Here is a 139,730-nt window from a genome sequence, read left to right on the forward strand (position 1 = left end):
TTCATTTCAGACTGAAACATGAGCCTTTTTCTTTCTTGTTAATAAAAACTGGTGATAATTTTTAATTTAAATGTTTCAGCTAGAGAACATTTTATCACTCAGCAGACTCTAGGTGGCGCTGTTACCGAGTTCCTTAGCAACTTAGCAAATAGTGCTGAAGCTGTAGCTTGAACCTGCGCTGACCATATATGGGCGATGACATCACGGGGGGAAGTTCAGAGGGGAGAGACTCCAAACTTTTACTTATTGGTGGGTTTTGTTTAAAATGTTTTTTTTTAAATTAATTGAAAATACTATTTCTTCGTTTTGGACAAAATTTTCATTTTAAAGTTTTGATTCAAATAAAACTTTTAATTTACCATAAAGTTCTGGTGTCTGCTGCAAAAACATCCCCACAGTACAATGCTGCCACCACGTTTGATTGTGGTAATGTGTTGATTTCCTCCCACCTGAGCTATGGATCCCTGCCGCTCCTCCACAGACGCCATGGTAACGCTCTCCTCCAGCCCGTCAGTCTAATGGACGAACAAATTGGTCAGTTAATAGGGGTGTGAATACTTTTCTAAGAGACTGCAGGTTGGAGGGCCAACTGCTCCACTGATGGATGTTTATAATTACTTTCATGTTTTTCATATGAAGAGAAAATCAGCTGAAAGGATGAGAACGAAGCGCAGGTGAGAGAAACGGACAGCAGGGGGCAGCAGTTCCGCAGGTTGCTTTATTTTCTGTAAAATAAAGTGTAGACAGTCCGTATGTCTCCAACCATAGACATAATATAAGGGTAGACGCCGCATTGGCTGCTCCGGCGCAGGAAATACGGCGGCCATCTTAGAGCGGTATAAACTCCTACTTTCCTCAATCAAAACAATAGACGATGCCTCAGCTCTGAGGGATATTATTGTTCGGATCTATGGATTATTGATGTGAGGGCTCCACAGACAGCATTTCACAAGTAAGATGGACATATTATTGTGTATATATTGTGATTATATTATATATTAGAATATTACTTTACTGTATTTATGTCCACCGGCGAGATACCAGCTAATATTAGCTGGTATCTCGCCTAGCTGGTATCTGAACCCGGTGTAATACGGGTTCAGCCCCGCTATGAAGACTAACTGAGATTCTGTACATCTAAAAATATTAATTATTCTCTAACATTGACTTAGATTATATGACACAAGAGCATTAGAAATGAAACAATATAACACATATTATAAAACTTATGTGTTATAACATTCACCAGCAAAGTTTACACAGGTGGTAAAGACTATTATTTATATGTAATTCTTTCACTAGTAAGATACATCCCAAATCTTCCGTTTTTGTTTTGAAAGTTTCATAAAGACACGATGTGAGGAAGAAGAGGGAGATATCTATAAAGAGAGACGAATTCACTGCAGCAGGATGGATCTCATCAGATTTTGGACTTAATCTCAACTGCTGAATCTCTGAAGCTAGAAGTCGGCAAAAAAAAAAAAAAAAAAAAAAAAAAAATATATATATATATATATATATATATTTATTTTATAAAAATTATATATATATATATATATATATATATATATATATATATATATATATATATATAAACATATATATATATATATAAACATATATATAAACATATATATATATAAACATATATATATATATATATATATATATATATATATATATATATATAATTCAGTATTAATTATTTATTTGTGCCATTATGAATCTTTATTTGTGTTGTATAGTTATTTAAATATGTATTGATATTACTAAATAATTTATTAAATAAATTATGAACGGCTGTGTGCTTTGTAATATGCTCTTTATACATCAATATCAGAATATTCCATTCCTATTCTATTGTTTTAGCCACTAAGCATATTTAAATACTTAAATAACTTAAATAACATACTTAAATAATACAATTGTTTATAAATGTAGCTTTGATAGCTGTTTGAATAAGGTTTCCAGTAACAAAAAAGCGTGTTATGATCGATTAAATGCGCTGATCCGTCACTGTGCCTGTTAAACACATAGGACCGAGTAGAGTGGTATACCGCTCCAAGATGGCCGCCCTAAATCTCGTCAGCGACAATAGGCGACAGCGGGGCATGAGGCGTCTATCCTTATATTATGTCTATGTCTCCAACGGTCTGCCTTTAAAAACGGCTGCTGCTGACGTCAGAAGCACTTCCGGTTTAAAACATATTTACAATATTCCCTGGTTATTAATATTGTCAATAAACAACTCCAATAAAAACATCTGAATACAAACAATCAGTTTTTCCTCTAAAACTATAAACAACATGAAGGACGTAAGAAATTCATAAACATCAGTAGAAAACAGGATGAAATATGGCCTTAGTCTCACACACACACACACACACACACAGCAGGTTCATGGAACCTTTTTGTTCGTGGTTCTGTCCACATCCGGTTTGTTAAAGAACTGAGTTCTGTTAAAAAATGGATCATTTTCAGGTCCGGTTCCGATTCCCTCTAAGACCAGAAGTCTGCCGACTGAGCGGGAAAAAGACTGAATCCTCCCAGGAACGTTCTCTGGTTCTGGTTCTGCTCCAAGTTTAACATCCACAGATGTTATTCAAACTCAGCAACAATAAGAGAAAATGGGATTTATACATTTTCACCATGTTATTCAGTTAGTTTCAAACTTAATTTAGCAAGCTTGCTAAATATTTTCTTTCATATTAAGTATTTAGTTATCAAGCTAAATATCTGGCTCCAAATTAAAGATTTGATAAAATATGTAGTTTTAAAGCTAACATTTAGATTGAAACTAATATATTAATTTTCCAATAACTGGAAGTGGATTACCAAAAGAAAAGCTTGGTTTTCCGAACCTCTCCATCTTCGTTTCTTTTCCTCTTTTCTTGAACATTTCATTTTAAACAAAAACATGAGACGTTTTAAAGTCAGAGACATTTACTGATGGATCTGCAGCAGGTTCCGAAGGCCCAGATTTTAATTTGATAGTCCACTTCCGCTAATTTGTTTATTAGCTAGCCCAGAGTTAAATATTTAGCTAGCGAAGAGCTAACTATTTGATTAGGAGCTAAATATTCAGTTTCTATGTTTAGTTAATTTAGAGCTAAAGTTTCCAAATCATTGCGGTTCATTTCTGAGTGTCTAACTGAAGACGGTCCTTTGTCTCGGACCGGACTGGACCGGAACCCATCCCGCTTCAAACGGCTCCATGCGCACAGACGCTGGTCCAGATCCGAGAAGGGTTAAAACTCTCAACAGTAACTGTGAGTTCTGGTACCGTTTCACTTTGTTCTGATCAACAACCGAATTTTAAGGGCTCAGGTTTGGTTCCGGTCCGTTTGAAGGAAGTAGATCTGCAGCAGCCCGCTCTGACCAGCAGGGGGCAGCACTGCAGTTCTGGACCAGATGTTTTCCACATTCTGGACAGTCAGTCGGAACCAGTCACTGATCCGTTCTGCCTCCAGAACCCCCAGCTTTGTTCCATAAACAGGAACATGGTGGATCAACTTCCTTTTTGTAGCTGAACGGTTCTGATAAATAACTAAAAGATCCAAATTAATCTGGACCCGGTTGGACTGGACCCTCCAAGCAGAACCTTGCGGCTCATCTTTCTGAAATATTACAGGGAAAATCTGATTTTCATGATTTTGTGGTGAAACAGCAAAACCAGGAATCGGACCGGGCCGTGTCGGATTCTTGGACAGAAGAACACGACTGCAGAGTTTATTAGACTCTCATATTAGAAACTTTGTACACATTTCAAATCTTAATAAAATACAAACTTATTTACATGTTACAGAAAAAATATGGCTGAAAAACGGACGCAGCAGCAGGCAGGGGGCGTGGCTAAGCGCTGTCCATCACAGTGAGTGGGCGGGGCTTAAGGGTTCATCCCACCAATCAGGAGACATCTTGACTTTGGGCAGAAATAAAAATATAAACATTTAAAATATTTTTACTTTTTTCCTTCAAAGTGCAAAAATCTATTTTTCATCTTTCTGTAAAAATCATTGAAGGGCTTTTCTGGTTCTGGTTGGACCCAGACCCAGATCAGAGAGGAGGGGCTATTGGAGGCAGCAGACCCGGTCCGGTTCCAACCCGTTCCAGTTCAGACACGGTCCGGTTCCAACCCGGTCTGGTTCCGACCCGTTCCAGTTCAGACACGGTCTGGTTCCGGAGGTGTTTGTTCTCCCGGGTCATGCAGCTTTGGACCTGCTGGGTTCTAGAGGACCACAGAGATTCTGATTACATGAACTGGGCTGATATTTTTCAGGACCAGATCCTCCTGAGTGAACTGGTTCTGATCCGGTCTTCCCGTCCCGGTGGACCGAGTGTTCTGGGCTTTTCTTTGGACTTTGGCGGCTTCCGTGGAACTGTGGTGCATTCAGGGTCTGCTTCAGAAAATCTGAACTCTGAGCTGATGTTTGACACGAAATGAACTGGAGTTCTGGGTCGAGTGGGTCCAGAACCACAGACATATGGACCGGGTGGTTCCGGTTCTGCTTCCTGGTTTTACCAGGTTCAGGATGTCCTCTGGAGTAACGAAGTAGGAAAGGTTCTGCAGGCGGACCAGATCGGGTCTGAAGTGGTTCTCTGAGTGACTCACTGACCCACTGTGCATCTGACAGAGCAGTACCGGTTCTGGTCCTGGTTCTGCTTCCGTGTAACAAAGATCCTCACAGCGCTGCTGGTTTTTTTTTTTTTTTGTTTTCTTACATTTCCTCTTCTGCATCTTGGGGCCAGATGGACCAGAACCAGAACCCAGAGAGTTTCCAGGTCTTCAGTCTAACCCTCCATGTGGAGGGATGAGTGTCTGGACCCGGTGCGGCCCGGTTATTTGAGGCGGTCGGAGCGGAAGGAGTCCTCCACGGCCGGGTCGGCCAGCATCAGCTCGCCCTCCAGCAGGTCCAGCGCCAGCGGGTCGATGCGCAGCGGCTCGTCCAGAGAGAAGGCGTCCATCTCGAAGCCGGGGACGTGGGACAGAGCGCTGGTGATCTCCTTGGACAGACCGGGGGGAGAGTCTCCTGCAGGGGGAGGGAATGGGTCAGAACCGAGTCAGAACAGCGTGAGGTTCTGGTGGTTCTGGCAGGTACCTGTGAGGATGATGTTGGGGACGTTCTGGCGGCCGTCTCCACCGCTGTAGTTCCGGTTCTGGTGGTTGAGCCGCTGCGGGTCGCCGGGCTGCTGCAGCTCCAGCGCCCCCTGGCTGTTGGACGGGAACTGGTTCTGACCCGGTCCGCTGTGGTTCAGGCCGTCAACCGGACTCTCAGCCGGGAACTGGAGCAGAGGGAGAAGACTGGTTAAGGAGGCAGCAGGGCTGGTGCTGCCCCCAGCTGGTGGAGGGCAGAACTGCAGCACATGGTGTGGAGAATAATAAAGCTTTCTCCTGGCAGAGTGGAGCATTTATTTATTTTAATAAGTTTAATCTGCATGTTCCTGGACTGAACCTGTGGTGAGCGGCAGCCTGCAGTGCTGGACGGAGGCTCGGCTAAGACATGCGGACGACTGAGGCCTGGCAGTGAGTTACATGAAGAAATTGATAGATAAATGAAGTGTCACCTGCTGGTGTGATTTTCCGGACAGCTGCAGGCTGAGGTACGGATCGTCCAGCAGCGAACTGAACAGTGCGTCCTGCAAGAAGCACATCAGGACGTCAGCAGCTAAACCAGGCTGCTCAACGTGGGGGCCGTGGCCCCCTGGGGGGCCGCCAGGGCGCGACACACGGACCGCAGAACGTTGGGCGAAGATGGGACTGTTTCTATGTGAGGTTCTGACCCGATTGGACACTACCCTGGTTCTGGTACTCACGTTGTAGAAGTCTGTGTTCAGGTTGATGTGCTGCTGCTCTGCCTGCTGGTTCTGGTCCGGTTTGGACCGGTACTGGGAGGACGTCTGGCTGCACGGGTCCAAAGCGCTCTCTGACTTGACGGGCGGGTTCTGCTGCGGTCTCATGGACCTCTGCAACTGTGTAGGAGCAGAACCGGGTCAGAACCGGGTCAGAACATCAAAATGGGGTGAGGATCCTGACATACCGGTCCAAACTGCTGCAGGTGCTGGTTCCGGAGGTTCTGCAGGTGCAGCTGCTGCTGATTGGTTCTGGGCTGCTGGAGGCGGAGCATCTGCTGGTTCTGACCCAGAGACGGGTTCTGCTGGCCCGGCTGGCTGAGCGGGTACGGAGGGAGGCGCTGGTCTGCCGGCAGCCAGCTGGTGTCCAACGGGACGCCCTGCGGGGACACAGGAAGTGACATCACGGGGTGGTGAGGGGAGCACTTCCTGTTGGAGGAACTTGATGTGCTTCCATCTCCACCCGGCTCCAGGAGGGCTGGTTACCTGGGAGATGGAGGACAGGGTGGGGGACATGGTGGGGGAGAACTGTTTGGGGTGGATCCTCCGTGACTCCCCCGCCATCGGCAGGATGAGCGGCGACAGCTGGGCCCGTCTCCGCGGCGACGTGCTGAGCGACGCCTGGCCCTGCCCAGCCAGCATCGCCGAGTAGGGGGAGGAGCCAGATCCGGCCACGCCCCCTCCGCCACCGTAGCCGCCGGACTGGAGGGAGGAGTTACTGAGGGACGAGTGCAGCGATTGGCTGCTGAGGGAGGACGGAAGGGAGGGGGAGGAGCTGAGCGACGACTGCAGAGACGGGTTGCTTAGCGACGAGTGGAGGGAGGCGGAGCTCAGAGAGTTGGAGAAGGAGTGGCTGCTGAGGGACGACTGGATGTTGGGGTTGCTTAGCGACGACTGCAGGTTGGGGTTACTGAGCGTGCTCTGTAGAGACGCCAGGAGACCTGAGGCAGCAGAACGACAGACAGGAAGTAGAAAAAAATCATTACAGGAAGTAGAAGACGGACTGAAAGCAATCTGTGTCCAGTGGCTGCAAAGCAAGCCCACATCATCACTCCTACACCTCCGTGCTTCATGCCGTCTGAGGCTTCCTGTGTGTCATGACCTCGAACTCTTTGTCTCTCAGAGATTGATGGACTGGTCTGGAGTTGACCTTTGACCCCTCCCAGCACGGATCAGAACCAGAACCGATTTCTAAATCGACAGAGACCTGAGCAGACAGCAGGTGGCGCTGCAGACACGCTGCAGCTCGTCTCAGCTCCACATCTGACCTTTAACCTCCCACCGACTGCGCTCTGAACATTTGCGATGGTAATCAGAGGCACTTCCTGTCTGAAACTGATCCAGGTGCAGTCTGCTGCTGCAGCTTCCTGCCTGCGGCTCCTGCAGCCACCAAAACACGCCGACGTTTTCCGACTGCAGAGGAAGAATGAACCCGCCGCCTCTGAACCCGGGGGTTAAATTTAGAGCGCAGCTCGCCGATGGTGTCCAGAACAAGTCACAGGTCCGGAGATCAACACGTCCAGAAATACAACCTGCAGGAACGTTTTCCCAGAGATCAGGGTCACTCAGACCCAAGCAGACTGAATGCATGGTGGTGGCAGCATCATGGCTTCTGCAGACCACATCTCGTTTTCCAGAACTCCATCCGGCTTCACTGAAACCACGGTGGCGCGACACCTCCAGAACGCACAGTCAAGCCCAGAATTATTCATACACCTGACTGGTTTTCTTTATTTATTAGTATTTTTCACATTTGTTTACGTACTTAATGTGTATGAATAGAGATATTCCTCTATTTGACCTTTGACCAGTTCTTTTGTCTTTAGTCTTGAATATTCTCCATTTCTTCTGTCCTGCTAAAGTCTCAAACCATGTATCAGCTTTTCCATAATGTAGATTCCTTCCATCATTCCATTGTTGTTGCCCAGGGGGCGCCACCTTTCCCCATTTCCTCCCAAAAGCTTAGATATTAACATTGTACCTATATTTCACTCTTACTTTCATGCCGTTACAGTTGCAGAGCTGTAGCACCATGCTACTCATATCCCAGAATCTTTGTGCACATTTTTCCAAAACTGACCAATTCCAGGACAGTTCCAAACATGTGAGAATGATCAGCCTTCACTGATCCACAGATCCTCCAACACCCCGTATTTATGCTTTATAACTATTCTGGACTTTAGCCGGGATGAAAAATTGTGTTGGATTTTTCCATGTGAACTCCCTCATATCCGCCCGTTTTCCACACATCCAACCAATCTTCATCTGTAATCGCCATGCCAAGCTCTGATTCCCACTTTTATATAATTAGTTGAATGTTTCCTCATCATCAGTTTGATACAGTAGAAATTATTTTAATTTTTGCTTCCCTGAATGAATTTATCACCATTCGAATCCTGATTTCTGTCCTCACCTGACAGTTTTTAGTGGTTTAGTGGAAGCTGCATGTTTAGCAAAAGCTCCTGATCATTTCTAAGGTGCAAACGTTGCAGAGAAGCTTGGGGTAATTAGCAATACCCTAAGCTAATATCTTAAAGTATTTACCATTAGCTTATGCTAAGTTTTTATGCGTTTAGCAATCGCTTTCTCCAATATCCTTTAATGTTTACTGGTAGGAAATTAATGTATTAAACACATTAATTTCTTGTGTGTTTAATGTTTTAGCGTTAGCTTCTGCTCATGTTATGCATCTGGTAGTTTAGCAGTAGCTTACACAATTTTTTTAAGTATTTGTAGCTTCTGCTTATTTTTGTTATTCTAGAACTAAAAGGGGAATAAAAGTAAAACTGTGGCTCTTTAACGGAGCCATAACAAACGTCCAGGCCCGGTTCTGCAGAGAATCTGCTCAGGGTTCAGGTTTCTTCAATTTATTCAGGTTGAAATTCAGAAACAATAAAATTCCACTTGTGTAAGAATATTTTCCCTCCTCTGTGCTGAGATTCGTCCAAACGCTTCGGTGTTTCAAACCTTCAGGGAAATCATGGTTTGATTTAGAGACGTTTTTATATAAAACCAGAAAAATATGTTTATAACATTTGTAGACAACAGAGCTGCAGTGTTTTGTGTCCAGAAGACATTAGAAGGAAGTTAAAGGTTCTGATTCCTGACCCGGCAGGTTCTGACCTGGTGCTGGCTGGTGGTAGCTGCCGTTTCCTCCGGCGGTGTTGATCCCCATCTGGGTGAGGGTGGAGGCCAGGTTTCCAGTGCTGCTGCCCCCGCTCAGAGCAGAGGATGCTGGGTAACCGGGCTCGTCCTGGTCCAGCGGCGTGGGCAGCGGCGACGGGAAGTGGAGGCTGGACAGGTCGGGCAGCGAGCCGCCGGTGTTGGGGACCTGAGGGACGCCTTGGACCGGCGTGGACGGCTGTTCTGGGGACGTGAAGATGCTAGGACGAGTGAGAAGACGGTCAGAACCGGGACTGGACCTCTGGAGGAACTATGGATCAGAACCAAGACTTACTTGATGCCTGGAACCTCACAGGACTTGGGTCGAGACGACGGCAGAGACAGCTGGTCGGAAAACAGAGACGCTCAGAGACGCAGAAGAAGAAAAGAAGAAAAAAAAAACAGCAGAACCTTGTGCTTCATCCAGAACCACAAGGTTCTGCTTAGGTCCAGCCGGGTCCAACTTGAGAGGAGAACTGAACTGTACCTTCTTGGCGTCCCAGGCTTTGAGCAGTTTGTCTTCGTCCAAAACATTTTCCTCAATGGGAGGAACCGGATAGGGGAACACTGCAGGATGGAGGACAGAACCATCAGAACCAGCAGCAGAACCATCAGAACCAGTAGTAGAACCTCTTAACACACAGCGTTCTGACACACTGGATCAGAACTTGATCAGAACCTGAGGAAGTTTCCTGTGGATCCCAGCCAATTGTAAGAGTTTGTGTCCCACTGCTAGATCACTTCCTGGTTTCTGTCCAATCAGAGGGCAGAGAGACACCACCCTCCTGTCCTCCCAGTACATCTGGTTCTGCAGAAACTGGACCTGGATGGAGTGACTCCATAGACATACTATAAGAGTAGACCCCTGATTGGCCGCTCCGGCGCAGGAAACACGGCGGCCATCTTGGAGCGGTATACCCTCCTACTTTGCTCAACCAAAACAGCAGAAGATGCCTCAGCACTGAGGGATATTGTTGTTCTGGTCGATGGATTATTGATGTGAGGGCTCCACAGACAACATTTCACAAGTAAGATGGACATATTATTGTGTATATATTGTGATTAGAATATTACTTTACTGTATTTATGTCCACCGGCGAGATACCAGCTAATATTAGCTACAGTGCTAATATTAGCTACAGTGCTTGGTGTAATACGGGTTCAGCCCCGCTATGAAGGCTGACTGAGATTCTGTTAATCTAAAGGAATTAATTATTCTCTAACATTGACTTAGATTATCTGACACAAGGGCCTATATTAGAAATGAAACAATATAACACATATTATAAAACTTATATTATGTGTTATAACATTCACCAGCAAAGTTTACACAGGTGGTAAAGACTATTATTTATATTCTTTCACTCTGTCAAAGTAAGATACATCCTAAATCTTCAGCTTTTGTTTTGAAAGTTTCCTAAAGACACGATGTGAGGAAGAAGAGGGAGAAATCTATAAAGAGAGACGGATTCACTGCAGGATGGATCTCACCGGATTTTGGACTCAATCAGCTGCTGAATCTCTGGAGCTGGAAAACATATATATATATATATATATATATAAAATTCTCTATTAATCATTATTTTTTGTGCCATTATTAATCCTTATTTATTAGTGTTTGTATAGTTATATAAATATATATTGATATTACTAAATAATTTATTAAATAAACTATGAACGGCTGTGTGCTTTGTAATATGCTCTTCATTCATCGATATCAGAATATTCCATTCCTATTCTATTGTTATAGCCACTAAGCATATTTAAATATGATGAACTATGTATTAAAAACATACTTAAAAAATACAATTGTTTATAAATGTAGCTTTGATAGATGTTTGAATATGGTTTACAGTAACAAAAAGTGTGTTATGATCGATTAAATCCGCTGATACGTCATTGTGCTGCTAAACACATAACGCTGAGTGGAGTGGTGGACCGCTCCAAGATGGCCGCCCTAAATCTCGTCAGCTCCAATAGGCGAGAGCGGTCCATGAGGGTCTATGCTTATATTATGTCTATGGAGTGACTATGCCAGGAGGTTCTGACCCGAGAACTAGAACTATGGGAGCATCACTGCGAGTTTCCAGCAGCTCCGACTCACTTCTCCTGTTCTCTGTGTCGCTCGGCCCTGCAGAGAGAGAGAGAGAGAGGCTTCAGACTGAGGGGCGGCGCATCCAACCAGCATCCATCCAACCAGCATCCATCCATGGTGCTCACCACTGCGTCCGGCTCCCTGGGGGGTCAGGGCGGGTCCTGCCATGCTGAAGTCTCCCATTGGGGGGTTCATGACGCTGGTGTGGAGGGCGGAGTCAGAATTGGTCCTGGAGGGGGGGAAACACAGATTCAGGAAGAGAGAAGAAGAAGATGTTCAAAGGGCTGAAAGCAGCTGGAGACGCTGCATCACTGCGACCCAAAGACTGCAACAAACCTGCAGCAGCTGCAGCAACAAACCTGCAGCAGCTGCAGCAACAAACCTGCAGCAGCTGCAGCAACAAACCTGCAGCAGCTGCAGCAACAAACCTGCAGCAGCTGCAGCAACAAACCTGCAGCAGCTGCAGCAACAAACCTGCAGCAGCTGCAGCAACAAACCTGCAGCAGCTGCAGCAACAAACCTGCAGCTGGATGTGAGTGGATGTACAGATCTAGTGTGGAGCTCAGACAGCAGAGAGATGGACGGATGAAACAGACAGGAACAGGAAACAGAAACGTCTCACACTGTCAGGAAGAGGAGGAAGAGGAGGAAGAGGAGGATTCACCTGTTGAGCGCTGTGGTGGGAAGACGGAACAACTGGCTTTTATCTCCAGGGAAGTTTCCAGACCAGTTCCTTTCAGTGATCGACAACAAGACAAAGTTATTTTCCTCCAGCGACCGGGGAGAGAGAGAGAAAAAGAGAGAGCGGAAGAGAAAGAGGGAGAGGCTGCAGGGCGACGAGGAAGAGGAACGCAAGCCAAGAAAGGAGGAAGAGAGAGGCAGCGAGGGGGCGGGGCCGAGATCTGGTCATCAGGTTTTAGTAGGACAAACTGGGAGAACAGCATCCAACGTCCATTATGTAAAGTCGCAATAACGTGATAAGTGAGTTTGTCACGTGGGATCTGGATGAATCTATCAAAGCTTTTTACTCATTAAAATCACATTTTTTCCTGATAATTTTATAACTTTATTCTGGAAATAAAAAACGTCAGTTGCCTTCATTCTGACAGTTTTATGTGAGAATTAAGACGCTTTTGTGTTTTCCTAATCTTCCCCGTCCTTCTGCTCTTCGTGGCGCTCCACAGGGCGGTGTGTTTGGACCGCTTCTATTGCCGCCCGCCAGCAGAACCGGCTGCAGACCATCTGAAACCCAACGGGAGAGGCCGTGAAACGGAACGGAGCGAAGGGAAGCGGCTCGGAGTTAAAACGACTGAAACTGCAGGAACAGATTAACGAAGCCACAGAAAAACCACAGAAGAAGCAGCAGCGGCCCAGACCCGCTTCCTGTTAGTGCTTCAGCTGTTAATGAAACAGAGGGATCCACTTTGTGTGACCCACAGCAACCAGAACCAGAACCAGCAACGGCAGGACAGTGATCTTTGCTTTGGTTCTGACCCAGACGTTCCCCGGATCAGCTGATCTCCAGGATTTCTGGATCTTGGCCGGGATCCTGAGTGGTTCTGGTTCTGACCCAAACCAGTATTCAGTCGCAGGAAAACCCCAAAGATCCATCAGAGGCTGCAGCTCCATCTGAGCTCGATGCGTCACCTAAAGGTCACCAAAAGGTCACGCATCCTGACAGGAGTCAGGAATCTTTTCAGGTCCAGATCTCAGCACCACTCTACTGGTTCTGGTTCTGGATCGACCCAGGCAAAGTCCAAACCAAAGCCCTGAGAGATCGTGGAGATCAGCTCGTAGGCCGACGGCTCCATCGGGGCGGAGCAGCTGAACCTCAGCCAGGCGTCCAGAGCCGTCCCTGAGCCGACAGCTGGTTCAGACGGATTATTTCCTTAGCATGTGAGCTACATGCTACATGCTACATGCTACACGGCAACATGCGGGACATCGTCCCCTGAGGACAGACTGCGTCTCCTCTCCTCCTGCCGTCTGCCTGATGAGCCTCTGCTGCTCCGCTGAACCACCTGGGGTCACGCTGGGGTCACAGTGGGGCTTTGGAGAGGCGGGAACACACAGGGGGCTCGGAAAGAGACAAACAGGCGTCCCAGAGGACAGACACATCTCCATGGAGATGGAGGGGGGGAGCATCAGACTACACCTTCTCCAGCTGGCGTCGGGGGGCGGGGACAGGTAGGCGGTGCTGTACAGAGAGTTTTCCACCTGGGGAAGCGGCAGGTTAAGGAGCAACAACACAGTCAGGCTCTTTCACAATAAAAGCACCACTATTCAAACTGCTCTTCTTCTCCTTCTGAATTAAAGTCACATTTCTAGAGCCTAACCCGTCACAGTGTGACAGGTTAGGGTTCTGTCATTTCATTAGCTCTGCAGAGTTCAGACCGAGGCTGTGTCGCCTAGCAACAGCCGGGGCCAGACCGCAGCAGAACCTCTAGGTCAGCAGGAACAGCGGTTCTGAAGGATACTTGGCGGTTCCGATACGGTCGGACCGGCGAGACGAAGCGGCGGTCCCTCTGGACCCGCTCCACCAGGCCGTGGTGGCGGGTGGAGCGGCTGGACTCCAGGCCGGACTGGAACGAGCCCTGAGTGGAGGAACAGCAGAAGAAGAGACGTTCACCGCTGGGCTCAGACATCACATTCTGAGACTTTTATGGCCACAGCTGAAAATATTCCATCAAGACGGAAACACTGAAACACAATTCAGCCGCAATGAAGGAGGATTCCAGGTCAACAGGAACACAACACTTTACTGGAGTCATACTGGGGAGGACACTGGAGACTGGAGGCTAACGCTAACAGAGGACTGGTGGAGGCTAACAGAGGACTGGTGGTGGCTAACAGAGGACTGGTGGAGGCTAACAGAGGACTGGTGGTGGCTAACAGAGGACTGGTGGAGGCTAACAGAGGACTGGTGGAGGCTAACAGAGGACTGGTGGAGGCTAACAGAGGACTGGTGGAGGCTAACAGAGGACTGGTGGAGGCTAACAGAGGACTGGTGGAGGCTAACAGAGGACTGGTGGAGGCTAACAGAGGACTGGTGGAGGCTAACAGAGGACTGGTGGAGGCTAACAGAGGACTGGTGGAGGCTAACAGAGGACTGGTGGAGGCTAACAGAGGACTGGTGGAGGCTAACAGAGGACTGGTGGAGGCTAACAGAGGACTGGTGGAGGCTAACAGAGGACTGGTGGTGGCTAACAGAGGACTGGTGGTGGCTAACAGAGGACTGGTGGTGGCTAACAGAGGACTGGTGGTGGCTAACAGAGGACTGGTGGTGGCTAACAGAGGACTGGTGGTGGCTAACAGAGGACTGGTGGAGGTTAACGCTAACAGAAGACTGGTGGAGGTTAACGCTAACAGAGGACTGGTGGTGGCTAACAGAGGACTGGTGGAGGCTAACAGAGGACTGGTGGAGGCTAACAGAGGACTGGTGGAGGCTAACAGAGGACTGGTGGAGGCTAACAGAGGACTGGTGGAGGCTAACAGAGGACTGGTGGTGGCTAACAGAGGACTGGTGGTGGCTAACAGAGGACTGGTGGTGGCTAACAGAGGACTGGTGGTGGCTAACAGAGGACTGGTGGTGGCTAACAGAGGACTGGTGGTGGCTAACAGAGGACTGGTGGTGGCTAACAGAGGACTGGTGGAGGTTAACGCTAACAGAAGACTGGTGGAGGTTAACGCTAACAGAGGACCGGTGGAGGCTAATGCTAAATCTTGTCCAGCTCAAGTTAGCGGCTCACCTGGAAGTCCTGCGGGTTGCGGCCGATCTGGTTGACGTTGGGTAAGGAACCACCGTAGTACGGCCCCTGGTTCCTGGCCAGGCGTAACTTCTGGGCCTGCAGCTGCCGGGACAACCACAGGTTCTGGTCAAAATCATCATCATCATCAGACTGCATGTCTAAATATCTGAGTTTATTCAGCATGAATGAACTCGGTCTCATGACCTATGTTGTCACAACAACTCCGTCAGGCAGGCCCGATCCGGCTGGTACTGGACGGTTTGAACAGAGCCAAACAGAACCCAGCAGAACTACATCCGGTTTGGACCGGCCTATTGGGCTGCAGCAGACTGAGGCTTCTGAACGATTCTGGAGGTCCATCAGCACCAGCTGGACCCGACCTTCAGCTGCCGAGAACCTGGGTTCATTCTGCCGACTCCAGAACCAGAATCAAACAGCTGCACAGGCAGATCTCTGGCCCGGTTTCAGGACCAAAGTTCTCCAGAAGTTTCTGCAGATGAAACAGGTTCAGGTTTGTTTTTCTGCAGGAACTGAGCTGAGAAAAAGTTTTCACCCATGAAGATTTTTCTGTTCATGTTTAATCAACAGAATCAATCCATAAAGTCGCTTTTAAAAAACTAATTTATTAATACGAATCTCCAAACCAGTCTTCGTCTGTGGGAAGAAGTATAATCCTGAAAGCTCTGCCGAGATGATCCAGCCCAGATCATGATACCACCTCTACCAGCAGAGCCTGGAGATGAAAACACCGGTCTGGACACGAACAGGAACTGAGTGGAGGAGCAGCCAAAGTCCAAAGAAAAGCCAAACTGCCGATGAAGAATTTAACGTGTAGCTGGATGCTTCAGGTCAACAAATCTGAACCCAGGATGGGATGAAAACGGACTGTTAACAGGTCTAAAAACAGTTGGAGTCTGTTCAAAACCACCGCAAACATTGAAAAACACAACAAACCGGAACAGAGCAGAGGCTCCCCGGCTCCAGCAGCCGGACAGCTCTCAGTTTTTCACCCGGGTTAGGACGCCTCATTCCCGGCTCCAGCAGCCGGACAGCTCCCAGCAGTGCAGTGGTAAACAGTTAGCATCGCTGCTAACAGAAGCTAGCCCCGCTAACGACGGAAACGAAGAAAACCGAAGCGCTTCCGACTCTAAACGAGACAGAAGCTTCTCGCGTTATCCCTGAAAACATATTTTTCTTTCTAAAGTAACCGAACCCAAACAAAAATATCCAGTCGGCTCAGCAGAGCCAGCGGATCTGGTGCCTCTCGAAGACCCGGACAGGCCTTTCTTCCTCCGGAGAGCTCCCTCCTCCTACCTCCTCCGTCTCGCACTCACCCTGGTCGAAGTGATGTCCATCATAACCTCCTGGAAGGCGGCCGTCTCCTCGGCCTGCCTCTGGGTGTGCAGGGCGATCTTCTCGCTGAACTTTCGGGGGTTGGAGGCCCCGGACCCGGAGCCCGTGGCGGGTCCTGGTCCGGGTCCTGGTCCGCCTGAACCCGTCGCAGACATCTTCTCCGAGCGGACCGGACGACCTGACGTAGTGGAATGATTTCAATCAGAGAGGGTCGGAAAAGGAAGAGGTCTCACTTTGAGGATTATTCCCAGGACCAGAATCCTCAGACTAAAATCAGCAAACAGCTTCTTTTTTGGCCATCTTGATTTTAGGACCTTCCGATTAGAATTTATTAAACTGTGAAGATTTAGTAAATCTTAGGTTTTAACTTTTTAAACTAAAGCTCAAATATTCTCTAATGTTTAAGTTATTACATTGTTAGGGTTCAAATGTGATGATTTTCAGGTAGCGTTGTATTTTTTACTTTGTGGTTAAACTTTGGCAGATTTGTGTCTGTAGATTAATTTATTGTTCTTTTTTCCAAGACTTATACAGTTTATATATTATTCTCAGCTGTGTTTTTTTTTCTTTGCAGCAAAACGATGTCATTTTTATTTACATTGCTATATATATCTAACACAGGGGTGTCCAAAGTCGGTCCTCGAGGGCCGGCATCCTGCACGTTTTAGTTCTCTCCCTGGTGGTAGTAACAACATTTTCAGCTTGTCAATGTTCCTCTTACGTCTTCTGACGAGCTACCATTTAATCCAGGTGCGTTAAACCAGGGAGAAACCTAAAACATGCAGGATGCCGGCCCTCGAGGACCGACTTTGAACACCCCTGGTCTAATATGTTTCGTTTTGGAAATTTTAATAGATCTGTTTTTCTGCATTTCATTTAGCAGTCGGAGTGAGGCATCACTGAAAGATTAGAATAGTTGGACGGTTGAGAGGCGGCATCACGGCGCCCTCTGTTGGTAAAAAGTACGTAGTGCTGCTGCTTCTGTATTCTGCTGAACTTCGTTCACCGAAATCTGAGAAAAAAATAAAACTTTTTCTGGAGAAAATGTAATAGAGACTCCGATATGGAGTTAGATTTGTTTCACAATTATTCAATTAAAAAAAAAGTTAAACAAAAAAAGTAGTATTCAATCAAAAAAAAAAAAATCATGTCAAAGCAAAAATCACTGTTTTTTTTTTATTTTTTTTTTTACTTTTTTTTTCTTTTTGGTTGAAACTTTTTTGTTGTTGAATTAGTTTTCTTGCTTATACAACTTTATTTGCTTTGGCGAAGCTTACATTAACATTCTGGGCGGGGCTTAAGGACGAGCGATGTAAGACGTGTTCCGATTGGTTAGCGCTGACTAAAGCGGATGACTCCCTGAGATCTCAGAACTCCGTCCCGAACTGCAGGGCTTCGGTGACGGGACACAGAATGTGATGGTAAGTAATCTTCACAAAACTACACCGTTTAGCAGCTTCTAAAGTGTCCACCCTGTTTCAAAGAAGAAATCTTACTCAACTTATGACGACAGTCACATATTTTGTCTGCCGCGGTCCCCGGTAGCATATTGTGCTAGCTAATGTTAGCACTAGGTAAAGTTCATAAACTAGGCTTGTGTAATATTCGCCTGTCTTTATGTTGAATTCATTAACCAGCGCACCTCTGTCGAGTGGCATTAAGCGTGGAAAATACCAAATATATCTGGAGGAAATATGTGTTAAAAACTGTTGTGTAATCCTCCGTGTGTGTGTGTGTGTGTGTGTGTGTGTGTGTGTGTGTGTGTGTGTGTGTGTGTGTGTGTGTATGTGTGTTTTAACTAGCATTGAAGCTAAAGTGGGAAAACAGCAGATCGTTGCTCCAATGTTATCAGGTCCACGTTAATCTGCACCACACGTCAAGTGACTGTGCAGATGATTTATTTACCAAGCACATAATCAGTGCTGTCGATGAGGGGAGGCAATGTAACTCTTAAATATATATTTTCTTCCAGATTAAAATGTAAAACTAAGCTGGTAGGTCACAGGCCGAAGGAGGATATTCACATAATTTCTGTTTATTATTATTTGGTGTGTGTGTGTCTTGTACTTAGTTTTATTCCGAATTAGATGTAATATGCCTTTTGCTGTGTTATGATATTAAATTAAATTGTGTTCTCCTAACTCCCCATCCTAGTATGACCAGCAGAGTGCAGCTGAAGCAGGACAGGCTTGTAGGTCTTACTGATTCCTCCAGCTGCTAGAGACGATCAGAGCATGAGGATGGAGAGACCAGCAAGTGTTGAGTCAGAGAAGGTCAGGTAGGGAAGGAAGTGTTGCTTCTAGGGGCCGGGTGTGTTTGGCTAAATATATTTCTCCAAGTCAGTTTATTTATTGGTTTTAAAAATAATGCCTCTTCTTCTATGTTACATTTTTTGCATTATTTTTAGTACAGATAATCGGCGTACTGTACTGTCTGCTGGTGGTTTAAATTGATTTGAGCTACATTCTAAAAAGTATTCAGATTTTAACATGCATTTTCTACTTACTAAATATTTCACTTTTACTCAGTAACTTCAGTGTTAAACCTCTGCAATATTTTTTTGCAGTTTCTCTTATTGTGATATTTTAACTGTTTCACTTGAACATTTAACTTCCTGAGATATCGTCAGTTTATTTTCAATTAAATCTCTTAAAAGACTTTTGGGCTTATTGGGTTTTGATTATGTTGTCTAGGTAAATATCATCACTTACTCGTATTTTTTTTATTTTTGTTTTTCAGGTTTGCGTCATAAAGCTTCTTGATGCGTTTCTGAGCCATGATTGAGACTCTCCATGATGTTCACCCAGGACAGAGAGGAACTCGTATCAACTCCACTCCACCGACCCCTTGAGACCTTCCTGTTGTTAAATTGCCTTTCCCTTGGATCCAAGCACTGCACCTCGCTGACCAGTACAGTGACCATCAGTCCACAGTCAGCTGGATCATCACAACATTGACCAACGTTTTATTTACAAGTAGGATCTGAAAACCGGAGGACCAGATAGGCAAAAATCTACCTGCAGACTTTAAGCAGCTACCCTGACACTGCAGTGATCCTGGACTGGGCTGAGCTGCTCTTCCTCTCTCCTCTTCCTCTCTCCTCTTCCTCTCTCCTCTTCCTCTCTCCTCTTCCTCTCTCCTCCAGATGGACGAGTTTTCATCACCAGTAAAGACAAACAAGTTTAGCATCCAAGTAACTGCTGGGAAGTGTATTATATATATTCAGTGTTCATTTTGTTATACTGTTTGGACTTACAATAAAATGTAATCTCTTTTGTAATACTCTACATTTTACAAACCTTTTTCCCTTATCTCAGTTGTAACATTATGTGAAGTATTTGCATGTAATTCGGCCTTCAAGCGAGATATTAAAATTAAACGCTTTCAAGTAATATTTCATCTTTTCTAAAACAAAATACAGAAAATACTTTCACAAAGTGGCTTTATTTCTGTCATTCCTCTTGTGAGTTGTATAAAGGAGTGTTATGGCCAGGTTACAAGTATTTTTAATTATGAGAATGCAGTCATATTAGCATCATAAAGATGCAATTTTACCAGAAGAACATCTTAAAATACTGGAAGTCATTTTATGGAGAAGTCTTGGCTCCCTCTGACGAAACCAGCTCAGTCCAGGTGGTTCTGATACATTCAGTGGTTAAGAGGATCAACTGGCCACCAGGTCAGCATTGATGTCAAAATAATAAACAGAGAGACTAATGTAGGAATATTTTCCATGTTGAAGAAAAGCAAAGTTTATAATGGGAGAGAGAAAATGTTGCGTTGTTAGCCGCGTTAGCTCAGTCGACGTCTCCATCCAGGAAGCCACTAAAGCCAAACAGAACTCCAGTCCAGCTCCAGCTGCAGTGAGGATGAAAAAGGGAGAAATAACTGAACGTAACATGACAGGGAATAAAGCAAATTTGGTAATTCGCTTTTAACGTGTTCCAGATGCAAAAAGAAAAAGCAGCTCTGATATAAACTTATTTATTACTTCTGCCAGGATGTTGGTGGTAATTTTTGTATTTTTATTATTATTATTATATTTGTTCTGTTATGACTTGTTGAATACAGAAAATTCAATATAATCCCACATGTTCATCAGAACAAAAATTATTTCAGTACTTTACTTTTGAAAACTGATATTATTCTATTTTTTTGCGACAGACGGCTCGCTCTGTGAACTTTGCCATATTTCCAAGATATTACACATTAAAATACATTAATATTTAATTTATCAGCCTGCCATTTGACTAATAGAGACAGTATTTTTACCCATAAAACCATCTGTTTTATGCAGCTAAAAGTTAGTTTGGTATAAAGTGGAGCTAATAACAAAGATCAGGTTAAGGACAAACATACGGCATATATATAAAAAATAATAAAAATGTCTGATGCTACATTTGAAAAATCAAAAGATTAATGGAACTAAAATGTCCTTTTTAAAACAAACTATGAATGTTGTGACTTTATGAACCAAAAATGTAACAATAAATTCATCAGTTTGCTCCTCTGGTCTGAAGAAAACATTTGTTTAAAAATCATGATAAATTGAGACTTCATTAAAGTTTTTAGAAAGTTTTCAAAAGTGGATGTTGTACAATAAATCTATTCCATCTTTAGTTTTAATATAATAAAATTTGATCTTCTAACAGGAACGAAGAGCTACATTGATATATTTAATCCCAAGTTTTATTCTCAAATACTGCTTTCTAAAAATCACCTCCACTTTAAAAGTGAAATAATTTTATTATTATTTACAATCTTTATTCTAACATGTTAATATCTTAATTTAAGATTTGAAATTTATCTTTAATTTGTGACATTTTATTTTACTTTCCTCAGTCAGCTTGTGACTTTATTTCTTCTCTTTCTGGTCAGTTTATCATATCAAACTTCTGATTACTAATGTGCCTTGTCATGATATTTTCTTTTAATTTTCTATCAAGACGGAAAAAACAAAACATTGCAATAAATCCTCCTTTGAACTCAAAACGTCACATGCAGCAACGAATTGTGGGTAATACACTTCGCCGAAGTCCTTAAAATGCGGGACACACTAAGTCAGTGGTTCTTAACCTTTTTTAGGTACCGAACCCACCAGTTTCATATGCGCGTTCACTGAACCCTTCTGTAGCGATAAATAAAATATGATTTTTCCCCCCCAAATTCAAGACATTGGGATCACTGGGTCTTCTTAAAAGGTAGAGTCTCTGAGAACCGTTACCTTAAAGATATAGTCAGTGTTTTCAGCAAAGTTGAGCTGACTGTCCAGGAACGAGCCAAGGCAGGCACGTGCAGAGGGGGGGGGGGCCTGGGGGGGCTTGAGCACCTGCCCTTTTTTTGCTCCTTGCCCCAAAGTGCCCTTTTGGTCTTTTTTTTTTGTTGTTGTTTTTTTGGTATTATTATTTCCTAAGCCCTCTTCTGACACATAATAACATGTACTAAAATTATTTTATTTTATTTTATTTTTTTGTACAACATAATAAGCCCTCCGGTCACCTTGTTACCTTTGACCTTTTGCCCGTGACCCAGTTGCCTCTCGCGCAGTGAGATAAGGCGGCTAACTGGAGCTGAACGATCCAGATCACAGATCAGTTTTTGGTGAATTAAAACGTTTTGGTGAATAAAGTGGAGCAGACCTGCTGCTTGTCAGATGACAGAAAACGTTGAAGTCTCGTTTCTGCTTCAGCGGTTTAAGCAGAGAGGTAATGAAATGCAACAGACACTGACAGGCCTCTGTCTGCCTTTCTCTGAAGAACTACTGAGGGGAGGAGACAGCCAGGTGAGGAGAAACTGTTCTGATCTATCATTCAGGATTTTTATCATACAGACATTAGGCTGTTGTGCTATTAGCTAGCTGCTAGCTAGCGACTTTGTTTGCAAAGCTAGATAAATAAAAAGCTTCTTCCCTGTGTACGAGGCACATCGCCCGTCCAAAACGTATCATCTCCGTAATGAATATATGTTGGATCTTCTAATTTCATTTGCTGCATAATGTACATTGCATTTATTCTGGCGTTAGGTAAATGTGTCTTGAAAGAGAATAGCACTTAAATAAAAGTCCAACAAGGATATTCATTTAGAATTAAAAATAACTCACCCTGAATTACCATGATAGATAAAATGTATGTCATTGATGAAGGGGAAAAAACTCAACCAGACTTTAAGTTTAGGTTCTGGTTCGCAGAGTATGAAGTTAAATTTTTTCCCCAATTATTCAATGGGAAAAAATAAACTAACCTCAAAGTAAAATAAAATTGTAATCGAAACTTTTGGAATTGTAATGATTTCTTTTTAAAAAACAAATTATTTTGTGTAAAAAACTTTTTTTTAATTAAATAACTAATTTTTGTCTTGTGAACTTAAAAAGTTATTTACCAAACATAAACTTTTATTTGCACACATCAGAAATCTTGTTGTGATTTTGGCTCCTGCCCATGACGTCATGTGAGAATCACAAGCAAAACTTTGAGTCAAACAAAAACTTAGAATATCAAGAAAAGATTTCTGACATGCACAAATAAGTTTGTTTTGCAAAAAAGATTCACTTCATGAGACAAATGTGTGATTTAAATGTTTGAAAAGTTTAAAGCAAAACTCAGCAGGCTTTTCCCACAGTGACATGCATTAACAATTCAATTTTTGCTTTTTTTTTTTCTGCATTTCCACCTTAAAGTTTGATGCAGCTCTGCTTTCCTGAATGGACCATCTTCATCTCCACTGCAGCAACCAGGCAGCTCTGTTTTATAGATTACAGTCACTAAAAGGCTGCATTGGGCCTTGTTTATATCTTTAATAGTGTAATTCTGTAAAGACAGAATATGTAAATCAGAGCTAAACCACCAGCTCTCATTTACATATCTTGCTAAATTGCAGGTTTGAATATCGCAATACTCTTATAACAAAATAGACCTGCAGAAAGAAATTACTAATAAAATATCTTACATATGCATAGGTGTATGCTCTGTATAAATATTTACCTTAGCTTTGATTGTATATTTCACAATTTTGTAATTTATCATTGTTTATTAAACTCTGAAAGCTTAATAAACAATGATGAATTGTTTATTTATCATTGTTCGTTAATATTCTGTCCTAGAATGCAGTAAGATGTGCCCTTTTTTTCTTTTGAGCACCTGCCCCTTAGTGGTCTCTGCACGGCCCTGAGCCAAGGTATTTAAAATCTGCCACAGTTTCAGCAGGTTGGCCATCGAGTGAAACTGGAACCACTTTAAGATCATTTAATTAGCTCTACATTCTTTTTTTTTTTTTTTCCAAAATATTTTTATTGAAATTTTGAAAATACAAATCATGTACCTATTTGAACATGGTTTCTCTGTGGTTATTACATGACTGGGAAAAAAACAAAACAAACAAGAACAAAACAAGAACAAAACAAGAAACAGCTTCTCAAAGACAGGGGTATTCAAGCAGATTACAAACTGGTTACATGTAAATGTACACATCTATACAGCATGGTACACTGCAGGTTCCGTAAAATCAAAACTCAAACAGTCCCTCTGACAAGTCTAAGTTCTTAATAAAACTAATGAAAGGCCCCCAAATCCTCTCAAAAAGATGCTGTTTGGATTTCCTAATATATGTTATTCTTTCTAGTGGCAAATTAGATGCCATCTCCTTTAACCACTGTGAGGCACTAGGTCTGGTGACATTTTTCCAAGATAAAGCAATACATTTTTTTGCAATTAATGAGCTTATATCAATAAAAGTACATTCTACTTTACTAAAGTTATGCTTCTCAGGGTATAAAGCCAACAGGAGTAATTTAGGATCCAGTGGAATTTGCTTTAGGATGATTTTTTCAATTGTATCCTTCACCTCTGCCCAAAATGCATTAATTTGTCTGCATTCCCATATACAGTGTATTAGAGTCCCTTTAGAATTGCACTTTACGCAAGAATCTGGGATGTTGTTGTTGTATTTATTTAAATGCACGGGCGTAACATAAACACACATTAGCCATTTAAATTGTAGAATTCTGAGACGACTGTTTATGGACATTGTGTGAGTTTTAATGCAAACCCTTTCCCAATCCTGTTCACTGATATTTGCTGATAAGTCCAAATTCCAGTTTATAAGCTTATTATTTGAGTTCTCTAACGAATTAGAGATCAGCACATTGTAAAAATCTGAAATTATGCCCTTTTTTGATCTATTCCGAATCATTAATTTTTCAAGTAGTGTAAGGGGAGGCTTGTTAAGATCACTGCAATTTGCTTTAACAAAGCTTCTTAGCTGAAGGAATTTAAAATAATGCTTTTTATCTAGCTTGAATTTGGTTTGTAGAACACCAAATGACAAAAATGTGTCAGAATTTGGTGAGTAAAGATCGCCAATACTTTTTAAGCCTTGCGACGCCCAGATCCTAAATGTTCCATCTGCCCTGCCTGGAGCAAACAGCTGATTACCCCAAATTGGACTAAATTGGGACATGCTGTTTGGCTCCGCGAGGTATTTTCTAACATCTTGCCAAATTTTAATCATACTTTTCAGAATGGGATTTGTAGCATGTTTCTGTAACTTCTTTAAAGAGTCGGAGTACATAAATAGTGGAAGAGCCAAACTTAAGTCATGGGACTCCATTTCTACCCAGTGGGGATTGTCTTTATCTGAGAAATAGAACATGATAGTTCTTAGTTGTGTGGCCCAATAGTAAAGTTTGAAGTTGGGGCATTTTAACCCCCCTCTATCAAATGGTAAATAAAGCAAAGAGAGGCGTAGCCTAGGCCTTCCATTGTTCCAGATAAAGCCTAAAATAGTTTTTTTCAGCCAAGTGAATAATTCAGGAGGCGGCGGAAGGGGAATACTTTGAAAGAGGTACAATAGCTTTGGTAGTATACTCATTTTCAGGACATTAATTCTTCCCAAAACAGATATAGGCAGGGATGTCCAGTTGCTAATTGAGGCAGTTATTGTTTTCATTAGGTGCTCGTAATTGGATTTGACCACCTGCTGTAGTGCTGGGAAAATCTGAACACCCAAATATTCAAAATGTTCCACTACTCTAAATTGCTCAACTTCACTGGTGGGATTAGTCCTTTCATCTACATTTAGTACCAGAATAGAAGATTTTGTATTGTTTACTTTGTAACCTGAGATTCTTCCAAATTCCAGGATCACTTCCATCACAACCGGAATTGACTTTTTCAGATCTGATAGAAATAAAATAACATCGTCAGCGAATAGAGAGATTTTATGCTCTGTGGGGCCCATTGTTATCCCGGAGATTTGTGGATGGAGGCGAATAGCTGATGCCAAAGGCTCAATTGCCAGGGTGAACAATAAGGGAGAGAGAGGGCATCCCTGACGACAACCTTTCCTGATTTGAATTGCCCTTGAAAATATTTTGTTTGATACTATTTCTGCAGTTGGATTATTATATAATATTTTAACCCATTTGGTAAAGTTACTTCCACAATTAAACCTTTCCAATATGTTAAAAAGATAGGGCCACTCGATCCTATCAAAAGCCTTCTCCGCGTCCAATGTAAGAAGAGCTGTATCGTTAGCGTTCTTTTTAGACCAAATAATATTCAGGACTCTTCGAATATTGTGGTATCCTTGCCTCCCAGCTATAAATCCATTTTGATCTTTATTTATTATGCCTGGTAGAACTCTTTGCAACCGTATTGCCAGTATTTTACAAATGATTTTGAGATCAGAGTTTAGTAAACTGATGGGTCTCATGTTTTCACATTTATTTGGGGGCTTACCTGGTTTTGGCAGCAGAATAATTAGAGCCTGATTCAAAGAGGGAGGCAGGGTGCCTTTTTTAAATGACTCCATAAACATATCTAGAAGGGGAGAGAGCAATTTATCCTTAAATTTTTTATAAAGGTCGACGGGTATACCATCAGGTCCTGCTTGTTTACCAGATCTCATTCCATCAATGGCCTGTGCCACTTCCTCTTTATTTATTTCTATATTTAAGTCTACTCTGCAGTCATCTGCAATAACAGGGATATGTAGCCCACTCAAAAACGTATCTAATATCATTTGGTCTATGTTTCCATGAGTTTCATATAATTTCTGATAATAATCTTTAAAAGCGTTATTAATATCCCTTGGATCTATTAGTGTTTTACCCTGTGATTCAATTGATGTGATGGAGGCTGTTGCTTCAAGCTGTTTAATCTGCCAAGCTAGAAGTTTTCCAGCTTTGTCTCCCTGTTCATAAAAGTTTTGTTTCAATCTTAAGAGACTGGATGCAGCTCTGAAACTGGACATTTTGTCATACTCTGTTCTGAGGATCAGCAGTTGTTTTTTCAACTCTATATCATTTGTTTGAAAAACCCTCTCTTGAGTGTCCTTTATTTTATTTTCTAGAAGCTGCCTTTTAGTCTTGGCTTCCTTGGCCTTATTGCCTGTATAGCTAATGATATGACCTCTAATAAATGCTTTAAAGGCTTCCCATCTGGTGCTTGCTGTTGTTTGATTTGTGTTCAACTGAAAGAACTCATCAATTTGTAGCCCAATATATTTAACAAAATCCCCATCCTGCAGCCATTTGTGTTGAAAACGCCATCTAGGGGGGTCTCTTGTGAGGTTCTCATCACAATAGCTCAGACAGCATGGCGCGTGATCTGAGATCACTATGCTATCATACATACAGTTTTGAATTTTGGATATTAGCTCTGATGAAATTAAAAAATAATCTATTCGGGAGTAGGTCTGAAATGTTGCTGAATAACATGAGTAGGCTCTAGTTTGTTGATGGAGTTCCCTAAAAATGTCTACCAGTCTAAGAGCTTTCATAAACATCTGTATAGTTGTTCTGCAATTACTATGTGTCAGATCTGACCTAGTGGATCTATCCATTTCTGGAATAAGGGTGCAATTAAAATCCCCTCCGATCACAAAGCGCCCCTGTATCGATGAAAGTAAGAGGAACAAGTCCTGAAAAAACCCTGAATCATTTGTGTTAGGACCGTATACATTGACCAGGTTAATTTTTTCCAATAGTAAGGAGCCCTGGACTATCAAATATCTACCCTTCTTATCTTTGATAACATTGTTTACTAGAAATGGGACAGATTCATGGACAAGAGTCATAACTCCTCTTGCTCTAGAAGAAAATGCAGAAGCGAATACACTACCCCGCCACCTCCTCCTGACCGGCCCCTCATCCTCTTCCATAAGATGCGTCTCCTGTAGAAATACTATTCTGGAATCCAAATCTTGCAGTCTATTAATAACTTGTTTGACCTTCTTTAAGCGTTGTAGCCCCCTGCAGTTCCATGTAATCATTTTAAGATTTAAAACTTTCGACATGTAAGACTAATCTGATTACCAGAAATGGATAAGAAAAAACAAAGTTTTCCCCATAAGAACATGAACATCTGAGAAGCTTAAACACCAGAACAAAACTCAAAGCATATCCCCTAAACCTGAACAACCGCACCTCGACCGACCACCATGGGTCTCCCTCCCCCCTCTGTACACCTCCCGTTATCGCGTGTGACCGATCCACACGCAGTGAGGAGCAGTCTAACCACTCAATAACCAAAACAAAAGTTTTTACCACCGCTGCTGTTCACTATATATAACAATTTAACCTTCCACATGTTTGCACACGGGTTTAAACTTGTGAAAAAGCAAATAAACCGGCATGTGCACGCCTACTCTTGCCATGCCTAAGCAGAGCTATATGTATTCATAATAGTCCACTACTGTTCCACCATCAGAACAACTGACCGATATAGGCTACAGCAAGGTCAAACGAGTCACAAATAGTTAATTTAATAACCAAATGGGTATTCAGCCCTTTGTTACCTCCCCGTCGGCTTTCTTCTTGAGCTTCTTTAGAAACTCGCGTGCAGCCTCCGCTGTTTTAAAAACATGGGTTCGGTCCTGATAAGTTACCAGCAGCTTGGCTGGATGAGCCACCCCGTGGCGCAATCCCAGTTTGCGTAGCTCCGTTCGTATCGGGTCAAACTGCTTCCGAAGCTGGAGCAGTCCCGCCGCGGTGTCTGGGTAGAACCGGACTTGCTGATTCTGGTAGCGAATGTCAGTATTAGCCCTTGATGCGAGAGCAATAAGCTGTTTATCCTTGTTGCTGAGAAATCTCATTATTAATGTGCGTGGCGTTGCAGTGCTGTCCCTCCGGGGTCCAATTCGATGGGCTCTTTCCACGGTCACTGCTCCGACACCAAGGGCCTCTGGCAGCCACTTTTCCAGGAACTCACATGGATTTTGTCCTTCAGCTCCCTCCGGCAGGTTGACCAGCCTCAGGTTGTTTTGTCTCGATCTGGACTCCAGATCCATAACTTTATCTTCCAGATCTTTCTTCCTGGTCTCCAGCGTACCCACCTTAGCTCGTAGCGTTTCTATCTCATTCTCCGCATCAGAGATGCGTGCTTCGGTTTCTGTAATTCGCTGAGCACAGTCATTTATCTCTTTGCGTACACTGTCGATGGAGTCCAGAACTTCGTCAAATCTAGAGGAGAAGTCCTTTTGGATTGAGTTGACTACCGACAGTATTTCATCCACCTTGCTACTTTGAGATTTCGGGTTCTCTTCTTTGTCTGCGGCGGCCATTGGAGCCGAGCATGAGCTAGCATTAGCTTTCAGCACTTCGCCACGAGCATGATAATCCGTCAGTTTATGTTGTTTTGCTTTTTCACTTACTTCCTGGGATGTTTTTGCTGCTTTAGGCATTATTCCGATCACCCGCGCTCACTGGCCGTTTAGTTCGTTGTGAAAGGGAAGGTATTTTGGTAAATTCTTTGACAAGAACAGCAGAGCGGTGGAAACACGTCCTTTCACCTGGCCGCCATAACCGGAAGTCCAGCTCTACATTCTTAATAGAATGAAAAATTAATAATAAATAATAAAGACTTTGCGGTATTCTGATTTAGTAATGTACTTATATTAGTTGTGTTACCACCCCCACGCCACTAGAGGCAGTATCAACCCCGAAAAGATGCGACTAAGGAGCAGATTTATTAGTACACCGAAAACTACAGAATTCGGTAAAAACGGTGAGTTTTGCTTTAGTAATTAAAGACACAAGTTCAAATCCCTGCTGAGTGAAGCTCCTCCAATCAGGGCTCGTCCGCAGCTCTGATTGGCTCAGCAATGTAACGTGATCCTCTGCAGCAAGTGACGGCGAAGCGGGGCGTCATCACGACTTTACACAGGTGTGTCTTTACCTCCACGGCAGAGGCTCCGCCGAACCCCTGGGGTTAAGAACCACTGGTCTACGACCTTTAACCTTCACCATGACGCAGAGGGACCGGGCCTCAGGTGAAAGCAGACAGTGAACTTAAAGCTGCATGTAACTTAAAGACATTATTTTACTCGTATTAAAACTCATATCTGTCTGACCTAACAGACATCAGAACCGGGCTCAGGAGGTTTGGATTCAGTGACTCAGGATTGTTTATTTTGATGCAACCTGCATTTGACTTTGAATAAAAATTTGCTTTTTTACTTGTTTTTTTACGGAGCCTGGTGCTGCAAGGATGGAGACCTTGTCCTGTCAGGCGACGGGACCTGGATAATACCCGGATAATACCCGGATAATACCCGGATAATACCCGGATAATACCCGGATAATACCTGGATAATACCCGGATAATACCCGGATAATACCCGGATAATACCCGGATAATACCCGGATAATACCCGGATAATACCTGGATAATACCCGGATAATACCCGGATAATACCCGGATAATACCCGGATAATACCCGGATAATACCCGGATAATACCCGGATAATACCCGGATAATACCCGGATAATACCTGGATAATACCCGGATAATACCCGGATAATACCCGGATAATACCTGGATAATACCTGGATAATACCCGGATAATACCCGGATAATACCCGGATAATACCCGGATAATACCTGGATAATACCCGGATAATACCTGGATAATACCTGGATAATACCCGGATAATACCCGGATAATACCCGGATAATACCTGGATAATACCTGGATAATACCCGGATAATACCCGGATAATACCCGGATAATACCCGGATAATACCTGGATAATACCTGGATAATACCTGGATAATACCCGGATAATACCTGGATAATACCTGGATAATACCTGGATAATACCCGGATAATACCCGGATAATACCTGGATAATACCCGGATAATACCTGGATAATACCCGGATAATACCCGTGTTAAACGGACGGCGGAGTCCGGCGACGACAGGCGCTTAAATTCCGTAACAAAAGTTTGTTTTTATCTTTAAAAAAAAATCTTTTCTTTTTTTTCTTTTTCCAAACTCTCTCTTTCTTACTGTTTATTCAATGTCACACACTGTTTTTATTTTGTTTAATCATGTAAAGCACCTTGAAATGCTTTGCTGCTGAAATGTGCTATACAAATAAAATTTGATTGACATTATTATAGGAGCATGCCATTCTATTTGAAGTTTTGCAGCGGCCTAATCAAAGTCCAGACATGTTCACAGCTGATCTCCACCAACCTGAGAGAGCTGGAAGAATTTAGCAGTGACTCCCTGCTGAGACGGCAGCCAGGGTAAACACTTATTTATGTTAAATGTTTTTATTTAATTGTCACTATTTAGTAGAAATCAATTTTCACTTCAACAATAAAGTTTTTTTGTTGCAGGTATTTTTTGTCAAAAAGTCAAATTTTGTAGGTCATGATGTCATGATCCGTGTGTCCAGGCCTGTCCTCCAGCTGTGTCTCATTCCCTGATCCACCTGTTGTCTTTGTCTCCTGTCGGATCCTCGTCGTGTTACCAGTTTCTTTGTGCCTCCGCTGTTGAATACATCAATAAATCACCATCATCTTCCTCTTACCTGGGTCTCTGCGTCACTCCTCAACCTCCCCCCTCCTCATGACACATGATTGGGTTCTGAATGCTCTATAGACCCATCATGGCGACATGCAGCCGTTAATCACATGATTAATCGATCATCATCCTGTCAGAACCAGCAGCTGCAGGTCTGAACCTGCCGTGACGTCATCGATGTGAAAGTTAAGGAAACGACGAGCAAAGCCGTTCAGGCCCGAAGCTCAGACCGAAGATGGGCGTCCAGGGTTTGGCCTCCTTCCTGGACAAACACCGGAACATTTACCGGGAGGTTCGGTTCGGCCGGAGCCGCCTGCTGGTCGACGGCTGCAGCCTCAACTACCAGCTGTACTTCAGCTCAGGTGAGGCTCGGTCAGCAGGTGGACGGCTTCCTGTTGACCAGCAGATGACGCAGCAGGTCATGAAGTGGGTTATAAAGTCAGTCCGGAGGTGAATGTCAGGAACATCTCAGCGGTTATGAGAATTCAGTTTCTGTGGAGCAGGAAGTTCTCAGCCCAGAGGAAACAAGCTTTTACTTTAATATAAATATCAATAAAATGACCGTTCAAATAAAATAACCATCTTTATTGACACATAAACAATAAGGATGTAATAAACAGTGACATGTATGATGAGTAATTATGCTCAAATTTGCATAAACATGAACTCATATTGCGGAAAAAGCTGTTTAAAATCCCTTTAAGGGGCGGAGCTTCAGAGTTTTACTGTTGCATTTCGTACAGTTTAACTTGCTGTCCGCAGTTTGTTGTCACCTCCTTTAGATTTGTGTGTGTGGAAATGTAAAACACACAGTTATGTCAGATTAAGAAATAAACAGCAAGTGCAAGTTAAACCCACTGCGGGACTCTGGTCCAAACCGGACTCATCACAGTCTGAAGCGGCAAACGCACAAAAAATGAGCGGTGCCATATTTTACGCACAAGTTAGCGTGTATAAAATTAACTTTGCGTCAAAGTTTACGTAAATATACACCCATTTTTTCTCTGGAGTGAAAATGTGCAGCAGCCATGCAAACTTTATCTATGAACAATAATAAACTACAAAGAGTCAAAACTCACATAAATCCACTGAAACCTGATTCAGTTATTTAGACCAGGAAGCATCAAACCTGATGATTTTATGATTTTAATATTTTAGTGTTTAAACGATGAAACTGAACCACATTTATCCTCAGACAATAACCTGAAAAATAAAGAAAATAAACTAAAGGAAGGTAAAACTTCCCTCTGAGTGAATAATAACTTCCTCAGTTTGTCTCATAAAGATGTAACTCATCGTCTGAAAGCATCTGAGGCTCATTTCATTCTGACTGGAGAGAAAACAGGCTGATCAGCAGATGGATCCACCAGGTTCGGTTCTGATCAGGAGACGATCAGGTCCATCAGCAGCTGATCCAGGTGAGCCGCTACCTGAGGAGCTTTGGCTCTGATGGAGGATTGATCACAGATCAGATCCATCTGATGGTCCATCAGCGTTTAGATTCATCCAGACTGATCATCCTGGAGCTCAGAGCAGAACTTAGAGCGGTACCAGCGGTACCGGTACCGGTCCAGCTGCAGCCGTCCTCCAGTGGAGCCGCCCGCTTTGTGAAAGCGCCTTATGGACAGAAAGCATCTCTACTCTGTGAATGCAGCTTCTGCTGCAGCAGCAGGTCCGACCCGGAGGCTCTGCTGCTGCAGCAGGTCCGACCCGACGCTCTGCTGCTGCAGCAGGTCCGACCCGGAGGCTCTGCTGCTGCAGCAGGTCCGACCCGGAGGCTCTGCTGCAGCAGCAGGTCCGACCCGGAGGCTCTGCTGCAGCAGCAGGTCCGACCCGGAGGCTCTGCTGCTGCAGCAGGTCCGACCCGGAGGCTCTGCTGCTGCTGCAGGTCCGACCCGGAGGCTCTGCTGCTGCAGCAGGTCCGACCCGACGCTCTGCTGCTGCAGCAGGTCCGACCCGGAGGCTCTGCTGCTGCAGCAGGTCCGACCCGGAGGCTCTGCTGCTGCAGCAGGTCCGACCCGGAGGCTCTGCTGCTGCAGCAGGTCCGACCCGACGCTCTGCTGCTGCAGCAGGTCCGACCCGGAGGCTCTGCTGCAGCAGCAGGTCCTGATGTACCCACAGTTACTGGAGGCCTTTTGTTTTTTAGTGCTAACAATAAAGCTAAACTGACATGTGAATGCCAATAAATTAGGATATGTGTCCTGATCAGGCTGGTCAGATTAATAGTACTTTTGCAATATAACCTTTTAGCAGCTATAAACACACTATGAAATATAAATATGTTAAAACGGAAGTAATCTAATTAATCTATATAATGTCTTTCACTTGGTGATGGAACTGCTGACAAAGGAACTTTTCAGTCATTCTAGTTTCTGGAATCAGTCTGTATATTTGCTCAATGCTTGAAAACAGTTTCACAACTCAGTAATATTTTTTGTGAAGAATTATCACATTGTTATCTTTTATTGTCTGATTTTATCAAGTGCTAAAATCATCAACAACATGAGATTCTGTAACAATCAAAATGTTATTAAACATTTCAAAAGCAGAATAAGTAACTTCTGCGTAACCAAATGAATCAAACTTTGTATTTTTCTTGTGATTCTGACTCCACAGCTGGAATAAACCTTTTGTCCTGCTGACTTACACACAGCAGACGATATGATGTGACTTTAATATAGCAAATATTAAAGACACAAAACCTTTTTCATGTCTGGTTGGGGCATTTGGGGAGTAAAGTTATTAAAATGAGGCTGATATTTGGATATGTAAAAATATATATTGTCTCTGCTGATAAATCTATAGTTTGGTTTCTGTCAGTTCTGTAAAGATACAAGAGAGAACAAAGCGAATTTCTCTTTTATATTGTCCAATAATTGAATTTTACTTAATTGTCGCTGTAGGAGCCATGGTTTAAAATTTAACAAACTTTGGTTCTTTATGCTTTATGAAATATTTCATCCCATTTGATGACTGATCTGAATATTTCCACGTTCTACGAACAAGTGATGCAATTAGTCCAGGCAAAAATGTAGAAAAACGGGTGACTGTATTATTTTTATCAACCGTCAGCTCGACGTAACACGCAGACTCGTTGCCATGGCAACCTATAAACAGCAGCCACAGAGCGAAGAGCAGATTACGTTCAAGAGCATCAGAAATTAACACAAAAACGCACGAAAAACACCAAACTTAACATTCTGTCTTGCAGATTTATGTTTCTGAATTTCCATTCTGTGATATTAGGAAGTGATCCTCTGAACACTGGCGGTGGTTGATTAGCCTCCTTAAACACCTGCACTTCTGATTATCTGTCAGAAAATGTATGTGTGTCGCCTTATTTTGTGTTAATTGAACCAAAATACTCCGAACTGCACAGCATTCATGTTAAGGTAGGGCTGCCACCTTTCAGAAATCAAAAATAAGGGACGCCCACCACGGCGTGTCATCCGACTCTCTGGGGTGGGACGTCCGCTGCAGTGATAGCTAATATTTTATGGCAATGTTTTTGTTTTTAAAATGTGATCCAGAGAGCAATCATTCATACATAGAGTACTCCAGAACTGTACTCCAATCAGAGCATATCTTAAACATGTTTAATTAAGCAAAGTGTAAAATGTATTTGGTGAACTGCTCAAGTGCTGAGTGACTGATCATAACACCTGATTTAATAATCACAATGTCCTCAGGCAGGGCTCCATAAGTATAAAAGTTATGTGAAAATTCTGGTAGTGTAAAGAGTTTGACTAAAACATTTATACAAGAGAGGAGTTGGGTTTGGAGGCTGGTTCTAGAGCAAATTTACCAGAGGGGTAGTCAGTGCTTTTTCATGGGGACACTTAAAAAAATTAAACATCAGAACAGAGGAATATTTATCATTTATCATATGAAATGAGCCAAAGAGACACTTGTGTCTCCAGAGATCCAGGCAGATGGAAAGTCTGATCCTGTACAGCAGCTAACAGTGTGGCTGTTCAATGTTAAAGTAAAATTGTGAAGGTTAAAAAAAATCCACCTCTGAATATTAACAAAATACATTTATTTAGTATAATTTCTTCTGTACCCCGTTGGCCCCCATCTAGATCCGCCCCTGGGCTGCAGGTCTGTGTCTGACATTAATAATGCATTAAATGACCACTGAACAATTAATATGTCAACATTTCTTAATAAAACAAAATAAAAGCCCTAACAAACCTTTTAAAGTAGGAAATATTTATGTATTTACTGTTAATCTCTCAGTATGATTTGTTCTTTAAATCACCATTTATATTATTTTGGCTGATACGACGATACAAGCAAATCAACTCATAACTGACTAAAAGCACAACAAGAAGCTGAATAATAAAATGTTCTGCACCGTATCAGCCTCAGGAGATGATTGAGGGATGAGGAGGTGGAGAATGACCGAGCTAAGATCCTGTGGGACTCCCAGATCCAGACAGACAAGATGGTAATGGCGAACCAACCGGACATTGTGGTGGTGGACAAAGAACAGAGGAAAGCCGTTGTGGTGGATGTAGCAATACCAAGTGACCACAACATCAGGAAAAAGGAGAAACTGGAGAAATACCAGGGCCTCAGAGAGGAACTGGAGAAGGCCTGGAAGGTGAAGACCACAGTGGTGCCTGTGGTCATCGGGGCCCTCGGGGCAGTCACCCCCAAACTGGAGCAGTGGCTCAAACAGATCCCAGGAACAACATCAGACATCTCAGTCCAGAAATGTGCAGTTCTAGGCACAGCCAAGATACTGGAGGAGAACCTGAAGGTCCCAGGCCTCTGGGAGGGAGAGAGAGAGAGAGAGAGAGAGAGAGGGACAGAGAGAGAGAGAGAGTCAGAGGGAGAGAGAGGGAGAGAGAGAGAGTGAGAGAGGGAGAGAGAGACAGAGACAGAGAGAGAGGGAGGAAGAGAGAGACAGAGAGAGAGAGAGAGGGAGGAAGAGAGAGAGAGAGAGAGAGAGAGAGAGAGGGAGAGAGAGACAGAGAGAGAGAGAGGAAGAGAGAGAGAGAGTCAGAGAGAGAGAGAGAGAGAGTCAGAGGGAGAGAGAGGGAGAGAGAGAGAGAGAGAGAGAGAGAGAGGGACAGAGAGAGAGAGAGAGAGTCAGAGGGAGAGAGAGGGAGAGAGAGAGAGAGTCCTAACCCTATAATTAGGCTGTTTCAATCAAGACATGTTACGTTTCAAAACTAGCATATTTTAAATTCATTTTCTTAACTAGTCATTAGGGTCATAAGAGAAAAACAGTTACCTTTTCAAGTTCTGTTCACTATGTTATTAATTCATTTATTAACGTCAACTAAATATGTCATAAGCAAGCTAAATATTTAGCTTGAAGCTGTTTACAAACTAAACCCTTAACTCCATAAATACTTAGTATATTGTTGGCAAAATACTTACGGGACGTTGATTGTTGTTCATTTTAACTGACAGCCATAGTTCTGTGGTTCGTTTCAGGTCTGGATCAGAACCACGGTGGGGAGTACGCCGCCTACAGGACTGTGATTGAGACTTTCATCGCAGCTCTCAGGTCCTGTGACATCACTCCCTACGTGGTTCTGGATGGAGGTTCTGCTCACTTCAAAGCACAAACAGCAGTGGAGAGAGCCACGGATCGGATCCACCGGAAGCACCAAGCCAGCCAGAGCGGTGAGCAGAGCAGCATCCTACCGAAGCTGGCCCAGGTGGTCTTCATACAGACGCTGGCCCGGCTGCAGGTTCCGGTGGCCCAGTGCTTTGCAGAAGCTGACCAGGAGATAGCGGCGCTGGCATCAGAATGGTGCTGCCCGGTTCTGTCCAACGACAGCGACTTCTTCGTCTTCGACCTGCCGGCAGGGTTTCTGCCCATCAGCCACTTCCTCTGGCGGGAGGTGAGGCAGAGCGGCTCTCAGAGCTCCATCTCCTGCTGGAGCTACTGCACCTCCAGCTTCTGCAGCTTCTTCGGACTCCGGCGCCAGCTCCTGCCGACCTTCGCCGCCTTGGCGGGTAACGACTACGTGAAGCTGAGAAGGATCGACTGGACTCGGTTCATCCAGGCCCGTACCGGCACAGAGGCCTGCAGCCGCCTGGAGGGGCTGCTCTGCTGGCTGAAGGGGCTCCAGGAGTCCCGGGAGCCCCTGGAGGTCCTGGAGGAAGCACTGGGCCTGATGGGGGACCTGAGCGGGGACAAGCAGGAGCTCCTCCAGAACCTGCGTCTGGGGATGGAGGAGTACCAGCTGGGTCGGAGCGCTCTGAGCCGCTTCTTCCTTCATGGAGCGCCGCCTGAGTTCCCAGCACTGGAGCAGGTGATGAACTCCGTATTTCTGAAAACCCGTTTCTCCAGAACACCTGCAGCTAGAACCTAAACCTCCTGAAGACCAGAGCTTCAGAAGTCTCAGTTCTGTGTTCTTATTAAAACTGGATCCATTTGGACCTCCTGACGGGCTTTAGGACGGTCCTGAGGCGGTCGCCTCAGATGATTTCAGGTCGGGTTTATTGATCTCTGCTCTGCTCTCCTGCAGGGAGGCGATCGGGTTCCAGTCTGGATGCAGGTTCCTCTGGCCGAGGCCCGGATCAGCGGAGACGTCCTGGATGTTCTGATCCAGAAGTTTAAGAAGGTAGAGACTCCCTGAGGGGTTGTGGAACCCATCCACCTGTCCAGAAGCTTCCGGTCGGTTGGATCCACCACCGGGACCTGCTGACCTCCATCGGCTGCTTCAGGATCCATCACTGGAACCAAACCTGGACCGATCCACAATGTTTGGTCCAGCTTTGTGTTCCTCCAGATCTTCTAGAAACTAAAAAAATATTCCCCAAAATTAACAAAATATTGTTTCACCCAGCAGGGGGTGCAAGAGTGGAGGACTGGTCAAGACCTTCATTCTCCATCCTCAGTAGGATGGAGCAGCAGCGTCAGACTCTCAGCTAACTGTTCGTCCTCCTGCAGGCTGTGGAGCGAACCGTAAAGGAAACCAGCAAACCTCTTCAGCCTCCTCTTCCTCCTGCTCAGAGGAACAAACAGGTCAGCATTCCTCTGGACGTTTCCCCAGAATTCGTAAAACGAGTTCACGAGTTCTTCGCCCCTTCAACATCCAGGAGTTTAGTTCCTACTGTTATTCTAGCCAGGTGTCCCGGTTCTGGACCGGAACGGCTCGGTCCAGCTTTCTGCTGGATCTCTAATGAAGTCTGGTTGCCTTCAGGGAGCCGACTGGACCTGAACAGAGCAGCTTAGACCTCAGACCTGCAGCAGGAACACGAAACTGCTCCACGTTTAACCGGGTCTCATCTGCAGGTGGACCGAGGACTGAACTGTGAGTACCCGCCCAGTGCCAACCAGACCTCCAGGCCGCTGCGACAGGTGATGTACGGCCTGCTGCTGGGCAAAGACAAGTTCTCTCCAGTGGAGTTTGACAGAGCGGGTCTCAGCCTGATATCCGTCCCAGTGGAGCCAACGTTCACCAGAACCAGCCAGAGGCTCAGACTCGACTCCCTGCCACAGGTGATTTTATTCAAACCAAAGACTGTAAACCTGTCTTCATGTCCTCGTCTACCAGTGTCCCTCAGCAGAGCTTTCAGGGACTGAACCCCGTCCTGATGGTCTTCCTCCAGGTGGCGCTCTCTGACCGTCTGAACGTCCTACTGGAAGCTCTGGGAGTGACCCAGGAGTCTCTGCGCCTCCTGCCGCCTGAGCTGCAGCTCCCAGCAGCCGTCAGCTGCTACTGGCTGCAGACAGCTCAGCCTCCTCCAGACCTGCAGAGGGCGCTGCTGCTGGGGATGAGCAACATGCTGAGGTCCAGAACAGGTAACTGCAGCTGGGTCACGTCTGAACCGGGTCACAGCAGCAGGTTAACGTCGGTCAGGACTATGGGGGAAGTTAAACTAATTGATTTCATGACATCTGATGGCTGATCTGGACAAACATGTCCGCCACTGAGGGACAGTGGTCTCTGTCTAACATCTCTGGTCTTCCTTGGTCTCAAAGCTTTGTCTGGTGGTTCTGGATCAGGAGGTTCTGGGAGTGGCTCTGACCTGCATGGTTCTCTTCCAGGTCCATTTGTTCCCTTCTTTGCTTCAGGATCAATTGTTTTTTTCTGCTTTCGCCTGCGTTGCAGTCCTGCCAACAGAAGGGAACCAGAACCCGGACCAGGACGTGTCTCATGTCTTCAGCCAGTGGCAGGCCTGTCTGAAGGATGCCATCCGGCTGAACCAGCTGCTGGATCTCCCTCTGCCAGAACCGGACGTCTCCAGGTCAGAACCCCGTTTCCTCTTCTTTCCAGGTCCTGGAAGATCCACAGCACCGGGATGAGCATCATGTCTGGACTGCAGGACAACCACAGGGACGTTCTGATGGACGTCAGGAGTCTCTGAAAGTTTCCTCCATGTGGGCTGCAGCGTTTTGTTGAGTCTGAGGAGAATTTAGATTTCGTTTCCGATCAGGATTCTGTTCCTGTTTGGCTTTTTGTTTCTGAGCCAATAGCAGGAAGCGGCGGACCGGACTGGTCCGGAGACACTCATCTTTTAAACCAGAGCGGCTGGACGAATGTCCTGCTGGTTCTTCAGAATCCATAGAACCAAAATAACCTGAAAAGTGCAGGAGGAAAATAGAATACAGGTAACATGAAGGAAAACAAGAAGTTAGTTGGAAGGATGATCACTAGTCAGGTTGTGTCAGAGGAGAGGGGGTAGAAATGCAGGGAGACCAGGACGCCCTGGTTCTGGTACCACTCAGTAGGAAATGTAGCAGATGTTCTGGTTCTCCACCCAGAGCAGGAGAACTTCACACTAATATTGCCTGAAATAAAACTGGAAGTACTTTTCTGTCAGAAAGTGGCTCCAGTACACAAAGCTCACTATGACCCACCTCTGGTTCTGACCCAGATTTAAACTTTATTCTGAAGTTGAATCAAAAAATACAGGAAAATGTGAAGGCATCACATCGCAGAGATTAGCTGTGGGGCCTGGGTCGGTTCTGGAACCCAACAGAACCTGCAGAGCACCGAGCGGAACTGATGGTTGGTCCTGTTTGTGTCCAGGTTGTATCAGGGGACGCTGGTCCACCAGCTGGTCCACAGGATGAGGAGCGGCGGGAAGCTGAAGACCGTCCTGAGGAGCGACCGGCCCAGCGAGGAGCTGTACCGCTCCCTGCTCTCCGTGGTCCAGAGGATCCGGGTCCAGAGGATCCGGTCCCGGACCCGCCGGACCCGTCAGAAAGCCGCGACCCGTTGGCAGCAGAACCCCCAGGAGCTGAGCGCCGACCTGCAGAGGCTGTTCCTGCAGGATGAGGAGACGGAGAGCGAAGCTCGGGCCGCCGTGGCGGCGCAGGAGGAGCTGCAGCTGCAGGAGGAGCTGCTCCAGGTCCGAACCCGCTACAGAACCAAGGAGAGGAGCAACCGGAGCAAGAACCCGGAACTGGCCCGGAAGGAGGAGTGTCGGGGCCGGGACCTCCTCTGACCGTCCAGCTCCTGCTGCAGGATCGCCGTGGCTACCTGCTCTGGTCTCCGTGGCTACCTGCTCTGGTCGCCGTGGCTACCTGCCCTGGTCTCCGTGGCTACCTGCTCTGGTCTCCGTGGCTACCTGCTCTGGTCGCCGTGGCTACCTGCTCTGGTCTCCGTGGCTACCTGCTCTGGTCGCCGTGGCTACCTGCCCTGGTCTCCGTGGCTACCTGCTCTGGTCTCCGTGGCTACCTGCTCTGGTCGCCGTGGCTACCTGCCCTGGTCTCCGTGGCTACCTGCTCTGGTCGCCGTGGCTACCTGCCCTGGTCGCCGTGGCTACCTGCCCTGGTCGCCGTGGCTACCTGCTCTGGTCTCCGTGGCTACCTGCTCTGGTCTCCGTGGCTACCTGCTCTGGTCGCCGTGGCTACCTGCCCTGGTCGCCGTGGCTACCTGCCCTGGTCGCCGTGGCTACCTGCTCTGGTCGCCGTGGCTACCTGCTCTGGTCGCCGTGGCTACCTGCCCTGGTCTCCGTGGCTACCTGCCCTGGTCGCCGTGGCTACCTGCCCTGGTCTCCGTGGCTACCTGCTCTGGTCTCCGTGGCTACCTGCCCTGGTCGCCGTGGCTACCTGCCCTGGTCGCCGTGGCTACCTGCTCTGGTCTCCGTGGCTACCTGCTCTGGTCTCCGTGGCTACCTGCTCTGGTCGCCGTGGCTACCTGCCCTGGTCGCCGTGGCTACCTGCTCTGGTCTCTGTGGCTACCTGCCCTGGTCGCCGTGGCTACCTGCTCTGGTCTCCGTGGCTACCTGCTCTGGTCGCCGTGGCTACCTGCTCTGGTCTCCGTGGCTACCTGCCCTGGTCGCCGTGGCTACCTGCTCTGGTCGCTGTGGCTACCTGCTCTGGTCACCGTGGCTACCTGCTCTGGTCACTAAATGTTTTTAATGAATTTCTGAATCATTTTTCTGTAAACATTTTTCCTGGTTTTCTGACATTCATTTTTTGTTTTACTCTGAATGTTTTAATAAGCTGCTTGCTTTGAAAGATGTTTTTATTCTCCTAGTGACATTAAAATAAAGAAATAATTTTTATGCAGAGGGTGTATGTTAGAGATTTTTTGAGTTATCATTTTTATTATTACTTTAGATCATTATTCAGTCTAATGTTAATCAGTAGTGATGTGATGTGCTAAAACTTTTTGATCGCCGTGTTGAATATCTGTGTTCCTGTGAACTGGTTGTTCCCTCCACCCTTGGAAGAAATGGCTCTCAAGGGAAAGAGCTGGATGACCTGAGTGTTGGATGGAGCTGCCATCTGTTTTATTATCTTTCCTGACTTTTGTTTTCCCAAATAAAAGGCTCTGGCAGAGAGAGGGCAGAACGCTCTGTGAACGACTCGGAGGAGCAGTTTGCTGAGTTTTCTCCTTTTGCAAACGTTTGGCCATAAAATTCATGTATGTTGTCTGTGGTTCTTTTAAGGAGGTTCAAGAAAAATACCCATCAGTGTACTTTATTTTTGATGGTCAGGTTTTGTCTCATTGATCCAGCAGCTCTGCAGAAGTTTACAGAACTAAAACAAAATCATAAAATATTAAAAAGATTTAAAGTCTGACCTAACCTCTGGCTCCAAAACCAGCAGTGGAGGACAAACTTCTCATTTTTAGCTTAGCACTGTTGCTGACCTTGGAAACATTTAGTCAAACTACGGAAGAAGATAAGGACCACTAAAAGAAAATCATTTTCCTCAGTGGTCCTAATCCTCTTCAGTAGAACTGTTACTAGGTTATTTTGTAAACTTTCAGTTTAATGAAGTTTGACATCTCTGGGTTAGGCTTTTAAAAATGTCCTAATACTTTGACGTTAATATTCATGCTCTTATTTTGAAGTGTCCGTTTACACGGTAGTTCTGTTTCCGCTCTTCACGTTTTCCTGGAGACAAAGATTTATAAGAAATTTAGCAAGAGACAAACGGGAACAAAATCAAACATGGACGGTAGAGAACCAGATCGAAACATAGATATGATATTTAAGGGCGTTTAGAACAAAACATGTCAACATTAAATGGCGCCGGGGCAGACATAATCTGACTTGGCGTTAGCACCTTAGCATTAGCTTCTGCTAAATACTTTGCTGATGTAGCATATTAGCATAGCTCATACAGTTACTGCTGTAGGGTTGGCGCCGCTGCCGCTTCAGCTAGCGACACCGACCAGTGAAGACCAGATTGAAGCTGATCTCAAATTAGGCGCCTGAGTTTTTGCCTTTTTATCTTTACAGAAGCAGAAATCACTCATCAGTCTGGTTGCAGAAGGCAAATCTGATTTATTCAAAGGCTTTTCAGCACGTGGCGGAAACATTTCACCCTCCCTTCCTCAAAGGAGGATCAGCTTACAATCAGTAGCAAATCTCTAACCACAGCGCCCCCTGTTGGTAAAGCGCTCCTCTATCCGGGCGTCAGACCCAGATGTCAGAGGTGCAGTCGCCCCCTGGGTAGCGCAGCTCATGGGCCAGAGCCGGGCCGTCGGGCTCCTGACCGAAGTCCACCAGGAAGTCGCGGTTGAGGGTCAGACCGCCCCGCTCCGCATCCACGTCGATCCGCATCATCACTGAGCCTTCTCTGCAAAACACAAGGACACGCTCAGCTTCTGTGGCCCAACATGGGGCTCTGGACCTCAGCAGGCTCCTGGTTCTGCCGGGTCGTGGGTCGGTACCTCATCATGTCCGGGTAGAACTGCTTGTCCCAACCGCTGAACAGAGACGTGGTGACGTAAAGTCTCCGACCATCCAGACTGAGCTGCAGCATCTGGGGACTTCCAGGGACACGCTTCCCCTGAGGGACAGACAGGTGAGGCAGGCAGACAGGTGAGGCAGACTCAGATCCTCTCTGATACCTTGATGATGCAAGGAGCCGGCTGTTCCTGCTTTTCTGGATCCTCCAGGACTTTGACTGGTCCGTCTCTGATGATGCTTCCTCCCAAGAACACCTGGAACAGACGGACAGGTGAGCAGTCTCACTCTGAGGTCTCGCTGCAGTAGCAGACAGGTGTGACAACATCAGACCTGTCCAACCAATCGTGGGTTCCTGCGGTCTGTGATGTCATACTGTCTGATGTCACCGTGGAGCCAGTTGCTGAAGTAGAGGAAGCGGTCGTCCAACGAGATCAGGATGTCGGTGATGAGGCCTGGAGACAGGTGAGACAGACAGGTGAGACAGAGACAGGTGAGGCAGACAGGTGAGACAGAGACAGGTGAGACAGACAGGTGAGACAGAGACAGGTGAGACAGACAGGTGAGACAGACAGGTGAGACAGAGACAGGTGAGACAGACAGGTGAGGCAGACAGGTGAGACAGACAGGTGAGACAGACAGGTGAGACAGACAGGTGAGACAGACAGGTGAGGCAGACAGGTGAGACAGAGACAGGTGAGACAGACAGGTGAGACAGACAGGTGAGGCAGACAGGTGAGACAGACAGGTGAGGCAGACAGGTGAGGCAGACAGGTGAGACAGACAGGTGAGGCAGACAGGTGAGACAGACAGGTGAGGCAGACAGGTGAGGCAGACAGGTGAGACAAACAGGTGAGACAGAGACAGGTGAGGCAGACAGGTGAGACAGAGACAGGTGAGACAGACAGGTGAGACAGAGACAGGTGAGGCAGACAGGTGAGGCAGACAGGTGAGACAGACAGGTGAGACAGACAGGTGAGACAGACAGGTGAGGCAGACAGGTGAGACAGAGACAGGTGAGACAGACAGGTGAGACAGACAGGTGAGGCAGACAGGTGAGGCAGACAGGTGAGGCAGACAGGTGAGGCAGACAGGTGAGGCAGACAGGTGAGGCAGACAGGTGAGACAGAGACAGGTGAGACAGACAGGTGAGGCAGACAGGTGAGGCAGACAGGTGAGACAGACAGGTGAGGCAGAGACAGGTGAGACAGACAGGTGAGACAGACAGGTGAGACAGAGACAGGTGAGGCAGACAGGTGAGGCAGACAGGTGAGACAGAGACAGGTGAGACAGACAGGTGAGACAGAGACAGGTGAGACAGAGACAGGTGAGGCAGACAGGTGAGACAGACAGGTGAGACAGACAGGTGAGACAGACAGGTGAGGCAGACAGGTGAGACAGACAGGTGAGGCAGACAGGTGAGACAGACAGGTGAGACAGACAGGTGAGGCAGACAGGTGAGACAGAGACAGGTGAGACAGACAGGTGAGACAGACAGGTGAGACAGAGACAGGTGAGACAGACAGGTGAGACAGAGACAGGTGAGACAGACAGGTGAGGCAGACAGGTGAGACAGAGACAGGTGAGACAGACAGGTGAGACAGACAGGTGAGACAGAGACAGGTGAGACAGACAGGTGAGACAGAGACAGGTAGACTGTCACCTCACCTGGCATCTCAGGTAGCATCCATCCCTCCACCTTCTTACTGGGAACACTGATCACCTTCTCTGCTGCCCAGTCGCCTTTCTGAGGAAACATCAGAACCATCAGGACATTTTCATGGTTCTGATGATGGACACCAGAACCGGATCTCCATCTATCTCTGTTCTGCGGGTTCTGGGTTCTAGGTGGTTCTGGTCCATTTCACCAGTAACATAAGAACCTTCCAACTGTATTCTAGTTTTAATCATAAATCGTTTTTAGGTGGAACCCCTCATGATGGAGACCTGCTAGGCCCTTCAGGTACCAGAACCTACTGCGTTTGGACCAGAACATCCCACAGAAGCCCGGTAGACTGCAGGACGGGTGTGGTTCTGACCGGGGTTCTGTAGAACCTGAAGACACTTCCCCGCAGGGCACATCCCACGTAGCCCTCGGTGGCGTTGGGGTCGTGCAGGAAGCGGACCTCCAGAGGAATGGCGCCATCTTCTCCCAGTTCCAGAGTCTGCAGCTTCCTGTGGGTGGTCCAGTCCCAGACATGGAGGGCAGATCCGTAGAGGCCTGGAACAAAACGCCGGACTGGTTTGAGTCGGTCCAGCGGTTCTGACCCACTGGGACCAGAACCGTAAACTTGATGGTGCCAGAAACACGAAAGGGGAAGCCGGTCCGTTGGGTCCAGATAGAGTCTGTTAGGCGGTGGCCTAACAGAACCACAGCACAGCTAATTTTTTTTAGCGTCTTAGCTAACCTAGCTCCTCTGACCAACTTTTCCCAATAAATTTACTCAGAAGTTTTGAAAACTTTCAGCTTAATAAATAAAGTTCACCGTCTGTGTTGAAGTTTATTATTGACTGAAGATTTCTTCTAGTAGTTAGACGTTTATATTCATGCTCTTATTTTGAAGTCTGTTTACACAGCAGTGATGTAGAGCAGCAATGTTGTTTATTGTCTACCCAGAATGCATTGCTGCAGCTCAACAATACAGTTTAAAATGTGCTGACGTGTAGGCTGCTACTGAATGTTATTTTATTGTTAATATCACTGTCATTACAGTTGCTGTTATGATTTTTATTCTTATTTATAATCAAAAATCATTAAAAGAAAAACACGTTACTGAATTACTAGTTTCCCTGAGAACACACGAAAAGAAATTATTCTCACAGTCTAAGAAAAATGCAAATGAACATTCAACTTAAAATCAGTCGGCCTCAAACTTTGACAATCAGCCTTTTCTCATTCTGAGCCATTTTCTGACGTTAGTTGCTAAATCTTGTACAAAATGGTCAGATAAAAGTTGTACAACACCAGTTCAAACTTTTAACTATTTGCAAAAAACTGTGCCCTAAAAAACAAAACATGGATCGAACTGCAACTTTATCAATCATAACTCTTCTCCACCTTTGTGGTTCTGTCTGGTTCTGCTACTTCAACTCTGTGCTGCCTTCAGGAGAATGGGACATCAGAGTATCATCCATAAAATTTCACCCACATTTACTGTGTAAACCAGAGCTTTCAGTGGAAAAATAAAAGTTCCAGGTCCTTTTAATGCCATATAAATATGAGACAGAAACATGGATTGTATATTTAGACCTTTCTATTGATTTATAGGTTAATAAATCAATAGAAAGGTCAGAAATTACAAAGAACAAAATGGTTCTTAATCAAATGTCATGGAGTCACTAAACAGCATCATGACATTAACACTGACATGAAAAATAATATTGAAGAAATATATAAAATAAAATCTAATTAAAAACATAAGTAATAATTTTCTTACTGTTTTGGTCTGTAAAATATATTTCTTCTTATAACTAGATGTGGTCCCATGTCACAATATTTCACCTTTTATCTGAAAATAGTGTCCGTTCTGTATTAATTATTGCTCGAAAGGCCTTGCCATACAAGTTTATTCCTCTGTATTTAGTTTAGTTTCTTAGTTTATTCTTGCATTTTGTTCTTTTTCCATAGATCCATATAAATCTGGCATCAATCAAAACCAGGCTCAGTAGAAACTGTTTGCCTCTTCCCATCAGCAACACCTGAACAGACCTTAAACAGCCCCGCCCCCTTCAGACACACTCAGAACTCAAATGAAATACGCCCCCTGGTGGCGATAAAGATAAAAGGCTCCTACAGCCTCATCATGCTGATCTGCCCTCATATAAACTCCTGACTTTTCACCGTTCAGCCCCGGATTGTCTGATCCTGATTCACATCTGGTTCGTTGTTCCGCTCTATGTCCCAGTTCTCTTGTTTCTGAGTTTTGCGCGTCATTTTTTTTTTTTTTTTTTTTACCCTGCACTCGAACCCTAACCCTTTGCACGGCAACTTAGGGGAAAAAATGACAATGTCTTATTTTAATAGGCTTTTATTTTGGAATTAAACATCAGATGTGGTTGACATTTGCTGGTTTTGCTCCAGAGATGTCCCTCTGCCACCCAGAAGTGAGAGAAGTCACTGGAAACAGAGATTTTCAGCATTGCCCCAATTATTTATTTTTGCAACTGTATAAATACAAAGTCTAAACATGAAGCTGCTGGAAATCTACTTGCAGTCAGGCCTGTCACAATAACAAATTTTGCTGAATGATAACTTGTCCCAGAACTTATTGCAATAAACGATAACATTGTTGTTTTGAGACCATTTTCAAGTCATGTAATGGTAATAATAGCATAAAAATGCAAGAACACATTCTCAAATATCAATAAACTTTAAATTCCAATGAACATTTAAACGCTGGAACCAGAAAGCATTTGAAATATCTAAGATAAATAATGAAAGCAACAGAAACAATAAAGAAAATGAATTATGGAGTCTGTAAGCAAAAAAATAAAACATAATAGTTGAGACCAAATCACCAGACTGAATACCTGTATTGTTCAGTTTTTGGTAAAACAAGAGACAAAAATGATAAATCAAGCAAATGAAAATTATTGAGTGTCTTTTAATTTATCATGGGATTAATTGACTTATTATTTATTTTGACAGGCCTACTTGCCGTAGATCAAACATGAACTGAATGTGAGCTTTTATTGCTGGGTTTCAGTCATGTGACCCGGATGACGTGCGAAATTCAGATGGAGGGCCTGAAGGGGATTTCTCCGGTTCAAAACAAAGCAAAATGGATCACAACAAGTAGCTAATGCCCTAAATGAGCTGGAACAACCGAGGTATCTCGAAAAAATATGTGTAGTGGTATAGAAATATACATAATTTCACACGAATAGTTTCCAGGTGAGAAGTTCCGGTTCTTGAAGTGGGCGTGGTGTATATAAGGAGCTGCAGCTTCATTCAGGATGTGTCTTTGTTCTCCCACTGTGTGGTTCGCGTCTGGTGGACTCTGGCAGCAGAAGGCAACAGATCGCTGGCTGGTGCATGTTGCGCTGATGTTCTGGTGGTAGGTGTTCTCTCTCCCTGCACTTTAGCTGACCTTGGTCAGAAAATCTAAACTGAAGTGTGATCGTAGGTAAAACGCCACTGCGCTGCGTTCCTTCTCTTCCTCGGTCTGCGAGTGTGTGTGCATGTTTTGTGGATCAGCAGGTAAGAAATTAACACTCATCTAAGCTCCAGTTTCTTGTTTTATTTAAAACGGTGATACATTTTTTTATAGGTTCCCCACAGTTGAACCATTGCTGCTCTGTCTGCGTTCTTTTCCCGGATCTGTTCGGCTTTGTTCTGCACCGGCTACGTAAATCTTCCGGATTTCTGCACAATTGTTCTCAAATTGGACTGTGGCGGCGCTATCCGCCCTGATTGGAGCGTGTTTGGGGTGTGGCATCGGCGCGCCCGTTTCATCTCCCGCTGTGGCAGGGCCACGCCTGGTCTTAATGTTTTAACTTGTATTGTCTGACTTTTATTTTTCTACTTTTGTTCACAGCCCTTTTGTTTATTTAGTCGGGCTGATATTGTTATATTGGTTAACTGTTTTTTGTTTGCAGTTGCTGAGGTCCGGTGGCGGTGTTGGTGTGGTGACGGTGTCTTCCTCGTCTGTGTGCTGTGATTCTGGAGTTTGGCTTGTCTCACTGCGTCTGGTGTTAAAGGGTTTTTTTTTTATTTGCTGTGTTTGGTGGATGTCGTCCCCATAGCGCCCCCTCCGGCCGGTAACCTCAACTGCTGCAGCTCTTTTATTTTCTTTGATTTCTTTAGTTTAATTTTTAAAAAGAAACTGGTTTTAAAAAACATTTTTCAAAAGAATTTAATAAACGTTTTTTTATAATTTTGAAATGGTTTCAGATGTTTTAATCTATGCATGACTGAACCTGTGTGCCTTAAACAAGAGGTAATATTCTCTGGGTGAAATTCCCAGGGTGGCGTTGTTGAGCAATTTACTAAAACTAAACTTCCACAAAATCTGAATTTCCATCTAGTGTCGCCACATATGCATACATTTAGGATATGATTTGTATTATCTCGATAAAAAGACTTCTCTTATAATCTTGAAGATTTACCTGTATTGAGGTGAAACACATCACTAACTACCTGGAGCTGCAGACCTCATATTATACGATGAGCCAGAAGAAAGCTTTCAAAAGCCTGGAAAATCTAATATCCTGATATATTTTTTCTATATCATGATATTCAATAAATATCACAATATTCTTAACTGAGCTGCAATGTTATTTTAAACTATAGACTCCTTGCAGCTTGATGTCACCCAGGCCAGCTCCCGCCTATTTTACTGTCAGTCGTTTTTTGCTCTGCCCAACACAATGGCTGTGGTGTAAGGCTTCAATCTATGTTCTGTTTGGTGTTATATGTTTTGTTAGTTTATTTTGAGATCGTTTTCCAAATGTGTTTATTCCAGTAAAGCATGTCCCGATAGTTTTTGTTTACATAGCAACGGTTGCTAATGTGACTGTTAATTACAGCTAAGGTTAGTTTTATTGGGGCATGCCATAGCAATGCATAGGGAGAGCAGTGATTGTACAACAAGTCCAACATGTCCTAGAATTAGATGTGGTGACAACGAGACGATAAAACATTTATTTTGGATTTGCCCCATTGCTAAAAGAACATGGGAATTATTGAAACCATGGTTGTGGGAATTAAAACAGGAAGAGATAACCTATGACAAAATTGTTTATGGATTTTTAAAAGAAGAAAGTGGGAAAAGTGAATTGATGTGGTGGATAGTGGTAAATTGTATTAAAGAAGCAATATGGAAGGCTAGAAACATTTATATATCTAAGCAATATGAGATAGGTGAAAATAATGTGATAAAGATTGTGGGTTCTTTAGTGAAGGACTACATGTGGAAAATGAAATTTGGGAAAAAAAGTAAGGAGGATATTAGCATATGGAAAGTGCCGGAAAATTTACATAATATTGTTAATTAAGGAGTTTTTGTTGCAAGTCCCTTTCCCCCCTTCCCCCTAAGCAGGTGATTAGAAATGTCATCAAAGATTGTTTTTGTTGTTTTTTTTTTTGTGTAAGTACAAGTCTTACTTTTTTAGAAAGAAGTGATGTATGTTAAAGGGATATTGTAATTTTTGTTACAAAAAAAGGTAAAGTGTTTATTTCTTTGTGAAGAACTAATAAATACTATTGAAAAAAAGAAAAAAAAAGACTCATATTGTTATAATATACCTGACAATATTTACAGTTACTGTGTTGTAGTGGTGAGATAATTATGTCAGACCTGCATATATCCATTTTTCACGTCAAATTTGAAACGCTTTGTTTAAAGTGATGGGCACAGTTGGCAGGCCCCTTAAAATTTCTGCAGGAATTTTCTAGTTCTATTACTTATTAATTCTATCTATTAAAACGTTGTACCAAATCACGTTGTGTCATTTAAAGTGTTATAAAGCTAAATTTGTCGCTATTCGCCGCCATTGACGCTCTGCCTGAACGCCCAGTGGGAACGTAACACGTGTTACGTCAATCCGCATTTCTCCATCAGATACGGTTTAAATTGTATTTTCAGATGTTTTATTGGACAGTTACTTAGAAAGACAAGCATTCATATGTAAGGAAAGATATATTATTTGCGGAGCTGCGAGAAGACGCAGGGGGAACCGTATATGATGGGGGACGTGGATCGACGTAACAACGGCATGTAAAAGAATAGTCTGATTAGGGGGGAGAGTAACTTTGTGGTTCAACCCAATGCCCCTGTCATTGTTTCACTCGCGGTGTTGGTGGTGCGATATTGTCCCCACCTGCTTTCTGGGTAGCACAGACCAACCGACACGCTGCCGCCACAGTCTCCTTCCGCCCCGCCCCCTCCCCGGCTTAAAATATATAGGGACTGGTCCCTTGGTAACAACCCTAGTCGAAGACTTAGCACTGAGCTAGCTGCTAACAACATTAGCACTCAGAGGACAACCATGCTAGGGCATAAAAATAATATATCTTTCCTTACATATGAATGCTTGTCTTTCAAATAACTGTCCAATAAAACATCTGAAAATACAATTTAAACAATGGGATCGTTTCCTGTTAGAAAGTGGCTGCAAACTCTGGCGTTAGTTTCTGCACCTCCTGCTCTTAGCTGTAGATTGTTGATCCATCTTTTTTTCACTAAGTTTTTTAAAATTAACTCCCTTGTGACCAACTACCTTTGAAACACGAAAATAACGTTTATCTTTCTCTCTATTAGAACAGTTGGAGCAACCATACAGGACTCAGACTTTAGACATCTTGATGCTGGATCAACAGAAATAAATGGGCTGAATTTACTTCCTGCCCTCCATGTGCATTGGGTGACGTCGGTGCTGCGTCATCTGAAACCCAGCAATTGTGAAAGCAGGGTACCGTAACATCTTGAGCTGTCACGCATGTGAATATTGTGTGTGGCCGGCTTTTTGAAGAGGCAACTGGCTTTACCGCAGTACCTGACTTGTGTGTGTTGATAACTACAGGGGAAAAAATATCCTTCATAACAGCCTCAGTAAAATGCTTAGCCACCTCTTAGCATCTGCAGAAAAACATTTCTGGAGCACAGCTCCAGATACCGATGGAAAGAAAAACTCCAGGGATATTTTATGACCAGAGGAAGCTGGAGCTGCTGTCGTTCACTGGCGACTGGATTCTTTTGAACGGCTCTATGCGTTAGGAATCGACTCTGCTAGCCAGAACTGTTCTTTTTTATGACTTTGGTTGGCAATGAATGATGCTCTGCTTTCAGGTCAACAGCTATTGTTATCTTTAATTAATTAAAAATATTTAATTAAAAATACAATAAATTAATGCAATAGATATAAATGGGCTAATTGTTTTTGTATCTAATGGAGCAGAAAATGATTTTTTGTTTCTGTTAAAGCAACTCAAGTCTATTTTTCTTTAATTGTGCTTCTAAATCACAGAGCCCTAAATGTTATTAATGCGCATAACAGTAAAGAACAACTTGTTTTTTATTTCCATGTGTCTGACATCATTAGAAAGTTTAGAAACTGTCAGAATCTGTAAATAGCTCCAGATGCCCAAACAGACGGTCACAGACTCATATTTTCATCATATGCTGAGGTGTTTTATCACGGGAGACTTCAGGTCAGGTGGTCCTCAGCCTGACAGAATTTGAGAAATTGATCTATGGAGGAGCAGTGGCACATACTTGTGACATCACTAGTGATACCAGAGTATCTTAAAGAGACACTACACAATTATGACTGTTACAAGACCACTGACCTTCCTTGACATGGGCCGGGTTGAAGCCGTGGACCAGAGCTTTGGGCGCCCCCCACTCAGTGCTGATCATCACATTATGGCGGGGCTGGTACCAGAAGTCATAGCCAAACGGCGCCGCCTCACCTGGATGCTCCCAGTTACCGACCACCTCGAACGTCTCACCGTCCAGCAGAACAAAACCCCCTGCAACAGCAGCAGTTACCACCACCGTCCAGGAGAGGGCGCCAGCTTGTGTTCCTCTCTGTGGGTTCGGGCCTCACCTTTACCGCCACCTGCTGGCTCTCCCATGCAGCTGATCATGATCTGTCCACTGGCCAGGCAGTGACTGGTGTGAGGGTTGGCCAGGCCACACTTCCAATACAGATCGATGGGCTCCACCGTCTGAACACCCACAAAGCAGCAAATACTTAGTTAGCAAGCTAAATATTTAGCTTACAAAATAAATCTCAATTACCAATTTCAATATTTTATTAGGAAGATAGCTAAATAACTAGTTACAAACTACATAAGCTTACTAGCTAAATATTCTGCTTATAAACTAAACATTTAACTTACTAACCTAAGTTTTAGTTGCTAACTAACACTAAAGTAAAGGTGTTAAATATTTAGTTTAAAGTGAAATACTTAGGTAAGGTAAGGTAATTTTATTTATATAGCACATTTTTAGCAACCAGGCAATTCAAAGTGCTTCATGTGTATTAAAAGGAAATACAAACAAAAATAACAAACCAAAGGGAAAAAAGGAAAGGACATTAGGGCAAATGGCAACATTCAGACAAAACAAAGGGCAAAACAAAGACATGAGTGAAGGCGGTTGACGTCACAGGGCCATGAAACCACGTTGCTCAGCCTCCTGGCAAAGTCCGATAAGGTGTTATCTAGGAATGTCCTTGGGAGCGCTCAGCTCCACAGCTGCATGGATACAGGAGGGGGTGAGGAGGGAAGGAGCGTGATGTTTACATATCTTCAAGGAGATTGAATATGCAGCCCTTCCAAGGCCACACGGGGAAAGCCAATTCAGATACAGAATGTCTTAGATAGATTATAAATTTCAATCTTCCCTAAAGTCTCTCCGATACATCTCAGTTCCCAGTTATCCAAATTAGTTTGGTCGTTCCACTGAACCGAAACTAGCAGCTTCTCCAAGATCGATTCCATCCCTTTAGTGAGATTTAGAGTCCTCAGCTGGGCTGCGAGTCTCAGCAAGACTCACATCCAACTTGCATCTCTGTCCACACCAACAGTCTGAGTGTTTGCCAGTTCGACCAAGTCCGTCACAAATTTGTGGATAATCCAGGAATCCACAAGCTCCAAACAGCAGAAATCCTGTTATCATGAATAAATCCAGGGTGAATCCCGCCGGGTCTGTCCCTTCAGGACAGGAGGCTCTCTGTGCCCAGACTTCTCGTCGAAAATTTGATCAATTGCATTGAGAGACCAGTTGACCAGATCAATAATTTATAGATTTGGAGGATGTGCAAAGAAAGGCTCCAAAAATATAGAAAAAGAGAAAAACAGAGCAAGTAGGGCAGGCAAGGGCAGGGAGGGAGCAGAGGGAAAAGCGTCCGCCTTCACCGAGAGCAAGACAGAAAACTTATCTTGCTAATTAGTTGAAACTGATATTTATAAATGGATGAATAATATGATGAAAAAATATGAATTTAAACACCATCTTTTTCTCTTATACCAGGCTAATTAACCCAAATTATTACTGTTCATCTTTGTCTGTAACTTCAGAAAAAGCACAAATAACCATGTGATCATCTGGGGCCAGGAAGGATTCGTGTCTTTGGACCTGATCCCAAACAGAACCGCTTTGCTGTTTTCACTGTCTGCCACTTAGAGCCACTGTAATACCATGGCGGCACCAGCAGGGGGCAGTAGAGTCAACTCTACGTCCATGAAACCCCAGCAGAAGATCGGTTTGGGTTCAGGAGTTTTCAGCAACAGATTCTTCTTTTCTCTCTCCAACATCAACAAGTTAAACTGGAATATTTTCCGTTTTTACTACTAGAGTTAATGAACTCGGCATGAACCTGGGGCTCCTCTTCCTCCTCTTCCTCCTCTTCCTGTTTTCTGTTATGTAATCATTTTATGATCAAGCTGAACTCTGTATGTTTTCATTTCTGTTCGTCTATTTTCTACACGATTTCACTTTTATACACCTTTTCTATGTTCACTTTTTTAGTATCCTCTGCATGTTTCCTGACCCCTACATGACCTCCAGCAGGTCATGTAGGGGTCAGCAGCATGTGCAGCTGCTGACCTTGTGGATCCGTGGCGATCTGGGCTCGGTTCCGACATCGATCACGTAGATCCGGGAGGAGATGAGCGACGGCAGGATGAGCCGGTTCCGGGTTCGGGTCGGGTCGCCGAAGCAGCTGCTGCAGGCGTTCCAACCGGAGTGATGGAGCTCATCGTTCAGGTTCGGCATCGGCAGCCGGTGGATCACCTGCAGACGGGTCGGGTTAGATACTCTGGACCCAACAGAACCATCAGAACCATCAGAACTCATTAGAACCATTAGAACTCATCAGAACCATCAGAACTCATTAGAACCATCAGAACTCATCAGAACCATCAGAACTCATCAGAACCATCAGAACCATCAGAACTCATCAGAACCATCAGAACTCATCAGAACTCATTAGAACCATCAGAACTCATCAGAACCATCAGAACCATCAGAACCATCAGAACTCATTAGAACTATCAGAACCATCAGAACTCATCAGAACCATCAGAACTCATTAGAACCATTAGAACTCATCAGAACCATCAGAACTCATCAGAACCATCAGAACCATCAGAACTCATCAGAACTCATTAGAACCATCAGAACTCATCAGAACCATCAGAACTCATTAGAACCATCAGAACTCATCAGAACCATCAGAACTCATCAGAACCATCAGAACCATCAGAACTCATCAGAACTCATTAGAACCATCAGAACTCATTAGAACCATCAGAACTCATCAGAACCATCAGAACCATCAGAACCATCAGAACTCATCAGAACTCATTAGAACTCATCAGAACCATCAGAACTCATCAGAACTCATCAGAACTCATTAGAACCATCAGAACTCATCAGAACCATCAGAACCATCAGAACTCATCAGAACTCATCAGAACTCATCAGAACCCATCAGAACTCATCAGAACCCATCAGAACCATCAGAACTCATTAGAACCATCAGAACCATCAGAACTCATCAGAACTCATCAGAACCATCAGAACTCATCAGAACTCATTAGAACTCATCAGAACCATCAGAACTCATCAGAACTCATCAGAACTCATCAGAACCATCAGAACTCATCAGAACCATCAGAACCATCAGAACTCATCAGAACTCATCAGAACTCATTAGAACCATCAGAACCATCAGAACCATCAGAACTCATTAGAACCATCAGAACTCATCAGAACCATCAGAACCATCAGAACTCATCAGAACCATCAGAACCATCAGAACCATCAGAACTCATCAGAACCATCAGAACTCATCAGAACTCATCAGAACTCATCAGAACTCATCAGAACCATCAGAACTCATCAGAACTCATTAGAACCATTAGAACTCATTAGAACCATCAGAACTCATTAGAACCATTAGAACTTAACAGAACCTGAAGTTGAGCTGGGCTGAGGTTCTGAGGTTGAACCAGAGGAGTTCTGAGAGGAAAACAGAATCAGTTAGAAGGACAGAAGACAGACGGGTCGAGCAGAACCGGGTTGTGGTTCTGGTTGGGTTCTACCTGGCAGTACGTGGGCGACTCGGGGTCGACGTCCACCGTGGCCAGATAGTCGGGCTTCTGGACCGCGGTGCTCCGGTAGATACAAGGCAGGTAGACGATCCGCTCACGGGGCCCTGCAGGCAGAACCAGAACCTCTGACTGGACCAGAACCAGAACCCAGACAACTTTTATTTTGAAATTCCCTCCAGTTGATTTTCCTGTTGAACTTTCTTGAAGTTTCTGGTTGACTGTTTTTACTGTTTGGTTTGTTTGGACTTCCAGAACCAGAGAGCTGGCCCAGTTCTGGCCCGGTCCAGACCTCCACTCACCCTTCATGGCGTCCAGCGGGCTGCGATATCCGGGTCCACATCCTGAACACTTGGCTGGAAAACACAAACGGATCCAGAGTCATAAGCAGAACCAACAGAGGCCTGTGCTGCAGACGCTGCAGCACAGGCCTCTACTGGGTTAAGATCAACGACTAATCTGAGCACTACTGAGCATGCTCAGAACCGAGTCAGAATCTGAACAGAACCGGCTCCTTCAGGACTCAGCTGGCTCTCGCAAAGAGGGTTATATAACACACACACACACACCCCTCCCCCCCCCCCACACACACACACAACTTCCCCCAATAAACACATCCTGGCTTTTCTTCATGGAAAACTACCAAGGTCCAGATTCCCTGGCTCAGTCTGGAGAACACACACACACACGTTTGTGTTGCTATCTTTGTGGGGACTTTCCATTGACTTCCATTCATTTCTACAGCCTAAACCTGACCTTTACCCTTTTCCTAACCCTAACCAAAACTCCATTCACACCTTAGTCCTAACTCTGACCCCTGACCCGACAACAGGGTTTCCCCTCGTGGGGACCGGAGCCACAAGGAGCAATTGGTCCCCACAACGTAGTATATGTCAGGAAAATCGTCCCCACAAGGTATTACAAACAAACGCGCACACACACACACACACACACACAGAACCCGACCAGAACCAGAACCAGGAATGTGAACCTTCCTGGTGGACTGAAGCTGGAATTTCCCAGCTTCCTTGAAGAAGGCACACTGATGTTTTACAGCTGGACAATTATTGATTATTGATCAGATATTTGTGGTTAACAGCTGCACCAGATCCAGGTGAGCAGCAGCCAATCAGAGAGCAGCATCCTGAACCCAACTCACCCATGTTGGATCTCCTGGTTCCGACTCCTGGTTCCGACCCGTCTGCTGGACTCTGCAGAGTCTGGGTCCGCTGTGGAGCCAGTGGGCGGGGCCGCCGCTTTGAGTAGCAGGAAGCAGCCAATCAGAGAGGAGGGGCGGGCAGTAGAGGCCGTTCACCTTCTGACTGCTGGAACAGAGTGCGCCCCCAGCAGGCCGTCAGGGGAACTGCCTGTAAGGCAGGCTGAAGAAGAACCGGTTTGAGGTTCTGCTTCACATCCAGTCAGAACCAGCTGGTTCTGGAGGCCGTCAAATTCCTCTTCATCATTTGTAAAACAGGAGTTTTACAAATGTTGGCCAATAGGAAGGTGTGATAATGTTCAGCTCAGAGCTGAGTTCTTCCTTCTGCCTGGTTTGCGGCCTCGCGGTGTCCGTCAGCCTGTGGCTCTGCTCAGGTGAGACGTTTGCGTCTGGTTCAGGTCTGACGTGAGGAAGGCGACAGCTGCAACCAGGTCCCTCCTTCCTCCCTCCAGCTGCAGGCCTCTCTCTGAATCTCCCTGATGTTTTAAGCGGGTTGTTTCCCGGTCCTCTCCCGGACCGGTTTCCTGATGGCCCATTTGTTTCCACCTCATGGTTTCCTTCCCTTCGCCTCTCTGAATGTATCTGAACTCTGAACAGCCAGCTTCTTTAGCCGTCAGGTCAACAGTCATGTGACCTGCAGATTTGAACTGAGAGACAATTTAAAGCATCTGCAGGTTTTGAGTTAATGATCTGATTAGTGTGGAGCACCAGGGGTCTTGAGTACTAAATCCTTCCACAATATTCTAATTTTTTGAGGTACTGAAATTGTAGTTTTCATTAGTTATGAATTATAATCAACACTAAAAGAAAAAACATTTCAGTCTGTATGTAATGAATATAATATACAAATATCACTTTTTGAATGGAATTACTGAATTAAATACATTTCTTAATAATATTCTAATTTTGTTATAATTAGAATAATATTGTCAAAACCCCATAACTAGTGTAAATAAGCCCAAATTAAGCTATTTATTTATTGTATTCTTTTTGCGCTTATTGCTTTTAGTTCGTTTTATTTTGTAAAATACATGGCTGACTTCCGGTTTTTAATTTGATGCTTTTATTTTGATGAGAGTGCTTCCTGTTTATATTATAGAAAAGCAGCTTAACGACAGAAAGAACGGAAGAGTTTATTTTGCGAATAAGGATATTGTAATATTGATCGGTCGGAATTGTACATTTGTTTTACAACCAGGACAGTTTTGAATAGTTGATATTTTAGTAGTGAACGTCATTAGTTCACCATCAGCTCGGTGTTCATATCAGTGAAGCCAAATCCTCCATCTGCTAATGAGCTGATTAGCATAATTCATCTCTTTATGTCTTTAAGAAGCTTCGTTTATCTTTATTCTTAATATCATTTCTCAGGTCTAATGAGGCTTAAAGTTAATAAAGTTACATTTATTTAATCCCAAAGGGAAATTTAATATTGTAATTTATATTAATTCAAACTTTTCAGAGTTAATGTAGAAATAATAAAAATGGCTCCAATATATTTTCGATTTGAAACGTTTGGATTTGATGTGGAACTGGTCAAACGTTTAGATCTATATAAAACTAAAGTCATCACCCCGGTTCAGTCCTGGATTTATGGATATAAATATATATATTGGTGCTTATTTCACTCACTCAGACACAAACATTTATTTTTCTCAGGATTTTTTCACTAAAATGAAGAAAATCACCTCGTTTATAGAAACCTTAATGTTTCATATCCTCTGATCAAAACAAGCCAACGGCTCCGACTTCATCTCTACACAAAATCATCTTCACTCATCAAAATCCTTTGAGTCCAGCGATGAAAACGGCCGTTTAGTTCATCCTGGTAAATATGATATAATAAATGTAATATAATAAACATGGGGAGATGAGTTTCCTTCTCACGGTGTAGAAAAGATTTTATTCATATTCTTTTTGAGAACTGAATTAGTTTTCCTGATTTAAACGTTGCAGCTCATTTCTGCTAAGATGCTAAGCTAGCTGTGGCTCCTTGTCCTCTGTATCATCACCCTAATCTCCATCAGCCTGCAGACGAAACTCTGGGCTGAAAACCTGCAGCTCAGTGTTTGGGACACATTTTACACTTTACATGAATAAATATTTATATTTAATGAACATCAGATTCATTTACCCCACTAACAGAATCTGTAACATCTAATTAGCACATCCTGTCTGTGCGGATTAAAGCACAAATGGTTATTAGTCTAATAACATTAACATATAATAATTTAAGAATATAATACTAAAGTGCAATATGACGTGTTGCTGTTGATCTTTATCTGCCAGGTTCTCCTGTAGAACCTGGTTCTGATTCAGAGATCCAGCAGGAACTGAACTGAACCTGGAGGAAAAGCAGCCAAACCTGGAAAATCCTGGAAAAGTGTGTTTTCAGGCCCAGAGAACAGGCAGCTCACCTGGACAGGTGCTTTATTCATCATCATGTTCTGACAACTGAAACAGGAAGTGTACAAAAATAACAGCAGCCACTCAGCTTCCAGGGCCACTGTGACATCATCAAAACAAAATCAAACATAAACATTGCTCTTCATCCTGAAGGTGAGGAAGAGGAGTCATCTTCTCTAACACACACACACACACACACACACACACACACTGGATGATTCTCCACCCGGCTGCAGCTACTTCCTGGTAGCAGGAGGCTACTTCCAATCTGAAGCTGCTGATCTGATCAATGATAGGCTGGAAGGGAACGTACTAGCTAGCGCTAGCTTTGGGTAGGCTAACAACTAGCATGCCTAGGCTGGTCCCCCACTTCATCTGCTGTCCATTAGCATGCATAAGCTAACTGTAGCCTTGGATACACTGGTGAAAGCTTGGTTTAGGTTAGCATTAGCTCTAGCTAAGTAGCATGCATAGCCTGATCCCTCATGACTTGAACCTTTTCCTCTAGACATGGATAAAAATGTTTCTCGTGCATCATCTGTAAGCGACATCCATTAAATGTTGCTTACAGCAACTTGCTAGCCTACTCAATGCTAATGCTATCCTTTATAATGCTAACGCTAGTCTAGCAAATGCTAATGGACAGCAGATGAAGTGGGGGATCAGCCTAGGCATGCTAGTTGTTAGCCTACCCAAAGCTAGCGCTAGCTAGTACTTTCCTTTCCAGCCTATCATTGATCAGATCAGCAGCTTCAGATTGGAAGTAGCCTCCTGCTACCAGGAAGTAGCTGCAGCCGGGTGGAGAATCGTCTGTCACTGAAACATCTGTTTATTCATCTAAACCTGGTTCTGAAGGTTCTGGTGGTTCTGATGACCCATTTTGATCTGAGCAGCTCAGACTGTAAACATTCATCTTGTCCTGTTCATTAGAACCTCAGGTGCAACACCTGGACAGTCTGATGGGACGCTGAAGCCCCGCCCCTTTGTCTCTGAAGCTGGTCTCTGATTGGCTGATGTGGAACCTCAGTGAATTTTAAATAAAGGTCCATTAAAAAGGTTTTGCCCGTCGGATCCAGACAGAGCCCGGTTTTGGTTCCGGTCAAACTGACCAGTAGGCGGAAGCAGTTCCTCTGTCAGCCACTGGGGGGAGCACAGGCGATCCGAGTCAGAATCGGGTCAGAACCTCAGCTGTCTTCCTCGGTTCTGGCGCCGTCACCCCGGATCTTCCACTCGTCTCCGACTTCCTCCCCGATCTCGATCCGCGTCTCCCGTCTCTCTCTGCTCGCCTCCTTCGTCTTCTCCTGTCTCTGCTGTCCCTCCTCTTCCTCGCTGTCCTCTAGTGTCTCCATGTCCTCTTGTCCTCCTCTTGTCTCATGTGCAGAGTCCTCCGTCTCCTTCCTGTCCTCCGTCTCGTCCACTTTGGACATCGGTTTCTCCTCAGAGGTCTCCTCTCTGTCCCCATCCTGGTCTTCGTCCTCCTGAAGTTCAGCTGGTTCTGTTTCTGCTGCGTCTGGACCCAGCAGAATGCCTGTCAGGGTTCTGATGAGTTCCGTTTGCTGGTCCCGTGGTTCCGACCCGGTTTGGTCCTGCAGGAGTCCGGTCAGCTGGAAGGACGTCCTCCAGGTGTGCGGCAGGCGGCGCAGGTGCATCATGGCGTCCAGCAGCCAGTCCACCAGCATCCGGGTCACGTTATCCTGTGGCTTGTGGGTCGGGTCGTCCAGCTCTGGTTCTGGTCCGGCGGCGAACCGGGCCCAGCGGGCTAGCAGAAAGCGCTGCAGCGCCGGCTTCAGGCAGACGTCCAGCGGCTGCAGGCGGAAGGAGCATCCTGAAGGGATGACGGCCGGCAGGCTGCGGGCCGCGCTCAGCGCCGCCAGGAACGGGTCGGCCAGGTGCTCCCGGTGCCGGTCCAGAACCAGCAGGGACTTCCCGGAACAGGCCGGGCCGGACAAGTGCGGCAGCCAGACCTTGGTGGTCCAGAGGTCCAGGGCGTCTTCGGCGCTCAGGCTGTCCGTCCGGACCTCCAGCAGGGCGAGGTCGGGCGGCGCCACCTGCGGGACCGGCCGGCTGAGCAGAACCAGTGCCGGCAGCAAGGTGCCGTCGGCCAGAACCGCCAGGTAGACGGTGAGCAGCGGCGTGGACCCGGACAGCTCCAGCGCCTCGCGACGCCTGGAGCTGTCCTGGACCAGCCGGAAGTCCACAAAGATGCAGAGCTCGTCCATGGCGGCCACGGCGCCCTGCGCCAGCCGGTGGGACCGCACCGCCCGCCGTGTGAACTCCCTGAAGGCGCAAACCTGGGCCTGCAGCGGCGGCGGCGCCGCCCGGCCCAGGCCGACGGCCCGACCCGCCCTGCAGACGCCCAGTCGGTGGCGCAGCAGGAAGCCGACGGCCCAGTCATAGGAGATGCGGAAGGCGTCACCGAACGCCTTCTTCTTCTTCAGGACGGACGCCTTGTTGAACAGATTGCTCTCGGTGAGCGGGAGCTGCTGCTCCCGCATGGACAGCACCCAGGCCACCATGCGCGCCGCGCCGTCCGCATGCTGCTCCTCCTCTTGAGCCGGCCGCGCCCGCGCCTCCCGCAGCCAGCGGCGGATCAGCTGCGGGTCGGTCGAGAAGACGCGGGACGCCTGCCGCAGACCTTCGCACAGCGCAAACAGGATGATGCGGAGCTGCCGCACCGATAGCGGGCCGGGGCGCACCACAGCCGGCTGCATCGCGTCATGGCCGCCGCTTTCTGTAGGCGGACTGGACTCTGGACCGGCTCCGATCGGGTTCATCTCCTCCTCATCCTCCGGCTCGTCCAGCGGCTCGTCGTCGGAAAAGTCCAGGTCCTCCACCGGGCCGAACGTCTCGTCCACGCTGACCTCATCCACGACAATCTCTCCGCTGCAGCAACAGACACCTGGTTACCACACCGCTCCACCAGAACCAGGCCAGAACCAGAGCGCCACTTACCTGAGTCTGTCCTTCAGGAAGCCCAGCTTTGTCGACCCTGTAACAGAGCGCAGGTCAGCATTTGGACCGGTCTGAACCGGTGCTGGAGGCGGGGGACTCACCCCGGTGGAGCGGCGGCAGGCCGTGGAACTCCCAGAAGCAGCTGGGCCGCTTGCACAGGTTGGCGTCGCAGACGGTGCAGCCGTACACGCTCTCATGCCGCAGGTTCTTCATGTTGCAGTTCCTGCAGCGCTTGGAGATGCTGCTAATCTTCGCCATCTTGTGCCGCTGCTGGACGGGCTCCTCAGCGGCAGCTCGGGCCCCGCGGGGGCCTGGCGACTCCGGCCCCTCGCCGTGCCTCTGGGCGCAGCGGGCCAGCTGGTTGCCCAGGCGGCGGCGGAAGGCCAGCTGGCTGAATAGGCCGTCCTGCACCCAGGCGGGCGGGTTGTCCTTGCGGCTCTCCCGCAGCACAATGAAGGCGTTGACCACGCTCAGGTTGACCAGGAACCAGAATAAGTTGCGCCAGTGGCGGTCCTGCGGCACGCCTCCCAGCGGGTTGCAGGCCAGCAGCTGCTTGCAGATGTCCACGCCCCGCATGTTTTCCTGCAGCAGGCGGAAGGCCATGGGCCGCTCGATGGTCACCAGCCCACCCGCCTTGCTCCTCCAGACGGCGTCCGGCTGGCCCGGCGCCGCATTGGTCGACAGGCAACCCATCTCCTTGGTGTCGCGCCAGCGGGTGACCAGCAGGGGGCCGCACTGCCTCTGCAGGAAGTCTCCCGGGTTGTGAAGTTCGCCGTCGTCCCACAGTGGGCGGGGCAGGATGGGGCTGGGCGGCGGGAAGGAGCTGCAGGCGTAGATGTTCTGCTTCAGCAGCATCTGCATGAGCGGGATGGAGGCCAGCGAGTTGGCCAGGAACAGCTGGTGGTGCTTGTTGTCCAAGTCCCTGACCAGCTCTGGCACCACGCTGAAGCCCAGGTCCAGCCCGCGCCGCCGCCCCAGCTGGATGGACAAGCGATGGCAGTAGCCGGACTTGGAGTCGCAGAGCAGCCAAACCTGAGGCTGGGCGCTGCCGCCACTGCCTCGCTCCTCCTCCTCCCCGCCTCGCTCCTCCTCCCCCCCTCGCTCCCCGCCGCCTCGCTCCCCCCCGCCTCGCTCCTCCTCCCCCCCTCGCTCCTCCTCCCCCCCTCGCTCCCCGCCGCCTCGCTCCTCCTCCCCCCCGCCTCGCTCCTCCTCCCCCCCTCGCTCCTCCTCCCCCCCTTGCTCCTCGCCGCCTCGCTCCCCGCCGCCTCGCTCCCCGCCGCCTCGCTCCTCGTCCTCCAGGGTGGGCAGCAGCGCCCGGTCCACAGCCAGGCAGCAGTTGGGCCGGTAGGCGTCCCACATGGCGCTGCCCAGGAGGCCCAGCATGGGCCTGAAGGCGTGCAGCGGGTCGGTGGAGCGGCCCGGGCCGTGGAGCTCGCCCACGAAGCTGCCCATGCGGAGGTGGGCGGCTATCTGCTGGAAGCGGCGCAGCGGCATGGCGCGGTGAAAGGTGTAGCTGTTGTCAAAGTGGTTGAAGGACCAGTAGTGCGCCGGGTCCGGCAGGTTGTGGACGCCCATCAGGATCACCAGGCCCAGGAAACCTTTGACCTCCCGTCCGGTGACGGGGACCCAGTCGGGCGGGCAGCAGCCCAGCAGGCGGCACGCCTTGGCGTGGGCGTTGGTCTCCTTGGCGATGAGCTCGACGAGCGCCGGCGGGAAGAGCAGGCTGAAAAAGTCGATGGCGTCGCTGTTCTTGGACAGGAAGTGGTTGGGCCCACTGGGCTGGGTGAAGGACAGGATCGCGGTCCGGGAACTCTCCTCCGGACGTTTCCAGCTCTCTGCCAGCTTCCAGGCCGGTTCTGCTGAGACCTGGTTCTGGTCTGGTTCCTCTGCAGACCGCTGCTCTGCGCTGAGGCACAGCAGGATGTCAGGCTCCACGTACTCTGGAAAACAGAAGAAGAGTGGTTAGCAGAACCACAGGTTCTGGCCTCACTGCAGCCCTTCAGAACCTGATTCTGGCTGAGAACCAATCCAGAGCTCAGGAAGCTGCTGACCTTCTGACCTCTCTGGGTTCTGGATCCTCAGCCGGGTCCAACAGACATGACATAAGATCACATAACCACTGCTTGTGGGTCGGAGGAGCAGCACCTTCCACCTGGTCAGAGCTGTGCGCCTCGCTAACAGCGAACAAAATGCCAGTGCCTGCCGTTCAAAGGCTGGTAGAGGCAAACCCTCACCACTGAAGCATCAAGAGCCAAGAGAGGCCCAGGTGTTACTCCGGCCAGCCTGGACATCGTACAGAAGACATCTGTCCAGAACCGACCCAGAGCGGGGCAGGACCAGTATGGGGTGATTTCTGGATAGAAACGACAGTTTGCTTTTGGACAGATGGACTCTGTACCATTTTGAACTGAATGAGGCGATGGCGTCACACAGACATGTTGTATTCACCAGGTTGAGTGTAGAGGCCCACGTTTCATCCAGTATAGCCATATTCAAGTCCTCTTCCCAGGAGGTTTTAAGTTTAGGTGAGGACGTCTCTTTCATAGTCAGCATTTTATCATGAAGCCACTAAACCAGCCCTTTACGAGTCGGGTCCAATAACAGGATGGTTTCTAACAGTGAATGGCAGAGAAACTGAGCCTAAAAGGTGAGACTGAAGAAAGTTTCTGGCTTGCAAATATCTAAAAAAAAAAAGGGATTTAGGTAAACCATATTTATTACCAAGTTCCTCAAAGGATGCCAACTTCTTCTCTATGAAAAGGTCCTTAAAATGACTAAGCCCCCTGTGGTGCCCCTCCAGGAACAGCCCATCCTGAACAGATGGTTTAAAAAGGTGGTTTAACTTAAGAGAGAAAAATCGTGGAGTTTAAAGTATTTCCTAAACTGGCCCCATATTTTCAGTGAGTGTTTCACTACAGGGTTTAAAATGGGCTTAGCTGAAGCGAGTGAGAGTGGGGAGCAAAGCAGCCGGGATGGATATGTTGTTACCACTATGTAGCTCCATAGCCACCCAGGTTATGGTAAAAATACCAGAACTCTAAGCATCTAAGGTTGGCGGCCCAATAATAAAACCGGAAATTGGGAAAGGCAAACCCCCCCTGCTGTTTGGGTTTTTGGAGTTGTAATTTATTAAGCCTTGGGCGTTTACCCTGCCAAACGAAGGATGAAAACATCAAGTCCAGTTCATTAAAAAAGTATTAGGAATAAAGGTAGGTAATGCCTGAAAGAGGTGTAGAGATTTGGGTAGTATATTCATTTTAAATGAATTGATACGTCCCACAAGGGACATGGAGAAGGGCGTCCACTTGGTGAGGGATCCCTTCACTTGGTTCAACAGTCGAGTCAAATTCTCTTTGAACAGGTTTTAATGTTTTTTGTCACTGATACCAAGGTATGTGAGTTTTGTCTTTCAATTCTGAGCAGCAGATGAGCAAAATCTGACAAATTAGCTTTATTGCCTATAGGGAAAAGCTCACTTTTGGTAAGGTTCAACTTATACCCAGAAATCTGAACGAATTGGCTAAATACATCGAGAGCAAAAGGCAGTGAGGCTGATGGTTTGGAAATAAAGAGTAAAAGGTCATCTGCATAAAGCGACACTTTATGTTCCATGTCATTCCTCCAAATGCCAGATATCTGTTTACTGGTCTTAAGTTTGATGGCTCTACGGCCAGATCCAACAGCAGGGGGCCAAGAGGACAGCCCTGACGGATGCCTCTTTGTAGTTTAAATGGTTTTGAACTCTGAAAATTGGTACAAACTGTGGCAGATGGTTGCTGGTATAGTAATTTAATCCATGAAATGAAGTTTCCTCCAAAACCAAATCTACTAAGGACAGCAAAAAGAAAGTCAAACTCAAGCCGCTCAAAGGCTTTTTCAGCGTCCAAAGAGACGCTGAGTGTCTCACACACTCAGCCGGATCTGGGGCACCGGAGTGAACAATGTTAAGCAGCTTTAATGAAACCTGTTTGGTCTTTTGAAATAACCGATGGTAAAACAGTTTCAAGTCAAGAATTTTGGATAAAATGTTGACATCTGTATTTAGGAGAGAGATGGGTCTGTATGACCCCACTGGATCTTTGCCCTTCTTTGGAATAAGTGATACGAGCTTCGTAAAATGACTGAGGAAGGGATCCTTGTTTAAAACCATCAGTAAGGGTGGAGCAGGTCTGGGAGTCGTTTGAAAAATTCTGAGGGGAACCATCCGGACCCGGGCATTTGGCAGATGGCATTGAGGGGAACCATCCGGACCCGGGCATTTGGCAGATGGCATTGAGGGGAACCATCCGGACCCGGGCATTTGGCAGATGGCATTGAGGGGAACCATCCGGACCCGGGCATTTGGCAGATGGCATTGAGGCAATTGGTAGGAGACTTCTGTCTGGGAGATGGGTTCGTCTAACTTGTTCTTAAATTCTGGTGAGATTGAAGGAATGTGAAGTTTAGCTAGAAAATCATCAATGATGTTAGAATTGGTTTGTGACTGTGAGCTGCAGAAAGTCCCTAAATGCATCATTACTGTGTCCATGATCTGTGACTATCCTGCCGTCTTGTTTTCGAATTCTTGAAATAGTTTGCCTTGCCCTAGAGCCCTGAGCATGGTTGCTAAAAGTTTGTCGCCATGCACGTAAAATTTGGATTTGTTAAGTAAAAGCAGGCGTTCAGCTGAGTGTGTTGTGAACAAGTCAAGTTTTAAGTTCAACACGCCTTTTGAACAGTTCGGGACACTGGTTCACAGCATATTTCACATCGACCTCTTTGATCCGTTTAAGTTGTTCTGTTCATAGGTGGATTATTTTTTCATTTTTGCTGAATAGGCAATAATCTGGCCTGATATAGGCCTTCAAGGCATCCCATACTACAAGGCTGGAGATGTGTTGGGAAGAGTTAGTAGCAAAAAAAAAAAATTGCATCTCGTCTTGAATAAACTTTACAAACTTGCCATCCGACAGCAGGTTGAATTGAGACGCCACGGTCCAGTTCTTAGAGGGAAGAACTGGACCCCCTAAGAACTGGACCCCCAGTTCTTAGGGGGAAGTGAGGAAGGGACAGGCGTGGTCCGAAATAACTATGCTTTGATAGTTACAAGAGCAGATCTGCTGCAGCCATTTAGTATCTGTAATAAAATAATCGATTCTTGAATAAGTTTTGTGTACAGGTGAGAAGTATCCGTCTTGTCAGGATTTAAAGCAGCCCGTACTCAGAAAGGATGACTGATGCAGATCTGCTTATGGCATTCCTTTTGAGGGATGAACGGTCTAAAGCTGGTCCAGCCGACAGTTGAACTCACCCCCCAGGACCAACGAGTATTTATTGAGGTCAGGCAGGGAGGAAAGTAGTTTAAAAAAGTTCTCATCTGTATTGGGAGCGTAAACATTGACCAGGGCGACCAGAGTTTCCCGCTTACTATAATAAACCTGCCATGTTTATCAGCCACCACATTCTCAGCCTCGAACCGAGTCCTCTGGCTAATCAGTATGGAGACCCTCCATACTGATGGAGGCACGAGACCCCCGTCTGAGCTCCTGATGAGAGTCTCCTGCAGAAACGCCACATCTGTAATGAATCGCTTAATATGGGAGAAAACCTTCCTTCTCTTCACTGGGTGGTTTAAACCTTTGACGTTCCCAAAATTAAAATGCTGACTCATGGTTACAGAGTTTGTGCGTTAGCTTGTTTTGATAGGTAAGATGTCAGCCTGGCAGGCAGATTGAAACAAAAGAGGTGAAGAAAAATGACGGTACCCTGCGAGAACCACCAGCAGTGACCTTAGCCGCCCCCCAAACATAAACAGCTGCCGAACAGAAAACAACAATGTGGCAGCAAGCTCTTCAAAAGTAACATTCCCAGGGATCCAGTCTTCCAGTAACTAACAACCTGGAAATCAGAGAGACAGAGCAAACTAACCACTGCTGGCCTGGAATAGGTACAAACCCCCCAGTGACACATTTTAAGACATTTTACTGGCCTCTGCAAACACTCTAGAAAAATAGTAATGCAATAAAATTTAAAGCAACCGCAACAAAAAGCATGGAGAGAGGCTCCAGGTACTGTTGGGTCAAACCAAACAGGTATTAAAGCAGCTGCCCTCCATTCATCAGGTCCAGTCCCAGCCAGAGGAATGGCCAGAATAAGTCCATTGGAAATGAGGCTGTATTTACAGCACCTTCATCCTGTTTCTGGAGTGAGCCCTCGGTAAAACGTTGCTCCTTTATTGGTTTCCCTGTGGTTTTGGAAACCTCTTGATGACTGTCGGGCCTCCTCCACCGAACCGCTGGACGGGCTGGGAAGAGAAGAGCTGGCTTCAAGCCCCGCTTGTAGAGCTCCGCCATGATGTCCTTGTACTCCGCCCGTTGGGCCAGGACGTCTGGACTGCAGTCCTCCACAATACGCCGAGACGCGCCTTTGTAGTGGAGCTCTCCTCTCCTCCCGAATGATGAGGTCTTTGGTCAGGTATCGATGCAGGCGGAGGATCACCGGGCGGGGAGGGCGTCCTGCGGCCCGTTTAGCTGCCAGGGAGCGGTGGGGTCGGCAGCACCTCTTTCCCAAATAGCTCACAGAAGGTTGGAGAGAAAATGAGTAGGGCGCCCAGTTTCAGTGTCTTCTGGCAGACCGAGGATGCGGACGGTCTGCTGCGGCTCTCCAGTCAGTCACTTTGTCTTTTAGCTCAGCATTTTCTTCACGAAGAGCCGCACATGAATCTTTGAGGCCCGCCACTCGCTGGCCCAGATCCTCTGTTGCTGGCTCCAGAGAGGAGACCCGCTCTGTTCCTCCAGGTCTGCCGGACCTGGTCCAGCCTGGAGCTCAGCATGTTGGCAGAAGACTTCAGGTCCTCACCGTGCTGCTGACCCAATGCGGTGAAAGCCTCCAGCGTCAGGCTAGCGTCCTCCTTCTTGGTTCCTTTTGCGCTCTTACAGGCCATAACTAGTGGATAAATAACCAAAATACTGTTTCTGTTTTGGTGTGTGGCATAAAATTAGGTTTCTGGGTGAACTTAGTTAAAAGGCTGGATTTCTCCGGAGCAGTCCGTTGCTACGTCTACCCTGTCCGCATGTCAAACCGGAAGACGCCGTGTGATTTATTAAATATTTAATTGCAAATTATGGTGGAAAATAAGTATTTGTTCAATAACAAAAGTTCATCTCAATACTTGATACATATAATTTGTTGGCATTGACAGAGGGCAAACGCTTTCTGTACGTCTTCAGCAGGTTTCACAAACTGCAGCTGGCCCTTTCCTCCAGGCAGCGGCACCGACTTTCAGCTCCTCCAGGATCTCTGTGGGTTTGGGACACGGCCCCATTCATGCCTTCATGACCAGTCGTCCTGGTCCCTCTGCAGAGAAACAGCCCCAAAACATGATGCTGCCACCCCCATGCTTCACAGTAGGTCTGGTGTTCTTTGGATGCAACTCAGCATGCACTGCCCTCCAAACACGAGTTGTTTTTCTGGCCATACGACATTTTACTGATTCTCTCTGGTTAACTCCAGATTCTCTCTGGTTAACTCCAGATTATCTCTGGTTCTCTCTAGTTAACTCCAGATTCTCTCTGGTTAACTCCAGATTCTCTCTGGTTAACTCTAGATTATCTCTGGTTAACTCCAGATTATCTCTGGTTAACTCCAGATTATCTCTGGTTCTCTCTGGTTAACTCCAGATTCTCTCTGGTTAACTCTAGATTATCTCTGGTTAACTCCAGATTATCTCTGGTTAACTCCAGATTATCTCTGGTTCTCTCTGGTTAACTCCAGATTATCTCTGGTTAACTCCAGATTCTCTCTGGTTAACTCCAGATTATCTCTGGTTCTCTCTAGTTAACTCCAGATTCTCTCTGGTTAACTCCAGATTCTCTCTGGTTAACTCTAGATTATCTCTGGTTAACTCCAGATTATCTCTGGTTAACTCCAGATTATCTCTGGTTCTCTCTGGTTAACTCCAGATTCTCTCTGGTTAACTCTAGATTATCTCTGGTTAACTCCAGATTCTCTCTGGTTAACTCCAGATTATCTCTATCTCTGGTTAACTCCAGATTATCTCTGGTTAACTCTAGATCTCTCTGGTTAACTCCAGATTATCTCTGGTTAACTCTAGATTATCTCTGGTTAACTCCAGATTATCTCTGGTTAACTCTAGATTATCTCTGGTTAACTCCAGATTCTCTCTGGTTAACTCCAGATTATCTCTATCTCTGGTTAACTCCAGATTCTCTCTGGTTAACTCCAGATTCTCTCTGGTTAACTCTAGATTATCTCTGGTTAACTCCAGATTATCTCTATCTCTGGTTAACTCCAGATTCTCTCTGGTTAACTCCAGATTCTCTCTGGTTAACTCCAGATTATCTCTGGTTAACTCCAGATTATCTCTATCTCTGGTTAACTCCAGATTCTCTCTGGTTAACTCCAGATTATCTCTGGTTAACTCTAGATTATCTCTGGTTAACTCCAGATTATCTCTATCTCTGGTTAACTCCAGATTCTCTCTGGTTAACTCCAGATTATCTCTGGTTAACTCTAGATTATCTCTGGTTAACTCCAGATTATCTCTATCTCTGGTTAACTCCAGATTCTCTCTGGTTAACTCCAGATTATCTCTGGTTAACTCTAGATTATCTCTGGTTAACTCCAGATTATCTCTATCTCTGGTTAACTCCAGATTATCTCTGGTTAACTCCAGATTCTCTCTGGTTAACTCCAGATTATCTCTGGTTAACTCCAGATTATCTCTGGTTAACTCCAGATTCTCTCTGGTTAACTCCAGATTATCTCTGGTTAACTCTAGATTATCTCTGGTTAACTCCAGATTATCTCTGGTTAACTCTAGATTATCTCTGGTTAACTCCAGATTCTCTCTGGTTAACTCCAGATTATCTCTATCTCTGGTTAACTCCAGATTCTCTCTGGTTAACTCCAGATTATCTCTATCTCTGGTTAACTCCAGATTCTCTCTGGTTAACTCTAGATTATCTCTGGTTAACTCTAGATTATCTCTGGTTAACTCCAGATTATCTCTGGTTAACTCTAGATTATCTCTGGTTAACTCCAGATTCTCTCTGGTTAACTCCAGATTCTCTCTGGTTAACTCCAGATTATCTCTGGTTAACTCCAGATTATCTCTGGTTAACTCCAGATTCTCTCTGGTTAACTCCAGATTCTCTCTGGTTAACTCCAGATTCTCTCTGGTTAACTCCAGACGGCCTGGAAAGCAGGACCCGAGTCCCTGGGACCGACAGCCTGCAGTCTTTCACCAGGTCCCCCATGTGCTTCTGGGAGTTTTGCTCACCATTCTTGCGATCATTTTGACCCCACAGGGTGAGATCTGATGGAGGGAGATTATCAGTGGTCTTTTATGACTTCCATTTTCTAATTATTGCTCCCACATTTGAATTCTTCACACCGAGCTGCAGATTTGCTTCAGCTCGTTGGGTCTGCAGCACAGTGGAGTTTGGACTGTGACTGAAACAAGTTAAACAGTAACGAGTGGAGGACAGAGGAGCCTCTTAAAGGAGAAGTTGTGGGTCTGTTTGGTCATTATAAATATTTTTTCCACCATAATTTGTAAATAAATCCTAAAACAAATCAGAATGCGATTTTCTAGATGTTTTCTGATCTCATAGCCGAGCTGTGATGCCACGTTCAGGCCTCTCATCGTTTTAAGAGGGAGAACTTTGAAATACTTTTTTCCCCACTGTGTTACCTTCTAACCCGTTGGTATCAACATGGTTTAATCCAGCTCTTTAGCATTAGTAGCAACCAGCTCTGAGTTCAGGAAAACTTCCTGCTGGGAAATCTCCATGAAGTTCATAACTCCGTTTCCTCCTCGGCCTGCCGGTCGCCACGGCGCCCAGGAGGCTGACCCCGGGTCAGCGTGTGTATGCCAGCCCCACTGGACGCCGTCACACAGCAGAACCAGAATCTGGACAGGGCTCTGAGCTGGTGCAGTGCAAGGTGCTGCAGCCTCACCGCGGGAGCAGCAGGTGGCGCCGTTGTGCTCCGGGTTGCTCAGCAGGTGTTCGGCCATCTGATCTGCCGTCTGAGGCAGGAAGTCGCATTCAGAGCAGCGCAGCAGGAAGGCGCTGCAGGAGACAAAGCAACGAATCAGCACGCAGCGCTACGACCAGGACACTGAGCCGGCAGCTGATTGGTCCTTACCAAGGGGGCGGAGTCTTCTGCAGAGGAAGCACCCTATCCATAGAGCCGCGGACGTGGTGGCTGGAACCCAACAGAACCAGAACCAGTTAGAGAAAAATCCAACAGAACCACGTTCTGTTTCCCAGGATGATTGTTTGTGTTGCGCAACGCTGTCACTTCTACCAGTGAGCCATTGATGAAAGCTAAGCGCTATTAGCAGCTAAGCGCTACTAGCAGCTAATTTCTACTAGCAGCTAATTACTACTAGCAGCTAAACGCTACTAGCAGAGTATAAATATCTAGATAATTTTTTTGATACTTTAAACCAGAGACTGAAAGCGAAGTATATTAAAGGTAGTGTTTAATAATGCCTACATTTAATTCACTTAATATTTTTCATCTGTGTTTCCACTTGTGCGTTTTTCCACACTTCATAATTGAGAATAAAGTTTAAATGCAATAAAATGTTTTCTTATTAATAGAAGGACCTGAATTGCTTTATTTCTCTTTCATTAATTTCTTTTTCTAGCTTAAGTAGCTACTACCAAACACGACTCCATTCCATTTATTGTCAGAATAATCAATAGATTACTACAATAATCACAACAGCCCTACTATGTAGTACTCTGTGCAGTACCCTGTAGTCCTGGGTGGTACTGGGTGGTACTGGGAGTCTTACTGGATCATGTGGGCAGCGTAGGCCCGGGAGCAGCAGCTGCTGTAGGGACACAGCAGGCAGTGGACGTAGGTCGGGAAATGAGCCGTCAGGTCCGAAGCGTCGGTTCCACACTCCAGACACACCAACCGGTCCGCCGACCAGAACCTGCAGGAGACAAGCGGGCTGAAGGAATGCTCAGAACCTGACAGAACTTCTCCAGTTCCAGTTTAATTCTTAGTGACATTTTAGCTCTTCCAGCCTGGCTGTCCTCTGCTGCTCTCTGCAGGACGGACATGGCGCTGCAGCCTCACCTGCCGGGCTCCCGGCGGCCCGGACCCCTCCGGGTCGGGGATTTGGGAACCTTGAACAGTGGGGGGTTCTTCTGGATCGGGAACATCGGCTCGGTTTTGATTCTGTTGGGCTGATAAATGCAGGTTGACGCTATTGGAGGCCTGACCTTCCCATAGGTCCGGATCGTCACCTAGAGACAGCGACAGAGCACACTCTGCCTGAGCAGCTGTGACATCATCAAACACTGGAGCAGGTGTGGGCGGGGCTCACCTTTGACCCCGGCGGCAGCCCCTCCAGCTGCGGCGGCCTGCGGAAGCTGCGGTGGTTCTCCACCTTGTGCTGCATCTTGTCTTTGAGGAAGGTGAACTGAAGGCGACATCTGTTGCAATGGAAGGCCTGGCTCAGCTGAGACAGGAAAACAGGGTTTACCTTTCAAAGTAAAAGCTCTTTCACTTTATTCACCTGCAAGAACAATCAGAACCTTCAGACGATTCCTGCAGCTCCCAAAGTACTTAAAGGGACAGGAGCAACATGGAGACTGAACTACCAGGTGTGTGTGTGTGTGTGTGTGTGTGTGTGTGTTCTTGTCTGCAGCACATCACGTGACCAACTTCACCATGTTCACCCACAAATTGAGGTCATAGTGGAAAGTGAGGACATCTTCCTGGTCCTCAGTCTTGCTGCGATTTGCTAGTCAGGTTTAGAGGTTTGGAGCGAAAAAATGTTTGAGTATGCTTAGGGTGAGGAACAGACTAGTGATGGTGAAAGAAAATGCCTGGGTAAGGCACGATGCTAATGATGCTAATGACTAGAAGTTAATATAAAGTCCTAATATGGGTAGAAATTAGTGCTGAGACTTTAATTTTACTGATTTTAATGCATTTGCATTTCTGGCACACCTGTTAATCTGATGTATAAGTAACATCTGCAAACAGCAATTTATGATGAACCTGCTTCTCAATTTCTGCTTCTAAACGATCTGATTGGAGATCATTTAGATGTTGTTGTTGAACAACAACTTGTCATGCTGCAAGGTCCAAGTTGTGCTAAAAGCAGTTAGTCCATCAGCAAAGCTATTAAAGCCTAAAATAGCATATGAATGCTAACATGTAGCAACAGTACAGATGCTAACGCCAATATTAGCATCCACAATCCACATTTCTAAAGAAGCTCCATGAATGATCAGCGATGGGTGTGCTGTGGTGGTGCAGGAGTTAAGCACAACCCACATATGGAGGCCTTAGTCCTCCACGCGGCCGTCGCAGGTTTGATTCTCAGCCTGATGGCCTTTGCCGTCTTCCTCTTCTCTCATTACCCTTTTCCTGTCAACTAACTATCAAATAAAGGCAACTAGAGCCAATAAATCTAAAAAAAAAAAAAAAAGAATGATCAGAGAAACTCTGGAAAGATGAATGAAAAGAAAAACACTTTGCTCCAATCTGATGGGTGAAGAACCTGAACATTAAAAACTAGAAACAGGGTTTTCCCCAGTGTATTATAAGCCTGGTGACCCACCATGCTTTACTAGCCCCCACTACATTTTTTTGTTATTAGAAAAATTAATAATGGAAAAAAAATTTATTTATTTATATATTTTTTTTAAGCCGGATTGCAGGCATCTGTGTTGCTCTGAACTTTTCACTGGCGCAGCAGATTTATTCCTAAAAACAAATCTGCTCTGATCAGTTAATAGTTTATGCATTTAAAGCCGGCAGAGCGGACCAATCACACCGCTGGAGCCTCAGCGCGCTGCCGCTGCTTGATCTTTTAAGTTTACCTCAGCGCGGATCAGGCGCTCCTCTTTTCACTCAAACTGGACCCAGGCTGACCTGTATGGATATTTACATCAACCACTGTGAGGAATTATGATTCTTTGGAGAACTCCACATCAAGGTAGGAGTTTAAACCCACCGTGTTAGCTCTGGTTGAGCAGCTCTGTGTGAACCACAGGAATAACGTGGCGCTGTCTGCCCTGTAAAGTTCATGTCTGTGATCCTGGTTTGTTGGAGCGTTAGCGGCTAACAAACCAGCGCTAACCCCATCTTGCAGGTTCAGCCCAGTGAGGAGCTTTCACGCTGCTTTTATTTTATTTTATTATTATTCTTCCGGTTACACGAAGCATCAAACCATATCAGATGCTTTGTCCACTTAGTCAGCCAGAGTTAATGAGCGAGGAGATCTGAGGAACTCGTCCCATAAACTCCAGCAACCAGAACAGTTTCTGTGACGCTTATTAAAACTCAACAGACATGAAATGTCAGAGCTGCTAAAGCCACATTAGCAGCATTGAATTAAATCTCCTGTTTGTTGCGCATCTCTGCTTAGTGCAGCAGATTTAACTCATCCTGCAGGGCCGGTCCAAGGCTGCATGAGGCCTGGAGCAGAATCTGACTGAGGGGCCCCATCAGCACCTCTAACAGCTTCTGTGTTACATTTAATCTGGGAGAGGAGGAGGAGTTTAACTGCCCAAACTAAAAACAATCAGTTATAATCCAGTTTATTCATTTGTATTTGTGAACAAACAGAACAAAAGATTAAACTCACAGCATCAGATTGTTGCTATGGTAACAAAACAATCTAACTATGAATATTGTTCTTTGAACTTTTACAAAGTAAACCTACCAGCTCCTTAAAATCTTACATTTAAATATTAACCAATTTAAAATAATTTATGCTGAAACCATTAAATCAAATTCAGCAGCATTGATCATCTCAATAAATAAATGTTACATTTATGTATCTGTGTTAAAATATCAGCATTTATGGCCCCTGAAGCCCTGGGGGCCGATGGAGCCGCTGACTTAATTTGGATTAAACAGAAGTGCAAATAATTGATATTCATTTAAATTGTATTTTTAATTTGTTGTTTTTAAGATTCTATAGTTGTGGGTTTAAATAGCGTTTCACTGGAGATGTTTTCCTGTAACATATAATTACCCAGTAATATTTTTACGTTTCCTGTCAACTTAACATCTTTAATACAAAAACACGGCGGAGCGCCGGGCTGAGCAGGTTTACTGGGGGAAACCCTGTAGAAACATCTTTGTTGTTCAGCAGTGATGCCTATTTATTCAATAATTTAGCAGCAAAAAGGGGTTTGAATTGAAAATGTTTCTATTGACAACTACATCTGTCAATATAGTTTGATTAAAATTATATTTAGCTTAATCAAACCAGGACTCAGTAGCTGGAATACAAACGTGTGTGTGTAAAGGTGTATGCTCACCTTGTGCCTGAACAGGTGCTGCTGGTAGTTGCCGGGGTTCTTCATCACCTTCAGGCAGAAGACGCAGAGCAGGAACGGCGTCTCTCTGTGGAATGTGGCGAAGTGCTGCACGACATCCGAGTAGAAGGACGAGCGAAATGAGCACACCTGGAGACACACCTGAGGTGAGAGCTAGCGATGGGAGAGAGGAGGTGCAGGGGGCGGGGCACTCACCTGGCAGACGTAGGGCATCTCGCCAGGCTTGTGGTTGGACTTCATGTGGTTCAGGAAGGCCGGCTCGCTGTCGAAGGCCCACTCACAGATCCGACACAGGCCTGGAGGAGAGGACGGACAGGATGAGGCAGCGGCAGGAGAACACCTGGCCGCCGCAGGTGAGGCTCTTACAGGTGGACTGGGCAGAGCCGTGGACCTGGTCCTGGTGGTCCCTCAGCTGGCTCTGGGACGAGAACTGGCGGTAGCAGAACCGACAGCACTGACGCTCTCTACTCTCCACGACCAGCTCCGAGTGGTGCAGGACGTGCTGCATCAACCTGGAGGCACAGGTAAACTGGTGAACAGGTAAACAGGGGTTACGGTTAGGGTTAGGATTAGGTGAGTCCAGGTGAATTTTGGGAATTTCAGGTGAGTCCAGGTGAGTCCAGGTGAGTCCAGGTGTGCCCACCTGAGGTTGTTCTCTGCCCTGAAGCAGCAGATGTTGCAGGTGAAAGAGAAGATGGCTGCTCCAGGCGGCGGCGGCCTCCTCAGGCTGACGTCTCCGCTGAACCTGCCGTAGTAAAACTCCTCCACACTCATCACCACCCGGGGGGGCGCAGCCGCGGTCGCCGTGGTAACCACACGCTGGGTGGAGCCTGGAGCTGTGGGGGCAGGTGATGCAGCAACCGTTAGTCTGAACCGGTCCGCATGTCATTATTGTTGCTATCGGTTACAGAACCGGATCAGAACCTCTCCAGGTCACTGACTAGACGGAGATGTCTCACCTGTGGCGGCACTGAGGGGCGTGGCCTTCAGGATTCCGTTGGTGGAAGCGGGCCGCAGGCCCGTAGAACCAGCCAGCTTCAGGGAGCCGGCGCCGCCCACAGGCGCCACCTGCAGGTTGACTGTAAAACAGCAGCAGAGTGGTGAGTCCAGCGGGTCGGATCGGAATCTGACGGAGCGTCCACAAGGCTCACCGGATCCCGGAGCGCCGGTTCTGATGGTCAGAGTGGTGAAGCCGGATCCCGGGTGAGCCGGACCGGGTCCGGTCTGGTTGTGAGACAGCATGGTGGACACGGTCACAGCGGGTCGGACCAGCTGGCCCAGAGGTGGCGCTGTGGAGACAAGAGGCAGGTCAGCGGGGTCAGAGGTCAGCGGCATGCGTTCTGGGCCGAGCGGACCTACACTGGATCAGCTGGACCGTCTGCAGGTTGGGCTGCAGGTTGAGAACCAGAGGCGCGCCGGGAGTCATCACCGTGGGAACCTGGAAGCCCTGCAACAGGAAGCGCGCCATCAGCGTCCAGGTCGCCATGGAAACGGGCCAGTGGCCTCAGACACTGCCCCATACCTGCGCGGTGAGGAGGATGGGCTGGGTGGCGCCGGCGCCGGCCGGCAGGAGGAACGTTCCACCGGTGGTCTGCGTCAGGATGAGGGGCGGAGCCTGAGCCCTGAGTGGCGGGGCCGAGGCAGCAGGCTTGGAGGTGGAGACGGAGAGAGGTGGCAGAGGGGGCGAGGAGACGAAGGGTGGTGCACCTGAGAGACAGACAGATGAGCACTGGTGCACCTGGACTCACCTGGGGGGGGCTGGGAGACTCACCTGCTGGGACAGGTGTGCTGGGCAGGGGAGACCTGGGGGGCGGAGTCTCACAGGGCGAAGAATCCTCCACTGTGGAAACAAAACATCCGGTCAACCTTTGATCCTGCTGCACCTGTCCAGGTGGACCAGCATCTCCAACCACACTGAAAACCCCCCTGACCTTCTAGCACCTTCTGCTAAATCTAATGATGATATGGCGCTTTAGCATTAGCTTCTGCTAAATGTAATGGTGATATGGCGCTTTAGCATTAGCTTCTGCTAAATGTAATGATGATATGGCGCTTTAGCATTAGCTTCTGCTAAATGTAATGGTGATATGGCGCTTTAGCATTAGCTTCTGCTAAATCTAATGATATGGCGCTTTAGCATTAGCTTCTGCTAAATGTAATGATGATATGGCGCTTTAGCATTAGCTTCTGCTAAATCTAATGATATGGCGCGTTCCAGTTCGCAGATCCACTGTAAAAGTTCTGAAGCTGAAATGTTCTGGTGTGAAGCTGAAACCCGGTCCGCTGCAGAACATCTCTAAAGATGCTGTTCTGTTCAGGTTCTTCCAGAAAATGTGCAGGTACCTGGAGCCCAGCTCAGGTCCAGAACCTCCGCAGGCCAGAGCCCTGATCTGGACCGGTACCAGCAGAGCGTTTTTGTCTCACCTGGCTCTCCGTAGTTGTCCGTGTACTCCATGTCGTCTTCCTCCACGCTGTCGTCCACCTGTTGCCATGGTTCCAGTTCCTCCTCCTCACACTCCATAAACAGCTCAGTGTCCATGTTGCTATGGAGACAGAACAACCCGGGTCCGGTCCGACCCGGTTATGATAACTTTATTACAGAGTAATCTGAACGAGTTCAAAGGTCATGTGGAGTCAGCAGGGGTGCAGTATAAGGGGGAAAGTGATGACAATTCTAGGGGCCCTGACCAGCAGGGGGCCCTCCACAATTAATTTATTGTTCATAGAAATTTAATAAAAATATCAAGGCCCTATCAATTACAAAATTAATCATATTGTATTTCAGAAGATTGTTTTTAGCAGTAAAAATTGAATGTTCCCACTCCCAGACCAAAAAACTCATGTCCATATTTGCCCTGAACCCCCCCATCTGCGTTAAATGGTTCGTTCCTGCTTGGAGCTTCACTGTGACGCTGTTGAGCTGCAGAAAGTGGAAGACACAAACGACTGTGGCAGCTACTATGCTTCTAAGAAAAGTTATAAAATCAGGTTTTCAAAAAATAAAGAGACAGAGAGAAAAAGACAAGTGTCTATTTGTAACCCAGTTTCTCTACAAGAGAGGAGAGTAGACTGTGTGAGATTATCAACCATTTAGCATAATTAGCTTAGCTACAAACAACTGTTTGCCTCCATTTCACTAGCATTTAATGAATTAAGGAAAAAAATTACCAACATATTCATATATTGACCTTGTCCCTTTGTACCCTTTACCACTTAGTAACATATGAGTCGGTCACCAGCAGCTCTAACCCACGTCCCTCCAGACCTGCCACCTCCTGGGTGAAATTAAAGCTGCAGTATGTCACAGTATGATAAATATATTTTTTCCACATATTTGTTAAAACTGTCATCATGTTGTGACAGTACGGTATGAGAGGTAATCTGTGAAAAATCTATTTCCTCTGCTTTCTCCCAGTGCTAGAAACAACCAGTCAGAGGCAGGAGAGTTTTAGTGCTGTCAATCACAATCTCATGTGGTGCTGCTCATCCTTCCTCTGCCTTGCTCTGTGCTATGCTGCAGCTAGCATAGCCTGTTGTGAATGCTCAGTCTAGTTAGCATAGCTACCAATGATGGCAGATAAACAGTTTCTTGTAATGATAAGTTGTTTCTCCCCCATTAGCTCGTTTAGCAGTGAGTGAATGAGCTAATTGACAGCGCTAAGACCCTCCTCCTGGTTCTGACTGGTTGTTTTGGTCAGAACGGTGCATGACGTTAACCAGTAATAGTAGTTCAGGAAGGAGATGGAGGAGATTGATTGTTTTCACAGATTATCTGTCTCATAACAAAGTGCTACGACATGGTGACAGCTTTAACAAATATGGAGAAATCATATTTTTTATTAAAGTTATGTACTGCAGCTCGAATAAAATGCAACTAGTAGCATTTTTAGAAGTCTGGATTGCTTCATGTGTCGTTGCACGTTGCTTTAGACTGTTGCTCATGGAGAGACATTCAGTATCTAAAACTAACAGAAGAAATTTAAGCAACCTACTTGCATACCTGATGTGGACTGTTGGATGTAAAATTCATGAACAGTAAATATTGTGCTAATTATCAGTATTGAACCAAAGAAAGCAAGGCAGATGCAAGCCTTTAAAACTGTGACGCTTTTTATGGGTCAAATAGACTCAAAAAATGTTCACAGCAGCTGCGGGGGGTGGGGGGAAAGAGATAAACATTTTTTGTCAGGGGGCCCAGGATTCCTGGCAGCGCCCCTGGGAGTCAGTATAAGAAAGATTAATGTCAATAAAACACAACATTAAACGGATCCAGACGTCTGGAAAAACCTGGAAACCTTTAACCAGCAGGAGGCGCCACCATTACGCTGAGATTAATGCTTAAAGTCACATGACTCGCTACTGAGACCCAAAGCCTCCATTTTCATAATATAACGTCACTGCAGCAGGAAACATTTCATATTTTCCATCAATTTGACCTGAGAGCCAAATATCCTGAACATTTCCTGAGCGGTGTGAGCGCGGCTCTAACAGTTATAATCATAATGATGATTAAATCTAAGGAGAAGATAGAATTACTAACTAATTTTGTTGCTCCAACCAACCCAAACATAACTCTCTTTCATGATATGAAAGGCTTTGTCATGACTAATAATGTCTTGTCGTCTTTGTTTTAACCCGATTAGCAAACCGGCTATAACGGTGCACTGCTGCCACCAAGTGGACTGGAGGATGACAAGAAATTAACAGAAATAAGACAAATGTTTATTTTGTCTCCTTTATGATTCATATGCAATATCTTCCACAAACTCATGATTTATTAAGACCTATTCTGATGCATTGATTCTAGCTCCTGTTTTCCTTGTATTTTCCACATTTATCTGAATGATACGGAAATGTCTCCCTAAATCAACTACATTACAGTTTTCATTCAAGGTTTTCTTAAATATTTATTAATAATCCTTTTACATTTAACTTGGAAGAAACTATTTTAGTTATAAGCCCTAACTCAGTCTGAAGTTAAAATTGTCACTGCAGTACCAGCAGCAGCCGCAGGGGGCGCTCGCCCCAAGGTCCTATTTGTTCCTTTGATTCTCCCTGCAGTTTCTCTGTTCCGGCGGGAACAAACTTCCAGTCCGAACCTGACCGAACCGGAACACCAGTAGAGAAGACTGCGGGTCACTGTGGACTCAGAGCCGATACTGAGTCCGGTAGAACCGCAGCCGTACGGTTCTCCTGTCTGTGTCCGCCCGCCCCGCTCCTCCAGCGGCTGTGCACACACACACACCGAGTACACCCTCCCACCGCCCGGTTAGCTCTGTCCGCGCGCTCCGGGTCAATTCGAACCGCTCCTACCTGCAGCTGGAGCGTCGCTTCGGCAGTCGGACCGAACCGATTCGGACGGTTCTACTCTTTCTTCTTCACGCGCGCTGCAGTTCGACACGCAGTGGGCGGGCCTTCCTCCTCATAGTTTGTATCAGAGCCGTGGATTGGCTCTCTGGGGCCTGACGTTACGTCCCATCAGACAGCTCTGCCTTTGATTGGTTGATGAGAATTTTTCTGGAGGAACCAATATGAGCTGCGGGTTTTCAGAAGATCAAGGATTACCCAACCAGGTTCGACCGGAGTAGGTTCTGTAATCCGGAGCGGTGCAGCTCATAACCTTCTACACACAAACAAACATTAACTGTGGCCAATATAGCGGACTGGCAGCTCCAAAACTCCAGGAACATCCAGAGCCGTCCACCATATTGGTTTTGATGTTTTGAAGGGGCGTGGTTACGAACTGCGACGTCACGAGTTAACCTGAAAAGGACTTCCTCTTGTTAAACAAAGACAAAAACACACAAATAGAAACCAGATGCTGCTCTGTGCTTTATTCATTTAATTTTTTTTAAATAACATTTAAATCAAATAAAGACGAGACAACCTGAAGAAACTGATTTCAAATCGATTTTATTTGTTTGGGATAAAAAGTCTCTCCAACTGGCTGTTGTGTGAAAAAGTAATGACACTAAATCCTCTCATGTCACTATGGATGAACTTTGACTCGCTCTGATGCAGATCCACCACAATCAGTGTGGATCTGCTCATAAAAAGTGACCTCAAGGTCACAAGGTGAAGGTCGTCCAGCCCGCAGCATGACACTGCCACCACCATGTATGACCGTTTGGTTTCACTGCAGATGAAAGCGGACTGGACTCATCGGACCACAGAACCTTCTCTTGGAAGGTTCTCCCCGGTTCTCTGACCAGAACCAGAACCGGGTCTGAGACCCTTTCCAGACTTTGTGTCTCATCAGGTCCAGGCTTGTGCTGTCTGCTTCCTGTTGTCAGATGAGTTCTGGTTCTGGTGAAATGGTTCTGGTTAAACAGCTCTGGGTTTATTTGTCTGATGTTATTATCTGTGTTATTATCTAAAAGACAGAAACCCGAAAGGAGGTAAATAATCAGACAGGATGAAAAAGTTAAATTATTAATTTACAAAATGCAAAAACAACATAAAAAAAACACTGACCATTTGATTATTTTTGATTTATTGTTGAAAAATAAAATTTATATTTTGAGTGATTCTGAGTCTCTCCCTCCTTTGAGTTTTACATGTCAGGAGAAATCAGCCGAGTTTTTTTATGGAAATATAATATGTGTGTTAGAATCATGGCAGCAAACCAGCTAAAGGCATAAACCTTAACACAGGTTTTACCACAAGCTAACAGAGAGAGCTGATTAATGCTGCTGGAGGCAGCTAACGGTAGCTACATGAGGACTGGCTAATGTTAGCTACATGAGGACTGGCTAACGTTAGCTACATGATGACTGGCTAATGTTATCTACACGAGGACTGGCTAATGTTATCTACACGAGGACTGGTTAATGCTAGCTACATGATGACTATCTAATGTTAGCTACATGAGGACTGGCTAATGTTAGCTACATGAGGACTGGCTAACGTTAGCTACATGATGACTGGCTAATGTTATCTACACGAGGACTGGCTAATGCTAGCTACATGATGACTATCTAATGTTAGCTACATGAGGACTGGCTAATGTTAGCTACATGAGGACTGGCTAACGTTAGCTACATGATGACTGGCTAATGTTAGCTACATGATGACTGGCTAATGTTATCTACATGAGGACTGGTTAATGCTAGCTACATGATGACTATCTAATGTTAGCTACATGAGAACTGGCTAATGTTAGCTACATGAGGACTGGCTAATGCTAGCTACATGATGACTATCTAATGTTAGCTACATGAGAACTGGCTAATGTTAGCTACATGAGGACTGGCTAATGTTAGCTACATGAGGACTGGCTAACGTTAGCTACATGAGGACTGGCTAACGTTAGCTACATGAGGACTGGCTAACGTTAGCTACATGATGACTGGCTAATGTTATCTACATGAGGACTGGTTAATGTTAGCTACATGAGAACTGGCTAATGTTAGCTACATTAGAACTGGCTAATGTTAGCTACATGAGGACTGGCTAATGTTAGCTACATGATGACTATCTAATGTTAGCTACATGAGGACTGGCTAATGTTAGCTACATGAGGACTGGCTAATGTTAGCTACATGATGACTGGCTAATGTTAGCTACATGATGACTGGCTAATGTTAGCTACATGAGGACTGGCTAATGTTAGCTACATGATGACTGGCTAATGTTAGCTACATGATGATTTGTGTTCATTGTGAGCTTCAGGTTCCTGTGTTGCCCTCTAGAGGACGGGAGAGGGAACACCTGCTGTCCAGCATGTCTGTCCCAGGAGACAGCTCTGTAATGCCCAGAAGACCCGGTTCTAGTTTGTTGCGGTACAGGTCTGGTTCTGGTCTGCTTCTGTTTGTGTAGTTTCCTGCCATTCTAATCCTTCCGGTTTTTCAGCTGGTAAGTGATCCCAGAGCAGCTCTGATCCATAATCTGCTCTAATCTGTTAATCCGTTCTCCTCTGGGTCGGTTCTGCTAAGTTCCACTCAGTCTGCGCCGACCTGCAGGGATGGAAGCCGCAGCGCCAGAGGAGTTCCTGGTTCTGCCGTGGCCCAGCGGCGGCGGGTCGGACCCGGGGCCTGGAGGCGTTGGTGTCCTGCTGACGTGTGGAGCCGCAGTGGGAGTCACTCTGATCTGTAAGAACATTTTACTGGACCGGAACTGAGAGACTAGAAAGAACCGGAACTCCAGTTTATAAACGATACATTAATTATTAATAAGAATTATTTTTGATCTTGTTTAGATAAAAAGCTTCCCAGGTTTTCCTCCCTGAAGTTTTGATGAATCATGTTTTCACAACTTACTGTAATCATTATAATAAACACATAGCCACCGTTTACAGTAGAATCTGAAAAGTGTGGCATGGATTTGCATACAGACCATCCCATAATATCAGACTGGTTCTCCAGTCAGCATGATGCTGCCACTACCTGCAGGCATGTTGAACTGATTTCTCCCTTAAAGCGTTTTTCCACCAGCCCCTCTAACCGGTGGGTCTCATATGGGTCTGGTCTCATACCGGTCTGGTCTCATATGGGTCTGGTCTCATATCGGTCGGGTCTCATACCGGTCTGGTCTCATACCGGTCTGGTCTCATACCGGTCTGGTCTCATATGGGTCTGGTCTCATATCAGTCGGGTCTCATATCAGTCTGGTCTCATATGGGTCTGGTCTCCTATCGGTCTGGTCTCATATCGGTCGGGTCTCATATCGGTCTGGTCTCATATCGGTCTGGTCTCCTATCGGTCTGGTCTCATATTGGTCTGGTCTCATATGGGTCTGGTCTCCTATCAGTCGGGTCTCATATGGGTCTGGTCTCATATCGGTCGGTTCTCATATCGGTCTGGTCTCATATCGGTCTGGTATCATACCGGTCTGGTCTCATATCGGTCTGGTATCATACCGGTCTGGTCTCATATGGGTCTGGTCTCATATCAGTCGGGTCTCATATGGGTCTGGTCTCATATCAGTCGGGTCTCATATGGGTCTGGTCTCATATCAGTCGGGTCTCATATCAGTCGGGTCTCATATCGGTCTGGTCTCATATCGGTCCGGTCCGGTCCTGGTTGTTGTCGGCGGGTCGTGAGCAGCAGCTGCTGAGTTTGATTTTCTGCTGCAGCAACTCAGCAAAGAAGAACCTCCAGGTTCTGGTTCTGATGATGTTTCATTTAGTTTAAATTCTTTGCTGGCCCAAACAGGATGATAAAGACTCAGATCAGTTAATTATTTTGCTATCAATGTTAGTATAAAGATTTTCCAGCAAAAGCAGAAGGGTCAGAGGTCATCTTTAGACACAGAGCTAATGCTATTAGCGTATAAGGTGCTGTAGTTCTGCCTAAGTTCCAGTAGGGGGAGCAGTGCTGTTGCTTCAGGCCTCAGCTCTGCTTCCATTCCGCATGTGAAGCTGATTTGAGCCGAAGTTTACCTGTTTACCACAGAAACATCAACCTCTGCCCCCTGGTGGCTTGAAGAGGTATCTGCACATTTCTACGAGATCTGAAGCACAGAAATGTTCCCAGATCCAGCTGTTCCAGCTGTTCTTCACGGTCTCACCTGCGGCTGTCTGTCCGTCTCCAGGTGTGGTGGTGCTCAGGAAGTGGATCGCAGGTGGAGTGTGCCGCTGTTCGGTCCGGCTGGATGGGAAAACGGTTCTGGTGACCGGGGCGAACACGGGCATCGGAAAGGAGACCTGCAGAGACCTGGCAGGGAGAGGTGAGACGGCCGCTGCTCACCTGGTGGACAGGTGTGCTCCGGTTCAACCTGACTGCTACCAAAACGCTGTTTATGTGAATATCAAAATGTAACCAAACCATATTATACTGGTGACTACATGGTTCTGTCTTTTCAAGTCAGTTTGTTTAGTTCTGCAGTATTTTATCTAAAGCTGTCTCAGTGCTGCCCTCTCAGTGTTGAACTGTGGTACTGCAGGCAAGTCTTCCTGTTTTGAGATGGTCCAGCTTTCTAGTTCACTCACATCTGATATCTGGGAAAACGTTTAATAACCTAAAAAACTCAGGATATTTGAGAAAACTGTATTTGTTTATAGGACAATGGAGATTTAGGGTTCCACGCATTACCATCCGGAACAAATGATGCGCCAATATTTTCACAAACTCGCTTTGACACGATTCCTAATCGACTCATGTTGTATTAACTTTATCATGCAGAACTCTGTTTGAAAGCAGTTCAACACATGGATGGACCTCCTGGTTCCATGTTTGATTCCTAACAGGAAGTGCTGGTTCTTTTGGAGCATTCTGATTGGCTGACAGGATTTAGCTTGACACTGCACTGCCTCCTATGGGTTTGGCACGTTTAAAACAACACTGAGTGGCAGATTGGTTCATGTTGATCAAAGTTTTCCTGAAACTAATCCTTTGTGTGTGATGAGATTTTTCTAAATGATGTGGTGGAGATATTTGTCTATAGAAAGACCTGGCTACGTGTGGACAAGGCCGAAGACACAGAGCGCCACCCTGTGGAGAGTCAGGAGGAACCTCAACAAAGAACCATGTCATTAAATTTGTCCCTAGTTGGTTTTTTGGTAAAAAGTCAGAGGGTCTGAAAAGTTTGTAAGTTTTCAACAGTACTATCTTGACCACAGCCCCGCTCATCCCCACATTTAGCCACACCCCTCTGTCTCTTGACTCCGCCCACTTTGGTGGAAGTTTTACTAATTTGTCAGACGTGGAGTTTCCCTTTCAAAAGGGTTTAAAGTTCTGACCAGTTTTTGTTGGACTCTGGTCACCAGTCCATCACCAGCAGGAATGAGGCAAAGATCCTGAAGCTGGGATGAGCTTCCTCCACAGGGCAAAGAGAGGCTCCATCATCCAGGATAGCAGAGCTAATCCGCTCCGCTGGGCTTATCTCCTGGGCATTAATAACTGTCAGGTAAACCCATAATCAGCTCCTGAACAGCAGGTTGTGTGGGCTCTCCAGGAGCCCGGGTGGTGATGGCCTGCAGGGATCTGAGCCGGGCCGAGCGGGCAGCGGACGAGATCCGGCAGTCTACCGGAAACGGGAACGTGGTGATCAGACACCTGGACCTGGCCTCCGTCTACTCTGTCTCACAGTTCGCCAAGGATTTCCTGGACAGTGAAGACAGACTGGACATCCTGGTCAACAATGCAGGCGAGCTCATCTGTCCTGTCTGTGTCCTGGTCTGTGTCTGTGCTCACCTATCTACATCCTGCAGGTGTGATGATGTGCCCTAAATGGATCACAGAAGATGGCTTTGAGACTCAGATAGCTGTCAATCACCTGGGTCACTTCCTGTTGACCAATCTGCTGCTGCCATTGCTGAAGAGCTCCACCCCCAGCCGTGTGATCAACGTGTCATCTATTGCCCACCGGGGAGGTGTGACCTCTGACCTCACCATCTTAACATGTCTGATCCCTGCAGATGGTTGAAGTCTGTTCTGGTTCCCAGGTCAGATCAACTTTGATGATTTGTTCTTCAGCCGGCGGCCGTACAGCACGCTGGAGAGCTACCGGCAGAGCAAGCTGGCCAACGTCCTCTTCACCCGAGAACTGGCTCGACGTCTCAGAGGTTCACACAAGTTCACAAACACTAGAACAACCTTTGATCCAGAGGTGAGTTGGTCTCACCTCTGGATCTAAGGTAAGAGAAGAAGAATTGCAGAGGAAGTCCAGTCCTTTAACTAGACCCTAAGAAGACCAACTATCTGCACGGTTTCTGCTGCTGAGCACATCTCCAGACAACTCACACCTTCCACCCCAACTGATTCCCTTTCCCCCCACCCACTCCATTGCCTTCATTAACACTGAAGATGATGTGATGATGTCATCAGCACTTGCTGTGATTGGTTCCTAACTGTATCCTCACTTGTTCTACAGGTTCTGGCGTGTCAGCCTTCTGTCTTCATCCTGGGGTGATCCGGACTGAGCTGGGGCGCCATATAGAGGGCTGGTTTCCCCTGCTGGGGGCACTGCTGAGGCTTCCTGCCCTGCTGCTAATGAAGACTCCCTGGGAGGGCAGCCAGACCACCGTGTTCTGTGCAGTGACGCCGGGCCTGGAGGAACTTTCAGGCCGATACTTCAGGTAGAAGACGGGGTTTAGATTCTGCACCATGGCGTTTGGTTTTACCTGGTCAGATGGACTTTTGACTGTTTTGTGGAAGTTTTACCCTGGTGGACCGAGTGACATTCAGAACCTTCTGTGTCCACAGTGACTGCGCAGAGAAGGAGGCGGCGCCAGAGGGACAGGACGATGAGGCAGCCTGGAGGCTGTGGGAGGAGAGCGCCCGATTAGTCAGACTGAAGGACACCTGCTGACCTGTGACCTGCTGGCTGACACACAACAGGAAGAGACGACAGCAGTGCCCCTCTGCACAAAGCAAGGAACAGGACCGGTGCTAGAACATTAAGTGGTCCAGTCAAACCCAGGAAACAAACTTTCTTCTAGTCTGGTACCAAGTTGAACCCGAGGTCGTCGAATGGGCCCCGACCGGTTGACAGAAAGAAACCAGCTTAACATTACTCTGAAGCTTCCTTGTCCAGCTGGTGTTTGTTTTATTATCCAAATTGCTTCGTCCAGGACTGTGACGGCCCGTTCACCCCTGAACTGCCTGGTACCTTCAAACGGACCACAGTCGGTCCCTTCTGGTGTCTGAACCTTTGAACTCTGGTCCAGCTGAAAACTCTACGGTAAACCTGGTGCAAGACACAACTGGACAGGAAGTGCTGTCTGATTCATCAACGTAGGTGGTAAAACATGTAACCATAGCAACATGTGGTATCCTGTGTGCAGACCACTGAGGTTGGCCGGTTTCCACGGTGTCGGACATCCAACAGACCAACTCTTCATGGTCCCTCCAGAACCTCCCCTTCGTCTTGTTGCACCTTTTGGTTCCTTTCATGTTTCTTTGATTTTCTGTCTGTTTCTCCCTTGATGTGTTTGAAACAGGAAGACTTTACTGAGCATGCTCCAACTGTTCGTTGGTAATAAAGAGAACTTATCCATGTTGTTTCACAGGTGGTCAGTCCAACTCCTTCATGTTTGATTCAAATCTGTCAGGTTCTAAAACATCACACCTGGTTCTACCTTCTTCGGGTTCAGACCACAGAACTTCAGAACTTCTGGTTGATTCAAGTGGGAAATAATCTTCTGGGAAAGAATCCAGACTCCAGGGGGCGCTGTTACACACCTGAACCAGACTCTAGATGCTGATGCATTCTCCCACTGAGCCTGGTTCTGGTTCTGCTGGAGGTTTATCCTTGTTCAAGTGGAGTTTTCCTCTCCACTGTCGCCTGATGCATGTTCAGGAGGAGGTTAACCAGTGATGCAGAGGGTTTCAGTTTTAGAGTGTCAGCCATCTGGTTGGACCGTCCCAGGTGGAGGTGAGGTCTGTTCCTAAAGGGTTAATCAGTGTTGTGGTCAAGACCACCTAACCCGAGACCAAGAAAAGACCAAGACTGAGGAAAGTCGAGACCGAGTCAAGACCAAGACCAGCGCCCCGTGCTATATGACACGATAAAATGTGAAATATGATCAAAATTGCTTCTCAAACTGATCTGAAAGATCCGTATTCACATAAAAAGACCCAGATATTAAATACTTGATAAATTTTACCAATATTAATTGGTAAAATGTCTGTGCTACAATCCGCGATGGTCTCGTGCCATCCCTAAAAAGATAATGCCCTGGGCATTTGCCTATATTGCTCATGTCAGAAACCACCACTCTCTGTACCATTTAACATAGCAATTGAGGCAATGCCCTGACGGCAAATAACGCTCAACTATGAACACTGACCAAAGAGCAACAAGCAAGAAGTAACCATGCACAAGGCGCACATCGTGACTGTTCTCACCCTCTCTCCTACTACATGAAGACAGGTAGTCTGACACCATGGCAGACATTACAGCTGCCACTTTGAACGAAAACAATCAAAGAGCAATGTGCATTCTCTGCATGCTCTTTCATTCTTGTGTATTATTTATTTGTTAATTAAAAAAAATATCAATGTACATAATTAAATAAAATAATGATAGGTACTGCAGTGTATGCAGAACATTAAAAGAACAAAGAAGAGTGTTCTGTCAGGTCACCATACGCTGTCAGATTGTCATACGCTTAGAACGAACTCACGGCTATATCTGTCAGACACATCATTACCATATCATTTTATTTAATTAGCAACATAGAATCTTGACATAGATCATCATACACTTTATTAACACTTGTATGGCATCCTGACTTGGCGGTTAAGTAGGTTAATGAGTTTTACACGGGCATTTGTTGTAGTTGACTGCAGCTGCAGCCAGACCTGCTTTAAATACACTTTGAAACCACGACAACTCATGTATATCTATACAGTTATCATTGAAAACAATTTAATGACTTATTTTCGTCAGAACTTGCTGCGTATGGTGAACTGACAACTCCTCTGACTGTCGGACTTCTTAATGCGCATCAGGCATGGTACTCACTGCATGTATGCTATTCTGACAGCGTACGGTAATCTGATAGAACGGTGTTCTGTTAGATCGGCATACCTTGTCAGATAGTCATACCTTAGCTCAGACACGTATACGCTGTCGTTACCATATGATTTTATTTAATCAGCAACATAGAATCATGTCGTAGATCATCATACACTTTGTTATTAACAGCTGTATGGCATCCTAACTTAGCTGTTAAATAAGTAGGTTAATGAGTTTTACACCAGCCTGTGTTGTAGTTGACTGCAGCTGCAGCCAGACCTGCTTTAAATACACTTTGAAACCACGACAATGCATGTATATCTATATAGTTATCATATTATAAACAATTTAATGACTTATTTTCGTCATAACTTGTTGCCTCTGCTGATCTGACAACTCCACTGACGGTCGGACTTCTTAATGCGGATGCGCAGGCATGCTACTCACTGCATGTATGCTATCCTGACAGCTTATGGCTATCTGATAGAACAACGGCTCTCATCGACACTCCAGTTCTATCTAATAAGTAAAGAGACGAGCAGATGTATCGTACTGTTCCTGAATGTCACATTGCAGAGTTTTGGACACAGCGTTGTCCCATATATGCGACAAGTCAGTCAACATCTCCGCACAATAATTCAAGCAGTGAGTGACTTTTTTTCATCACAATGCTTATGTGTCTCTGTACAGCTAGCTTTGCTAACATCACGTTAACGGAGCTTACCTTCTTTGAGCTACTTTTCTAAGTGACGAAAAAAGTTAGACGTTGTCCCGACCGTCTGTGAAAGCGAAGCGCTGCTGAGTTAGCTGTGGCCATCGGATTTGTTATGATTTATGCAGCGCTATTATATTACTGACGATTAGACAGACATCTTCCGCCGCTCAGAGAAAACCACTGCGCATGTTCTGGAGCGCCGTGTGCGAGTGAAAGGTGGGGAGGGGAGGGGGGAGTAACAGAAACACATTATTGGTTGGATTTTAATTGGTGCGTTTTGCATCCAGTGAAAACAAAGATGTTAACAAATAAACTGGACAGTACGCTCATGCTGTACATTTAGTGATATTTTAACAGTTGCGGTCTCGACTGGTCTTGAAATAAAATGCCGAGTCCTCAGCGTCCGAGACCAAGGCCATCAATAAATGGTCTTGAGACCGGTATCGAGACCAAGACCAATTTCGAGTACCACAACACTGGGGTTAATAAAACTAAACACTGACATTAAAACTAAATAGAAAGAAAGAAGCAGCTGGTTCACTTTTAACTTTTCCTTTTAGTTTCTGTTTGAGCTCTGATTGGTTGGATCAACATTTCCCTCCAGATTGAATCAACAACTGGACATGATGAGAATGTGGGTTCTGGTTCTGGATCCCATCAGAACATCTGTGAGCTCATTAACACTCTCCAGAACCAGTGAGAGAACCTAGAACCGGCTGGAACTGCAGAGGTTCGGGTCCAGAAAACGGGTCAGGTTGGTTCCGATTGAGCAGAAATCAAATATTCTCCAGAACCAACAGGAAGCGGAGGAGGTATAGGCTGGACCTCTGGTTCTGATCAGGGCCGAACCTTCGGTTCTGGACCTCTGGTTCTGATGAGGAGGACGGACCGGAGGGGTCAGACTGGACCTACAGGATAGCTGCAGATCGGGGCCGGGCCGGCCCTGAAACCGACTCGGGTCAGCTGGGAGCCGTCCAACATCTGCCAGCTTCCAGAGCAGGATTAACTGCCAACCAGAACTGGGATCTGAGGAAACATCTGCTGCTGGAGAGAACCAGGGGTCCGGTTGGGTTCCATCTGAATCAGACCAGAACCGCCATCTGGTCATGGTCCAGATATCAGAACCTCCAGCTGATGCCTTCATCCTGGACCTGATGCCAGAACGGCTGCAAACTGAAGCGGGACCAGCCTCAGGTTCCGGGTAATCCGGTTCCGCTGTGCGCCAGCGGGGGGCGCTGTGATGCTGCCGAGGAGCCGCTGAGCCAGCGGGGAGTCCGCAGGAGGAGGAGGAGTAATCGGACACCGACCCCCGGAGCTGCTGCTGGCTGCTCAGAGTGAAGCGGAGCCCGGCGGCGGCGGCGGGTCGGTCAGTCTGTCAACCCCGCGGACAGCGAGCGGAGGAGCGGCGGAGCAGAGTGGAAGTCTCCGGTCTCCCTGCGGAACTTTCCCCGGCTTCAGCTCTCCCATCGGCGGCTGCCGAGTTGTGTGAAAGTGGGAGAAGTCGCGTTTCCGGCATCCTGACAGCCCCAACGATGAAGAAGAACAGCTCCGGGAAACGGGTGAGTCCTAACGGAACCGGCACTGGCTGCTTTTTACCGTTAAGCCGAATCTGGAGGAACAAAAGCCCCAGGATTAGGTTGAGCTTTTATTCTGAAGGCCATAAAAGCCGCTATTTGCTGCAGACTCTGTTTCCGACTTTCAGAAGAAAGGTATGGTTTGTTATTGTGCAGTTTAAAGCGGTCCGGTTCTGCTAGGTTAGGTGTAAAGACTTTAAAAAGTTTTTAAAGACAAATAAAACTCGTAAAGAGAGGGGCGATGCGTTCAGGTGTAAACAGATGTGTCAGTCAATCAGGAAGCTGAGAGGGGAACCCAGAGCACAGTGACAGTTAATCTGCCAACAGCTTAAAGGCTCACGTTACACACATCCACAGGGTTAGATAACTAACATCTGACACCTGAACGCACCACAGACCCGTTGGAATAAACAACCAGGGTCCTGAACGCATCATAGACTGAAAGAAATTAACAATCAGGACCTTGAACGCATCACAGACTAGTTAGAATAAATGACTGGTAGCCTGAACGCACCACAGATCTCTGTCTTCTGCTGATAGGCTCATGTTCTAATCAGAACCACGCAGGTCAGAGGTCAGCACTAGAGCTCAGTCTGTTCAGCTTCCTGTTTCCTGTTTCAGGGTCCAGTGGATCCCGGCCAGCAGAACCCAGCACCGGACAAAACGGGCTGGATCAGGAAGTTCTGTGGGAAGGGGATCTTCAGGGAGATCTGGAAGAACCGCTTCGTGGTTCTGAAAGGAGACCAGCTGTTCATCTGTGAGAAGGAGGTGAGTCAGGGGGCGGGGCTTAGAGCGGTGGCTGGGGCATCATGACCTTTGAACTGGACTCTGGGCAGATTCTGCATGTTTCAGTCTGAAGAACATTCAGAATGTCAGAGTTCTACTGGACCCGAGAGAACCTGGTGTTCCTCTGGCCTCTGGGTTCTGGTTCGGTTCCATCTAGTTCTCCTCCACTTCCTGCTGCTGACAGGAGTCCGGTTTCAGTCTGAGAGGAACACAGAAAGATCAGGTTTCACTGTCGAGCTGGACCCGCCTCACAGAACCAGAGATTAGAACCTCCTGGTCTCACTGCAGTGTTAGAACCCAAAGAGTCTGGTTCTGTTGGTTCTGACGGTTCTCCTCCTAAGCCAGACCCAGATCCTGCAGGGAACTTTAGAACAGAGCTGGTTCTGGTTCTGTGATGCGTTCAGGTTCCTCTTCCTGTCAGCACCATATTAGGCCTGGTGTGTTGGTTCAGAGTGTTGCCGTGGCGACCAGCCTCTTCCTGTTTGCGGCGGCCGTCTTCCTGTCCGATCAGAAATAACTTGATCAGAACCACAGAGGAACCAAAACCAAGCCCGTCAGACCTTCAGAACCTTTTGACCCGATTCACTGCTAGTCAGAACCTTCAGAGGTCCGAACCGGGAGGAAAGTTTTCCCAGTTCCCATTTCAGTTAGTGGGAAGTGGATCAATAGAACCGTTCTCAGATCAGCTGGTCTGTGTTTCTTCAAGTGAGGGAGTGCTGCTGGTTTCCACGGTAACCACAGTAAGACCCCTAGCCCCAGAGGTAACCGATGGCAACCAGCTGGCCCTCTGCGATGAAGCGGGTCGGTCCGACTCGGTTCTGGATTTCAATTTGTTTCTCAAATCAGTTCCTCACAGATTTGCAAACAATCCGAGGAGATCGGCGCCCGGCACCTGAGGTCACCCGGGGTCACCTGGGGTCACCTGGGGTCACGCAGGTCAGAAGCAGCTGACTCATGTCTTTGTCTAAAATTATAAGAACTTCAGCGAAGTTCTGGATCTGTCTGGTTCCACTAGGCAGTTCTGGTTCTGGATCAGAAGAGAAGCATGCTGCTGGACAGTCAGAAGTTGGAGGTCAGGGCGGCTCATTATGTAACCGTTCTCAGAGAGTATTGATTATCGATCGATGATGCAACATCGGCGGGAACAAATGCCCCGGGACGCAGACGGGCTCAGAGCAGAGCAGAGGTTCTGCTTCTGATCAGCCCCGGCTCCAGACGTAGCATCAATAATATTACTAAAGTAAAAGACAACGGTAGAGCACAGTAAAGCTACTCTTATAAGAACCTTTTTTCCAAAAAAATTTACTCAGTGTAACCAGCACTCCCCACTTTTTGAACATCAACATCAGTAGCCAGTAGGCTGCTAGTGAACAAGCTTACGGTGCTGTACTGGTATTAGCTAGTCATCTTTAGCTAACATTACCTGCATCCAGCAGCTTCACTCAACTCAGTCGGTTAGTTTGGGGGAAAAACTGTGAAAAGTTCTTTGCGTTTTGCTGGTTTGCTGCCGTGATTCTAACACGTAGCTCTGCACAGCAGCAGCAGGTCTCCTTCGCTGCTACACAAGGGTAAACCCAGCTAGCATCTTAGTGCTCATGTTGCTGGGGGGCATGGTTGACTCTGTGGGTGGCAAATGGGCCCCAATACCCGGACCTGGTGGTTTTGCTCGGCAGCTGGGTCGAGTCAGAGCCCAGTGGAACCAGCAGGGGGCGTGGCCTCCCTCCCAGGAAGTCTCAGCTTAAGGCTGCTCAATAATGGATGCCGTTTCCATGGAGACAGACGGGCTGAGATGAAGCTGCAGGTGATCAGAGCGAGGACTGGGTTTGATTCTGACCCAGTAAAGGTTCTGGAGGTTCCAAAGCGGTTGTGGTTCTGCTGCTGTGTTCGGAACTTTGTTCTGTTGATGACCTGGTTCGGACCAGCTTCAGATCCTGGTCCAGTCATTGAGCGGTTCTGGTTCCGGAGCGGCCCAGCAGGTCCACGTCACCACCTGCCGCCACCATACCTCACAGTTACCATGACAACCAGTCTCACCTGGCCAGATCAAACCTTCAACCGTCGCCCAAAGTGACCGAAGTGAACCTGATGTTAGTCCTCCAAGCTCCGCCTCCTCAGTCAGTTACCGGGACTTCCTGTGTGTGTCCAGGTGAAGGAACTGGGCCGGGCCGATGAAGTTTTGGACCTGTCCGACTACGAACGCTGCGAAGAGATCAGGAAGAACAAGAGCCGCAGCAAGAAGAACCACAGCAAGTTCAGACTGCAGCGCTGCAGCTCACCAGGCAACACGGTACACACCTGGAGACAGGTCACACACCTGGAGACAGGTCACACACCTGGAGACAGGTCACACACCTGGAGACAGGTCACACACCTGGAGACAGGTCACACACCTCATTTATTGTGCAGCGCTGGTTGCATCAGCAGTTAGCATCAGCTGTTAGCATTAGAAGTAAGTCACCTGTACAGCGCTGCGTCCATTATGACATCATTCAGGTGGGCGGGGTCAAACTGGGTGAAGCAGCTTTAGCTGGACTGACAACAGGTAGACACGTTTTGATTTCTGACAGACACTAACAGCTCATCATCATCATCATCGTGAAAAAAGTGGTCGTCAATAATTGACTTATCGTCTTCATTAACATTAACACTGGTACACACCTGTGGACAGTAGACCCGCCCTCTGACCAGGTGCCTCCTGTGCTGCAGGTGCCCAACCAGGTGTTCCTGGCCGTCAGCCCGGAGGAGAAGGACTCCTGGATCAACATCCTGAACACAGCCATCACCAGAGCCAAGAACCGGATCCTGGATGAGGTACCAGCAGAACCAGAACAGAACCGCCCTCCATTTGGCCCAGTTTAACCTGACCCTCGGATTCTGCTCCTCTAGGTGATGGTGGACGACTCCCAGCTGTCACACCTGACCAGAGACCGAGTGAAGATCCCTCATAACCGCCGACTGCCCACCAGAGGCCACCTGCTGGCTGTGGTCAGTATGACGTCTTCCTTTAGGTCCCACATCCGTCCAGAACCCAGAACATCCGGCCCAAACCAGCACCAACGCAGCACTAAAGGCCATTTTTAAAGCCACAGAGTCAAAAAATTAACAGCAACTAAATATTTAGTTTGGAACTGCAAAATACTTAGCTTGCTAACTAAATATTTCATTAGAAAACTGAATATTTTGTTGGCATGCTAACTGATGAACTAATTGTTTAGTTAGTAAAACAAATATTTAGCGAGCAAAGCTAAATATTTTATCCAAATTAAAAAATTAGTTGTCAAGTTGTTAACGGTTGCTAGCTAACCGTTTAGTTTGAAACTGTGATATTTAAATGAATAACATGGTGAAAAACCTCAGCTCCGCGGTCAGGATGGCGCCCCCTAGGGCACGGTTGGAGCTCCTGTCGGAGGGTCCGGATGTTTGGGCTCATCGGTTCCTCAGAACCAGCTGTGACCCGTTTCCTGTGTGTCCGCCAGGGATCCACCTCCTCCTCAGACGGGATGCTGACCCTTGACCTCATCCAGGAGGAGGACTCCGCGTCTCATAAAGGCGTCGCCTCAGAACCGCCGGCCCGGCCCGGTCCGGACTGTCCCAGGTCCCAGATGGACGGGTCGCTGGCGGACCGGACCGCTGAGTCGTCTTCCAAGTCCCAGAGCCTTCCCTGCGAGACGGCCGTGTGGCAGAAGACGGGTGCGGCCCAGACCCCCCAGCAGGACCGGCGGCTCGGCGCCGCGGAGAAGAACTGCTGCGCCTCCATGGACGAGATTCTGAACCCGGACGCCAAGAACCAAACCCCGAACGGAACTGGCAGAACCGCGGCACCGCTCGGCCGGCTACAGGAGCTCATCGACCAGAAGCTGGAGCGGACGGAGCGGCTACTGCTGGAGGTCCGGACCGACGCCGAGCCGGGTGGCGCCAAGGGTGGGAAGCCGGTGCCGGACGGCCCGCGGGCCGAGGCGGAGCGGCTCCTGAAGGAGGCGGTGGCTGCCTGGACCCAGTCCCGGCAGGTTCTGGATGAGATCCAGGAGCTGAAGGCGCTGTACCGCCAGCTGGAGCCCGGCTGCCCCAACAGCACCAAACCCAACCGTAAGAGCCTGATGTGAACCGGGCCAGACCAGAACCACAGCCCGGTTCTGGACTCTGCTGGGTCCTAAAGACTTCCCTGGTGTTCTGAAGAGCAGAACCTCAGATTCTGTTTCCCTCATCAAGCCTGTCAGAAGTTCCTGTTCTGTTGGACCTGGCCGGGTCCCTGAAGCCCCGCCCACAAACACCTGAGCATCAGGTGTCCTCTCAGGTTTCTGTGGCTTCAGGAAGAACTTTGACCCGAGGTTCTGGTTGGACCAACTCTTGGGTTTGGACCCACCTAAAGTTCTGTAATTGAAATGTTGCTTTTTACTGGGTTTTGATCCGGTTCAGAATCTCAAACCCAGATCAGAACCAACAGACAGATTTTGAGAGTTCTGGGAGGTTCTGAAGGAAACCAGCTGATTTTTTTCTGCAGGGAAAGTTTCAGATGTTTTTATTACAAAGTTGATCGAAGTCAACGTCTATGCAGATGATGTGGTTCTGTTGGTTAAAGGTCCGATTGGTGTGAGGCCCGGCTCCAGAGGAGCAGGTTCTGGTAGAGGAGGAAATGATCTGGGTCTACGGTCACATTCCAGTTCTGAGATGCGGACCAGAACCGATGGAAGCTGGTTCTGGACGGAGGCAGATAAAATCGGGTCAGGGGTTCTGCCTCAGTCAGGACTGGATCAGGACAATCCTTCTCGTTCAGCTCATTACTGTGACAGTCTTTCAGGTATGGCTATAGCATTAGCATTTCCCATCAGCCACTTGAATTTCAGGATGACGGCCGTTTTTCAAGATGGCTGCTGCTTTTTACACCCTTTAAACCAGTTATTGCCATAAAACGTTTCCCATTTTCATGACTCGGATGAACTTTATGTGACATCATGTTTTGGTTGTCCGGTTCATGAAATGTTAAGTGATAAAATGCAACAGGATCAGAAGCTCCACAACAGGCATCACCTGTCAAGTTTTGGACATTTTTGGCTGTCCACTGCTACCGTACGTCAGAGCGCGGCAGACGTATGAACGACGGCGGGAAAGAGAAGAAAAAATATGGCAGTTTCAAAACGGGAGATTTGAAAAGACAACAGTCAGCTTTTTTTTGTTTAGCAGTTTAGCGTTAGCTTATGTTTTTAATGCATTTAGCATTTGCTAGCATATCATTTAGCAGCTTAGCAATAGAATCTGCTAATTTTTTAATTTACCTAGTGGTTTAGCATTAGTGTAGCTAAGATTGTAGGTTAGCCTACTGCTGGCAATAACTGATTTTATTGCAACCATATACTATCCAACAACCATGATGGCCATTTTGAAACATAAGATGCTAATGTCTCAAAATATGTAGGCTGTGATTTGACACCAAACACATTCATATAATTGGTGATTTTAGTACCAAAAGAAACAATGGCAGCCATCTTGAAAAATCTATTTTAAAAAATGTATGCATTTTTCACACCAAAGTATGCATCTGTGATAAATATTTTCAGTTTTAGTGAAAAAAATTCCAGCAGTGGCCATCTTGAAAGATGGCAGCCATCTCCAATTTTTCAGTGGCAGTTTTTTTTTGTTGTCGTTTTGTTTTTCAAAGAAGCCCCGGTAACATCTGTGCCAAGTTAGGTTGTAGCTTCCGCATGTTACCTGTTGCTCTGCGGCGTCTCCACTGGGCGGAGAACCTGGCTGTCCAGAACCGTCCAAAGGTTCTGTTGGATCCACAGAGGGAACAGAAGGTCCATTTGAGTTTTAGCTCATTTGGCTTTCTGTGGAACAGAACTGACCTGTTCACACCTGCAGGTTTTCTAGAAGGTTCTGCTGAGAATAGCTGGTTCTGACTTTCCCAAGCCGTTCAGAACCAGAACCTGCTGCTTCTCAGGTAGATTTAAATGGACCGGCCGGACCGCCAGGCTGAATGTGCCAACAGTTCTTTGGTTCTTTGTTCCATGAAATTCTGGTTTGATCCAGAGTGTTGGATCGGACCTCCCATGTGGTGTTTCTTACTCAGACTGATGGTCTCTATGGAGCAGTCGGTACCGGCAGATCCATTTCAGGGTTCTAACAGAACCACTGACTCCAGCTGATGGACCGGCTGGAGAAGATTCCTCATGCAGGACAATCGGCTTTTCCTCCTGTCTGGTTCCGTTTCTTTGGTTCGACCCAAACTGCTCCAACAGTCATGAACCAGAACACCACCACTGGTTCTGGTTCTGTTTGGACCAGCTGGTTCTGCTCCGTATTGGTACGATGTTGGACTGAGCTCTCGTGGATTTTTCGCCGTTTTCCAGCCTCAGTCGCTTATTATCTAAATGTATTTCTGTGGCCTTAAACCCTGCAGGGGATCATGGGAGATGTAGTTCAGTTGAGATGTGAGCCACTGGAGCAGCTGAGAGTTCTGACCTGTTAATGTGCTGAAATAAAATCTGTAAAGTGAATCTGGATGTGTGGAGTCTCACTGTGGCGCTAGCAAGGAGCTCAGTAGCGTTAACAAGGAGCTGGCTAATGCTAACGGCTCCCTGGGTTAGCTAGATCATACTACTAAATATATAAAACAGTCAAAAATAACCAATAAGCAAAGCTAAATGTTTATCTTAACTAGTTTGAAGTTATTTAGATGGAAAGTAAATATTTATCTTCAAATTAAACATTTAGTTGGGAAGCTAAAAGTTTAATTTGAAGATAAATATTTAGCTTACAAACCAAATATTTTGCTTGCTGATTAAATATTTAGGATATTAATAGGACATTGTTTCAGGACAAAGTGAACTGGTTCTGGTTCTGGTGTGTTGGATCAAGATTCTGTTTAATGGAGGCAGCAGAAGTTCATCAGAACTGTTTAGATTACCCAGGACCCGACTGGCTTGGACTGGTGTAAACCAATATAAACTGGGTTTGAACCAGTTTAAACTCCAGTCTGGAGTGGCAGGTTTCAGTAATCTTCAGTCTGAAACCAGTTTAAGTCACACTGGATCTGAACTGGTTCAGACTTTTAGTTCTAACCTAAACAAAGTTAAAATTTGATCCAATCCTCACATCTGGAGTGTGAACGCAGCCTGAGCTGCACCAGTTCAGAACTGGGTCACTTAAACTGGTTTAAAATGGTCCTGTGAGTTTCTCAGCTCCAGTCTGGACCCGGTGGTATTCAAACTGAATGCAAACTCCTTAATGTCTGTTTCCATGACGACAGCAACGTGAGATCACAGGAGGGAACAGGTGCGGCTGATTTGTTTGTTGGGACATCCAGTTGGTCAAACTGTTGGACAGACGCTGCGCTCTCACCAACAGCCCGGATGACCTTTGACCTCTCACCCAAGCCCGGACTGAAGAGCCAACCCACAGCACAACTCTGCCACCACCGTACCGAGCTGTAATGTTCTGGTTCTGGATGCTCCAGATGGAACCAAACCAGAACCTTGTCAACGTCATGGTAACGGTGTGGCAGGGCGCCATTAAAGGGCCGGTGTCTGAAAACTCCCTCTGTGCTCCTTAGTCTCTTTCTTCCTTATAAGGAGAACAGGAAGCTTTGTCTCCTCTGTGAAGTGTGTGTGTGTGTGTGTGTGTGTGTGTGTGTGTGGTCTAACAGGGAGCTGATGTGAACCAGGAAGTCATGTGACCAGCAGGTCATGTGACCGACCCAATTTAGAAATAAACTGCCATTATTTCCTAATGATCAGCTGAAGGACCAGAACCCCTGAAAGCCAGGTTGTCATGGCAACGCTATGGCACAGTGGCACAGAGCCGCCCTCTGCAGGTGAAACCGTGGAACTGCAGCAGTTTAATAATCAACTGGAAGGAGAAAAAGTTTAACTTTAAATTATGAATGTTTAGACCAGCAACATCAAACTGGGTCCAGTTTCTGGGTCAGAACCAATAAAAGTGGATTTTAATGACCGAACGGCTAACGGCACTAGCTGTCCTCAAGGTTTACTACAACACTATTGGAAAGTTGAGTCGAAGGAGAAAAGGTAAACTCCAGTGGTTAAGGACACCAGTGGTACCTGCTCTAATCGCCATGGCAACAGGTGTCCGAACCGGGTTCTGGTTCTGATGGATGAGAAGCTTCATGCTGGTCTGGTTTCAGTGGTTTTATTCCAAAACTCTCTGCGGTTACAGCGCCACCATCAGCTCAAGACAGGAATAAAAAAATAAAATCGGGTCAGAGAAGTTGAGACGACACCAGAACCTACAGGACCGCCACGTCTATTTACACGGGGAGGGGCGGGGCTGAGGGCGGGGCCAACAGGAACAGTCCAATAGAGTCCCAGAGAGGCGTCCAATCAGAGCGCAGCGCTGCAGGAGGCGCTGAGCATCATGGGTAATGGAGTCTCCCACTGGAAGGTCAGGCTGACAGAACCGGGCCACTGGAGCAGAACCGGTCCTGGTTCTGACCCAGATCAGAACCAGGACTGGGTCCAAAACTTGTGATGGTTCTGGTTCTGTTCATGATTAAAACTGGAGGATCTTCATCATCATCATCATCCAAACAGCTTCCTGGGTTACCATGGTAACAGGGCTTCCTGCTCATCTACGTCTCTGAGGCCACGCCCAGCAGGGGGAGGGGTCAGCAGGTAAGGGGCGGGGCCAGGTATGTCCTCTACTCGTCATCGTCATCATCACCTTCATCGTCTGCGTCCCTCTTCCTCTTCTCGCCCTGAGCTGGAGCATCATCATCCTCTGAGGAAGAAACCACAGCACTCAGACGGAGAGGCTGAGCATAACCAGAACCGGAACCGAGACATCTTTACTTCAGACCCACCTCCATCTTCCTCCTCCTCTTCATCATCTTCCTCTTCCTCCACATAGTCTCCATCATCTTCCTCGTCCTGAAAGACAAGCAGTGTTGGTGTTAGCTGCAGCGCCCCCTGCTGGTGACTGAGAAATCACAGACTCACCTGGATTCCCTCCTTCATCAGGTAGGACAGCCCCACCTCAGAACCTTCCTCGTCCTCCTCCTCCTCCTCCTCCTCGTCCTCCTCCTCGTCTCCAGGCGGCCCGGCTTCATCATCCTCATCTGGGACAGAGCAGCGCGGCATCACACACGGAACCAGAAGCACCGGGCTGACCGGACTGGAACCAGAACTCACCGTTGGACTCGGGCACCTCGTTGTCATCCGGGTCGAAGCCATCCAGGTAGACAACCTGCGGCAGCAGGCGGAACACGGCGTCGCGGTAACCATCGGCCGCCGTCACGCCGCAGCTGTACAGGTCCAAACTTTTCAGGTTCTTCAAGTTCTGCTGCAGGGAGGCAGGCCGGGTCAGCTGGGTCCAACAGAACCGCACACATTCACAGCAGCACACATGACCCCCAAACAGAACCCGGCCAGAACTTTACTGCAAACATCTGAACCACTTAGAACCGGTCGCAGCCGGGTCAGAACCTACCAGCGGCTGCAGGCTGCTCAGCTCCTTGATGTGGTTGCCGCTCAGGTTCAGGTAGCTCAGGTTGGGGCATTTCTCCGCCAGCGTGTCCAGACCTCCAGAGATGGAGTTGTCGCTCACCTCCAGCTGAAACACACAGTCCCTGTCAGAGTCCGGATCGGAGTGGTACCGGAACCCTCCAGAACCGAACCCACCTTCCTGAGCTTGGGCAGCGCCGGCAGCTTGGCCAGCGAGCCGAGGCCGACGTTCACCATGCTGAGGACCTCCAGCGCCGAGAACTCCTCTGTCACGCCCTCCACCTCCCCGTCCGCCGAGCGGCAGCTGTCCACCACCAGCTCCCTCACCTGTGGACAGGTGGACCGGGTCAGAACCGCTGGCCGGGCCACAGCCAAGGACCGGGCCAGAACAGTCAGCAGGATCAACTAGTCCCCAACCCAAGCATCCAACATGGCTGCCAGAGGCAAATTAAACCTGCTGATCAGTTTTTTTGTTTCTACAGCTCCACCTGATTCATCTTCCTCTCATGCTAAGAGGGCTATTAGAAGCGCTTGGGTGCCATCTAGAGGTCAGTGTGTGAACAACACCTGCTGCATGGAGCCTTAAGTCAGAAAGTGGCTGATAAATAATGTTAATCCTGAGCTGGGTTGATAATAAAAATATATATTTATGCTGACTAATATCTTTTAGATATGATACATTAAAATAAATTATTTGTGATTATTCTGAAAGTTAATTCTAATTTTGGTTTGAACATTTTTAGCGACACATGAGAGAAATAATTGCAAATAACGTAATTTATGTGCATTGATTCTGAGTATCCAACTTACAATCAAATGATTACTTTAGATTCCAAGAAATATATAAATATATATGTTAAAATTCAATTTTAAGTTATTTTTGTATTACAAAGAGGACAAGAGTCCCATGAGAGACTGAGCAGCAATGGAATTGTGAAGTATTTAATTGTATCTGAAACATAATGATGCAAAAGCAATGGTTGTTCAAAAACATATTTTGACTCATTTTTAAAGTCTTGAGCAAAAACAGCATCAATAAAATACACATTCTGAGGCTGAGCAGCTTTTCAGTGCCTGGTGTCACTAATTAGCATCACAGCTAAATTTGCATTAATGGTGGCTGCAATGTTCAACTTCATAATTAAGTAATTTAACATCTGACAGCAAAAACTATGTTTTGTAAAATTGGACATAAACTCAGATTATAGTGTTAAAACAGCAGTAAATCTCGACATATCTTCAATAACTCAGGGGGAAAAATCAATCTGTCTGATGTGGAGATGTTGATCTGAAGCAGGTAACTGGTCGATCACTCAGGTGTGAACTGGACCTGAGAACCGGGTCGCTGTTATCTGAAAGTCAACCAGCTTCAACACACTGAAGGGAAACGTTAAAGGCCAAGACTGACCTGAAGTGATCACTTCGTTCCTGGACCAGAGAGCAGAATCCGTCCAGGTTTGTAGCTTTGACTCTCCAGAAAGAGATTTAAATGATGATGAACTGTTCTGATAAACTAGTGGGACGGTTTCGTCTTTTTTTTTTTAAAGCAATGAATGAATAAAATGTGCTAAAACTGGACAAATGAGGTAAAATCTTCCCTGAAACCAGGCTGGATCTGTCAGCTGTTCATTCATAACTGAGGGTATTTCCGTCAGTTTAACATTAGCTTTTAAAATAAATGTATTAGTTTATACCAGAATCGGTTATAATTTAAAATATCTGGCATTAACAGGTAAAATTATTTGTTCTGTGAATTCGCTCTCTGAAATCACATTTTAGTTTTATTTTCTAGTTAAATGTGTTGAAAACTGAGACAACGTTTTAAAATCCAAACATGTTTCTGTAGGTAAAATGACTGAACCTTGTTTCCTCCATCCATCCAGCGCCCTGACCGCCGCTCCCTCCCGCTCGGACACCGACCACCAACAGCTCTGAGGCGGTTAGAGGAGAGACAAGCAACCCGCAGCCAGGAAACACCATCTGGGTGTCTGGAAACTAACGGTCCCAGATTTCCCTGAACTCGGTTTATCTGAGTTAAAATCCGCCACAATCCAACTGTTCTCCGGAGATTGGGCTGCTGCAGCAGCATGGTGGGCGCGAACGGCGGACTAAAAAGATTCAAAAACTAAGACAAACTGCTGATGGTGGAATAAAACTGGGCCGAACTGATCCGAAACACGTTTCAGTATTTTTTCGACCCGAATCCAACACGAAGTCTGGGTTTGCATCCAGCAAAATATAAGTTAAGGTTTTGAACATGGAGTCTGGTCTAATGCGCCATTAGTGTCAATAAAATCCAACTATTTAACTCTGAAGGTTACAATGAGAGTTGTTTCAATTCGAGCTCCTAGCAGCGGCCTTTAACCGAATGTAACCGGCACTGACTAACCCCATCCAGGCTGGTTTTCTCTGAACCACCGAGCCTCGGCGCCAGCACCCCGCCCGGGGAGCTTTCAGCCGCTCGGAAACGCAGCAGAATCTCGGTGGTTTGCCTGTTAGCTCGCAGCTGTACTCGGCTCACGCGAGGCGCCCCCTCCACCGCACGAGAAGTGAGCGAAAGCATCTGCACGCGGCGGAGTCCACGGAGTCCACGGAGACCGGAGCGAGAACCGCAGCGGAGACTCGAGCCTAGCTCCGAGCTCCAGGTCCGCCGCGGCGCCGGGTTTCTAACCACTGCATCCGCGTTAGCAGCGGAGGAAGCGACGCATGTTTCCCGCGGAACCTTTCCATCATGTCGGATTGCATCCTTTGGCTGCTTGTTCTGGGAATTACGAAGTAATTCACCTGTATTTTTTATCACAAACCTCTGCGGGACTCCGGTTCCTCAGCTCCAGGCTGATTCTCTTCTTCATCTCCATGATGAAGGCCGAACAAAGTGGATAAAAAGGTCTAACTTAGAAACGATAAACTAAAAGCAATTCAGTAAAGCTCTCCTTCCTCAGCGGCCATTAGACGACGATTAAACCTCCATGTTCGCTGCTGCCCGACCCCCACCATCAGACCACGCCTACCAGTTCATGAATATTCATACGTTTATTAAAGTCATCCTCTCATTGGTTCAAAGACCCGACGTTCCACGAGCCCCTCCGTCGTAGGGCACCGTGTGGATGTTTCATCAGTAACTGGTGGAAACTATGAAGGCGGGACTTCACTACGACCAACGAGAAAGCGAGAATGAAACGTTTAAACTCTGTAGGCGCGAAGTCTTTGTCCCGGTAGACGCCATATTTACTGACAACAAACTTCCATTCATAAAACCCCTGGACACCATGACTACAGCCCCAGGAGTTAATTTGAAAAGTCTATCATCTTCTCTAAGCTCCTTTAACCAGATCAGATCTGGACATTTCTTCATATTGTAAGATGATTTATTTTTCCTTTTCAATTGATATGGTTTCATGTGAGATTGGCTATTTGCTGGGGATGCTCCATGGATGAGTGGTGGCGCTGTGCCTTTGGGAGGAGATGTTTCTTTCTTCTTCGGGAGTTTTTTCGTCTTCTTATGAGGGGCTGAGAAGTTTGGCTGTTCGGTTACACGGTTGAATAAAAGTCTGTACAGCTACGCTATTCCCTCTCAGTGTCTGCTCTTTCTCTACCCACGACCTCCTATTTTATGGTGACACCGATTTAGATCACTACTTAATGTTACAATATTTACACCATCAAAAACGTAAAACATACAAAGATCAAATTAAAACTGAGTAGCATGCTTCAAAACATGAGCAAAAGAAGAAATAAAATGAGCAGCAAAAAGACAGAAACCACCTGAAGAAAATGGGAATTCAATCCAGTACTTTCAAAATTGTGTTAATGGGATAGCTACTGATGCTAAAATACTACCCAGCATTGTATTTCTCTTCAATCTGGGATTCCAGGTCTTGGATCTGGGAATGAAATTTGGATTTGAGCCTCAAAACCACAGCAATTTGCTAATTGTTAAAGATCATAATGGTGTATTTTTTCCATTTTATGTGCTAAATAATACAAAAAGTGTCAGAATGGCTAATAAATATTTAAGATCTTCAACTTTAATTATTTAACTTTGGGTGGCAGACGTGTTGGATACTGAAGTCAGGGCTGCACAGCAGCCTCTCGATTTCCCAGTTGGAATTTCAGCTTTCCCATTAGTTTGGAAAACAAACACACCATGATGAGCATGGTGTGTTTGTTCGACGACCTCTAAAGGCTCAGCCTCAAGATGCACAGCCATTCTGAATTTTGAAGAATTCCAAGTGTTAAAGCTCATTATAATTGCTTCTTCTGGCTTGTAGTGCTAAGATGCACTGTGCACATTAGTGCATGTTGAGGTATATTTTGAGTCTGTAGCACCACCTTCAGACAGAACAGCAGAATGAAAGACAGGAATGTTTATTGTAATGAGAACAGACAGCAGCAGCTACAGAGTTATAGAAGCTTTCTGTAGAAAACACTTTAAAATGGGATAAAAAACTGTAAAAAGAAAAAAAAACATGGTTGAATAAACAACCTAAACAGGAAATGATCAATTAGAAACAAATCTTTGGTAGATAATCAATAGAAATAAATAGATGAACTTCTGGTTTTTGGTTTCAGCTGATCTGAAGTCAGTCTTCCTGATTCTGATCCCAGATCTCTGCCTGGACTGACCCTTGGATGTTGTTACCATGGAAACAAAGCCGTAGCTCTACGTCTCTCAGAGGAACGGAGGTTGTTGGGGACGACAGTAGTCAGGTGTGTTCAGGTCAGAGGGTGTGCTCTCGAAGTGGCAGCGTGTGCAGCACCTGGTCGAGCAGCTGCAGCGCCCGGTGCAGGTGCACCTCCATCCAGCAGGGGGTGTCCTTGATGCTCTGCCTCGGATAGTCGCACCCCCAGCCTTTGACGAAGCTCAGCCTCACGATGCACAGCCTGCGCAGATCATCTACACCTGGACCTGCTGCAGAGCACACACCTGTGGGCGGAGCCAAACACACCCTTACACACAGACACACAGAAACCTGCTAAACGCCCAGTTAGAGCCGCATTATTAATGAGGCGTTCAGGTGCAGTCAGGTGACACTCACTGAGTGCAGGTGCGATTCCTCCCACGCTGTGAGGTCCTGGCATCACCCCAACAACCGCAGCCGCCTGCGTCTCTGCTGCTGCCTGCGCCGCTGCCGCCTGCTGCTGCATCTGCCTGTGACACTGGCGTAGGTCAAACACCTGTGGACACAGGTGAGACGGACAGACAGGTGAGATGAGTTTGGGTTCAAGTGTTGGTTGTTGTTTAGTATGGAGTGACAGCGAGCCAATCAGGGAGCAGGCGGAGAAACACATGACCGCTGGTGAAAGTGAAATAGGAAGTGACTGGTGATGGACCTTGATGTAAGCTCCAGGGTAAATCTTGTGAACCCCGTCACCTGGCGCTCGGCCCGCCTCCCGGTCCAGGTAGTAACTCTGGACGAACACGGAGTGGTCGCTAAGGCAACGCATCCAGACGTCCCCTTCCCCACGACATTCGAGCTGGACGCCCCGCCCAATATGGAGCCTGCAGGAAGAGACGGGTTAGTTCTGGCATGCAGCGCCCCTGCTGGTAGCTACCTACTTAAACTGGTCTGAAATGTTTTTTACTGGATCAAGCAGTCTGATCCAAACTGGTCTGAACTGATCTATGCTGAACTGACTGGTTGGACCTGGTGGAAGCGCTTTAACCTGGCGCGGTGGCTAGCTGCAGTCCGGTGGACATTGCTGAGTTGTCCTAGACAGAACCGATCCCCGCCTGAAGGATCCACGTAGCCGTCCACCGTCACCAGGGGACAGCTGGACTGGACCTTGAACATCTCCCCCACCTGAACATCCAGCTCGAAGTAGGAGATGGAGCACCAGAACTCTGGACCTGCAGAACGGACACAGAGAGACGGGTAGACAGAGGAGGACATCCACAGAGACATGTTGGTGTTTGGAATAGAGCCACATTTTCTTTAGGTGTCTCACCTGGATGGTTGGAGACCGGTTGTGGGTACGGAGGACTGCTGTGATGCTGCGACCCTGGAGGTACAAACACTGACTCAGCACTATCATCCTACCCAGTACCACTCAGTCGCACCCAGCAACCGCAGTACCACCTAAAACCCCCAAGGCCTCCCGGCTCTACCCAGTACCCTCCACTACCTCTCAGTAGCTTCCACTGTCCCCCACTGCAACCCACTACCTCAAAGTTTCCTCGTCCACATGGTGTCTTACAGAAGTGAGTGTTGGGTGTGTGTTGATGCTGATGATGTAGCGGCGTCTGCTGAGTGTGGCTCCGCCCACTGTGCTGATGTCCTGCAGGTGTGTAGGGGGCAGGGCTGTTACCTGACCAGCCGACTGAAGAGACAAATCAGAGTGAGAGACCCATCCGGCAGGATAGGTGAGCAGTAGCACAGGTGAGCAGGTGTACCAGGTGTGGGCGTCCCACTGTACTCGGGGCTCTGCTGGGCAGAAGCCGGCGTGGCGGCCTGTGGGATCAGGGGGGGTGAGATACGGCCCTCTGGCTGAGGGGGCGGGGCCACCTGCAGGAGGGCGGTGTCTTCTGCAGCCTCGGCGGCGCCCAGGGCAGCGGGTATCATGGACGTCCGTCCTGCAGGAGACGTATCAGAGTGAGATGCCAGGTAGCAGAGGGTGGACATCTCGGGAGGTTGGTGGGGGGGCGCTCACCTGGCGGAGAAAGAGGCATGCTGGGATACATGGTGAGGGGGCGGGGCTGGGCATACGGGTCAGAGGAGGCGGGCAGGTCCAGCTGCAGGCAGTCCTGCAGGAACTCCTCCTTGATCACCGCCTGAGGACCTGCAGGACGACGGCTGTCAGAACCGGTTCTGATCCAGACAGCTGCAGGGGCTGCTGCTCAGGCTCAGCTCCGTTCTGGACCAGAACCAGTTCTGCTTCTGATTCAGGTGTGCGTTACCTGTGCAGGCGGGCGCCGCCACCCTCTCGTAGTGGTATGGGTTCACACACACGCTGTCATACTTGAGGTCAAAGGCGAAGCGGCAGAACTTGGCGTGCTTCAACTCGTTCTTGTGCAGGTCGGGCCAGCGCCATAGTCGGGCGTAAATCACATGGGGGAAGCCCTTCCTGCCCGCTACCTGTGCAGGTGAGACCCACAGGTCAGAAAGCAATGATTCAGGCCTGGCCGTCACCTCAGAGACCAAAGCTGATCGAACAGACACTGTTGCCACAGAAACGAAAAGGGCAGGACATCGTGTCTGACCTCAGGCTGTTGCTCCCACTACCGACCCATCTGGAGGGACCAGTCCAGCTGAGGAAAGTGTCATCATGCGATGTTGCAGCAGCGTGTTGCTATGTGGCAGCGTGTTGCCATGTGGCAGCATGTTGCTATCTGGGAGCATGTTGCCATGTCGCAACGTGTTGCCATGTGGCAGCAGGATGTTGCCATGTGGCAGCATGTTGCTATCTGGGAGCATGTTGCCATGTCGCAACGTGTTGCCATGTGGCAGCAGGATGTTGCCATGTGGCAGCATGTTGCTATCTGGGAGCATGTTGCCATGTCGCAGCATGTTGCCATGTGGCAGCAGCATGTTGTCTTGTGGCAGCAGCATGTTATCATGTGGCAGCAGTGTGTTGCCATGTCGCAGCATGTTGCCATGTGGCAGCAGCGTGTTATCATGTGGCAGCAGTGTGTTGCCATGTCGCAGCATGTTGCCATGTTGCAGTGTATTGCTATGTGGCAGCATAGCAATACACATGTTGCAGCGTGTTGCTATGTTGCAGCAGTGTGTTGCCATGTCACAGCATGTTGCCATGTGGCAGCAGCGTGTTATCATGTGGCAGCAGCGTGTTGCCATGTCGCCGCATGTTGCCATGTCGCAGCAGCATGTTGCCATGTCGCAGCAGCATGTTGCTTGTCGCAGCATGTTGCCAAGTGGCAGCAGCGTGTTGCCATGTTGCAGCAGCATGTTGCAGTGTGTTGCTATGTGGCAGCAGTGTGTTGCCATGTCGCAGCATGTTGCCATGTTGCAGTGTATTGCTATGTGGCAGCATAGCAATACACATGTTGCAGCGTGTTTCTATGTTGCAGCAGTGTGTTGCCATGTCACAGCATGTTGCCATGTGGCAGCAGCGTGTTGTCATGTGGCAGCAGCGTGTTGCCATGTCGCCGCATGTTGCCATGTCGCAGCAGCTTGTTGCCATGTGGCAGCGTGTCTCTAGTCAGAGGTGAAGGGCGGCAGGCGGCTGCAGACTAAGCAAATCCTCTGGAGGGAAACTCAGCGTCTCCAGACTCCAGGATCAGAGTCGTGATTATCTGGTTCTGTACGGTCCGATTGGACCCAGGAGGCTCGCTAACCGGGCCCTGACAGGAACCAGAACCGGTTCATTCTGAATCAGGATCTTTGGAAAGTTCACCTTGAATCAGCCGGAGATTCTTCCAGTGTGGAAACTCTGTGGTATGACACACACACACACACACACACACACACACACACCCCCACACACACACACACACACACACACATGTTTGTGTTGCTATCTTTGTGGGGACTTTCCATTGACTTCCATTCATTTCTACAGCCTAAACCTGACCTTTACCCTTTTCCTAACCCTAACCAACCAAAACTCAATTCATACCTTAGCCCTAAATCTGACCCCTGACCCAAAAACAGGGTTTCCCTTTGTGGGGACCAGGCTCCGGTCCCCACAAGGAGCAATTGGTCCCCACAACGTAGTATATGTCAGGAACATCGTCCCCACAAGGTATTACAAACAAACGCACACACACACACACACACACACACACACACACACACACACACACACACACACACACTCTCTTTCTCTCCCAGTCAGTCTGGCTTCACTTAGTCCCGCCCCTTTCCTGTGTTTCAGACAAAACAAGTCAGCCGCTCTTCCTCCTCCTCCTCAGGATGATCCAGGCTGCTGCGTCTCTGAGGATCCGGTAACACCGGGCCTCTGACCAGAACTGAGACCAGCAGAACCAGCAGCACATCTGGAGCCTGGTCTCTTTAGCTGGTTCTGGTTCTGCTGGAACATCTCCAGAACGTTTCCTTGGACGGTTCTGGACCAGATGGGTTCAATGTGATCCGTTTTGTAGGGATGGCAGTTGTTGATTAATGAGTTAATCAAAAGTTGATTGACCTTATCCTTGGAGTATCAGTCAAGGTCGTTTTCTTGAAGTTTCCTCTGGTATCGAGACGATGTTCTTTCCGTAATGGCAGAGCTAGACAATAAATTATTAACTATTTATATCACGATCAGAGTATCTACTGATCAATATCAGTAGATCAATATCTACTGATATTGATCAATATCAGTAGATCAATATCTACTGATATTGATCAGTAGGCACTACTGATCAATATCAGTAGATGCTCTGATCCAGAACCACACAGCATTCTGGGAGATGTAGGCAGAGGAGAGGCTTTTGCTGCTAAACCCCAGCTAAGCTAGCTGGGTAACATGAGCTTGCACACTCTTTGGTTGCCTAGCAACAACTTGTTGAGTAACTCACGCAGCAACAGTTTCAGGTTTCCTCATCGGTGTCGACATAAAGCAGGAACGTAGCAGCACCAGTTTAAAACAAAAACCTAATCAATGAATACCAATATCAACTGATGTGAAATTATTTTATCGTGATTCGCCATATCATCCAGCCCTACATAAAGGGTTAAATTTTTTTTAATAATTTTAACAAGAAGTAAAATCTCTTGTTCTTATTGCCATCATGTTTCATTATGTCATGTTTACTCTGTTCTGTCTGTTCAGAACAGACATGAATTTAGTTTATTTAATTTCCCTTTTAGAATTTGAATTGAATTTGGGTTTCTGGTTGAGAGAGCAGCTCGGATCAATCAGCAACATTTGGGTGAAACTTCAGGAGTTTGTTCAGTTTTTGTATTTGTATTTCTCTCTCCCATTCTGAAATGGCCGTGCTGCCATCTTTGTTCCTGCTTCAGGATGACCAGCAGCGCCCTCCGTTGGATGGAAGCCAAACTACAGCAGTGAATGAAAGTCTAAGCATATGTTATTAGTTTATTGATTACACCAGTGTTTCTCCACCCTGGTCCTCAGCCCCCCTGCTCTTCATGTTTTAGATGAGCCTCTATTCCAGAACAGCTGATCCAAATGATTGCATGACCATCAAGTACTGCAGAAGCCTGTTAATCACCCAGAGATTCAATTCAGGTGTGGCAGAAGGGAAACACTTAAAACATGCAGGACAGGAGGGCTTGAGGTAGAGAAACACTGGATTAGAACCTATTTTAATCTACCAAACCATTTATTGTAAGCTCATTGATTCTTTGCATCCGTAGTTTTGTTGGAGCTGAAACCAGGAATCAGTGGGAAATTCTGATCCGCTCCGGAGTCTGGAACGATCCCAACTGGAGCTGCAGCTCAACGCTATTTTTCACATTCTGCAGATTTTTTATTCGACCATTTAAGCTTCTTTTGCACAATATTACAAATACATAAAATGTAAACAATTAATTCAGTTCCTTTTGTAAATAATAGATCAAACGTTCAGCAGTTAACAGCTCAAGTTAGAGATGATCTGGAGATTATTTACTGATTATTAATCAAGAATCAGTTAATCAATAAAGGTTCTTAACAGGAGATCATTTTACAGAATGTGAAGCAGGTGAACATTTTGAATTTTAATATTACTCTATGTTTTGAGGACTAAAGGTGGAAATTAGCATTTGTAGCAAACCCTGGTTGAGTGGATAAGGTATGTTGTATATTGTCCCATTTTAAGGTCATTCATTCATTCATTCATTCATTCATTAGAAGATTTCTGGTTGAACAGATTTACAGATTAAGAAGGTTTTCTATCTGAAATGCAAAACTTTATTTATTGTTCAGTTTTCATTTTGACTGTAAATGGCCTCTTGTACTCCAGTTAATGATTAATCAATTTTTAAATTAGTCAATGATTATTTCAATTAGCAGTTAATCGCTTCAGACCAGACCAGAATCTTTTAATCTGAGGCCCAATTCCAGATTGGACCAGAACCAGACTTGATGCTTCCTGGAACCATCTGGTTCTGGTTCCAGAGCTACCTGGAGAAGTTCTGGGCCGGTTCTGGCTGTCAGGCTGCAGACCAGAACCGGTCTGCTACTGTGTGTCTCTACTGGGATAATGACAGCTGGACTGGGCCACACCCAGTCTGCTGCAGCCCAACATGATCATTAGGTGCAGACAGAGCACCTGGCTGAGTCAGAACCGCCTCCGGGTCACAACCAGGAGGCGGACCCGGAGGCCCAACAGAACCGACCCAGTTGATATTTAAAGGTGGACCAGCAGAGAAAGACGTGTTCTGTATCAGAGTGAGAGGTCTGCTGCTGTGAGGATCTCTGGGTGACCGTCTCCAGAGCCCCCTGCTGGCTCAAACTAAAACTACCTGTCTCCTGGATCAGCCAATCAGCAGCCAGCAGATCTGGCTGCTGATTGGCTGCAGCGGTTTCAGTCCTACCTGCAGCCGGCCATCCAGCGTCCTCTGGATGGTGACGCACTTGCTGGGTTGGACGCCGTTGGACGTGACGGCGGTAATGAGCGAGTCCAGCTCGTCCTTCTTCTCCTTCAGTTTCTTCACCAGGCTCTCGATGGCGCGCTTGGCGAAGCCCTCGTTCTCGCCGCCCTGCCGGTGGCACATCAGGCTGTGGACGATGCTGAGGCAGGCGTCAGTGCTGCTGGGGGCGGAGCCGAGCACCGACATGGTCGCTCAGTGTAGGGGCAGGGGGCGGGGCTATGAGACAACAGTGGAGAGAAGTTTGTTCTGTTCAATATTATTAATATCGTCTTCATCAATCCAGGCGCGTTTGATGGAAATAATCTGGATACTACCCTAAAAGTTCCTGAAGAAACAAAGAACCGGGATCAGAGCCTTGTGGAACCCCAGACCGAATCACAACAACAAAACCTCCGGATCCTGATGCAGACCTTCAGGAGGCTGGAGAACAGCTGCTGGACCCTACTGGTCACATGACGCATCGCACATACATCGCAATATCAGCATGTAAAATACTCATATTGCAAAGGACTGTTTGGAGCATCGTAACTGTTGGCGAATATATTGCTAGAGTTCTTAAGTTCTACTTTTTATGCTAATGCAACATTAGCACGAAGCAAAATCTGCTTTCAAATTCTGAACCAACTTTTAAACCAAACATTATGAATTAGGCGTGTTAGCATGTACTGGTTTGCAACGAATCAACTATGCAATGCAAAGCGTAACTCCATCAGATGTTGACATGGCTGGAATGATCAGAGAGACAACGCAGGGAGACAGCCTGGGGCCACTAGGGCCCCTGGGAGCTGGGGGCCAGCAGGAAGCCGCTAATGACGGTATTGATCTCTGTTGATCAGAAACAGATGAGCTGAAGCTTCATCTCTGTTACATCAGCGTCCTCATTGTCCCCTTCACAGAGACACTGGACAGACAGGAAGACACCTGGCATCCAGAGGAACCGAATCTGATCCTGTGATGTCATCCATTAGTGACCTCATCAGTCTGATCAACAGTTATTGATGACCTGATGTCTCCCTGACACCTCAGGTTACAGTGGAGACAGAGACAGTCTGGACAGACAGACAGTCTGGACAGACAGAGACAGTCTGGACACATAGAGACAGTTTGGACACATAGAGACAGTCTGGACACATAAAGACAGTCTGAACGGACAGAGACAGTCTGGACACATAGAGACAGTTTGGACACATAGAGACAGTCTGGACACATAAAGACAGTCTGAACGGACAGAGACAGTCTGGACACATAGAGACAGTCTGGACACATAAAGACAGTCTGAACGGACAGAGACAGTCTGGACACATAGAGACAGTCTGGACACAGAGACAGTTTGGACACATAGAGACAGTTTGGACACATAGAGACAGTCTGGACACATAGAGACAGTCTGGACACATAGAGACAGTTTGGACACATAGAGACAGTCTGGACACATAAAGACAGTCTGAACGGACAGAGACAGTCTGGACACATAGAGACAGTCTGGACACATAAAGACAGTCTGAACGGACAGAGACAGTCTGGACACATAGAGACAGTCTGGACACAGAGACAGTTTGGACACATAGAGACAGTTTGGACACATAGAGACAGTCTGGACACAGAGACAGTTTGGACACATAGAGACAGTCTGGACACAGAGACAGTTTGGACACATAGAGACAGTTTGGACACATAGAGACAGTCTGAACGGACAGAGACAGTCCGGACAGCCGGAGAGACATGGGTAAAAAGATATTCATTCGGTCCGTCCGTCCCCGCCGCATCAACAGTTGTCCCCCAGCCCCTCCAGCCCTCAGCGGGCTCTGCCAGCGCCACTCACCGGGACTCGGCGCGCTCCTCTGGGCTGTGCTGAGCTGCGTGTGTCTCCGTGTGATGCTGCAGACCGTCTGTCTGGGAGGGGGCGGGGGGTGGCGGCTGTGTCACGCTCTCCCGACAGCCAGACATAACAGGAAGTGTGCTGACCTCCGAGTTTTAGGAAAATAAGAGTCCAAACATGGACTGGTTCTGATCCCAGCCTCCTCAGACCGGAAGTGAACCTGTTTCATCAACAGTAATGAGCGCTTCTAGCAGCGCGTGCTCCCTGGATCAGGGAGGGAAATAAAATCAATAGACAGGATTTCAGTCATGTAACTGATCAACAGCAAACAACTTCCTCCAGCTTGTGACGTCACGTCGATATAAAATCAAGGAATTCCCATTAAAAAAGTAATGAGATCCCGCGCTGTTCCAGAGCCTCTTATTTTGAAAGGACGAACAACCAAAGTTTGTTCTGAGAGACGTGTGCACGCGAGTGAGGTTGCCCATGGTTACATGGTGTCCGCGGGGCACGGTGCGGTCAGAGCACAGCGCCATCCGGTGGCAGAGATGAAAACAGCAGCAGTTTGTGATAAAACGTGATTCAGATCAGATCCCTGTCAGGATTTCTGGTTTCCTCTGGAACCGGAAGAGGTTCGGTAGAATCATGGATCAGCTTTCTCACAGAGTCAGAACCACAAACACAAAGTCAATATTTCGGAATTATTTTTAAACTACAGGGACTTTATAGATTAGGTGTGAGTGTGTGTGTGAGTGTGTGTGTATGGTTGTTTGTGTCTGTCTCTGTGTTGCCCTGCGGCAGACTGGCGACCTGTCCAGGTGACCCAGGTGACCCTGCCTCTCCAGACCCCACTAAGGGACAAGGGGGTAAGAAAATGGGTGGATGGACTTTATAGATAAATATAACTGAGGTCTGTAAAGCTTTCTACGGAGCCCTGCAGGGGACATGGGAAACATTTCCTGTTGCGTTCCCTCGTAATAAGTTTACTGCAATATTTGCTGGTCTATTTTACATAGAGTCACAAATGTCGATTTAGAATTTCAAATGTAAACACATTTAAAGAAACTCAGTGTTTATTAAATCTTTGGTGCAAAAAAACTGGTAGAAAATGGATTGTTAGTGCAGGTTGGGATGGAAACGGCCCTTTAACCGTTCAGACCAACAAGAGACTAAACTGTCAGATGATTTATTACCCGCGATAATAACTCAGAAATAGTCCAGATAGTTTGGATGTATTTTTTATTCTTTCCTGCTTATGGAAAGTTTCTGTTTATATCAGAGGTTTGTGGTTCATTTCTGTCCTAAAGAAAAAGATAAAACTTCAGATATTTCATAATTTTTAAAGTGCTATATAAATAAATTTAACATTGAGATATTAACATGGAAAAACCTGATGACAGCCTCATATTATAGCAGAAAGTAAGATGGCCCTGTGAGAAAGGCTTACAGTGTTCAGTCATAACACCTGAACGGGTCAGGACAAAAGAAAAACACCCCCATGTCCCTTAGAGGCCTCCGTAGCCTTCAGCCTAGATCCAACTGATCCAGATTATCTTAATATGCAATATTATAGGGCAACCCTAATAACCCCTAACCCTTACCCTTTTTTCACTCTATTTCATCTGGTGGCCATAATATTTTTCAAGGATTATAAGATTCACTATATAAATTTAATCTGAAGAAAAAGTTGAATTGTTAAAGATGAGTAAAATATGTAAATTTGATAAAACAATATTTTTTCCAATTTTTTCTATAAGGAGTTTTTGCAAACCCGACCAAAATATTGTAGTGTGAGAACGTTCCACAAATAAATGTTCAATACTTTATTGAAATGTTATTTCAATAAAGTATTGAAATAAATGTTCAATACTTTCGCCTTCACACTGACACAAAGAGCAGTTGTTGCTGACATCTGGAGAAAAGCGACAAATGTTATTTTTAACTGGATAATATCTATGTAAAATCTTAAATAAAAATTCTTTGATCCTATTAGTAATTATATATTTAGTCCCTGGCTTACGTAGCAATTTGAAAGTTTAATAAAATGATAAAAAATAGAGAAAACGAAAAAAGATGTTTGAAAATGGTTTGACAAAAGCAATTTTAGCTTTTCAAAGCTGTTTTAAGAGCATTCGGTTCGTCGGAAATGATTAAACAGGAAATTCTTTGCAGATATCAGAAGCAGTCTTATAGTTTATGAAGTTTTGCTATCTCCGCATTTCCATCATTGTCGAGCTCTTTCTAATTTGTGGCATTTACTGACAATTTTGTGCAGGAAATATAAAATTCTGCAGGCAACTGTTTGGACACCACAAAGGGGCTTCACGTCATTCTTAATTCAGATATCTGAATTTGTAATTTTGACTAGTCAGAATTGTGTTGAAGATATCTTAAGTTGTAATTACGGATATTGTCCCGTCAAATGACAGATCCAGTGACGTCATTTGAGATATATTGAAAGGAATTTTGACTAGTCAAAATGTAATTGAAGATACATTGAATTATTATTCTTACTAGTCAGAATGTAAATACAGATATCTTAAATTACCATTCCGGATAATCAAAATGTAGTTTTGTCTAGTTAAAATGCATTTTTAGATATCTGGAATGTAATTCCAGATAGTCAGACAAAACCGAATTTATGTTAAAACGGCTTGCCATCAGTGTTGTGGTACTCGAAGTTGGTCTTGGTTTTAAGACCGGTCTTAAGACCATTTTTTGATGGTCTCGGTCTCGTCTCGGACTCGACCGCATTTGGTCTCGGTCTTGTCTCGGTCTCGGACGCTGAGGACTCGGCATTTTATTTCAAGACCAGTCAAGACCGCAACTGTGAAAATATCACTAAACGTGCAGCATACTGTCCACTTTATTTGTTAACATTTTTGTTTTCAGTGGATGCAAAACGCACCGATTAAAATCCAAGCAACTACGTGTTTCTGTTACTCCCCCTCCCCTCCCCACCTTTCACTCGCGCGCGGCGCTCCAGGACATGCGCAGTGGTTTCCTCTCAGCGGCAGAAAATGTCTGTCTAATCGTCAGTAATATAATATCGCTGCATAAATAGTAAGAAATCCGATGGCCTCAGCTAACTCAGCAGCGCTTCGCTTTCACAGACGGTGGGGACAACGTCTAACTATTTTCGTCACTTAGAAAAGTAGCTCAAAGAAGGTAAGCTCCGTTAACGTGATGTTAGCAAAGCTAGCTGTACAGAGACACATAAGCATTGTGATGAAAAATGTTATCACTCACTGCCTGAATTATTGTGCGGAGGTGTTGACTGACTTGTCGCATATATGGGACAACGCTAAAAGTCTGCAATATAGTGAGGTGACATTCAGAAACAGTCGATACATCTGCTCGTCTCTTTACTTATTAGATAGGACTGGAGTGTCACTGAGAGCCGTTGTTCTATCAGATAGCCATACGCTGTCAGGTTAGCATACATGCATTAAGAAATCCGACCGTCAGAGGAGTTGTCAGTTCACCATACGCAGCAAGTTATGATGAACTTAAGTCATTAAATTGTTTTCAATGATAACTATATAGATATACATGTGTTGTCATGGTTGCAAAGTGTATTTAAAGCAGGTCTGGCTGCAGCTTGAGTCAGCTACAACACACGCCCGTGTAAAACTCACTTAACCGCTAAGTCAGGATGCCATACAACTGTTAATAACAAAGTATGACGATCTACGTCATGATTCTATGTTGTTGATTAAATGAAATCTTATGGTAATGACGTGTCTGACAGATATAGCCGTTGTTCTATCACATAGCCATACGCTGTCAGAATAGCATACATGCAGTGAGTACCATGCCAGCGCATGCGCATTAAGTCCGACCGTCAGTGGAGTTGTCAGTATACGCAACAAGTTATGACGAAAATAAGTCATTAAATTGTTTATAATATGACATAATATGATAACTAGATAGATATACATGTGTTGTCGTGGTTTCAAAGTGTATTTAAAGCAGGTCTGGCTGCAGCTGGATGCCATACAACTGTTAATAACCAAGTGTATGATGATGTACATTAGGGGTGTCAAACTCCAGTCCTCAAGGGCCGCTGTCCTGCAACTTTTAGATGTGCCTCTGCTGCACCACACCTGAAAAGAATAATTAGGTCATTAGCAAGGCTCAGGAGAACCGATCTACACAGGGAGGAGGTAATTAAGCCATTTCATTCCACTGTTTTTTACCTGTGGCACATCTAAACACTGCAGGACAGCGGCCCTTGAGGACTGGAGTTTGACACCCCTGAACATCATGATTCTATGTTGCTGATTAAATAAAATCATATGGTAATGACAGCGTATGCATGTCTGAGCTAAGCGTACGACTATCTGACAACGTATGCTGATCTGACAGAACACCCGTTCTTTGTTCTTGTAATGCTCTGTGTACACTGCATCATTATTTTATTTAATTATGTACGTTGATATTTAAATTAACAAATAACTAAAACACAAGAATGAAAGAGCACGCAGAGCATGCACATTGCTCTTTGATTGTTTTTGTTCAAAGTGGCAGCTGTAATGTCTGCCATGGTGTCAGACTGCCAGGCTTCATGTACTGGGATAGAGAGTGAAAACAGTCCCGATGAGCGCCTTCTGTTTGGTTACTTCTTGCTTGTTGCTCCTTGGTCAGTGTTCGTAGTTGAGTGTTATTTACCGTCAGGGCATTGCCTCAATTGCTATGTTTAATGGTGCAACAGTGGTGGATTCTTATATGAGCAATATGGGCAAATGCCCAGGGCGTTATGTTTTTAGGGATGGCACGAGACCATCACACTTTTTAGCACATAAATGGAATATTTAATATTGGTAAAATGTATTAAGTATTTAATATCTAGGTGTTTTATGGTAATATGGATCTTTCAGATTATTTTGAGAAGCAATTTCGATCATATTTTACATTTTATAGTATCATGTAGCGTGGGGCGCTGGTCTTGGTCTTGACTCGGTCTCGACTCCCCTCGGTCTTGGTCTTGACTCGGTCTCGACTCCCCTCGGTCTTGGTCTTGACTCGGTCTCGACTCCCCTCGGTCTTGGTCTTGACTCGGTCTCGACTCCCCTCGGTCTTGGTCTTGACTCGGTCTCGATACACTCTGGTCTTGGTCTTGTCTTGGTCTCGGGTTAGGTGGTCTTGAACACAACACTGCTTGCCATATTTCACCAGGACTTGGTGATAGCTCTCAGCTCCCGACGTTCTGGTTTGGACTTGTTAGGGTCACCTGTCATCATCTTCCAGTCTCTCTTCTGAAATAAAATCACTTAAAAATTCTTTACTTCTGAAGCTCATTGATTGCCAGGCATTACCTACATCTACCGAGTCATGAGAATGACTTCCTGTTTTTAATAAGTTTCTGATATGGAAACTAGTTCCATAGCTTTTGAGCTTTTATTTTAACTCCTCATCTAGCACTGGGCTCCTAAACTCCAGAACTCGGGGCCCGGCATCCTGCGACTTGTAGATGTGTCCCTGCTCCAACACACTGACTCTAAAGCTGAATCACTTCCTTGGTGCCGTCGGTTCTCCATGGTAACGGCCTCATTACTCGACTCAGGTGTGTTGAAGCAGAAACTCGTCTACAGCTGCAGGACTCCAGCCGTCCAGGCCTGGATTTGAGGATCATTGGTTCGTAGTTTACTTTTGTGAAGTCATTAGCTGCAACAAGCTTGAATTGCACAAAGATAATCTCTGTCCTAATCAAAGTCACTGACGTAGTTTGGATAGAGCTGTGGCCTGATAAAGAAGGCTGGTTCTGTTCTGGAGACGATGGTGAGAAGAAGGATTCTTCATAAAATGAAGACGGTTAACAGACAACCTGAGCATCCTCTTCATGAGACTGTCTGAGAAATCAGAGTGTCTTCAGTCAGAGGCTTCTTCAGATTCGCTGTAATACAGACTGCACCAGAGATTATATTCAGGGATGTACAGACCCATGAACTACCAATCAAAACTTTTTATCTTACATTTCCAAGGGAGGCGAAGGACGGAGAGCGCAGGGTGTTGATAGATAGCATGTTGAGGCTGGTAGGATAAATAAAATAAAAACAGCATTTTGTGTTTCTGACAAGCGTGACTTACGTGAATTATTACACTGCTATTATCATTTAAGGACCAGGGCTTCATAAGGATTCATAATGCAGAAAGCCTATTATCTGGAATAAATTAAACTATATAGAAAGATGCCAGCCTGATGCTATTAGCATGCAGAAGCGCTAGCATAGCTCGGTAGCATAGCTTCCTGCTCCTCTTTGGCAAGCCGTTTTAACATAATAGGACAGGAGATATGTAGTTTTGATTAGTGAAAATTAAATTATAGATATCTTAAAAGCAAATCATGACTAGACAAAACTAAATTAGAGATATCTTTATTTAAACAAAACAAGTATGGCAATTACAACAGTGTAACTCTGTAGAGGGAATAGCAGAGGCAGATTTAGAAATGCAAATACAAAGTAATATCGATAAAGAAAGTATAAATCAATAAAATAGTAACATGGGTTGGTGGGCAATTCCATTAATATTTCAATCAGGTATTCATATGATTCAATACATTTCAGAGATTTCAAATATAACTGGAATTCAGATAGAAAAATGTTAAAAACTGGGGATGATCGTAGCACTCTGTGTTTATGAAGAAAGGATTTTACCAGACAAAATGTTACAACAGAGTTTATTATTTTGCTTTTCAAAAACACTCCAAAAGTTACCATATCTCTAGAAATAGATTCAGGAAGTGCAGTTTTCAGTTTGATCCACCTTTCTAAGCAGGTTTGATTGGAGACCCGTCGTTTCCACAGCGTTTACTGTCACTAAAACCATTTATCAGCAGCTCTCTGCAGCGGTAAGCAGCATCTAACATTTTAGTTTCTTTAGTTTGAGTTCTTAACATTTCAATTGATGTTTTATATATCATTATTGATCATTATTGATCATTTCCCTATATTTGATCAGGTCTCATATTGTTGCTGTTTGGAGACTGATTTGAGTTTATTTTAGGTTTTCTGTGTTTAATTAGATCTGTGTTGTCCTGTTGATCCGTGTCACCTGTTGTCTCTGTCTATTGTTGCACAGCTGAACTGAGAAGTCCTGAGAAGTCCTGAGAAGTCCTGTGAAGTCCTGAGAAGTCCTGTGAAGTCCTGAGAAGTTCTGTGAAGTCCTGAGAAGTCCTGAGAAGTCCTGAGAAGTCCTGTGAAGTCCTGAGAAGTTCTGTGAAGTCCTGAGAAGTCCTGAGAAGTCCTGTGAAGTCCTGAGAAGTTCTGTGAAGTCCTGAGAAGTCCTGAGAAGTCCTGTGAAGTCCTGAGAAGTCCTGTGAAGTCCTGAGAAGTCCTGTGTCCACTCACCTCTCGTTTTCAGTCTTTAGTATTCAGTTGCTACCGGTATTTAGCTGCTGCTAAGTTTTCTGCCGTGCCGCCTGAACTGGACTATCTGAGCTGTTCTTAATTAAATCTTCTTCATCACCATCTTCATCTGCGTTCATTTTCACCACTTCATGACAGAAACTCTTGGTAAATTTGTACCGTTGTAATTTATAATCTGAATGAACATGTTAGTGAGGATGAATACAGGCATTTAAAAAAACAGACAAATGAATGTGTCCGTCGTGACGCGGTGCTGCTGCATGATGGACAGAACGGATCAGGAGGGGAACCGCAGACCCATCAGAACCTGAAGAACCAGACATCAGCACCTCCTCATCCCTCAATCATCTCCTGAGGCTGATACGGTGCAGAACATTTTATTATTCAGCTTCTTGTTGTGCTTTTAGTCAGTTATGAGTTGATTTGCTTGTATCGTCGTATCAGCCAAAATAATATAAATGGTGATTTAAAGAACAAATCATACTGAGAGATTAACAGTAAATACATAAATATTTCCTACTTTAAAAGGTTTGTTAGGGCTTTTATTTTGTTTTATTAAGAAATGTTGACATATTAATTGTTCAGTGGTCATTTAATGCATTATTAATGTCAGACACAGACCTGCAGCCCAGGGGCGGATCTAGATGGGGGCCAACGGGGTACAGAAGAAATTATACTAAATAAATGTATTTTGTTAATATTCAGAGGTGGATTTTTTTTAACCTTCACAATTTTACTTTAACATTGAACAGCCACACTGTTAGCTGCTGTACAGGATCAGACTTTCCATCTGCCTGGATCTCTGGAGACACAAGTGTCTCTTTGGCTCATTTCATATGATAAATGATAAATATTCCTCTGTTCTGATGTTTAATTTTTTTAAGTGTCCCCATGAAAAAGCACTGACTACCCCTCTGGTAAATTTGCTCTAGAACCAGCCTCCAAACCCAACTCCTCTCTTGTATAAATGTTTTAGTCAAACTCTTTACACTACCAGAATTTTCACATAACTTTTATACTTATGGAGCCCTGCCTGAGGACATTGTGATTATTAAATCAGGTGTTATGATCAGTCACTCAGCACTTGAGCAGTTCACCAAATACATTTTACACTTTGCTTAATTAAACATGTTTAAGATATGCTCTGATTGGAGTACAGTTCTGGAGTACTCTATGTATGAATGATTGCTCTCTGGATCACATTTTAAAAACAAAAACATTGCCATAAAATATTAGCTATCACTGCAGCGGACGTCCCACCCCAGAGAGTCGGATGACACGCCGTGGTGGGCGTCCCTTATTTTTGATTTCTGAAAGGTGGCAGCCCTACCTTAACATGAATGCTGTGCAGTTCGGAGTATTTTGGTTCAATTAACACAAAATAAGGCGACACACATACATTTTCTGACAGATAATCAGAAGTGCAGGTGTTTAAGGAGGCTAATCAACCACCGCCAGTGTTCAGAGGATCACTTCCTAATATCACAGAATGGAAATTCAGAAACATAAATCTGCAAGACAGAATGTTAAGTTTGGTGTTTTTCGTGCGTTTTTGTGTTAATTTCTGATGCTCTTGAACGTAATCTGCTCTTCGCTCTGTGGCTGCTGTTTATAGGTTGCCATGGCAACGAGTCTGCGTGTTACGTCGAGCTGACGGTTGATAAAAATAATACAGTCACCCGTTTTTCTACATTTTTGCCTGGACTAATTGCATCACTTGTTCGTAGAACGTGGAAATATTCAGATCAGTCATCAAATGGGATGAAATATTTCATAAAGCATAAAGAACCAAAGTTTGTTAAATTTTAAACCATGGCTCCTACAGCGACAATTAAGTAAAATTCAATTATTGGACAATATAAAAGAGAAATTCGCTTTGTTCTCTCTTGTATCTTTACAGAACTGACAGAAACCAAACTATAGATTTATCAGCAGAGACAATATATATTTTTACATATCCAATAATTGTTGTTCTGGTCGATGGATTATTGATGTGAGGGCTCCACAGACAACATTTCACAAGTAAGATGGACATATTATTGTGTATATATTGTGATTAGAATATTACTTTTGTAGCTCCAAAGTGACAACACTGGCACGGCTTTCTTTTTGACAGGCTCTTTTAATAAATGCCGTGAAAACTCGTGGCCGCCTGCCACTTCGGAGGTTGGTCTTCAACAGATTAAAACTTCGTAGACCGCTCTCCAAGTTTCGCTCCTTCTCTGTTAATCCAAATCTCACAGAACAAATCACATATACAAATCTCGCGATAACTTTCAACAACATAGTTCTGACACGAAATAAAATAATAAATTACACAAATCTCAAGACGTGAATCAACAACTTAAATACATAACAGTTAGAAATACATTTTTTAATAACAAAACATTTTAGTGACACTTACACTCCCACCAAAATCACTATTTGGTTCTCAATGTGATTTTCTAATGAGTGTCAAGATTACAGGCTGTTTTGTTCTGTATCAGTCTCAAGTAATGTCACTACTTTGTGAATAGGTCTTTCTAAATATATGAACCTTGTCAGTGGTTTTCCTTTGTCAAATGTCGTTTCACTGGTCTTTAGTTTCACCTTTCGGACCTTGCCGTCTGGGCTTTCTGGAGTCTCTACAACTAGAGCTAGTTTCCATTTACATCTTGGCACATTATCATCTTGTAGGATCACAATGTCATTAATGTGCAGGTTCTGCGAGACTTTCTGCCATTTTTGTCGCTGTTGGAGATTTAGCAGATATTCTCGTTTCCATCTTTGCCAAAACTCGTTTGCTAGAAATTGTACTCGTCTCCATCTTTTGTTCAAGTACAAATCCTCTCTGCAAAACTGTCCTGGAGGGGGAAGAATAACTGAAGACTTCATCGTTAATATGTGATTGGGAGTTAATGGCTCTGAACTTAAGGGATCGTTAAGAAACTCCACGCTTAAGGGTCTGCTGTTAATGATAGCCATTGTCTCGTAAAGAAGTGTTCTTAGACTAGTTGTGTCAAGTCTGTTTGAGAATTTATCTAACATTGCTGTTAGTATGCTTCGTGCTGTTCGAATTTGGCGTTCCCAGATGCCTCCCATGTGGCTAGCTGATGGAACGTTCATCACAAACTCACAACCAATAGCTCTTTGTGGTTCTTGGTCCATATCCTTTATTAGCTTCAAAAACTCTCTTCTGGCTCCCATAAAGTTTGTTCCTTGGTCACATCTTAATTGTCGAACAGGACCTCTTATGGCAATCAACACCCGAAGAGCGTTCATGAAAGCATCAGTTGATAAGTCATCAAGTGTTTCAATATGCACAGCTCGTGAACATAAGCATGTGAACAATAATCCATATCTTTTGACTTCCTTTCTTCCTTCCTTTACCATGAATGGACCAAAACAGTCGACACCACAATAGGTGAAAGGAGGTGCTGTTTTTGTTCTTACTTCTGGTAACTCTGCCATCTGTTGGACATTTGTAGCCCTTCTATACTTTCTACATTTAACACAATGGTAAATGTACGAAGAAACCATACTTCCACATCCTAAAATCCATATGCCATTTGCACGCAATTCATTTACAGTCATGCCTCTTCCTTGATGATGTACACGTTCATGGTAGTGTTTAATGAGGAGGGCTGATACATTGGACTCCTTGGGAAGAATTGCGGGATGTTTGACATGATGGTGTAAGGCTGATTGGGACAATCTTCCTCCCACCCTGAGTACATCAGAGTTGTCCAAGAAAGCATTTAGTTTCTTCAGTTTGTTATGCTTGTGCAGAGAATTTGCCTTCTGAGATCTGATTTTCTGTATTTCCTCAGTAAAAGCTTCTCTTTGCACTAGCTTGATAATGAACACTTCTGTGTCTCTCCTCTCTTCCAGATCTGTTGTTTTGTTTGTTCTTTCTTGAACGCCTTTAAACTCTTTTATGCATCGTTTGAGTCTGGCAATAGCCTTTACTGCTCTTAACCATTCAGAGAACTTCTTTAGACGCTCTAGAACAGGGTTCATTTCTTTTGACTGCACGGTGTATGCATGACCCTTACGGAGTTCAGGATCTGTCTCTTCAACTTCTCCCACCATTTCCCCTTTGATTGGAAGATCTTGTTTCCAAAGGAAATCTGGACCCCTTAACCAGTTTGATTCTTTCAGTTGTTCAGCTGTTAAACCCCTAGAGGCCTGATCAGCCGGATTTTCTTCTGAGCTGACATGCTGCCATTTTTCAGGACTTGTACTTTGTCTTATTCGTTGAATCCGATTGGCAACGAATGTGTGAAACCTTTTAGCATCATTGCTTATGTATGCCAGTACGACTTCTGAATCTGTCCAATAATATTCCAGTAGATTTTCAATTTCCAATTCTTGTTTGATTACATCTGCGTTGCGGACTGAAGTCACAGCTGACGTCAGTTCAAGCCTTGGGATGGTAATTTGTTTAATGGGCGTAACTCTCGCTTTTCCCATGACAAGTGAACAGCTTATCTGTCCTTCCTTGCTTATTGCTCTAAGGTATGAACATGCACCATAACCGTTGAGACTTGCATCCGAGAAGTTATGCAATTCATACTTTATGATGTTGATGTCTTGTGAGTAGCTTCGTGGGATCTTCAGAGCTGCCAGCTTAGGCAAGTCTCTCAACCATGCTTCCCATCGTGACAGAATGTGGTCTGGAAGATCATCATCCCAGTTAACCTTGTCTTTGCATAATGTTTGGAGTATTTGCTTTCCAATCAATGTGAATGGAGCGACAAACCCAAGAGGGTCATAGATAGAAGCAACGGTCGAGAGTACCCCTCTTCTGGTCAATGGGTTGTCTTTCACTTGAACTCTGAACTGAAATTCGTCCACTTCTACACACCATTGTACTCCAAGTGCACGCTCAATGTGGAGTTCTCCAAAAGCCATGTTCTGATTTTTGGATTCAGCTTGTTCTTCTTGGGAGATTGTTGCAAGCACTTCTTTATTGTTTGACACAAACTTATGTAAATGTAGGTTGCCTGTTTTGCAAAGTTCCCTGGACTCTTTGACCAGCTGTATGGCTTTGGCTGTTGATGTTACACTAGCAAGTCCATCGTCGACGTAAAACCCTCTTTGGATGAACTCAACAGTTTCTTTACTGAACTTGTTTCTTCCTTGCGATGCAATGTGTTTGAGTCCAAAATTACAACATCCAGGAGATGAGGCTGCTCCGAAAAGATGCACCTTCATCCTGTAAACGGAAGGTTCGGAGTTCAAATCACCTTTGTCCCACCAAAGAAATCTTAAATAATCTTGATGCTCCTTAATGACGTGGAATTGGTGGAACATTCTTTCCACATCACACATAATGGCGACGGGGCCCTTTCTGAATCGGCATAACACTCCAATCAGTGTATTGGTAAGATCCGGTCCAGTCAAAAGATGATCATTGAGAGATGTTCCTTGGAAGCGTGCAGAACAATCAAAAACCACACGGATTTTCTCAGGTTTGTGGGGGTGGTAAACCCCATGGTGTGGGATGTACCATGCTGTCTTGTTGTCCAGTTCTTGTTCTGGCACCTTTTCTGCATCTCCGCGAGTTATAACATCATTCATGAACTTGACATAATCTTTATAGTATTTCTCATCCCTTTTGAGTCGACGTTCCAATGAAGACAATCTGTGTTCAGCACTTTGCTTATTATTTGGGAGATTCGGACTATCTGTTTTGAATGGTAACGGGAGTTCGTAGTGACCATCTTTCTTCTGTTTTATGCCTTTAGTAACCTTTGACATGAACAAAATGTCTTCTTGTGAAACTGGATTGTCATCTGTTGCATGTTCAGAGAAATCAGATTCTAAAGCTTTTATCACATCAGTTGGACTGACTTCCTTTACTTGAGTTCTGCATACGAAATGTACTCGTTGTTTGAGTTCAACTGCTGGTTGTGAAACAGGAAATACTTCACGAACAATGATTCTGTGACTTGTGCCGATGGCATCATTGTGATTTTGAACTTGAGACGAGCAACCAACTATGCTCCAGCCGAGATCGGTTAACTGTGCGTAAGGTTGGTTCTCTTTGCCTGCAAGAACTTTACGTGGTAGGAGAGCTTGTTGACAGTTATAGCCAATAAGTAGACCAACTTTGCATTCAAGCAGTGGAGGTAGCTTTTCTGCCAACTTTTCCAGATGGGGCCACTTTAAGGCGGTTTCAGACGTTGGTATATGTGACTTGTTGACAGGAATATACTCTCTTGTGTAGACTGGTGGCAACGTGATTCTCTTTTCATCTTTATATCCTCTAACTTGAAGGTTTACCAGTTTGTCACATGGTATAACTGTTGACTTTGCAGACATAGTCGATAAGCGCAGATTGACTTTACTTTTATTTGTGTCAAGATCTTGGGCTACTTCATCCAGGATGAAGGAAGTATCACTCTGTGAATCAAGGAGTGCATAAACTAAAACCTCTCTGTCTGGGTTGTTCTTTGATGAAACCCATACAGGTAGTATAGAGGAAGTCAATGTGCTTGAAGTTTCTTGAGCTACTCTGTTAGAGATCGCAATCGATGATTTGTCTCCTTCCTTAGAATCAGCTTCGTCCTCATCTTGAGACCTTTCACTCACTGCAGGTATTATCCTTTTACGTTCAACGAATGTGTCATCGTGCAGACAGGTTGGATGTCTCTTTTGACATTTTTCACATGTGCTCCTTTTGTTACACTTCTTGGAATGATGTCCTTTCTTTAAACACCCAAAACACAGTCTTTCTGCTTGTGTAAACTTGATACGGTCTTGGAGTGGAGCTTCTGTGAATTTGAAACATTTATCAAGTGTGTGACCATTTCTTTTGCAGAACAGACATGATACATTATTTGTGTGATTTGAGTTTGTTGTTAGAGTTTTTGCTTGAATGACTTGGTTGCGTAATTGTTTGGGTTTACTTATTTCCAAACCTTTAAGAGCTTGCATTGAGGCTATGGGATCACATGCTAAGTCTGCTTCAGTGGATACAAAATCAGCAAACACGTGAAAAGATGGATATTCTCCATCACTAGCCTTTCTTATTTTCATGGCTGTCCGGTTCCATCTTGTGGTCAACCAATCTGGGAGTTTTACCAAGAGCTTCTGGATTTCCATACAATCATTAAGAACCTCCAATGACCTTATGTGTAACATTGCAGCTTCACAATTCTTCAGGAAGTCAGCAAATTCTCTTAACTCACTTCCATCCTTGGAGTTTATTTTAGGCCAACTGTGAAGTTTGTCTCTGAAACATTTCCCTATGGTGAACAGATCTCCATAACGTTTTTCCAGCACTTTCCAAGCTGAGTCATATGCTTCATCTGTTCCCACAAGAAGAAAACCTTCAACTGCTTTCTTTGCGGGTCCACCAAGGTACTTTCTGAGGTAATAGAGTCTCTCATTCTTTGGAATATTTTTCCTTTCTATCAGGGTTTCAAATGACAACTGCCAATCCTTGAACTTTAAAGGGTCACCAGTGAACAATGTAGGTTCTGGAGTTGGTAGACGATTAGCACTTATTGCTTCTGCTAGGATTCCAACTAGCTCATAATTTGACTGTTGTTGAGCTGCAACAAAGGAAACTTGTGTAGCTTGAGGGATGAATGGTGGACTTGATGATTTAAGTGTTTGGCTCATGGTAGCCTTAGGTTGTTCGCCAGGACTTTGTTGAGTTTGGTTTACTACTGTAGGAATTTGTAGCACAGATCCAGTGCTTGTAGCGTAATGGAATTGGGTTACATTTAGAGCTGGAGAAGAACTGTGTGCTGTGACAGGAATTGCTTGGATTTCACTTTCTGCTTTAATGCTCTGTGATGAACTCTGACTTGCAGAAATACTTTCAGCTTCTTCATAAACCTTTACTCTTGCTTTTGCAGCATTGAAAATTTTAATTTCTTCCAAGCGTTTAATCTTTCTTCGCTGCTCTTCCATTGCTTGCTGCCTTTCCAAATTCTCACGTTCCAGTTTTTGTAACTCAATAGTTTCCTTTTCTTGCTCTTCCATAACTGTTAATATTTCTTGAGATGCAGCTGCTTCAGCCTCTGCTTCCAATCTCTTAGTTGTTTGTGAACTACTTGAGCTACTTTTAGACCTTCTGGATTTTGACCTTGATGTCGTACTTTCAGATCCTAAACATGACCCAAAATCTGGCCATGGCTCTTTGTCATCTTCTGCAAGGTCTCCTTGCAGTTGTTTCTCAGCTCTTCTGACAATGAATGCTGAAAGTGATGTACATGCATCCACTTTGCGCCTTAGGTCTCCATCAGGCATTTGTATTTGTCGTATTTCTTCATAAATGATTTGCATATCTCTGCAGGTGATGTTTACATTATTAATGAGCTCCTTTAATTCACTGTCTGAAGCTTCTTTTCTTAGTATTACTTTGCTCAGTCTTGCTTCATATCTCCATTTTTCAAAACCGACTGCATATCTGTGTTGAAGAGTTTTAAGTTTCTCTTCTTGAAGCTCTTTACCTTTTTCGGTTAATGTTCTTACTCTTTCACTTCTTCGAACAGTCTGTGGTTCTGAGATTTGCTCAGCATCATTTTCTTCCACTTCAGTACATGATACAGCAGAGAGCTCCTTATGGTCTTTGTCAGTCATCTTATAAGTCTGGTTAAATGTCACTCAAAATTGCAAACACTCGTTCAAATGTCTAACTCATGTGACTTGAAAATTACTTTACACTGTAGCGGTAATGAGCTTCACACTTAAAACAAATGTATTTCAACTTAAAGAACTCTGGTAACGTCGCACTTAGTTTGATCTCAAGATGAATACACAACACTCTTACACTTAACAACAATGCATTACTTTGAAGTTTAGTAGAAAGTAAGTAACCCTTTGACAAATGTGTTAGAGAAACTTATTGTGGCTTTAAACTTCACTTAAACCACTCTTATTCTACCTTTAACACTGTCCTTTCTTAATTTCCACCTTACTTCAGTTGTCCAAGGTTGTTGCTGCTGTGCTTGACTTCTTGTGAGCGGTGATCTTGACAAATGGCGCCCTCTTGTGTTGCATCACGGTACCGCCACTCACTGCAGCTGCCGTCGTCTTAGCGAGCTTCTTAGCCGGCGCTGGCTGGGCGAGTTTTCACTGTAGCTCCAAAGTGACAACACTGGCACGGCTTTCTTTTTGACAGGCTCTTTTAATAAATGCCGTGAAAACTCGTGGCCGCCTGCCACTTCGGAGGTTGGTCTTCAACAGATTAAAACTTCGTAGACCGCTCTCCAAGTTTCGCTCCTTCTCTGTTAATCCAAATCTCACAGAACAAATCACATATACAAATCTCGCGATAACTTTCAACAACATAGTTCTGACACGAAATAAAATAATAAATTACACAAATCTCAAGACGTGAATCAACAACTTAAATACATAACAGTTAGAAATACATTTTTTAATAACAAAACATTTTAGTGACACTTACAACTTTACTGTATTTATGTCCACCGGCGAGATACCAGCTAATATTAGCTACAGTGCTTGGTGTAATACGGGTTCAGCCCCGCTATGAAGGCTAACTGAGATTCTGTTAATATAAAGAAATTAATTATTCTCTAACATTGACTTAGATTATCTGACACAAGGGCCTATATTAGAAATGAAACAATATAACACATATTATAAAACTTATATTATGTGTTATAACATTCACCGGCAAAGTTTACACAGGTGGTAAAGACTATTATTTATATTCTTTCACTCTGTCAAAGTAAGATACATCCTAAATCTTCTGCTTTTGTTTTGAAAGTTTCCTAAAGACACGATGTGAGGAAGAAGAGGGAGATATCTATAAAGAGAGACGGATTCACTGCAGGATGGATCTCACTGGATTTTGGACTCAATCAGCTGCTGAATCTCTGGAGCTGGAAATCAGCCGATGATTAATATATATTAGACTATCCATGTTTATATGAAGACATAAACATGGATGCAATTATTCAGTATTAATCATTATTTGTTTGTATAGTTATATAAAATATGTATTGATATTACTAAATAATTTATTAAATAAATTATGAATGGCTGTGTGCTTTTGTAACGGGTGGTAAGTCAATCAGGCAATCAGGTTTCGATAAAATCTTTTTTTATTCTGGAGAAGAAGAGTAAAACAATAAATCAACCTCCTCTTCTAATCTCCCTGCACTCCAGCCTAAATGTGAAAATAAAAACAATGTTCAACCGGAGTGTGCTGGATTAGCACCGGTTGTTCGCGCCAAAATAAAAGAAAGAAAATTATAATAAAACTGGTTATAAAAACCCACAACGATGGTAAAAACTGCAAAATAACACATTAACAAACAACAATAAACATCATATGATAAAACTTCCACATAAACAACAACATCCGTACAGAAAATAAACATATATCGCAGCAGTGAACTTGTCTGATTTACCCACAGCAGCGCAGAACAAGCTGTGAGGGAAAAGGGGAAAGCGGAGATGCTATGAGGGCGGACCGAGCTACGGAAGCCCAGGAGACACAAACGAGGCAAAGTGTAGAAAGGCGACCCCCGCAGGCAAAACAACAAATAATAACTAAATAAGATAAAATTCACAAATTCTTAATATAAAACGAATTAGAAATTATCATTTAAAAAAAGTACATTTGTAACTCTGTTACACTTTGTAATATGCTCTTCATTCATCGATATCAGAATATTCCATTCCTATTCTATTGCTATAGCCACTAAGCATATTTAAATATGATGAACTATGTATTAAAAACATACTTAAAAATACAATTGTTTATAAATGTTCCTTTGATAGATGTTTGAATATGGTTTACAGGAGCAAAAAAGTGTGTTATGATCGATTAAATGCGCTGATACGTCATTGTGCTCCTAAACACATAACGCTGAGTGGAGTGGTGGACCGCTCCAAGATGGCCGCCCTAAATCTCGTCAGCGACAATAGAGCTTTGGAGCTGACGTCACAGCGTATGACGTTTACATCGCTCGGCGCCATTTTTGGTGTCCACAGGCCAAAACAAACTAGTCAGAACTCTGGTGTTTCCATTGTGTTACCGACCGCAGTGAAGTTGTTTATCTATCCTCTATTAAATGTTTAAGTCATATTCAATAATTTAAATAAATTTAACATTAAATGTTTTCTTCAGTAGTAAATGTGCGGCAAAGCTAAAGATGTATGAGGGCCGCACTGGGATAACCCGGGGAATTTAAAACTGTCCGACGCTGCTTCAAATAACTCCAGGCCGCTTCTTGTTGTTGGAATCATCTGTTTATTCCACTTTGATTGTCTTACTTCAGATCGTACAGATTTACACTGACTGACCAGGCCAAACCATTCAATAGTGTCACAATAAACGGCATTAAACACGGTCAACAGAAATTATGACCACCCAGGCGCACCGCTTCCTCAAACATAATGAGCCAGCAGCCAGTATGGCTCCCATTCATACCTTTAGTGACAGCCACGCCCACCTAAAAAGCTGTCCGAACTCCTTTCCATTCAGGAACCGTGATACGTATTCGAAAACCGTTTGAAGCATATGAGAGGGCTATTTGTCGTCTCATTTAGTATCGCGATTCATATCTGTAGCTCATTCACAGTAATTGCAGTAATGAGAGAAAAATGGTGTGCGCTGAGCTCAGAGCTTTTTCAGAAATATATGTAAAACACTGGGGAGGAACGTCAGTTAGTCCTGTCCCATCACTTTGCTCTGAAGCACCTAGACCGAAAACCGTAAGCCCTAGGGAAATTTTGAAAACATTTGCATGCATATCAATGTCATGACCGACTTTCATGACATGTTTTCACTACCATGTTGTCACCCATTGACTCAGTCCAATCAGTATTCTAAACATGGCTAATAAGTAAATAAATTGGCTAAAAGCTTATTTTAGGTAAAATGCTAATGCGTGCAAGGAAGTGCACTAGTGGGTGGCAATGAAATGCTAATGTTTGTGCTGATGTTAATGAACTGCCTTGCTGCGCAAGGCAGTTCACTATCCTGAGAAAAAAAACATAAAAGAAGAATAATATTTTTGCACCGCCTGCGGCGGTGCACTGACATGACGGGAGTATGCAGGCTTTTATTTTGAAACTTTCAGTAAGCTTCATTTGAAATGGCAACACTAATCCCATGTGTAACAGTGGTTTGGTTAAACCAGTTATCTAACACAAAAAAGAGCAATTACATGATGTAAAAATTGTCAAGGCTTTTATTTTGAAAATTTTCAATAAGTTTCATTTGAAATTGCCACACTAATTTCATGTGTAATAGTGATCAGGTTAAATCAGTTATATAATGCTCAAAGCACAAGTAGTTTATAATACCAGCCAACTCCTCCTCTGTAAGAATTGAGTGTTCCGCCATGTTGTAGTTCTGACATGCTGCTCAGGCCTCTGTTTTAACTGAGCTGCGCAAGGCAGTTCACTATCCTGAGAAAACAAACGTAAAAAAAGCTTAATATTATGCACCGCCTATGGCGGTGCACTTTTGTGAGTGCAATTTTCAGAGTTTTATTTTGAAACTTTCAGTAAACTTAATTTTCATAACCACACTAATCCAATGTGTGTAACAGTGGTTTGGTTAATCTACCTGTATAAAGCCCAAAACAGGAAGTAGTTCTAACTGCCAGCTCAGCCCTCCTTTGTAATGATTGAGTGTTATAGTGTTATAGAACCATGTTGTAGTTCTGACCTCCTGCTCTGCCCTCTGTATTAAAGTGTTCCGCCATATTTAGAACTAGAGTCTTTGTAGTCCAAACCAGCAGCTGTGCCTTCCTGTGTATTCTGTTGCTATAGCGATTACATCTCTGTAACTGCAGTGTGTGTGTCAGAGACTTTATCTAACTTTATGAGACACCCGGTCAGTTTTAATGAAAAAAGCAGTCCGAACGACTGCTTCCCGTTCAGGATCCGTAAGGCCGATCCAAAAACCGTTTGAAGCGTATGAGAGGGCTATTTGTCGTCTCATTTAGTACCGCGATTCATATCTGTAGCTCATTCACAGTAATTGCAGTGATGAGAGAAAAAAGGTGTGCGCTGAGCTCAGAAATTTTTCAGAAAAGTCTGAAAATGAATGGTGGAGTGCCTGAAGGTACCCTGTCACTTGATTTTGCTCTGAAGCACCTTGACAGAAAACCGTCAGCCCTAGAGAAATTTCGAAAACATTTTACGGGAGCAGGCATGCGTATCAATGTCATGACCAACTTTCATACCAATAAAGCAATTTTTGCACCCATGTCAGCGATCTCAAAATTATTTTGGGGTCAAAATTCCACTCTGTTTTTCACTCTAAAAAAGCGGCAGTTGGTGTCAGTTACACTCTGCGTTTCGGCAGTTGGAAATTTCGCTCGTTTTTCGCTTTTTATTTCGCCATTTTTACACAGAACCCCAATAAAAATAATAGCCCGGATGCCGGGATCAAGCCGCATGTTTTGATACCTTTTTTGTGGGGTTTCTTGCAGCGGTACGAGCCGCATTAACGGTGACGGAAGAATAATAAATATTAAAGAGACATTCTATTGGGTGTAGAACAATAGGTGCCTGCCATAGCAATGCATGGAGGCAGTGACCCAATTACTAAATGATAACCCCGTCATGGCTACAGTGCTGTTGGAATGGGTTAATATGATTGGCTGAAACATGGGGGGTTCGTTCATATGATTGGCTGAAACAAGGAAGCTATCTGATTGATTACTGATCATCCAATCAGATAGACCATTTATTATAAAAAAACATTTGTGGATTGAGAGGCAGGGGAGTCTCAAAATTCACATACAAATGCAGCAACTCAGGCCAGAAGCAGCTTGGAAATCAAGAAATATTTGTGCTTGCATCAAAAATACAAGTGTGAATTTCGTCCTGTGTATTTGTGAATTATGAGACAATTTTAGCTCCATAGAGTCGCGCCAAAAGTTTGAAAGGAACCAATTTGATTCTCCCAGAGGTTCCGTTCGGACTGACCCGGATGGACCCCAACGGAACTTCCGGGAAGCTATTATGTCGACCATGACGTCAGAGGTGAAGGTCAGCAAAGCGAACCGAACCGATCCGAACCGGTAGGTTTCACCAGAACCAGTGAGGCCAGCCACCGAACCAAGAGGTACAGGTGGGTTGTTTGATTTGTCCCACCGGTATTTAATTACCTGGCGGGAAGGGTAACAGCTTGTTAGCATCGAAGCTAACTTCCGTGTAGCTGTTTTATTTCTAGATATTTGCAGAATTACAAATAAGATAAGTAAAATAATTAAAGCTAAACATTATCTTTAATGATCAGTTTTAACCCTAACCCTGGAATAGGAACAGAAAGCGTTGGTTCCGCTCCGCCCTGAAGACCGGGGACGCCAGGCAAACCGACCGGTGTAGCGGCGCCGCCATGCGGGTCGCATTCAGGCCGCTGGGCGGTAAAACCCGGCTGGTTCGGTGAGAATGAACCCAGAACCACACCGGTTCTGCTGGAACAAACCAATACTGATTACCTCAGTACACCTGACCCATGTTCCCACCCATGAACCAAGGAGAAACCAGACCCATAACCATTATTATTCAAAACATTGCGGAATTATTTAAATAATGATAATTAAAAAACCCCGAACACTTATCAATGTTTCTATGTGATGAATGGAGGATTATTGCTGCTGACAGGAAGTTCTGCTGTGTTTAACTCAAAATAAGACCTGATAAAGAAATGTGAGATTTTTCCTTTATGTTTAAACAGAAACAACTCCAGGTTGCTCCATTCAGAACCCAGTGAGACCCATCCTGACCAGAACCATCAGAACCGAGGTGAGACATGGAGGCACAACATGGCTGCTGCCCGCCTCTAAACGCTTTCTAACTTTCTCAGGTTCTTTGCTGTGGACTGGAGTTGCTTCAGTTTCAGTCCAGAGAAGTTGACCTCTGACCTCTAAGTCACTGAAGGTGCAGTTCACTATAAGTGGAAAAGACTCACTGATGGACACAAATCATAATATTAAAAACTTTGAGACTTTTCATCCAAAATATGACCATAACATGTGAAAAATAATAAACACACATGGTTATGGAGTGCAGTTAGAGCCAAAAGGTA

At 45.6% G+C, this 139,730-nt stretch overlaps 10 protein-coding genes and 2 long non-coding RNA genes across 16 annotated transcripts in view; 5 read left to right on the forward strand and 7 right to left on the reverse strand.

Moving 5' to 3' along the window:
* Window positions 1-3,699: 3,699 nt before the first annotated feature.
* On the reverse strand, window positions 3,700-16,774 carry LOC106907428 (CREB-regulated transcription coactivator 2). Of its 2 annotated transcripts, XM_014973121.2 has the most exons (16): window positions 16,191-16,774; window positions 14,857-14,958; window positions 13,585-13,701; window positions 13,263-13,324; window positions 11,772-11,840; window positions 11,233-11,336; window positions 11,117-11,143; window positions 9,500-9,579; window positions 9,308-9,357; window positions 8,974-9,233; window positions 6,337-6,791; window positions 6,039-6,230; window positions 5,815-5,970; window positions 5,566-5,637; window positions 5,100-5,283; window positions 3,700-5,030 (listed from the first exon to the last, which is right to left on the reverse strand). In XM_014973121.2, the coding sequence occupies exons 1-16, from the start codon at window positions 16,362-16,364 to the stop codon at window positions 4,840-4,842; spliced, it is 2,295 nt and encodes a 764-aa protein (XP_014828607.2). In that variant the 5' UTR covers window positions 16,365-16,774; the 3' UTR covers window positions 3,700-4,839. The 2 variants fall into 2 exon arrangements, with proteins under 2 accessions (XP_014828607.2, XP_087870306.1); XM_088014180.1 differs by lacking the exon at window positions 11,772-11,840 and having other exon boundaries at window positions 16,191-16,773.
* Window positions 16,775-16,998: 224 nt separating this feature from the next.
* Window positions 16,999-20,714, forward strand: LOC148154928 (uncharacterized). Its single transcript, XR_015765702.1, has 3 exons — window positions 16,999-17,630; window positions 18,364-18,487; window positions 18,949-20,714. It is a non-coding gene; the product is annotated as an uncharacterized LOC148154928 (long non-coding RNA).
* Window positions 19,635-31,149, reverse strand: LOC148154929 (uncharacterized). Its single transcript, XR_015765703.1, has 2 exons — window positions 31,027-31,149; window positions 19,635-20,067 (listed from the first exon to the last, which is right to left on the reverse strand). It is a non-coding gene; the product is annotated as an uncharacterized LOC148154929 (long non-coding RNA).
* Window positions 31,150-41,865, forward strand: aste1a (asteroid structure-specific endonuclease 1a). The gene is made up of 8 exons (XM_088014181.1): window positions 31,150-31,381; window positions 36,468-37,294; window positions 37,511-37,606; window positions 37,936-38,010; window positions 38,281-38,487; window positions 38,598-38,790; window positions 39,101-39,236; window positions 40,022-41,865. The coding sequence occupies exons 1-8, from the start codon at window positions 31,255-31,257 to the stop codon at window positions 40,437-40,439; spliced, it is 2,079 nt and encodes a 692-aa protein (XP_087870307.1). The 5' UTR covers window positions 31,150-31,254; the 3' UTR covers window positions 40,440-41,865.
* An 849-nt stretch (window positions 41,866-42,714) lies between these two features.
* On the reverse strand, window positions 42,715-57,472 carry selenbp1 (selenium binding protein 1). The gene is made up of 12 exons (XM_088014182.1): window positions 57,359-57,472; window positions 56,502-56,555; window positions 56,194-56,306; window positions 54,695-54,880; window positions 52,689-52,809; window positions 52,429-52,611; window positions 45,179-45,360; window positions 44,808-44,886; window positions 43,473-43,594; window positions 43,304-43,396; window positions 43,124-43,242; window positions 42,715-43,029 (listed from the first exon to the last, which is right to left on the reverse strand). The coding sequence occupies exons 1-12, from the start codon at window positions 57,360-57,362 to the stop codon at window positions 42,867-42,869; spliced, it is 1,419 nt and encodes a 472-aa protein (XP_087870308.1). The 5' UTR covers window positions 57,363-57,472; the 3' UTR covers window positions 42,715-42,866.
* A 2,356-nt stretch (window positions 57,473-59,828) lies between these two features.
* On the reverse strand, window positions 59,829-82,792 carry pogzb (pogo transposable element derived with ZNF domain b). Its single transcript, XM_088013957.1, has 19 exons — window positions 82,408-82,792; window positions 79,519-79,637; window positions 78,866-78,934; window positions 78,617-78,801; window positions 78,454-78,541; window positions 78,246-78,383; window positions 78,054-78,173; window positions 77,738-77,930; window positions 77,461-77,606; window positions 77,290-77,390; window positions 77,077-77,223; window positions 74,121-74,255; window positions 73,871-74,040; window positions 73,581-73,724; window positions 72,923-72,982; window positions 72,734-72,846; window positions 62,875-64,713; window positions 62,774-62,810; window positions 59,829-62,704 (listed from the first exon to the last, which is right to left on the reverse strand). The coding sequence occupies exons 2-19, from the start codon at window positions 79,631-79,633 to the stop codon at window positions 61,006-61,008; spliced, it is 5,499 nt and encodes a 1,832-aa protein (XP_087870083.1). The 5' UTR covers window positions 79,634-79,637; window positions 82,408-82,792; the 3' UTR covers window positions 59,829-61,005.
* Window positions 82,793-83,338: 546 nt separating this feature from the next.
* crdhl (cone RDH-like) lies at window positions 83,339-89,507 on the forward strand. Its single transcript, XM_088013959.1, is given in 6 exon segments — window positions 83,339-85,184; window positions 86,626-86,760; window positions 87,988-88,179; window positions 88,244-88,597; window positions 88,906-89,110; window positions 89,238-89,507. Coding segments are annotated over 6 exon segments (1,119 nt in total). The 5' UTR covers window positions 83,339-85,057; the 3' UTR covers window positions 89,344-89,507.
* Window positions 89,508-92,550: 3,043 nt separating this feature from the next.
* plekho1b (pleckstrin homology domain containing O1b) lies at window positions 92,551-101,063 on the forward strand. The gene is made up of 6 exons (XM_014975651.2): window positions 92,551-93,768; window positions 94,405-94,551; window positions 96,716-96,856; window positions 97,276-97,380; window positions 97,456-97,554; window positions 98,046-101,063. Exons 1-6 carry the CDS (start codon window positions 93,742-93,744, stop codon window positions 98,670-98,672), a joined length of 1,146 nt encoding a protein of 381 aa, XP_014831137.2. The 5' UTR covers window positions 92,551-93,741; the 3' UTR covers window positions 98,673-101,063.
* A 1,635-nt stretch (window positions 101,064-102,698) lies between these two features.
* On the reverse strand, window positions 102,699-107,033 carry LOC106909304 (acidic leucine-rich nuclear phosphoprotein 32 family member D-like). Of its 3 annotated transcripts, none has more exons than XM_014975654.2 (7): window positions 106,829-107,033; window positions 104,202-104,351; window positions 104,011-104,133; window positions 103,713-103,863; window positions 103,521-103,639; window positions 103,385-103,451; window positions 102,699-103,302 (listed from the first exon to the last, which is right to left on the reverse strand). In XM_014975654.2, the coding sequence occupies exons 1-7, from the start codon at window positions 106,880-106,882 to the stop codon at window positions 103,223-103,225; spliced, it is 744 nt and encodes a 247-aa protein (XP_014831140.2). In that variant the 5' UTR covers window positions 106,883-107,033; the 3' UTR covers window positions 102,699-103,222. The 3 variants fall into 3 exon arrangements, with proteins under 3 accessions (XP_014831140.2, XP_014831139.2, XP_014831138.2); XM_014975653.2 differs by lacking the exon at window positions 106,829-107,033 and adding an exon at window positions 105,886-106,385 and having other exon boundaries at window positions 103,713-103,860; XM_014975652.2 differs by lacking the exon at window positions 106,829-107,033 and adding an exon at window positions 105,886-106,381.
* Window positions 107,034-108,376: 1,343 nt separating this feature from the next.
* On the reverse strand, window positions 108,377-118,770 carry LOC106909302 (SMAD family member 4-like). Of its 2 annotated transcripts, XM_014975648.2 has the most exons (11): window positions 117,345-118,770; window positions 115,466-115,738; window positions 110,923-111,100; window positions 110,676-110,804; window positions 110,419-110,598; window positions 110,223-110,345; window positions 109,974-110,027; window positions 109,692-109,875; window positions 109,359-109,527; window positions 109,064-109,202; window positions 108,377-108,951 (listed from the first exon to the last, which is right to left on the reverse strand). In XM_014975648.2, exons 2-11 carry the CDS (start codon window positions 115,706-115,708, stop codon window positions 108,746-108,748), a joined length of 1,605 nt encoding a protein of 534 aa, XP_014831134.2. In that variant the 5' UTR covers window positions 115,709-115,738; window positions 117,345-118,770; the 3' UTR covers window positions 108,377-108,745. The 2 variants fall into 2 exon arrangements, with proteins under 2 accessions (XP_014831134.2, XP_087870084.1); XM_088013958.1 differs by lacking the exon at window positions 117,345-118,770 and having other exon boundaries at window positions 115,466-116,594.
* LOC148154930 (uncharacterized) lies at window positions 116,550-133,685 on the reverse strand. The gene is made up of 5 exons (XM_088013950.1): window positions 131,887-133,685; window positions 117,087-117,152; window positions 116,918-117,004; window positions 116,675-116,835; window positions 116,550-116,588 (listed from the first exon to the last, which is right to left on the reverse strand). Exons 1-5 carry the CDS (start codon window positions 133,286-133,288, stop codon window positions 116,550-116,552), a joined length of 1,755 nt encoding a protein of 584 aa, XP_087870076.1. The 5' UTR covers window positions 133,289-133,685.
* Window positions 133,686-138,115: 4,430 nt separating this feature from the next.
* LOC106911898 (uncharacterized) overlaps window positions 138,116-139,730 on the forward strand; it is a 9,575-nt gene continuing 7,960 nt past the window's right edge. The window contains exons 1-2 of the mRNA XM_014978725.2: window positions 138,116-138,770; window positions 139,380-139,447. The gene's annotated coding sequence lies outside the window, so the exon portion shown is untranslated. The remainder of the gene's footprint in view (window positions 138,771-139,379; window positions 139,448-139,730) is intronic.

This window comes from Poecilia mexicana, unplaced genomic scaffold (genome assembly GCF_051168715.1).
Source record: "Poecilia mexicana isolate PSO_F unplaced genomic scaffold, ASM5116871v1 scaffold_16, whole genome shotgun sequence".
In the NCBI taxonomy this organism is placed as follows: Eukaryota; Metazoa; Chordata; class Actinopteri; order Cyprinodontiformes; family Poeciliidae; genus Poecilia; species Poecilia mexicana.

Excerpts from the sequence above, each read along its gene's own strand:
- pogzb (XM_088013957.1), bottom strand. The coding sequence starts at position 79,633 with ATGGACACTGAGCTGTTTATGGAGTGTGAGGAGGAGGAACTGGAACCA. Across the intron at positions 78,935-79,518 it reads GGACAACTACGGAGAGCCAG|TGGAGGATTCTTCGCCCTGT; the intron begins GTGAGACAAAAA and ends TTGTTTCCACAG. Across the intron at positions 77,224-77,289 it reads AGATGCCCTACGTCTGCCAG|GTGTGCTCATTTCGCTCGTC; the intron begins GTGAGTGCCCCG and ends GTGTGTCTCCAG.
- LOC106909302 (XM_014975648.2), bottom strand. The coding sequence starts at position 115,708 with ATGTCGGTGCTCGGCTCCGCCCCCAGCAGCACTGACGCCTGCCTCAGC. Across the intron at positions 110,346-110,418 it reads CAGTGGGACGCCCACACCTG|TCGGCTGGTCAGGTAACAGC; the intron begins GTACACCTGCTC and ends TTGTCTCTTCAG. Across the intron at positions 110,028-110,222 it reads CACACCCAACACTCACTTCT|GGTCGCAGCATCACAGCAGT; the intron begins GTAAGACACCAT and ends TTGTACCTCCAG.
- LOC106909304 (XM_014975652.2), bottom strand. The coding sequence starts at position 106,113 with ATGCTGCTGCAGCAGCCCAATCTCCGGAGAACAGTTGGATTGTGGCGG. Across the intron at positions 103,640-103,712 it reads CGAGGTGCCCGAGTCCAACG|ATGAGGATGATGAAGCCGGG; the intron begins GTGAGTTCTGGT and ends GCTCTGTCCCAG. Across the intron at positions 103,303-103,384 it reads AGAGGAGGAGGAAGATGGAG|AGGATGATGATGCTCCAGCT; the intron begins GTGGGTCTGAAG and ends TTTCTTCCTCAG.
- aste1a (XM_088014181.1), top strand. The coding sequence starts at position 31,255 with ATGGGCGTCCAGGGTTTGGCCTCCTTCCTGGACAAACACCGGAACATT. Across the intron at positions 37,295-37,510 it reads AGTTCCCAGCACTGGAGCAG|GGAGGCGATCGGGTTCCAGT; the intron begins GTGATGAACTCC and ends GCTCTCCTGCAG. Across the intron at positions 38,011-38,280 it reads CTGCTCAGAGGAACAAACAG|GTGGACCGAGGACTGAACTG; the intron begins GTCAGCATTCCT and ends TCTCATCTGCAG.
- plekho1b (XM_014975651.2), top strand. The coding sequence starts at position 93,742 with ATGAAGAAGAACAGCTCCGGGAAACGG. Across the intron at positions 93,769-94,404 it reads AGAACAGCTCCGGGAAACGG|GGTCCAGTGGATCCCGGCCA; the intron begins GTGAGTCCTAAC and ends TTCCTGTTTCAG. Across the intron at positions 96,857-97,275 it reads GCAGCTCACCAGGCAACACG|GTGCCCAACCAGGTGTTCCT; the intron begins GTACACACCTGG and ends CCTGTGCTGCAG.
- LOC106907428 (XM_014973121.2), bottom strand. The coding sequence starts at position 16,364 with ATGTCTGCGACGGGTTCAGGCGGACCAGGACCCGGACCAGGACCCGCC. Across the intron at positions 11,144-11,232 it reads CCAGGGAGCCGGACGCAGTG|GGCCGAGCGACACAGAGAAC; the intron begins GTGAGCACCATG and ends CTCTCTCTGCAG. Across the intron at positions 5,638-5,814 it reads TGAACACAGACTTCTACAAC|GACGCACTGTTCAGTTCGCT; the intron begins GTGAGTACCAGA and ends TGCTTCTTGCAG.
- LOC148154930 (XM_088013950.1), bottom strand. The coding sequence starts at position 133,288 with ATGACTGACAAAGACCATAAGGAGCTCTCTGCTGTATCATGTACTGAA. Across the intron at positions 117,153-131,886 it reads AATAAACTCCAAGGATGGAA|ACTGTCTCTATGTGTCCAAA; the intron begins GTGAGTTAAGAG and ends CTCTGTGTCCAG. Across the intron at positions 117,005-117,086 it reads TGTGTCCAAACTGTCTCTAT|ACTGTCTCTATGTGTCCAGA; the intron begins GTGTCCAAACTG and ends TTATGTGTCCAG.
- selenbp1 (XM_088014182.1), bottom strand. Across the intron at positions 43,397-43,472 it reads ACCCACGATTGGTTGGACAG|GTGTTCTTGGGAGGAAGCAT; the intron begins GTCTGATGTTGT and ends CGTCTGTTCCAG. Across the intron at positions 43,243-43,303 it reads CGGCTCCTTGCATCATCAAG|GGGAAGCGTGTCCCTGGAAG; the intron begins GTATCAGAGAGG and ends TCTGTCCCTCAG.